Below are 121,896 nucleotides of genomic sequence, written 5' to 3' on the forward strand. Positions count from 1 at the left end.
CAACTTCTAGTTCGGGCTGTTCCGGCCGGCCGGCCTTTCTTCCCTTGTGCATAACATGTGTGGCGTGCGTACATGTACGTATACTATACGTACAGTACAGTAGACCAAGCGTTGTGGGACCGGACGCGTACATGGAGTCACTTTGAAGGGCAAATCCAACGATTTAGCAGGTTAATTCTCACGCCGTTTTCAGAGTATGTTGTCTAGTAGGCCTATATGAGGAGTCTATATCAAGTCTTTAAGGTAAAGGGTGCATATTCTATGTAAAATAAGTAAGTTTTCATGCGGGAACTTAAATGTCCGGAAACCCAACCCCCCATATGTGCGGGATTTCCGAGTGCGACGTGCGTAAATGTTTGGGACGAACATCTTCGGACGTCTTGACCCACAAAGGTACATGAAAAACGCTGAAAAATACTGTTAGTTTTCGAATTTTCGACCCATTTTATAAAACAAATGATGCACAGCTCTATCCTGTGCATAATTCATATAACAACACATCCTTCCTGGCGTAGACTAGCGTAGAATCAGGATGACTGATCGCCATATTACTTGGTGTGCTGGCAGCTGGGGTAATACGTGGGTGCAGATTGCTCTTCCAATTCAAGGTGAAAAAGAAATGTCAAGCACAACAATGATAGGTAAATAGCTGTTTGTTGTCGGGGTTTGTTTTTCCAGAGAGAGAGATAGAGTGCTAGATCCGTAGTGGAGTCCCACTTAACCCACAGAGTTTTATTGAAAATAAATGCTCTTAAATCTTTTTCTTGTTGTTTTCCTTCGCTGAAGACACAAAGACGGCCGCATGTTATGCTGTTAAGTACTAAACGGAGAAAATGAAAATAAATTGACCGTACATTATGTTAAATAAATGTGATGCATTGTCATTGTAAAATTAAGATCTTCCAATTATCTTTCAGGAAGAGGTGAAAACATATACAATGTTGGACTGTTGCTCAATGACGAGGTGGAAAATCTTCAGAGCTTTCGCACTTATAATGTCTGTCATAATCATCGTCATCACGACTGCAACAACCTCCACCTATATGTCTGATGACATGTATGCAAAAATGCCCATAACGACTTTGAGGCAGTCTTTTGGCAGGTGAGTCATTTGCGATCAGCTGTCTCTATCTCTCCATTTATACATGTATACGCGTATACGCGTGTGTTCATTATCATCACATCATTATGATACATGCATATCATTACACATAGTGAATATATCACTGATACCAAGGCCGAAGTCAACGGCGAACTGGCATTACATGAGGGTTATTGATTATGCATTTGGAGTGATATAATAATAATAATAATAATGATAATAATAATAATAATAATAATAATAATAATAATAATAATAATTGTTATTATTATTAATCATTGTTACTATTATTATTATCATTATTATCATTATTATTATTATTATTATTATTATTATTATTATTATTATTACTATTACTATTATCATAAGAATAATAATGATAATAAGATCTTATTTATCCAGGGTAGCGTCTTCAGTGTTGCCACTGCTCTACCAGAAGACCTTGCTATCATTATCACCCCAGCAATGCTAGGTACCCATTTATACACCTGGGTCGAGAGGGACATGGCGGGTAAAACACCTTGTCCAAGGACGTACCCTTCACCCTTTCTATTCCCCATCCCCCTGTCTGTGTCTATTCACTACATTTCCCTCATTTGTTTGTGCGCTAGTGTGTGTGTGTGAGAGAGAGTGTGTGTGTATATATATGTATTCGTGTGTCTGCGTCATGGTTATTAAAATTGAATGACAAGTTTATTTTTTAATTGAATTGATTAATTTGTATGTTTTGTATAAATGTATTGAAGTAATGTACCTGCGGCCTCTGTGAAACAAAACGGTACTAGGGATATATCTGAGTATTTGTCGTTCTATAATTCAGTAAGGCGAATGATAAGAGCATGCACTATTTGTCTAATGCTGTTTGGAAATGAAAATAGAAAAGAATGAATTGACCTATAGGCCTACGTCTTGTATAATATACTTTAAATTCGCATGTTCGAATGTTTTGGGAAACTTTCATTTTTATGATAGAAATATGTAATATTAACCGCAAGTCAAGTACATGTATAAGATGTCATGTCAAGTGGAGCCCGAGTGTGAGTTGCTAAAGCTATCCTCGATCAATATTAAACAAATCATCTATGCAGATAACATTTGATATTTCCCAGAAATAGTAGAGTAAAAGGCGCTTTGATTAATTGGTTTGTTCTTTATCATCATCATGTAATGATTGCAGAAATACAGTACAGGTATCATTTTTTCCCTTACAAAATGATACCCTTTAAAAGAGGGTACTTGCTTAGAAAGGGCATAGGACTTGCTTGCACTGCACTTTCGTTTGGCTTGATGAAGTAGCTTTCGTTTTTATATATCAGTGGTATTCTATACTTTGTGTGTTCCTGTTTCCGATGCAACGTATCAAGATTCCAAGTACACTTCAAGTAACGCTGTGAGAAATGAAAAACTTATACATCTTATCAATAGAATTTGCTTGACGGGAGTGACAGATGATGAAGTTAGCGACTATTTACCTCAAATCGTTATGGGAAATGCCATGAAGGTCAACACAACGACAACAGACTTGACAAAAACTCATCACTTGACGTGAGTTTGTCTTCTTATTTTTTATTCAGTATTACCATGTGACAGTGATTGTTAATGTAAATGAATGCACATAGTTTATTGTATCATCTCCATCATCATTTTTCACACTCAGAGTGGACAGTTCATTTTCTCAATAACCCTCTATCATGATATCCTGTCTGTTGGGTTGATGTGGGTGATTTTAGACGCCATTCTGTCTTCTTTGATGGTTTCTTCCCAGGTCTTGAGGGAGTCTTAATGTGGGTTTCTCCCGGCAACTAGAAAATTTACTGGTATATCTGAAGCCATTTTGTCTTTTCTCTCCTAGTCACATATCCACACAATGTTAGTCTGCTCTTCCTCATTACTTATCTACAATTCATGATAGTTACCGTTACTCGGTCAAAATCTTCTGGGCTCACACTCTCTGTAAAACCCCGTTTACAGTGCGAGGCTCGGCCGCGGCTCGGCCGCGGCTCGGCCCAGCCCCGCTTCAGTGTAAACGCGCAAAAGGCCAATGCGAGGCGTGAAAATTGGCCTCGCATTTGGCCTCGGGTGTCTGAAGGTGGTCTCGGCCGCGGCCCGGCCTTTTCTCAGTGTAAACGTAAACTGGGCCAAATGCGCGGCCAATCTTAGTCTGGCTTCCAAACCCTCTGCCTCAACCTACACTATTTCGCTGTTCAGGATATTAACCCCCTCAACGTCGAAAACTAGTATAGTTTAAGGTGGTTTTGTCCTGCAAAGGATTTTTCCCTTCGGCAAAGACCTTTGCCCGAACGGCGACTTCGTCGCCACGGAATTTATTTGGCAAAGGGTCTGAAAACCAGACAATACCAAATTGCATTTGTTTACAAGCAGAGCGCCACTACGACAACATATCGAAAGGTTTGAATCAAAAGTGCGGCAGTGTAAACGGACAAAATTGCGGGGCCCGCCCTCGCAATTGAGGCTGGGCTCGTCCGCGGCTCGGCCGCGGCTCGGCCCAGCCCCGCACTGTAAACGGGGTCTATGTGTTTTTAAAGTCACAGCACTTGCACAGGGCTGTGTACAGGAAAAGATATGGTTCTAAATTCTTTGCATTCGTTGCAGCATGAACAGAACAATGGCTACCTTTGATGTATGAAGCTCAAAGTACGTAGTGGCACAGTTTACCCAGATCAGTCAGTACAATTTTCGATGTATCTTCTGGTAGGTTAACTCGGCCATGACGGCGATGGTACCCGAAGACGTTCTGACGTTAAAACTGAGAGTTACACTACTGTAACTTACTCGTTTTAACGTCCGTATTTAACACGTTTTATCCAGAGTCACACTCTGTCAAGTGCAATTCGAGATTAAACTGTATCCCAGTCTGCTGTTTTCTCAAGTGTCGTATGTGACTTGATTTTCTTGTTCTCCATTTTTAAACTTTCTCCCTCAGGACAAATGGCTCACTTACCAAGCGATTGTGGTCTTTCAACAGCGGCTTAGAGGAAGTGATCTACATGTATGGCCATGCTCTTCCTAAGGTCTGGCAAAGAAATGCTACAAACGTCCAGAAATTTAGGTATAAATCACAACTCTGAGACATGTATTCGCAATATGTCCAAATGATATATGTCCACATGTTCGAGCACACAAATGATTCAGAAGAGAGATTGCAATGCATTATCATAATTCAACAGCTTTTTATGGATAGGCTGCTGGGACAATAGTGCATTACGGTAAAAAAGATTTGTTTTGTAGTAGTTTTTGCAGTTACTCAAAACTATCAAACATTTGGCTAACATTCACGAATAGTGAAATAAAACATGCCTATAATATCGATTCCATCCTGTGATATTTCTAATGTACTTTTAGTGTGTAATTTGAAACATTGCATTATTTTGCAAATATCCTAGCAGTAGCACTGATCAACATGGAATGAAACCACCTATTCAATATTGGTTTGTACGTTTTGTCATGCTTTGGATATTCCAATTGTTATTATATCTGGAGAAGATACAAGAGGTGGGATCAAATCAGAGCAAATCAAATCAAACAATACCTTCAACGTGTGGCTCTCTAAAGGCCGTGTCACACCTTTCCGGGCAAGCCTTGCGTGCGACTAATGAAGAACAATTTTTACTATACCCGGAGGTCCCCGGAATGAGCCGCACATGACAGTACCTAGCACGTATCTCACCCTTAGTCACCCGGAGGTGTGCACGCAAATCTTTTTACCCGCGACCATGTTTAGGCCCTGTCACACCTTTCCGGGCAAGCTCTGCAGGCTTGTTGCGTGTGGGGATTTTCCAGCATACCGGAAATTTCTGAGGGCGAACAAGGATTTGGGCGAGTCAGTGCATGTGTCTTACTTGCTGGACGCGTTCTACTTAAATTCTACTTGCGGGTATACTGTGTGACTGTGTGACCTTTGTACCAGTCGCATGGGGGCTGATAACTCAGTGAAGGAATTCCTCTGAAGGAATGGCAGAAGTCCCACGGAATGTCATTATCTTGGCTGCATACGGGGACTGCGAAGTACCTATACGCGGGAGTTGCTTGCGAAGTGCTGCCGCTAAGGGCCTCCTACTGGCGTTCTGCGTGGACCTCTCCGGGCATCCCCGCGACTCACCCGGAAAAGTTATGGTCATGCTCAAAACTTGGCTGCGGTTAAATCGGACTTGCGTGAGCACCTCCGGGCAACTACAGGCGAGATACGCGCTAGGTACTGTCAGGTGCGGACCAACTGCGGAGAGCTCCGGTTTAGCAAATTTGTTTCCCCGCAAGTCAAGCCGCGAAACTTCCCCAGATACGGTATGACAAGGCCTTGAGCAGCAAAATACTTTTGCAAGTGGTTCCTGTCCGCATTGCCCCTTGCATGCCTTATGAAGAATAGTTCCTTTGATAATTGCTATTCTTATTCACAGAGCAGACGTGATATCATTTAACCATTGATGAGAGACGAATTGATGAATGACTGCACCTTCGAAAATCCATTCCCATCCAGTGCTTACGTCTTTGGACAAGATGTTTTCACCCATCATGTCCCTCTCGACCTAGGTGTATAAATGGGTAGGCGAACCTGGCAACGCTAGTATGGCTAGGGTAATGATAATGGCAGAGCCCTCTGGTAGAGCAGTGGTAACACTGAATAGGCTACCCTGGATAAATAAGACCTTATTATTGCTATTCACCTTAAAATCATTTACTTGTGCATTCGAGTTAACATGGTGTCCATTTTCCTAAACGTGCCTACTGTTTACCGTAGATTGGAGTTAGCGAATTACCACCCGTCACTTCGAGCGACTTCTGGAGTAATTCTGCACCAGGCGAATTCGAAGACTAATAATATGTCAAACGCCACGGGAAATGACCTTGTTGAAATAAGTCCGGAAGCATATATTCGACTTCCTAAGGTTAGTGCTAGGATTTTTAAAGTGAGGAATAACTACTCCTCCGGCGATAGATCGTTTAGTGTAATTCATTTACATTTTTGAATAATTACACAGCAAGTGTTTTCCCAGAGAAAAATCGGTTGGATTGAAAAAAGAGAGCAAATACTTTAGTTACATTTTGTGAGTTCTCTTAGGTCTACTCTTTTCCCGAGGTAAATATTTAACAGTAGGCCATCGATATACTCAATATGTTTTACTGAGTGTTAAAATGGTAATAATATGTACATTAAACAGGAATCTATATTAAAACTGCAAATGGATAACATATTGAATAACTATGAACATATACATGCATACTCCACTAGACAGAAAAAAATCGAAATAAATGTCATTTGAAAGTTGCACACTCGCACCATAACATCATTATGAATTTACTGACTAACCATATATTGACATATGATAATGACTCGTTACTAGGATTTTTAGAAGAGGGTAGGGGCTTCAAATTTTGAAACGATGAACATTTCTGAGGGGATCCCTCTCCTGCAGGAGGGAGATTTTGAATTATGATTTTTCTAGAACTGGAATCATACGATCTGGTGCGCACTTTCTGTGGAATATTTTTGATTTTTTTTTTCAACACTGACATGACAAATTAACACGAAATTTTCAGTGAACATATGTTGTATCAATATCTCAATACATGAAAATTTTCATGACGATAACATATCTGTCCCGTCATCTGGGCGCCATTTTGCGATTTTCAGACAATATCAGATGATCGATCATATCTTCATAACTAAATGTCATTTCCCTATCATACTTTCGGTAGACATAAAGTTCAAGTCACCTCTGATCGTCTTGCACTGTATTATGCTAATCACAAGGGTAATCATGAGGCGCGCATATGCGCATATACGTTTCAGACAATTGCACGCCTTTCAAAAAGTTTTGCCCGTGCGCGTCCGTCCACGCGTTTTTGCGATAGCTCTTAAAAGACGCAGCGTTTTAATTGCATATTCCGAAAGCATATGAAATTTAGATAATATTTCAAGCATCGATATTTTATTGACGATAGCATGACGTCATTATATCGTCTTCTGAAATAAAAAAGAGTGGAATTTAAGTTTTTGAAATACTGTTTCTTACATTCATTTGTGCGTATCTCGGTCAGTTTGCTCGATATAATATCCTCCCAAATTAGGATATGTTGTACTGTGGACAATTGCCTTCTGAGTCAATGTCATTGTTTCTCAATTTGATGACGTCATCGTATTGAAAAATATGATTAGATGCAAAGTATTAACATTTGCCGAGTTTACGTGTTATGTCTATGGGAGGTGATTTTTTTTTTTTTTTTTTTTTTTTTTTTTTTTGGTGTTCATGCATTGACTTAACAACGTTCTGGAACCTTATCTCAGTTGATTTTGCACCATTTCCTCTGAAACGTAAGTGTGTTGTAGACAATAAGCTGCAGTAGTCGTGCATTTTATTTTGTTCAAATATCCTCATCAGGTTGACAATTTTGTCTCTCAAAACTGAAAAAGAGAATGGAATCTGGACCAAACGATTCCTGATATATATTTCCCATGCAACCTTACGTTCCACACATTTTGCTCGCTGAGACGTATAGCTCAGTGGTTATTAAAGGGGCATTCCAGACGATTTTCATAATTTCACATTATGTAGTTGTATATAACCATCGACAGTTCCATGTATAGATTTGTAAAATGTATTGTCTTCCTTGAGCAGAGCACGATACTCTGATCTTAAACGAATTACACTGAACAGTTTTGATAAGAGCCTCAAATATTTCAGAAATGTAGCAGTGTAATTCCATTACAATACCACTTGCTTAACAAGTTCACCTGTGCAGAATGTATGCATGCCATCTTCATTTGTTCTGCTTCCTTGAGCCCCAACTCATGCATTCTTACGGTGAAGCTGCCATGTCTTCATCCTTGTTCAATTCAATTTGTTATAGATGTTTAAAACATTCTTATTCTTTAACCAAATAACTATAAATTCTGAAACTGTGTACTCGGTATAACTAATTTTTAGTCGTTCATCCATATGTAAAAATCTGACAATTTTGGTGAATATGGTATTTTATGTGTATTGTTCTTTTAGTTTGTATATTCCAATTGATGTTCATTATATCACATTTTATGTATTATTTGTATCCTTTTAATGATTATGTGGAAATAAAGTTGAAAAAAAAGTTGAATTGAAAATCATCCGGAGGTCTCCTTTAAAAAGCTGTCTCTGGCGCCAGAGACGTAAGTTTGCACACGTGCAGGTTCGAATCCCACGGGTTGAAAAGCCAAAATACTTCTTTTCTTCTACTTTTTTTTTTCAATGGAGATAATTACACTTTCGTCCATGTAGAAATTACGTTGTCATGTAAACGCACCCACACGCACCCACACACAATTTCCCTTTGTTTTGTATTGGAGACTGCATTTCCTCGACTGCTGCAAAATTTTGCATGCTTATAGAGTTTGCCAAACTGATCATATGTGACCGTGCATCACGAAACCGACAAAAAAAAAAGTCACACCCATCGATTTTTCGTGACTAAAAAAAAAGAAAATGAAATAGATCGACCGAATCAATCGTGAGATTTTCGTATTTTCTGAAAGAGCTATCCTTCTACACTATTCTTTAGTTTGGAATCATAACATGAATGGGATTTACACAAGCGTTTTTTCAGCAGTTTTTCTACAACCTTTTTCTTTTTTTTTTGGGGGGGGGGGGAGAGTAGAGTGATCAGGTATGTCCTTGAGGCCCCTTTTCATTTATTGAAATCCTTTGCACTCTCTTCGCTTTCAAGTCTAGTAACTTTTTAAAGGATAACATTACTGCTTTGAAAGTTGGCATTAATCATGGACAGAATGTGTTAATAGAACATGCTCAATTTCAGCTTAATCTGATTTTTTTTTTCTTCGTTGTTGCTCTTATGGTTTACATCATGTGTTTTGCTAATTTCATCGCACCGGTAGCACGGCTTGGTACAGATCGAGCGTTTGAATAAACCCCGTACTTTTGAGCCTTTTTTCTCATTTTACACTTTTCCAGAGTGTGCGCTTTCTTTCCGGTATTTATATAGATAGGTTAGGGTAGTCCATAGGAATTGAGTTATACATCAGTTTAAAGCTCAGAGTCTGCTCTTTCAGAATCTGCCCTTAACTAAAGATTCATGTGTAACGACAATTTTTTTTTTGTTTTTACTTTTTGGTTTTGTGATGCAGGGTCACATATCATATCATGAGACATAGCCATCTTGGTTATGCAAATAAGGGTCAAAGTTCATATGTGAAAACACAGAAGAGAGAGAGAAAAAAATGGATATTGGAAAACTAGGATATTGTTCATTGTTATTTTCATAACATATTGTTAATCTGTCCTTGAGTGTAATAATGTATCCGTATAATCATGAATAACGATTCTTGTATGCTTTGACAAAAACAAAATATAAGGTAATGCCCCCGTTACACCGGAGGAAGTTCCCGCTAGGTTCTCTTTTTTCATCGTAACTCTCGCTTGGCTAGAAAAAAAAAAAGCACCTTTGCTCACGTACACTTTCATGCAGGCTTGGAAATTATATTGTGTACAGTTCTGTCTTGGATTTCATGCGTGGAGCAACTGAACGAATCTATCACTTTGCATGTTGGACTGTAACAAGAATCTTCGCCTGCGATAATAAGATCGTACACATGGGTGAATTTCTATCTATATTATGTTTTATGTAGTCAAAATGATACAAAATCAAGTGAAAACATTCAGGATGGGTATTTTAACGTTTCCAAATTTTTGAAGGGTCTCTAATTCCTGTATGATATCGACCTCGTAAGTATCTAGAGGGGCGTAAATAGATAGGGTACATACTTCACATTGACAGTGGAAAGTACAGTTAGGTTAGGTTGGCATCCATTCGTCTCGAGAAACGATGGCGTAGCACTAGCTAGGCAAGAAGTTTGCACTGCCTTGAGTGGCTGTAAAGCCCCACTCTTGAGTGGTAATCCTTAGAGCACTTGTAGCAGATAAAGTCTGTTGGGGCCAATACTAAGACTGCCCGTGCCTTTCTCTTAGCTCTCCTGTCGGTCTGCTGTACGTGCCTTACAGCTTCAGCTCTCTGAACGCCCTCCCTGACGGTGCCACTCCATAGCGGACGATCTTCAGCTACACCTTCCCATGTGTTGGTGTTGATGTCCATCGTCTTCATGTCACGTTTGCACACATCTTTGAAGCGAAGATGCGGCCTTCTCATGGGACGAGACCCCTCGCTTAGGTCTCCATACAGCATGTTCTTCGGGGTGCGACCTGGTTCCATTCGACGCACATGACCCAACCACTTCAGGCGTCTCTGGCTGAGGAGTGAAAACATGCTGAGAATGCCGGCACGCTGGAGGACCTCTGCATTTGTCACCCTATCCTGCCATTTTATGTGCAGGAGTCGTCTGAGGCAACGGAGGTGAAAGGTGTCGAGCCTCTTCTCCTGGCCAGTATATGTTGCCCAGGACTCAGAGCCATATAGCAGGGTGCTGAGGACGCAGGCTTGGTAAACGCAGAGCTTGGTGTTCTTGGTCAGCTGACTGTTGTTCCATACGCGCCTGTTCAGTTTGGTCATGACTGCAGTAGCTTTCCCTATCCTATTGCTTATCTCATTGTCAAGGGAGAGGGAACTGGAAATTGCTGAACCAAGGTAGGTGAAAGAGTCCACTTTTTCCAGATGTGTGACATTAATGGAGATGTCCGGAGGAGAGTCAGTGCCTTGGGTCAAGATCTTAGTCTTTTTCAGGCTGATGGTTAGTCCAAATTCGTTACAGGTATGGGACAGACAATCAACAAGCCTCTGCAATCCCGCTTCTGTGTGCGATACCAGAGCAGCGTCGTCAGTGAACAGCATTTCTTGGATAAGAACCTCTCTAACTTTGGTTCTGGCATGCAGTCGGGCGAATATTGAATAGCTTCCCATCCGCTCTGGTACGGATGTAGATTCCCTCTGTGCAGTCAACAAAGGCGTACTGAAGGAGCATGGAGAAGAGGATTCCGAAAAGTGTCGGTGCGAGGACACAGCCTTGCTTCACACCGCTGTTCACAGGGAAGGCATCAGAAGTTCTCCCGTTGTAGCAGACTCTACTTTGCATGTTCTCGTGAAAGGAAATGATAATTTGGAGCAGTCTCGGGGGGCATCCAATCTTCTGCAGGAGACTAAAGAGTCCACTTCGGCTGACCAGGTCAAAGGCTTTCGTCAGGTCTATGAAGGCAATGTACAGCGGCTTTTGCTGCTCACGGCACTTCTCCTGCAGCTGGCGTAGTGAGAAGATCATGTCTACTGTAGATCGGCCTGCCCTGAAGCGGCACTGTGACTCTGGATACACCCGGGAGGCAAGACTCTGCAGGCGTGCCAGAACTACACGTGCGAAAACTTTTTCCACAACACTTAGGAGAGAGATGCCTCTATAGTTGTTGCAGTTGCTGCGGTCTCCCCTGTTCTTGTAGACAGTGACGATACTGGCATCACACATATCTTGGGGTACGTGGCCTTTTTCCCATCAAAGACACAAGAGTTCATGGAGGTGTTGCAGTAGTACTGGCTTGCCGCTCTTTAGAACTTCTGGTGGGATACCATCATTTCCAGGAGCCTTCCCGCAGGATAGACGGTCAATGGCTTTGCTGTGTTCTTCTTTTGTAGGCAGGGCATCCAGCTCCTCCATGATTGAAAGGCTAGGTAAGGTGTCCGGAAAGTACAGTACAGCGGTTGTAACTGTGTAGGCTCCTGATGGTCTTCGCTCAAGTAACACTATTTGCTACTTCGACCGCCCCCCCCCCCCCCCCTGCGCGTAAAAGGTTATAAAAAAACAAAACAAAAAAAAACAAACAAATTGCTGCCCGTCAAGATGTTTTTGCCGCTACTTAAGCTGTCAAAATGCTGTCTTGAACGCTTTTCAGTCTCTAAATTTGAAAATAAGACTGAAATACCGATAACCCAGAAACATTACTGGGAAGCTGTAGCAGAATGAGAATAACATCATGTAATTCAATTATCTAATTATGTTGCGTTCTGTTATATATATTACGGTACAGACCATTTTAGAAACCTGTTTCTGTCCTCCTAGGCGTTTAAAAATAAAACATGGGACAACCCCTACCTCATTCAATGGCTTAGAACCTACAATAGAGGAAGAACATTAATCACCAAACTAAAACAAATTTCAAAGAGAATCGATGTTGATATATTCCAGCAGGATCCTGCGGCGATTGGTCATACATGATAAAAAAATTAAAGAAATAAGTGCAATTGAAATGACGTGTGGAGATATACAGGTGTATCTAAGAACGACGCTGATTCACCTTGGATTCTTTTATGTCTTTCCTTAAAAATAGGAAAATCCCCTTCCAGAAAACAAAACCATAAAATCATGTGCCGTGATAGGAAACAGTGGTTCACTCCTGAAAAGTGGATGTGGAAAGAAAATTGACTCACACGACTTTGTAATCAGGTAAGTGTGTTTAACAAACATTGACAAAGGAAGTGGTTAAAGACTATAGGTAACATTGGCGCACCAAAAGAGCACTCTTGTTTATCTACTGGTCTCATGTGATTATTACTGCAAAGTCTACGGGGAACTCAGAGACAAGTAATTGCAGCAGAGAAAGAGAGAGAGACAGAGAGAGAGAGAGAGAGAGAGAGACAGACAGGCAGGCAGAGCGAAACAACGATTTTCAAGGGATTTTGAAGAATAAACACGTTCAGTATCAGAGACTTTTAACCATAAGAAAATGCAAAGCACTATCACAGTGATAATAATATATTTCTAGTATACACAGCGTATGCGCACGGTTTAGTGTTCTTACATATATCATGTGACAGTTCAATGGAAAAAACTCGATATTGCCTGTGAAATGCATAAGTTCGACAATAACGCAGACTATGCTAGTCACAAAAACGATTTAAGTTGATACAAAGTGAGTGAAAGCTAATAATAAGACTATGAACAGATTTTCATGCACAGATTTTTTTTTAAACTGGTTCAACCAAACGTTAACATCTATAACCCAACAATTTATAGAAGCCTACACACTTATACCTATAATGACCAGTTGCCAAGTCCTCATTATTGCAAATTATTGAATTGAACACCTCCAAATAGCAAGCAGTTGACGGTTTGTAAGTAAGCTACCAATGACGTATGGGATTGATGAAAAAGCTCGCTATTGGTAGAAGCTAAAATGATGGGTTCCAGTATTTTACCAACGGCATGAAAAGGAATAATAGATTATGAAACTGATACGTTATCATATCATAATTATATGTGCTAAATCGTAAAATATCTCACATCTGTCACTCTCTATTTCTGGTCGATACAATTACTATGATTATCATTTCTTTATTTGACTGATGGACTCCATAGTCCGAGTCGAAGGAGAACTTTGATTTTGGCAAGTTATTGTAATGCTATGCAGGGTAGTAGCATCTTTGCATCAAGCAAATCAGCATTATACATTGCTATATATTCCATTTATTACTAGTGGTGCATTATATGTTATATATATTAAAGGTGCAATCTAGCGAAGACTGACTCTTTCCGACAAGACGCTGGTACCCTAAGTAATCTGACATCAATGAATCCCAGCATGCTTCGTAAAAAGTAAGTGATATTGCGAGACAGTCCCTTGCTTCTATACTAGGTACAAGCGACACCCGTTACAACAAAGTCGTTGGACCGGTACAGTGTAGTTATCTTTCTCGGCAATCAAAACTTGTTTACTGCCAAATAGTAAAGTATGTAAAGGTATATACAATGTAGATTATAATTTGGTGGATTGATTTTTCTCTTCGTTGTGACGAGAATTTTTTTATAACTGTGTTCGTTATAACGGAAGTGCACTGTAATTACAATGAGGACTTATGATACTAAAATCAATGCTGAAAAATTAAAGATCTGCCTATTGAGATAACAGACATTTCAAATTGATGAAGAGAGGTCACTGACAAAGAATTATTATGAAACATCAAGTTTATTTGACTCTCTGATGACAAATGAAATATATAAAAATGTGGTCACTGTGAGAGTATTTGAGCATTACCAGAACACAAACGTTCCAATCATCGAAAGTCCAGCAGTCCAGGCAAATTGCTTTACCTGCAGATAATTATTTAGGTAAAAGTGTTATACATTATACATTATTGCTTATTATAGGATGGTCCTATAATTTTATCAGTGACCAACAAGGGGGACTTATACAGTAGGATGCGTCAAGGCTATAATCATCCTAAAACTCAATCAAGACCCAAGCCCCTTTCCGTCTCTTCTGTCCTTTTTCATTTCTTAAAATTCAAACTACAATAAATTCCTGTAGGTAAAAAGGTTAAGTTAAATTTGAATTTATTTAGTCCCATCCTCTCTCAAACAAAATAATAATGTAAACGAAATGTAAATCGAGAGATAGATCATGTATGATCGTTGCTGTAGCTGTTTATTAATGGACTACCTAATATTGTTTGGTACATCTAAGAAGGATGCATCTGTGTTTTAATTGTGACCATGTACCACAAATCGTCCCGCGCCTTTTCATAAACTGACCATAACTTGTTGCACTTATACGATCACCAAATATATTTCAGGGAAACATGCAAGTTGTGCTCAGTCCAGGGGAAAGTGCACTCAAATGCCTTCGGTTAATTATGTTAGTACTTTAGCAAGCAGCATTTTTTTTTTTTTTTTGTGGCTACTTTAGCAATGACTGACAAAGGGTATCAGGGGCAGAATCTTGGTTTGGAAGGATTTGTGTGTGCATATCTAAGAAATCCGAAGAAAACTAGTTTTATAAATTTTCTTTCAAACATACGGCACATATTCAGATTAAGGTATTTTGGCGACGTAAGTGATGATTAGGAATTCATGAATCAATTTAAGTTGACGCATTTGCATCGCACAGTTCCCCTAACGTTCACATTCCTTCATGATAACCATTATTATTCAATTACTTCGGTTATTCCTGTGAACGACTCTATAGATATCCAACTCGTTAGGCTATGGCTTGTTTAATATTCTGAATATAATATCTTATAAACTTTTCAAGATATTCCAGGCTTTCGAGGGACAAAAAAGCAAAGAAGAGACTGAGAGACGACCTGTCTCAGTTCCATGGATTAATACTTGTACCAGGCAGCAGTTCAAATAGCTTAAATGGATTTATAGATGTGCATAAAGCCATGGATGGTATGAGCTCGCCCAAGGTTGTGTTTGGAAACCGCTATCACTTGAGCAATGCGATAAAGTTCTGGCGTGAGAGATCATTAAGACGGCGGTTGTCAACAGGTAGGTCGAGACCCAATTCATGTTCATTGATCACTTGCCAAATTCAATTATGCTATAAAACGAGGAATGTTCGCGTGCATTTTAATTTCGTGAATTTCGCGAGCGGCAATATTCACGAAATTAAAATGCACGGGAAAGTTGTTGCCTACACAATATGCATACTTTCTCATTTCATGAATTGTGCATGAAGTTTAGGAGGATGTTGTCACAATAGGCGTTTTCACATCAGCCCGATAAAAATCCAAGCTCGAGATATTTTTCGCAGAAAATAGTCAGCAAAATAGCGCGCTATTTCGAAACATCGGGCTGATGTGAAAACGCCTAATGACGACGAAACTTCCTGACAAGAAGTCCTCTTTTCACAAAAATACTTATGTGAAAATGAGCATAACAACAAAGTAAAGGCTAATGAATACCTAACGCACTAGACGAAAATTCCTATAGAGAGAGAGAAAAAAAAAAAACCAAACCACCCAACAACACCAAGAAACGTGTTAGGGGATATGTGGACATGTAAATATGTACAAAATGCAATGACTCAGAGATTGATAATGAGTGCGCGAGATAGTGACATCTAGCCGCTCTTGTCTACATATACATCACTGTCTTTTTCATTTTATATCTTTCACAGGCTTGTATATGATGACTTTTGCTGTCCAAATGTGTCAAGAGATATCCCTTTTCGGGTTTTGGCCATTTTCGTATCGTTTTCATCATGGCCAGAAAGTATCGGTACCGTACCATTATTTTGACAGTATGACAAACGCAGGTGCCTTGAAAATGCATGCGATGGACGACGAATTTAATATCCTTTTGCAGCTACACAACATGGGCGTTCTCCGGCTCCACCTCGGTGATTGTGAATAAAGAGAGCAGTTGATATTAGAAAACTATAGTCTGTATGTAGACCTCTAAGGCGTGTTAGAAGCCATTTGTTGTCAAAAGGAGAGAAATCATAGATATTCCGCCATGTACTAATCAGGGTGACTTTAATAGGAATTTAATACATGGGGAATTTAATACATGGGAGTGGGGGGGGGGGGGGGGGAGGGAGGAGGATGGCTGTAGCCCCAGCATCCTGAGAGAACTCCTCCTTCACCTGTACAGTTAGGGTCATCCCACAAGACCGACACCCACGAGTCATACAACCCACGAGTTCGACATTGAAAAGAGGTCCATGAGTCATACATCAGCCCATGAGTTCGATACTAGATAAAGACAGCTCACGAGTTCGACAGATACAACACGGGGGCTCAATGTGTCGGTCTCACGGGCCTTATTAGCTTAGTGTCGAACTCATGGGCTGTATGACTCATGAGCTGTATAACTCATGGGCTGTGGGGTTCGTGAGCTCTATGATACTGGACTGTATGACTCGTGGGTGTCGGTCTCGTGACGTGCGCCTATACACAGTACACTTGTTTTACACTGTAAATTGGTTTTATTCCTGGGATATTATTCCAGTCCAAATTTTGCATCAAACTTCTTATACCAGAAATAGCGGTAAACATGTATATGATTTGATGGATAATTTTACTAGAAATGTTGATATGGCACTTGATATACCTTCGCCATAATGATTGGTTCTCACGATAGATCTAGAGCACTTCTTGAAAATGTGATACGACAGTCTCACTAATTGGCGAAAAAAAAAGATAAATAAATTTTTTTAAAAATGGCATGTTTGTTACAAATGCGTTGAGTGTTTACTTCCCTTGAACTGGCTTTCATTTGGATGGATGGCTGGCTATTTGTTTAACAGAGGAGGTATTCGTGGATTTGAGCATGTTTACTTGACCTTTGACCGTTGCCCTTTGCCCCATGTCCTACAATTCTTCAAATAATCACTAACTGGTAACATCCAATTTTTTGGTATTACTTTGAGCTATGTATTTTCAAAATATGGAAAGGGAAAATTGTGATATTTCAACATTTTCCCTTAACCTTTGAAGCTATGATCAAAATCTCTCCCTACAGTATCATTGTGCAATAATGCATGCAATATACCTAGCTTATTAAGTTAATGCATTGACTAATGTCCATGGTATGGAGAAAAGGTGTATATATAAGCATTAAATAGAAAAATCTTGGCATTTTAGCCTGACCATTGCGCCTGACCGTTGACCCGAAAATCCCCAAAGGAAATTTCATGGCGACACGTTCAGAGCAATTTCTGAAATGTGGAGGGAAATAATTAGTAGGTTTTAAATATGAATTGCCTGTTAGTGCTTTCCGAATACAAACTAATTTTGGGATGACGCAGCAGGATATGATATTTATGTAAAACACGCAAACTTATTGTAGTACAAGCGTCAATCGATGTAAGAATTAGATAAATTCAGTTTTATATAGTTAATAAGATATTATTACTATTTAACTATAAGTTGTGTCAAATGAAGCTAGTACATCCTCATCAATATTCATTCTGATGCTCTATGAACGAAACGTTCAAACACATTTTGTAAGACTGTACGGTGTCACAAATGTTCTGGAAGGAACATAGATTTGTCCTCCCTTCACGTGAAGACTATATCATTCAGAGCTATAGAGATCTATGAACACAAATCATTCATAATAGCAGAAAGATGCATGTATATATTATAGATAAGCATAATATGTAACAGAACTATTTTCTGCTTATTTTTTTGAAGACTTTGTGACTAAAATAATGCGAAGAGCGTTATATAGGAAATAGACAAGTTAAGACAAATGTACAGTTGCACATAATTAGATATAAGAACCACTCAGCGGCTTTATCAATCTCTAATGGCTATTCATTGACGGTTGCGCCATAGCGTATTTGTGTTCTGTATATTTGATAAGGTATGATTATGCTTTTACATTGTGTACTATAATATACGGACCACACTTTGGCATGTTGTCAGCAACGTTTTGGCTATGCTCACCTCTTAATATTCGTTTCCATTATAAGTTCACACAGGCTACACATTCAAAATAATTATGAATGTATGATTAAAAAGCCAAGCAAACTTCCTTCATTGTCGTATTTTTCAGGAGTGATTACTTCAAAGAATGCTATGTTTTGAGTACCATATAAAGCATCAAAAAAGAAAACTGAAAAAAAGAGAATCAGCAATAATATAAGCGTGCATCTGACCGACGATACCACACGGCTACATCAACCATTTACTACTTTACAAAAAACTGTCAGCGTTATTGCTAGTCTCGAGCTGGTCTGAAAGCCCACATGAGAGCCTGCTTGACATTTGACCTCAAATCGAAAACAAGACAATCAACTCTGGCAACGAAGGACAGCCATAGATAAAATTTGCATTCCTTATTTCCCTCCTCTTTAAAAGCTATGGGCTAATATACGTTTTCCCGGTCAATTCCATACTTTTGTCATTCAAGTTCCTATTCCGAGCATTCGATTTCACGCATTCCACTCTCGCAGCACTGAATCAGCAATCAAATTCAAAATCCAGTCATTCGAATTCACTATCCGAGCATTCAAATTCACTGTCGGAGCATTCAAATTCACTATCGGAACATTGAAATTCACTATCGGAGCATTCAAATTTAAGAGAGGAGCACGCATTTCATCAATGAGCAGTCAAATTCATGTCAAGCTGGCGACGGAATCTCGTCGGTCATTCAAATTCGTGAATAGGCAACCATGTTCCAAATAACTGCATTCAATTTAAAAGAAGTCCTGAATTTAGTTAGTTTGGGGTCGTGTATGCATGTGTTTCTCATTTGGCTTTGAATATATTGGGATTTATGATTATTATTTATTATGCAGTAGAGGTCCACCTGTTCATTGACAATTTTGAACTCGCGCTTAGCAAATAGGATTATACAGGCACATGTCCCTCGGATTGGACATAAAATTGAGGTCCCATGTGTAAGAGAGTCACAACTCATGCACGTAAAAGGTCCCACTTCATTTATTCATCGCAAAGAGCAGAACATCAAACTTGACCCCATATTATGGAAGACCAGCTTTTGCAGCTGAATATGGGTTATCCAGCCATCTTGTTTGATGGAAAACGAAACAAACAAACAAAAATTAGGCACTGTATAGGCATTATAGGCCTACAGACGAGCATAATACGGAGGGTTGTTTGACACTTTCGAGGAAAAAAAAACAATTTCGACTATAAACTGATACTTTAACATTTTATACGTGTTGTTTGTTGTGTATTGCTGTCTTATTGATTTACTTTTGCGGGACTATGTGAGATCATTGTGTGTCAGTTTGTCTTTAAATTGATGAATTGTCATGATTATGTGGTTGTTGTTGGGGCGTTGTCAGCATGCAGTATTACCAAGAAATATGATTACTAGTCGCTGTGTTGTTTGGATGCACTGCTGATTGGACATTGCAATTTGAAATTTATTGAGATGAAAAACAAAGAATACATGAACAGAGAACAATGTAGAACCTGTAAACAACCATAATTACACTATATGCAAGCCTTTGTTGGTTGTGTTGGCCCTTTTCCCTTTCTTAAAAGTCTACTCCATTTTCCTCGTTAAATTGATTGCACGAAGTAGGAACTTCATCGCCTAAAAATGAATTTGAACGCTCCAAACAAGCTCATTGGGACTTTCACGTGACTATCGCATGAATTTGAATACACGAGTAGGAAAGTCGGTGCTCGCATTTTGAAATTGAATGCCCAATCGTGAATTTGATTTCACGAAAACGAAATAGAACGCCCATAAATGAAATTTATCGCTCGGATTCTGAATTTGAATGCCCGAATATTTTCGTGTGCATGTGCTGCGTGAATTTGAATGCACATTAATGGCTTTGAGTGACAAAAGTATGAAATTGACCGGGAAAACCTATAATAATTTTCATTTGTGTTGATGACATTCGGGGAGAATGGCAATTGATGTACATCATTTGTGCAACCTGCCGAGATAACAGCGTCATCCGTCAGTCATATCGCTTGTGATATATTCTCGTTCCTGACCTCAATCGAAATTGTATTTACTTTATCAAACAAGGTTTTGTATTAAATGCTATCTTTGATCCTTGATCATTTGTCTGTTTCTTGCCTGATTATTCATATGCCATATCATGTTATATTTTGTTAACTATTATTATCAGATAAATGCAGAAATGTACTTGCGAAAAAGAGAAAATAAGAGGGCAACTGCTTTCACTATTTTCGATTCCATGTCATTTACTCCTGCGACAATTGCTCCCATGAAATATAGACCGAACAGAAATGCTGCCCACAGATAGAACACTATAACCCTAATCTTCACATCAAACTAAACCTAAAATGCTTTCACAACCCCGACCCTAAATCCTTGAAGAGAATAACACCAGAGCAGTTGTCGCAGGAACAAATGTCGTGTCACCTTATGCTATCACATATACTGACACAGGAGCAAGTTTTACACCAATAATGCATTCAGAATTCACTCTTTACTTCACTGTAAAGCTGCGTTTGCGTCCGGGCACGGGTCACGGAACGGGGTTTTTGCTAAGGTGCGCCAAAAGGAACCATGTCTGATTCTGTTACAATATCACTTCCCCGCTAATAATTTTGTTTTAGAATGAATGTTTTAATGTTGATTTTGTTGCATCGGCTCTTGATTTTGAAATAAGAATAACATTTTGGTAATTTTGTACCGAATTACTGATTCTTTTTTTTTAAACAGAACCAGACATGGTTCCTTTTGGCGTACCATAGCAAAAACCTCGCGGCCCGTTACCCGTATCGTGCTCGGAGTAAACGCGCCTAACATTTGCACACACACCCACTCTTACGTAAAATCAATGATACATCCCAGTGACGTCATCTACATGCAGAGCTCAAAACATACACACTCTCGTAAATACGAAAATATCATCCCGCAATCTGTTGCCTTTCCCTTTGGAATTCATGTGTTGTATATGCATGACGCTATGTATGCATGACGTAAATGTATGATTGGGTCTCATCAAAATCAACCAGCTCTACTTATGAGGACGGTCGGCCCTTGTTTACGTACGATTGCCGAACTAAACCAAACAACGCAAAACCACCCCACCCTGTACGGCCCAGTGTTGTTTCATATCCTCATAAATATTTGTTTTTCTTTTCCCTAACTATCTTTGATTGCTCGATTAGAATGAGATGCATGCTAACATAAAAATCACATGACCTTTTATCTTCATGTGTGGTGTGTGCGAAAAAAGAATAACATCTCATCTGTTACATGTCTTATAAGCTTCACCTATACTTCATTCTTGAAAAAGGATAGAAAGTCTGCTTTTATCAGTTCTTTATGTTCATAGGTGACGTTGAAGAAGACACCCACTTCATGTCGTTTAATTTCCTTAGTCCATTTTTTTTTTGAGTCACCTGTGAACAAACATTAGAGTTTTATTCAAACACTTCCCATATCAGCCACAAGGATCAAGAAACAAATATTCCAAAATTTTATACAATGGATGCCCTTCGTTAGTGTTTATGACACCATTTTTTTTTTCATGGACATTTGTTCCAAATGGTACGTTTCTGTGCCACGCTTTCTATGTTCTAAATTTCGGTAACTCGGCATTCAACGCAAAATGCACTTTACTGTAACGGGAGAAAATAGTGGCAAAGGCGAAGTTGCTCATATAGCTTTACGTTGTTGATTTTGCCATGTCATGCTCATACGTATTTATTAATCTTGATTTAGGGGCTACGTATGTGTGTGTGTGTGTGTGTGTGTGTGCGCGTGTGTTTGTGTGAATTGTTATTTTAAATTATTGAAGTGTAGGCTTGGAATGTGAGCGGGTACCCTAGAATTACAGTGAGGGGGGGGGGAGGATACGGGCCGGGTAGCCTCAGGAGGGATTCTCTCCCCCCCCCCCCCTCTCTCTCTCTCTCTATTTTCTTTATTCTGTGCGTATGAGTAAGTTTGTATATATAAATTGAAGGTGTAGGCCCCTATATTATGCCTCTCGGGCTATGTATTGATTGATTTCTTTTTGTATGATTACAAATCATTGTTGCATTCATGCAAGATGAACGTTTTTTGTTATGTTAAATTATAGAAATCAATTAAAGAATGGGGATATGAGAGTTAGATCTAGTGGTTGAATCAATAAAGGAGACAATGCAGGGGCGGATCCAGGAATTCCGTAAAAAGGGGGCGCGTTTACAAAATTAAAGGGGTCGCACGCACCCCTCCCCCATTTTTTTCTTTTTATTTCTTTTGTTTAAACAAAAAATAAAGGGTGCGCCGGTTGGGGTCCTCCCTGGATCCGCCACTGCAATGTCTCCCTTAAAGTGTGCATGGGGGAGGGGCACCGTTTCTTTGGCCACAAATCTAACTCATTTCCGTTCAAACACGCACTAGAGTGTTAATAAAAGTTTCGGAAAAGTGTGGGCGTATGATGGGGGAGGAGTTTACCTTTCAATACGTTGTCCGTTTAACTTTGTTGGGAAAGGACATTGTACTAGAAAACAAATTAAGCACTTACTGGCTTCACATGCTCACATATTCGCTAAGAAAAATTCGGATTACATGCTATTTTACACCTGACTCTTTGCATGCGTTTCTCTCTCTTTATATATATCTAGCTCAAACTACACAATGCACAAACTAATTTTCAAAAGCAAGTTTGCCTAGTGTGATAGCTGGCTGCTACCCTTATTTACGCGTGTTGGCGTCAATGTGTGCTTTAGCTGTCTGGGCATACAGGGTTGGGGCTCAACGAAGGAACTTATTATACATTACTTCCATTTTTATCTAAACGACCCTGATTCTATAGAGAAGATATTCAACGGAAAGGTCTCTTTTCCTGAGCGATATACAGTATTTCTATATGGAGCGTATATATGTTTCCGTAGGGAGAATTGGGAAGCTGTGCAGTTAAATTTCCCAATTTATGAACCTGCTACTTAATTGACGGAAATCCTACACCTCTTCGACAGCAAATTCCTTGAGTGCCAAAGGGAAACAAAGGTAGGTGGTCTATACTTTTAAGCTTCAAAAGGTGCGTGTACAGTGGCTTGCCATGCCTGTGGTGCGCTGATGAGATTTGCAATTATTTTAATGGAAATTTTACCTCAGATATATTCATGATGATTCGGTTGAATATATATACATATATAGTATATATATATATATATATATATATATGTATATGGGTGAGAATTTTGAACGATGTACAATTGCCAATTTTCGTACCTTATGACATTCTTTCCCTTAGAACACGCCAGGATGATCTACGAAACCAGATTTTTTCATGTCATCTCAAAGATTGGTAAATTTCCTTTGAGGAAATATATGGTTTGGTTGACTTTTGCCTGATATTTTTCATTTCACAAGGACTTAAAGCGTAAAAATACGGTAAAAACGCTATTTTCACAATAATTTTTGTTTTTCAAACTAATGATGTGCATTTTTAATGGTACGTGGCATCTAATATCTGACCATGTTTTGGATCTGACATATTATGGGTATGTACCACAAAATTATAAGAACTTTATGAGCACGTACAAAACTACAGAGAACAATTAAAATATCAAAGTCCTAAACAGACGAACGTCCGTGATGCTTTTATTTCTATCGCTGCTGCAAATTGTACTTTGTTGACCCAACTGTAACGTATACGAAAATTTGGTGTTCCACCTAATAAACATATCCTGCAAAAATTGTACGTCTGCTGGCTGTACATGGGACGTAATATTCTTTTATGCAAAATTATACTCAGTTTTCGTCACGGACGTGCTTCCGCTATTTTCTAATAAAGATCGTAGCCCATGAAACGTTATTGGCGATATTGTTCTGAGTCGTAATCAACTAAGATCTAGCAACACGATGATATGTTTGTTTTGAGTTTCTGTCCATCCTTTGTCAAATAGGAACCGAAATTGTATTTTTAGACGAACCTCCAAGAAAAAAAGAACGTCCGTGATGATTAAAACGTTTTCGAGTGGGACACCATCTTGCTTTGATGGCGAAGGTGCATTTTACCTTTGGCTCTCTTGCCGAGGAGCTGCATGCCATTATTGGAGCGGACTGAGGTTCGTCCGCAGTTTTTGGACCATGCAATTCACCAAAAACCAAGCAAATAATTGATATTTTCTCTGAAAATTCACCTCCTGATCCCCCTCTGAGCAATACATATGTTATAACGATGTCAAATTTCTTATAATTTGCATTGACAATACCTTTTCAAATTGTTGAAAGAGTTAGGAAGGCTAGGTACTCTCTGCCGATTAGTTATCCGTCCTGGAACATGACCCTAGTAGTAGAACGAACGTCCGTGATAATTCCAGAGAACGTCCGTGACGTATGCAATCCCTCCGATAGGGATAACTTGTCCCGAAAGTGTCCTGTATTCTTTTAAACTTCTGGCTCGAATAGCGACAAATATAGTTTTACAAAGTAAACAATGAGTTTAGAGCAGTACTTTCAGAATGTTTAAGGCGTTATGTGATCGTGATGAACAAACAATTGAAAATTTACTCACAATTTTACGCTTGTTTTCCCTCTAATTATACAAAAACAGCTAAACACTTTAAACAAAGTTATGGGAAAATGGAATTTTGCGTAATCTGTAATTTCTGTGCGTTTAAATTTCTTTCTAATGAGGTTCTGGAGACAATTTGTACTGTTACAGGTTCTGAAAGTTTCGCTCACGGACGTTCTGTCCGAGAAAGGAAATTTCTGACAATTACAAATATATCACTGCACATAAGATTAAAGTTAGTTGAAAATATTACCAAATCACCGAGCCACTCATACCCGAAAGTGAATAGCGTTCAGCACTCAATTTACCTGTAATAGCAAACGGAAAACGTTTTTTTCACGGATGTTCGTTGGTTGAATAAGTCAATGGATTACATAGTAGGAGAAAGAGGATCAGTGCCACTTTTTAGTGACAGGTGCTCTAAGTGTTTATCTTTTGAGTATGGTAGCTGCCGTCTCAAACAGAACACATCCAGTTTTGGTCTCCATAACGGACGTTCGCTGTAATTGTCATGATATTAAATGCCTTAATTCATTCTTATTTTTCTCTTCATGACGATTCTTTCATTCCCTCAATAGCCTGAACATGCTGCGACCAAACAGAAAACAAAAACAAAACAAAACAAACCAAAACAAATCCGAAAAGTGCTACGCAATCACATTCAGGATAATGACGGAAGAAGTCTGTAATGAGCATGTGTTGAATAAGAAACGGAAAAGTTTCAAAAGGACGTGGAAGCAGTTGAATGAAAATGACTGAGAAACAGAGAAGGGATCGAGCTCCAACACACAGAGAAAAGAATTGCCAGTGCACTCCCGTTATACCAAATTCCTCTGGAGAAGTTTTTGTTTGTTTGTTTATGTTTTTTATTCATCGAAATGCCGTCACAAGCGAACAAAAATCATGCAGTATACAATTATTGTCTGATGAAAACACACAAATCCTCCGCTTATCATCACATGGTGTTGTTTTATACTCATCAATGAAAAGCAATATTCAATTGTAATTTTTTCCAAGATTTTTTTTTTTTCATTTTACATTTAAGAGACAGAGAGATCGTCAGTTTGTTTGTGCTTTTGTGCTTACTTTGAAAACACATGTTTAAAAAAAGTAATGATTAAGAATAGGTTTAAGGTTGCACTTTGATACGTTCGCTCTTCCAAAGATTCGTTACTCCGATGTCCAAAGGTTTGTTATTCCAAAATGAAAAAAAAATGTAGTTAATTCAGGAGGTTTGTTATTAGAAATGTTCTTCGAAAAATAGATATTAAGGATCATTATTTTAGGTCCGTTCTTCTAAAAGTGGAATGGGCCTGATATTCGTTTAGGTGAAAACGGTTATTATGAGGTTTTGAAGTTGGAGGATTTTAGTTATTAACTTGTTTCTCCACATTTGAATAAGCGTACATAAGTTTTCATGTTCCAATTAATAAGCCTTTCGGATAACCTTCGGAGATTCCTATCATTTACCGAATAAAAAAGCTTCATGATTATACGAACTCTATCAATTTTCGTATTGACAAACTGTATGAATAACGAGCCTCCGAAATGACGCGCTACAAAAGGTTTGTTATAACAAACCATATTGTATAATATCGAAGTCACAAACATCCATCCAAGATATATGGACTTATTGTGTCTTATTATGACGAAACTTCGCAGTATCGAACCTATTATCATTTCTGACTAATATAATAACACAATTTTTTCTCGGTAACAGTGTGTAACACAAGGAGCAAACACAGAGGGATTTCTTCCTAACGTATTCGTTTGCCCTCCCCAGCTAAACTTCGTATTTCTATAACGGAGCACATTTCTGTTGTTTTTCTATATTAATTCTTTGTCATAATTTTAGCTGTGACCATGTTCGTTATATAAAAAGCAAATTTTGCATTGTAGACTTTATTGAAGTTTAGGACCTGAATATTTACTTCATGATAGCGAAATTTTGATAAATATATTAGTTCTCAAGGATGGACTACGTCACTGAGATTACACGTACGTTTGTACGTTCATTTACGAGAGATGGAAAAATTGTTTTCTTTGATTCCTCAGTATGAGAAGATCAACAAGCTTATATAATTGAGAATTGGTAATATCTGTTCAGGATTTTGCAGAGGAGTTTGGTCTCGACATGAAATTGCTGTTTGTTGTGAGTAGAATGCGTTTCCAACTCAAGAGAGCTGCATTGTTCAATATCTTGTTTGTTCCGAACGTCCGTGAGCTACATGCGAACCTCCGTGATGAAAACTATGCTATGTTTGTTGGGTGATAGAGACTGCCCAGATGAGATACATCTTAAAAAGGTATATTATTATTTGGGAGTGAGGATTAAAGTATAGGATAGTGAAATAAGAGGTGAAAATATTGAGTTTCTGTAAAATGCGCGTAAAGTGGAGAAAGTGTTTAGCGGAAGAGCAATATTTTCACAGAAATGACGAATTTAGTTAAATCATCAGTTGTCTACCATTACGTACAGGTTAAGTGTACAAGCTTAATATTCTACAATCACGTACACATGTCCCTTAAGATATTTCGTTAGGATTTTGAACTGAATCAGATCTTTGGAAACTATGTTAAATGGTATTCAAATGTATGTGCATTACTATTCCTTACGGACGTTCGCTACTCTGGACATGGTAAACTTCAGCGGTGAATAAAAACTTGTTCCTGTGGGAAAATCCTAGTATAATTGGGTTCATATTAAAGCTTAAGTTATACTCTTTCAGGTAAGATGAATGATTTGGATAATTTCCTACTTTTTAAATTTTGCCTTGTTATGGCTCAATTGTACATCGTTCAAAATTCTGACCCATATATATCACATTGTATTCACTTTCTTTTTTATGCGCATGGCTTATCGGCTCCGTTCACTCATCACTTTTCGTCTTCACAATCGACATCGTTTTTCTTTCTATTTTCTGCATGACAGCAACTTAGTTTGTGGATTTGTCTGGGTGTTTGTCTGGGGGTAGTCTGGTTTTTATTTATAGTTTGTGTATTCATTTTGTAAATCTAGTTTCATGTACTAAGTACAAGATCAATGATATAAGATGTTAAATTGTTTTACTGTATGTTTGGGGGGAATGCACCCTACAAGGTTTGCTTCTTCAGCATTCCTCCCCATCTCCTGCATTTTCAGATCTTCAGAATGTTCTTTGTATATCATTTGTATATCCATAAATTCCATTTATCATATTTTGTAATATTGACATATTATATGTACTTATATTTCATGTGGAAAGAAAAACGTATTTACGAGTTCTGTTGGAGATGGAAAAAAATGAATGAATAAATGAATAATGTATAATGATAGCTATATACATTCCGAAATGTAGTATGTGAAGTTTGGCGAAAATGGGACAATCCGTTAATATGACAATAGTTACAATGTTTCAAAAATCTGGGTTAAACTATGTCCATCATCGCTGGATAAGGCTACAACAATTCGAGATGTAACTGTATTGGAACGAAATAAAGACGAAAAAAAAATTGTAGTGCGTTTATTGATACCAAATACATCGAGAGGATAAATGCCACTTCAACACAAAAGAAAGTGCAGTGATGTATAACTTAATTTTTTGTTTTATATGCATAATATAGCCAAGTAGAGTTGTACAACTAGAAATCATATTGCTGCGTTTGGCGTATACCTATGTACTGTAAAGCTAATCGTATATATAGGATATCTATGTATGTATATATATATATATATATATATATATATATATAGTGGAAGAAATCAAATTAAAGGCTGACGTTGCTCTATTTTCCCTTTTAATCAAGCTTTCGGCCTGTCATGGCCCTCATCAGGATCTACCCACAGAGTATACACATTACAATAATTGGCTAGATGGCATAATGTGCCATGATATAGTGCAATATCATATGGCGCAATATCGTATGATACGATAATAATGATATCCATCTTCTGAAATATTACCTTTACACAAATCAATCATTGACTTCAACATAAAAATGCGATCTAAGATGTACATCATCTCACCAACAGAAACGTATTGTGTATCATACAAAAAAAAAAAAATGTATTCAATCCTGTATCAAACTTTCGAAATATAATAATCATACTTTATATAAAATATATATAGAATATGATTATTATAGATAATACAATCATTCATGTGATTATTACTATTATTAGGCCCTATACATGTGACCGTGCATCTCAAAACCAACATAAAGTCACACACACACTAATTTTGTGAAAATAGGATAAATTGGGTCAATCTAGCCAATATTAAGTTTTTCATATTTTCTGTACGAGCTAGTTTCCTTCTACATTATGCTAAGCTTTGAGATCATAAAATCCACAGGAAAATGTGTTATAGCAGTTTTTCTCCAACACTTTCTGTAGAGTAGTGTGATTTGGTGTGTCTTAAAGTCCCCTTCTCATTTCTTAAAAGGCCTGTATACAATCTTCACGTTCAACTTGTTACGGGAGGTTAATTTGGCCTAACGAACCATCATAACCACCGAAAATACCCAGACTCTCAAACAAGGTGTTTGGTCGATCTCGGTCATCTTGTCGAACTCTTTTATTTACATATTCCTCCGCGGAACAATCAAGTGCCCAGAAATGATAGTACAATGCACATGTATCCATAACACTTCCCCCCTAAAAGAGTGCATTTAACGTTTTAACACAAATGGACTCTATGTACGTTGGCACAATATTTTGGAACAGCATTGTACATTCCTCTTCCAATTCACTCTTATAACTCCATGAGTTTACCATGGTTGCATCATTATAAGAACACATAAGCAAAGTATGCTATGGCTATATCATCATAACAACCTGTGATAAAACATGTACGACTTTAGTACCATTCAACATGTTCCAATCTTACACTCTCGTGAGTTACTGCTGCTTGTGAGTTACAGCATACTGGCATTGCATGTAGTTGTGCAACACTGAATACTGCAATGTTAACTTTCTCAACACCTTAACCTTTATGCAATCATGTTATGCATACAGCACAAACAATACATTTGTACCAAAATCATGTGGTTTCCTCGTTAGAACACACATGCAACATAAATCAATTTTTTACACTGTCATTATCAAATGATTAACCTGTGTACAACGATTATAAAACACGTCATCTCTTCCACAAGCAACTGCATATAATCCAACTGTTGTAATCATACAACCTAAAACCAAAACATCATATTCCATGATATGTGACTTGCATATACCTGTAGACGTTGTATCAGCATCTATTGAAATGTCAAGATATCAACAAATGTCATATACCCTAATTATGTTTCTGAAAACTTGCCTGTCAACATACAAAACACCAAGAGTATGACCTACCTAACAAAGCATCAAATGAACCTGAATGAGATATCCCCGATGATAACCTGTGTGTATACCTGTATACATCCCTGTATAACACAGTTCGCTTAAACACAATTGTACATGCCTGTTGGTATATTGGATCAACTGTGAAATACTGGACACCTTCGCCAAGGCAATGATTGAACTATAACAATGAGCAAAAGCTATGTACATGTATAACTATATCATTTCTGTACCTAATACAGTATACATGCTAATTAAATCCAAAAGGCAACATCCAATAAACTTAGGGTGTATGCCACAACAAATTTGACCAATACCTGTACATGTACAAGTATAAAACTTCAAATACCTGAACGGTACCTACATTACTCGATACATAAAATTCTCTATACAAACAGCAACATTACCTGTTTGAAGTCATTTTACCAACAACTCACATTCTTGACAACTGTTGATGGCTAGTGTAACTTAAAACAGCCTTCATAATGTCTTCTTTTGGAGAGTGACTCAAAGCACAATTATAGCTTGCTGTGTTTCCTTATTAACACAAACATGTCTGAAGATACTTCCTTGTTGTTATTTACACATTCAAAGTGCCATTCATGCTGTTGGCATCACAATTATAGTGTATGCAAAATACATACATAAACATGATGTACACACACTTTCCTGTGTACTTGCAAAACAGAATTACACCTGTTTAAAGTGTCACAAACATAAAATACATTTGCACAATTGTTGCATCTGGCAACAATACAAAATATCGAGATGTCTCAAATAAGCACGGGAAAGTGTGTCCGCGACAATGTTTTCCTTTCCGCGAATGTGCCTAATGTCAAGGTTATACTCCTGTAGGATTAAACTCCATCGCATCAGTCTCTGGTTTTTGTTTCTCATTCTGTTGACGAATGTCAGTGGGTTGTGATCAGTCCACACAACAACGGGTTGAGTTGTGCTGCCCACGTAGACATCAAAATGGCCGAGCGAAAGAATTAACGCTAGGGTCTCCTTCTCAACGGTAGAATACCTCCGCTGGTGCGCGTTGAATTTCTTTGAGAAGTAGCAGACTGGTCTGTCCACTCCATCGTCATCAGCTTGCATCAGCACGGCGCCTGCTCCGACATCGCTGGCATCGACAGCTAGGCTGAAGCCTTTTGTGAAGTCCGGCGCTGCCAACACAGGACCACTCGACAGGATTGCCTTCACTTGGTCAAACGTAGACTGGCATGCGGCTGACCACTGGAACTTCACGTTCTTCCGCAGGAGATCAGTCAAGGGTGCCACAACATCCGAGAAGTTATGGCAGAAGCGACGGTAGTATCCGGCCATGCCGATGAATCTCATCAGCTCCTTCCTCGTCTTGGGAACGGGGACATCTTGGACTGCTTGGACTTTAGCCGCTGCGGGACGAACTCGACCATGACCAACGACGTGACCAAGAAACTGCGCTTCACGATGTCCAAACTCACTTTTCACCAAGTTAACTGTGAGACTGGCTGCTGACAACCGCTTGAACAACTCCCTCACCGTTCTCACATGGTCATCCCAAGAATCGCTGTAAACCACCACATCATCGATGTATACCTCACAGCCATCCAATCCACAAATCAACTCATTCATCATGCGTTGGAATGTAGCCGGGGCGTTTTTCATGCCAAACGGCATCACGGTATACTGAAAAAGGCCCTGTGGAGTTACAAACGCAGAAATCTCCTTTGCTCTCTGTGTCAAAGGTACCTGCCAGTAACCTTTCAGTAGGTCAAACTTGCTAATATAGCTCGCTGTTCCAATACGATCGATGCAGTCATCGACTCTTGGAACAGGGAAGCAGTCCGATTTGGTACATGAATTCACCTTCCTATAATCAGTGCAAAAGCGATATGAGCCATCCGGCTTGGGAACTAATACACATGGTGAACTCCATGCACTAGTGCTTGGCTCTACAATGTTATGTTCTAACATGTACTCCACCTCACTCTGCAAATGTTGCATCTTCTCTGGGTTAGCACGATAAGGGTGCTGCTTGATGGGATCTGACTCCCCCACATCCACATCATGTTGCACCACACTTGTGCGACCAGGAACATCTGAAAACAACTCAGGAAAATCTGCAATGATCTGTTTCACATCATCTCTCTCACCATGGGACAAATGAACCATTTTCCTGTCAAGATCACAAAGTGCATCCGAGTTCTTAAGCTTCACACTTGAACACTTCCTTTCTAGTTCAGCACATTGGTCATCTCTTGTGTGATTCAACTCTTCTCCTACTACACACATGACTGGCTTCACACTCTCACCTGCACTTCTCTCAACATACTGTGGATCATTCTTCTGTGCATCAATCAAAGAGCTCTTGTTCAACCCAATCTCAGTTTCATCTACAGGCCGAGACTCATCCACTATCTGATGTGATTTTGATGCTGCGGTTCTACTTGCTTCTACATCATCTAACCGACAGAAGAAACTCCCTTCTAGACTCATATCCTCTGGACTAGCCTTCAATTCAGACTCCTCTGATTTTCTAGACATGGAACGTGTGACTACACAAGCTGGGAAAACTTCAGGGAATTCCTGAACCAATGCAGCTGTCTCATTTCCTTCTTTATCCAAAGGGACTGCACTGACCACTGGAATAGTCACTTTGTCTCCAGCAAGATCATTGCCTAATATCAATGCTACACCATCCATTGGAAGTGACTTCCTAACACCAAGGCTCACCCTTCCTGAAACTAGGCCTGACTGCAAATCGACTGTGTGAAGAGGGGCTTAAACGTAACCTCCTTCTACTCCTTGTAACAGTACACTTGTGCCTGTGGACGACGTTTGCCCAAAAGGAAGGACACTGTCGAGAATCAATGACTGGGATGCACCAGTATCTCGCAGGATGGTAACCTTTCTGGCTTCATCACACCCTACCAATGACACATAGCCTACAGAAGTGAATGGTTCATACTGAGACTTAATCTTGTCTTGATCAGCTGACTTAATCACACTCTGAACTTGTTCACACCAATCACCTGCCGATTCCACTGAACGACTCACCAATCCATTGGGATGAGACTTCATTTCTTTGTCTTTTTCCTGTTTTTTCTTGTTCAGAATGGGACAATTAGACTTCACATGCCCTGGTTGCCTACAATGGAAACACACAATAGGCTTCTCAGTGTTCCTACCTTTCTTGTCAGTCTCATTTCCCACCACTAGACCAGCTTTCACCTCTGTCTTACTGCTAGAATTTGTCTTGCCAACACGTAGACGATTAGGAGCTGCATATTTGCTTCCTACATACCTGTTTCCATGACTACGGGACAAAGTATACTCATCAGCCACTGTACTAGCTACCAACAAAGTTTTCACTTTCCGTTCCTCAATATGCGAACGCACCTCTTGAGGTAGCGAATTCTTAAACTCCTCTAGTAGCACAAGTTCCCGCAAATCTTCAACAGTATCCACGCCGACTGAGTGCAGCCAACGAGTGAAGGCAATTTCCTTCACTTTTGCAAATTCTCTGAATGACTGTGACTCCAGTTTTCTACTATTCCTGAATTTTTGTCTGTACGCTTCAGGAACCAAGGCGTACGCGTTCAGAATTGCCTTTTTTACTGTTGCATAATCCTGAGCTTCTTCGCGCGACAGTGAAGCATAAGCATCACATGCCTTTCCCTTTAACTTAGTCTGCAAAAGATGAGGCCATTTTTCTTTCGGCCACTCCATGCTATCCGCCACCTGTTCGAAATGCAGGAAATACCTATCCACATCTCCTTCATCGAACTCAGGGACCATTCTGACATTTTTGGCGATATCAAAATGCCCACCACTGACGCTTACACCATACTCTCTCTCACCGACTTGACGAGCCCTTTCAAGAGAAACCCCCCCCCTCTCTCTCTAACTCAATTCTCGCTTTCTCAAGTTCAAGCTCTTTCAGACGTACTTCTACACTCCCTTGCACATCACCAGGGGGACTACCTGATATGCTATGCAATGCCTGGAGGGGAAATACTTCTTCATCTACAAGAAATTTAATTGTCTGCTGTGTAATCTCTGACTTTTTCATTGTGCTCTTCACAGCAGGAACCTTGTAGTTTTCTGCAACACGCAACAGATCAACCTTTTTCAAGGTTAGCAACTCCTCAACTGTGGGTGAATCCACAAACTTCTCAATGGAAAAATCTTGATCTTTCTCCATTCTGCACCAATAATGTACAGTTAATAGTGCAACAAGAAAACCTGACTTCTCACCAGCCAGCCAGCTGAAAAAACCCTTTTCAATTGAAGAAAACCAGTCGCACTATAAACAATAACCCGTATGCTATACCACACAAGACCCGACTGGGAATAACCCGTATGCTACACCACATACGAACCGACTTGGAATAACCCGTGTGCTAAACCACACACGAACAACAATGGCATAACCCGTGTGCTAAACCACACACAAACCACCGTGGAATAACCCGTGTGCTATACCACACACGAACAACCATGAAATCACCTGTATGCTAAACCACATACAAACCACCGTGGAATAACCCGTGTGCTAAACCACACACGAACCACCGTGAAATCACCTGTATGCTAAACCACATACAAACCGCCGTAGAATAACCCGTATGCTGAACCACACACGAACCACCACGTACGGGACCAACGACCAACGTTTGACCAACGTTTCCACGCAGACACTACACACACGCAGCGTATACCCAGATTAAACCATCCTAAACACTACGCACGTGCCAAATTAACCCTTTCGATCCCGAAAGAAATACGAACGTGAATTTCCATCACGCAGACACAGAAAGACGACCGATTTACATCAAAATGTAGAACATATCACTCCGCGTCCATATCCGTACACACACACACTACGCCGTAAACGCACCATGCTTTCTCAAATCGTAACACCTTCACATACAGTACACTGTAACAATCACGATGCAAACGACATACGTAGTTGCGCGACGTAAACTGTATCGCGATCGCCCATGTCCACGACATAGCATAGAGTGCTACACACGCTACTCACCGAAATTCATCGGCCCAGCGAGAAAGAAAAAAAAAAACACTCCTGGGATCATATTAAACCCGACCAAATCACCTAAGTCCGCAGAAACCCTGCCGAACTCTCGTGACGTGCCCCCAATTTGTTACGGGAGGTTAATTTGGCCTAACGAACCATCATAACCACCGAAAATACCCAGACTCTCAAACAAGGTGTTTGGTCGATCTCGGTCATCTTGTCGAACTCTTTTATTTACATATTCCTCCGCGGAACAATCAAGTGCCCAGAAATGATAGTACAATGCACATGTATCCATAACAAACTTTAATAACCTTAGAAAGGATAATGCTATAGGATTGAAAATTTCAGCTATCATCCCTTCACTGTTGTTACTCCTGTTTTCTACGCATTCGTTACACAGATAGATTAGACGGTTGAATAGATCCTGTACTGCAGAGCCTCTTATTTCAGTTCAAACTTTTCCAGAGTGTATGCTTTCTTTCTACTATTATTTAAATAGGTTGGGAGAGTTCATATATATATATATATATATATATATATATATATATGTGACCGTGCACCTCAAAACGAACATAAAGTCGCACACACTGATTTTGCGTGAGGACTGAAAATAAGTGAAATGGGTCAACCTAGCCGAACTTGACTTTTTCATATTTTCTGAAAGAGCGGGTCTTCTTTTACATTATGCTAAAATTTGGTATCATAAAACGGGCAGGAAAGTGTGTTTTTTTTTTAGCAGTTTATCTCGAACATTTTTGGTAGAATAGTGTGATTAGGTGTGTCTTTAGAATCCCTTTTTCATTTCTGAAAAACCTTGTCCACACTCTTCACTTTCAACTAAAATAACTTATGAAAGGATAGTGCTACTGCTTTGAAAGTTGGCATTAATTATGGACAGAATGTGTTAATGAGGCATGTTTGATTTCAGTTTAATCTAATAATCCCTTCATTGTTGTTACTCTGGTGGCTTACTTCCTGTTTTTGTCCCATTCATTGCACAGCCAGCACGGTTTGGTAAAGATTAAGCGCTTGAATAGACACTGTACTTCAGAGCCTCTTTTCTCAGTTCACACTTTTCCCGAGTTTGTGCTTTCTTTCCAACAGTTAGATAGGTTAGGAGAGTCCATTTGATTTGAGTTATACATCATTTTAAAGCTTAAAGTCTGCTCTTTCAGAATATGGTCTTAACTAAAAATTCATGTCTGGCGACTTTTTGTTTGTTTTGAGGTGCAGGGACACACACACACACACACACATATATATATATATATATATATATATATATATATATATATATATATATATAGAGAGAGAGAGAGAGAGAGAGAGAGAGAGAGAAGGGGTCCCGACCGTGTACAGCACCAGTGTAGCCTCTTCATTATTTATTCAGTGCGAGAAGAAGAGCATTCGTGGACGTAGCTAGTGATCAATGGATTTATATAACTACGGATTTTTTGATGACAGAGTCAGTGTAGACTCATGTTCGTTAGATTTATATTGTCACGAGTGCAGCCATACGAGTGAGTCATGTTTGTATCATTTCACAGCCCTGATGAAGGTCTGAACAAGACCGAGAGCTTGGCAATAAACACATAATTTGATCACCAGCTACGTCCACGAATGCTCTTCTTCTCGCACTATATATATAGCGAAAACTTGTTTCCTTGTTTCAAAAAAAAAAAAACAACATATGTATACATATATATATGATATGTCAATATACATTGGACACATATGGATATGCATATTATATACATACATACAATAATACGGCACATTATGCCATCTACACAGTTATTGTAACGTGTGTTCTGTTTGTGGATCCTGATGAAGGCCACGACAGACCGAAAGCTCGACTAAAAGGGAAAAGAAGAGATCAACACATCCGCCTTTTTATTTGATTTCTTCCCCTTATTATGCTCCACAATGAGACACCCCGTACGTTTATGTCAGGAACAATCTCTCTCATTCTCTCTCTCTCTCCCTCTCTCTCTCTCTCTCTCTCTCTCTCTCATTACATATGTAAGACTTTAGTTTGGAGGCTTTTTTAGGCATATCTGATTTACCTCATAGCCTTTTACGCAGTTTGCGATACTCATTTTCGTAGTGATCACGTCGTCTTATAGTCACGTACTGCGGATATGATATTCTCTACTTTTTTCGTGAAAGAATTAGCAACAACTGTACCGCCTATGATAAGCAACAGAGTCATTTGATAAATTAAAATAATGAAACTAAGATATCACCTTCAATCCACACTCAAGGATTGCGCACATCCTTCGTCTGTGGTCTAGCGAAGCATAGACTTTAACCTTGACAGTTAAAATCTCATTGGTTGTAGCAGCACCGTCTGATATATGAGTGTGTCAAGGCACAAGTTGTCAATCGTAATCATGGTGATTTTACAATTATTCCAAACAAAACATTCCACGCTTCACCTGCAGCATCATCTTTGAAGAGAATCATGAGATTTATGGAATGAAAGAATTTCTGATATTCCAACAAATCATCCTTCATCAAATTCACCTCAAGCATGGCATGACTTACTTTAGATACATAAGTTGCATGTGTGTACATAATTGTGTGGGGAGACTGGGTCTAGTTGTTACAATCTATTTTATTCTTTTTTTCATGTTGAGGTCTTGACCTGGTACTTATACAATGACTTCAAACATGTATGTTTAATAGGCCAACACACATTCACACACTCATAGATCAGACGGTGCTGCTAAAACCAAATGACATCTAAAATATACTTCTCTAACCAACTTACTATCATTAACCGGAAATGTTAATCTTCTTTTAAGTGACCATGAAACAACTTGACCCAGTCTTCCTGATAGAAATCTCCTTTTATGGCATGAAATGGTCGCTGAGTTGGGCTCTCACATGTTTTCTAGTAATCTAATAAACGATAAACTGAGGTTTACTCCCCTTAAAAGTGACCATACCCATGCAAATGTTCCTTCTATGAGTGGAATTTGTCTGCATTCTCCTGCGAATTAAAAGTAACAAAGCCCAGGATTAGTAGTTTATGGAAACGTGAGGATTTTAATCCTGGTGATGGAAATCGGAAATTAGTTAATTGCCATGTGAAATCGCAAAGTTATGTGTACACTGGCAGTCCGACCCATTGCCTTTGATATGTTTGATGTCTCTTTGACAGAACTTCCACGACTACACCATAATTATCTCAATCAACAGTTTGCGTGGTCTAACAAAATGATTGATACACCTGTCTTAATGACTATGCACATTATGACAGTTTGAGGCAGGACTCGTGCGGTTAATATGGGCAAAATGTTTTCTTTCGTCAGATGAATAAATGATGAAGACATGACGAGATCTTGGATCTTGACAACACCACTGTCTACAGGATTTAGGCATGATTCCAGCAAAGACATAACGTTTTCAGAACGTTTCCTAAACGTTTTTTTTTTTTTTTTTTTTTTTTTAGGTTCCGTACGTCTTCGTATATTGACGTTTTTAAAACGTACATACAACGTCAAATTTGGGACTTAGTATTTTTTCCCAAAGCTTTTTAGCCCTCCATGGACTATTATATTGTCTCCATATCAGCATAATACAAAACTCAAAGCATTCAACCATGGTCTCCTTTTTTTCTTAACATTTCTCTTATAAACATTTACACAAAAAAAAAATGTTGGAGTGACTGCCATTTTAAACCGAACTTGTTGAGAGTACCCGATACAGAATAAATATATCTCTTATCGGCATAATAGTCAATAATTTTTTTCTTTATAGAGTAAAACCTAGGGACTTTGTTTTTTAACTTTTGTACGAACAGTTGTTGCTTAATCAAAATCACAACAGAATTTAGAGCATCGTTTCTCTTCTCTTTAAAACCAAAAATGATATTTTCCAGACTATATTTTATCTGTGCTCTAGAACCTTCATTTATCCATTTTTCAGTTTCGTTCCAGATTGACTTACTAGTTTCACATTCATAAAAGAAATGTACAATATCTTCCAAATCTTCTTTACAAAACGAACATTTGGCACTACCAACTTTTTTTTTTCATCATATACAGTTGCTTATTTAAAAACAAAATCCTATTTACTATTTTATACTGAAAATATCTCAACCCAATGTCCACAGCAAAACGAATTATCATAATTTTAATTTCTATTTGATGTCTACATCCGTTCAAATTCATCATAAGATGGCGAGATTTTGGAATCTGTCATGTCCACATCATGTGGGAGAGATGATCCCATGAAAAGATCGCATATCCTGCCTGTCTATACATTCTGCCGAAGAGATGTTGAGATGACTATATTTCGGATCTCAGGAAGGGGATTTCTCCTCTTCTTACTCGAGCTCCAGCGATGAACAGAGGTCGCCGTTATCGCCTGAAACACCCACGCCAGTCAAAAACAAACATGGAAAGGCTGCTGCAAAAAGGAAAAACAAAGGAAACAACACAAGCAAAAAAAGATGAATGTAAAAGAAAGCGTGTATAAGTAATTATGGCTTATAAACTCGAACACAACACAATGGCGAAACATATAGATAACGACAAACGAAATGTAATTTATGGAAAAGGAAAAACAGAATAGTGAATGACAAGGAATATCTATTTCATTTTGTTTCCCTTAATGTAAGGGGAATGCGTGACCAGATGAAGTGAAAGAAAATATTTACATGGATTCATGCACAGAAAACTGATATTGCATGTCTCCAGGAGACATATTGGACTAAAAACATGGAAAAACAAGTGGTTAAAGAGTGGAGTGGACGAACATTTTTCTGTAATGGTTCAAATCATGCCAGAGGTGTTTCGATTGTATTACGTAAGAACTTACCTGTAGAGGTTATAAATACTTATTATAAAGGTGATGGAAGATTTATTGCTCTCCGGTTAGGTTATCATAAATGTTTCTGTTTACTCGTAAATATATATGCTCCTACAAAACCACGAGATAAACAAATATTTTATAGAAATGTATTGATATGGGTAAAAAAGATTAAGAAAGTTAATGATTTGATCATTTGTGGAGGAGATTGGAATACACCGCAAAACCCTCAATTGGCTATTAGGGGCGTTTCTCAAAAGCGCAAGCTTCTACAACCCTTTCAAAACTTTATTAAAACAAACAAATTGACAGATGTGTGGAGAAAAATGTATCCCCACAAAAAACAATTTACCTGGCGTCAAGTTTCTTTTTAATAGGCATTTATTCTCGCCTTGATTATTGGCTGGTGACTTCTTCCATATATGATTTTGTACATAGTACTGATATTCGTCCAGCACTGAAATGTGATCACAACGCAGTATCGCTCAAGTTGAGAGTTTTAAGCACCTCTCGGGGTAAAGGTTATTGGAAAATGAATAATGCTTTGTTATTAGATGAAAAGTTTGAATATTATATTAAAAATTTGATTAAAAAAGTGAATATGGAGTATCATAATGAAAATGCACAGTTGAGATGGGAAATATTTAAAATCAAGGTTAGAGAAATGACAATTAAATATTCAAGAGGTAAACAAAAATTGCAGAATGAGAGAATAACACATTTGCAAAAGAAATTTTCAGATTTAAGTGAAATAGTAGATAAAAATGGTAAAAGTGAAGATATTCAAGAAATGAAAAATGTTCAGAAAGAACTGGATGAGATATATACGCACAAATGTAAAGGTGCATATGTAAGAACAAGAGAAAAGTGGATGGAGTTTGGAGAGAAGTCAACCAAATATTTTTTAAAGCGAGAAAAAATGAATGGAGTTAAAAAAGAAATTGATTGTGTTATTGAAGATGGTAAAAAGTTATTTTGTCAAAGCGAAATTTTAAAAAGCATGGTGAAGTATTATGACAAATTATATTCTGACACAAATATTGTTGATGATAATGAATTAGATATTTATTTGAAAGGAACAAGGTTATGTGAGTTAGATGAATTGGATGCAAATAGTTGTGAAGGAATGATTACAGAAAAGGAATGTTATAAAGCTGTTATGTCTATGTCAAATAATAAGGCACCTGGATGTGATGGGTTAGGGATTGAATTTTATAAATGTGTTTGGATGGATATAAAAGATTTATTGGTTGAAAGTTTAAATGAAGCTTATGTTAAAGGTGAGTTATCTGAAAGTCGAAAGCAAGGGGTTCTCAACGAATGTTAGATAATTGGAGACCGATATCATTGCTAAACACAGATTATAAGATAATTGCTCGAGTTATGTCTCAGCGATTGCAAAGAGTTATTCATAAAATAGTTTCATGTGATCAGACTGGTTGTATAAAAGGGCGTTCAGCTGTAGATAATTTGAGATTGATTCAAGATATTATTGATTATTATCATGTACTTAAAAAGGAAGGTATACTTATTTTTTTGGATTTTCAAAAAGCGTCTGATTGTGTGAGTCATAAGTTTCTTTTGCAGGTTTTAAAAAGATTGAATTTTAAAGAATCATTTATTAAATGGATAGATGTTTTATATACAGATGTAATGACAAAGGTTATCAATAATGGATGGGTTACAAATGTATTCAAGATTAAAAGGGGTATTAGACAGGGTTGCCCCCTATCAGCGTTATTATTTGTTTTAGTAGTTGAAGTAATGGCAACACGTATACGCTCTAACATTAATATACACGGTATTAATATACCGGTTTATAACGATCCGTCCCGTGGTGTTAATGATATACGTATTTCACAGTTAGCTGATGATGCTACATTAATTGTTGACTCGGTAGAGTCGGGTAACATTGCAATGCAAGAGGTATTAGTTTTTGGTGAATATGCTGGGTTACAGTTAAATTTTCAAAAAACAAAAATATTACCATTGAATATTAATATTAATGAAGTAAATTGTTTAGAAAATTTAGAATGGACAGAAGAGCCGGTTACATATCTTGGTGTTGTTTTGTGTCAGACTGAAAATGAATTTAATCGTTTGACTTGGTTAGTGAAAATTGAGAAAATTAAGCGAATAATAAGAATGTGGAGGATGAGAAATTTAACGTACTATGGAAAAGTTGTTATCATTAAATATTTACTTGTATCTCAGTTGATTTATCTTTCAACTTGTTATAAAATTCCTCAGAAATATGTAAAAGATTTGAATAAGATGTTATTTTCTTTTTTGTGGAATTCAAAAAGAGATAAAGTTAAAAGATCGGTTGTAATGAATTGTGTTTTACAAGGTGGTTTAGGAATGATTGATTTAGATGTAAAAATGAAGTCACTTCGGCTTTCTTGGTTGCCGAAATTATTAGATGCTAGTAATAAATCTTGGAAATATATATGTAAATTTGGTTATATAAAATTGGAGGGGTTTATTTATGTCTGCATTATAATTGTTCAGCTGCAGATATGATGTTATTGTGTAAAAGATACAAATTACCGGTATTTTATTGTGATCTTCTTTCTACATGGGCAAAAATGCATTATACAAATATATTTCAGGTAAATGATATACCAAATGAAATTATTTGGAATAATACGAATATTAAGTATTTGAAATGAAGTTTTATTTAATAAAGATTGGGTTGAAAAGGATATTATTCATGTTAAACAATTGATTGAATATGAATCATGGAAAAATCATGAACAAATATATGAAAAAATAAATTTGAATTCTTTGTTAATATCGTTTCAATATGAAAGAATTAAAAGAGCATTGCCACAGGTGTGGCTTGATTATTTGTGTAAAAGACAATGTACCCAAGATGTTTCGTTTGATAAAGAATTGTTTCAGATAAATACTGGGGATATAATTGAATTGATAGCTTCAAAAACAAAAGTTTTATTTGTTGTTGCTGGATGAAAAGAAATCTGAGTTAAGTGTGATATATTTTTGGAAAAAAAAAAACATTGCATATACCTCCAAAATTTGATTGGAAAGTGTTGTTTGATTTCAAGTTTGGAAAGTTATTCAATAATAAGGTACACTTGTAAAGCAATACAGTTTTAAGTTATTACATAGAATATTACAATTTAAAGAAAATTTAGTAAAATGGAAAATTACGTCTGATATGATTTGTAAGAAATGCAGCAAAGCTGAATCTATTTGGCATGTTATGTTATATTGCCCAGATACAAAATTGTATTGGGAAAAAAATATCAAATTTTATAGGCGCTTATTTTCATATTGATATCACTGTTAATGAGCGAATGATATTAACAGGATTTAATGTAAGAGATAAATCTTTGATGTTGTTGAATTTGATATTAGTTCTTGCCCAATATACGATTTTTCGCTTGTATATACTTAGCAATTATACAGCAAAAGCAACGAATGTTTACGCACTATTGACAGATTTTAGAAAGGAGCTCATTATGAATTTGAAATTTTTGGTTTAAAAAAAGCTACTTAATTTCACAGAGAGGCAACTTTGTGAATTACAGCAAAAGTTGGATCATAAGAATTATGTTTGATTACCTGTGGATGCACAAACTAATATGCTGAGTTGATGTTACATTCAGGGAATAATTTGGATAAAATCTATTTGAAGTATCAATTTATGTGATGATATGATTTTGACAATTAATTGTTCGCACCCTTATTTTCTATGTTCGTACATCTTGCTTTTTATATGTCTTTGTGAACTTTTTTAGATATTTGAAATGAAATAAAGTCCCTCGAAGGAGGATAAGGAGAGAAAAAATATTTCGGATCTCATATCCCAGCTAACATTTGGACGTTTTCTGAACGTTCTTGAAAAGTTCAAAGTTCGTTATTTGGACGTTTTGTCAAAACGTTTTCAGAATGTCTTTTTGTGGAAGGTTTTATGAATTAAAAGTCATCTGATCAGCTGTTTACAGGAAGTTGGCATGACTGGAAATATAATGTCCAATATTTCGTCATCTAATCATTCCGTTCTGCAGGAAGTTGACATCACCAAATCTAAGATCTTGTCATCCGATCATCTTTCCTATCGTATGTCGACATGCCGAGTTGATTATCTGGGTATCTGGGTGTGGCACTATCATGCTACCATAACATTAAATGATGTAATATGCGTATCCTTAAAACGCACGAACAGACGAAAGTTGCTCAATGACTGAATGAAAAGATTGTTTTCTGCAATCGCATTCAATCGCATTCAATCTTTCTTGGTTTCTCATCACATATAGACATGTCAGTTAGCATGTGTTTTAAAGTAGGGGCAGATACACTTCTTTAAAGGGGCATTCGAGACGATTTTCATAATTTCACATCAAGTAGTGCATAAATCGGCAACTCCATGTATAAATTTGTGGGATTTATTGTGGTGCTTGAGCAGAGAAACCAAGACTCTAATAATAAATTACACTGAACAGTCACTGTGTTGATGACATAGGAGCGTCACATATCTCAGAAATGTAGCAGTGTAATTCCATTACAATACCGCTTGCTGAATAAGTTCACCTGTGTGTAATTATGCATGCCTTTTTCTTTTGTTCTGCTTCCTTGAGCTCCATTCATGCATTCTCAAGGTGAGGCTACCATGTCATCATCTTTGTTCATTGCAATTTGTTCTAAATTTTGAAAACATTCTTATTCCTCATCCCAATCACTATAAATTCTGAAACTCTGTACTCGGTATAACTAGTTTGAAGTTGTTCAAATGTAAAAGTCTGAATATTATCGTGAGGTCCCCTTTAAGTTATCCCTTTTCCCTTTGATCATATTGACATGCTTCTGTACATACTTCCATTGCTCTTCTTCAAAAGAGTATCTACTCGACGGCGTTTAATATTGAATTACTTGACTAATGAGACCAATTGCTGAGATATCAAAGAATGTCAAAGAACATTCTCATCTTTCTCATTGTTTTCACCCTTTCATCTTTCTTTTATTAACTATTGCTTTCTTATTCTTGGGTAAGCTTCTAGCACAGTCTGAGAAGATGAGGGGGCGCTGTTTGCGTCTTCGCGTTCCGATGTGGCGTCTAGGTTTTTTCATCACCACGGCATTCTCTGCAATCATCGTTATAACGCTTGCGGTGATGTCCACAGTCTCTGATTATGCGAGTGATTCAACAAGTCATTTCTTGACTTTGGGAGAAATCGTGCCAAATTTGTCCTTAACCAGGTGATAACTTGTTGAATGGGCAATTTATATTTCGTATCTAAACATTGAACATGTTGAATGCTTTTATTACAGCCTTTTTCGAAAATCTATTTCTTGACTTAACATTTGATTATCTCATTTCTTCTTTCCCCTTAAGATGAAAAGCGTTATGATTAGCGTGATAAGTACACTTATTATTTCAAGGTAATGCTTACTCCTATCGTGATGTCAAAGGTTTTGTGGAACATTATGAAAAGTACTATTTTTGTCAGATTTGATAACATCATCAGGGCCACGTTGCTCGAAGCTCCGCCTTTAATCACATTTTGAAAAATGTAACGTCCCTTAAAGTCCTTAAAATTGCATGCAACTTTGCATTTAAACTCAAGTGTATTGGCGAACAAGAGGATAAAAAAGTGGATTGGCATCTACTTACAGCACAAAATAAATGTAGCAACGGCTTTTCATTTTTGACACTGTTTTACGGCAAAGCCAAATGCATGCAATATAGATCTGATACTATCATTATGGCTTCTCAGTCACGGTTAAGAATGATTATCAAATTACATACACCATTCAACTGTTGTGCCTCATGCAGCAACTTGGTCTATGGGTAACTGAATTTTCAAAAGAAATCATCCATGAAACTCGTGTTGTTTTCCCCCTTGCAAACAAAACTGTTGGTGTGTATAGCCCTGTATGTTTGAATTGAATTAAGACTTTAAAGGGACTGTACAGTACTGGTTGAGGTGGGGATTCATGTTTTGAACATTCTTAAGTGGGATAATGAGAAACTTCTTATGAAATATGAAAGAGCATAAAATTTTAAGAAGGATTCAACGTTTATTTGATGAAAATTGGTTTTCAAATGGCTGAGATATCCCAAAAGTGATAATAATAAAAGGCGACATGCCACAACTTTATTAGGACCTCTTTGTTTCACCTTGTTTTTGGATATTTCAGCCATTTTAAAACCGATTTTCATCAAATAAACTTTTGATTCCCTTAGAATTGCATGCTCTTTTGACATCTCATAGAGTGGTTTCTGAATATCTCGCAAAATGTTAAATAGTTAAAAGCTAAATCCTCACATCGACCAGAACTGTACACACCCTTTAATGGCAAATCGAGTTTCAGTAGTTTCAGTAAGTTTTATTCTATTTCATTCTTGTAAATATGAGATTTTCTTGACGATTAAAGCAAATAGTAACATAGGTATTTCTTAAATTCAGGACATTTTTGATAATCACTTCAAGAATATTCAATGTAATGTAACAAGTGAGGTAATACTGCAAAAGGTTTTATTTTATGACTTATGAAAAAGGACAATGCTTTGTTCTGATCAATAAATCCAGAAATACAAAAAAAAAGCCAAAACAAACAAACACGAAATCTAATGATGGACTTACTTAAGACTGCTGCTGCCGTTTCAAACCAAAGCTTGGAATTGAGTTGATTCGATTTCATTCGTTTTTTTCATCATCATCATCATCATGCATAAACCAAAGTACACGTTTTCATGTGATTATGTGTAGCCGAACATACAATAACAGCAAGGATGCAGCTTTACTGACCAAGACTTGATTTAACCTTTTGATAAGTTTACATCTTCATGAATATCAACATTGCTTGTTCTCATAAACTCATGAGCAAGATTTCTAAGTGTAACGATCAGATACCGTATGCTTCGCATATTGCTCTTAATGGTGGATAACTGCTTTATCTTATCAACAGAGCATGCTTGATGGGATATGCAGATGATGAAATTCATGACTCTTTACCTCAAGTAGTTACTGGCAACAATGTCAAGATCAACACTTCGGCGAGAACTGGCCACCTATGGTGAGTTATTTCGTCGGGTCAATCAATATTCCGTAGGATAATTGTCAAGGGGTATATGCTTGTGTGTGTTACAAGATACATCGACATATGGAGGATAGATATCGAGTGTATTCTTTATGATAGTCATTTTTTCAGCACTCTCACCCTTGCTTGAAGAGGGAACCAAGCATCGATTGTATTGTAATGTATTGTATTGTATTGTATTGTATTGTATTACCCGTCGTAGGTCTATTTCTTCTGACAATGAATGGAAAATCTGAATTAAAAGCGCAGAAGGAGGAGAAAAAGAGCAAGGTGACAGGGAACTCAAAATGAGAGATTAGCCAAAGGAGTTTCGATTTTAAGTCATTATGTTTCCACATTTTTGTTCCACATAGTTTGTAGCATCCATGACGGAACATTTTTCAAGGTTATGTGTGTGTGTGTGTGTGTGCGGGGGGGGGGGGGGGGGGTCAAGTAATAGTAGGCCTACCCCCTACCCCTTATATACCCCCATTCCCACCCCGCCGTTCAGATGGGAAGAATCTAAGGAAGGAACCCTCGGATAGTCGTGATGTTGTGATTTCTCTTGTTTTTGTGTATATGTGCGTGTGTGTGTGTGTGTGTGTGTGTGTGTGTGTGTGTACATATGTGTGTGGCTCCAGCCCCGAGCCTGCCCCCCCCCCCCCCCCCCCGCTGTTCCGCGAAACCTCATTTTTAAAAGCCATTACAGTACTAGCTTAGATGAGTATGTAATCGATTTCTTAAAACTAGTTATTATAATCCGGAGTTTAGAGGTTTTATGGCCTTTCTAAACAATACATATACGAGCTTTACACAGTAACGAGTACATTTGTAGCAACGCTATACAGATTGATGATTGTAATATAAGAGATAAGGAGACCGGATGTCTTTTTAGTTAAGAATATCACTTTTTTATTCTATAACTTTCTGTTTTGCCCTCGAGCTAGTCAGAATTTAAAAAAGGACTTTTGTCATTTTTTTTTTACAAACAGTATATTGAATGTTTTGCAAATTTTAAGGATTTATTGTGATGAATCATTGCAGAGCATCAATGAAGTTATAAAACCATGCAATTGTTTAGCATGATTGATGCATGAAGTTTGCCGAAGGAAAAAAAGATCTGTTCATTTAAGGACATGGATAGGCGAATCATTGCTTTGTGTGTGTGTGTGTGTGTGTGTTGTTGTTGTTTTTTTTTGTGGGACATTTACCCTGAATAACCAATTCAATTAGTTAAAACCAAGGACAAGAATTTCAGGGAACAAACAAGAAATTTCTTGAGTGGCACAATCGAAGGATTCTGTAAGATAAACCGGCAATTATTCCTTTGCCCTGTATGATGTTATACAAATCAATTAAGCAGTGTTAAATTAAATCTTTGAAGGCTTCCGTGGGGGTAGAACGTTGCGTGGTAGAAGGCTTAGCGGTGCCCCACATTTCATGTTTGTTAAATTGTCTTCTCTTGTATTCTTTGTGATTACGACGATATGTCCAGTCTTATGTTCAATCGATTGTATCACGCTATACCCGCAATGAGGCCTTTATTGACTGTCCGCTCATCTTTCTCTGTGACACGACATTTGCTCCTGCAACAATGTTTGTTTCTGGATTTTATTGATCAGAACAAAACATTGTCCATTTTCATAAGTCATATTGCATATTAATTTTTGACATCACAAAAAGAACAATCATTTTTAACACCATTCAATAACAGTTCTCTAAAACTATTTTCGACTATACTCTCTAACATAATGTTAACATCAATACACTAAAGATCATATCCACAGAAAACGAGGGAAAGAAAGAAAGAAAGAAAAAACCCTTAAGTGCAAACACTCAATATTACCCCGAAACAAGACAAAATAAACCAAAAGCACAACACACACTACAATCTAACAAACGGCACTTTATAATGAGAGGTTGTACAGAATCAAGTTGCTTTCTTTTTTAAGGATAAATGGTCGTGTAAATTTGATTTGAAGAGTATTTGCCCATACAACATTACAATAATTCAATGAGATAAAACTAAACTGTCATATAACAGAATCAAAACCCTCATGGGTAAATTACCTTTTAGCCTCTTAATTGCTCCAATATTTCTGGAAATTCTTTTATTTATCATGGCTATTTCTTTTTTTCAAGTTCAAATTGCAGTCAATATTAACCCCTAGAAATTATGTACATTCTACTCGAAATAATTTTACAACATTCATTTTTACATCACAAAGTTCAAAATCTGAAATCTTTTCGTACCTCTGAAAAAGTATATATAAATAATTTGATTTTTCAGCATTTACAATCCATCTGTTATCACGAAACCATTATGACAACTTAGATAACTCAGTATTCAAATTATTTATCAACACATTAAGATCAAAATAAGAAATTAATAAAGCCGCAAAATCATCGGAATATAAAATAAATTTAACCACACGTGGAATATTACACATAATATTCATAGATATCAAAAAGAACAATGGCCCTAATATCATGCATATTGAACCCTTTGGGGACTCCACTTTAAACACCACATGTATCCGATATCTTTGAATAATGTTACCATGGTTACTTGTGTCCGATTATTCAAATAACTTCTAAACCGCTTTGATATAGGACCTAGAATACCGTAACAGTCAAGCTTTTGAATCAATATTTCATGGTTTATTAAATCAAAAGCTTTAGACAAATCAAGAAGAACACCAATATCATGCAAATTATCATTTAATGCAGTAAGAATACTATCTACAAGAGCAATTTCATTTGGAAAAATTAGTGCGAAATCCAATTTTTCACGGATTTTTGGAAAACATGTTAATATTGATGATGGTCAACTTTCAATTGTATTGGAATTCTTCCTGTTATTAATGACATATTGAATATCTATCTATTATGTGTATATGTATATATGTTTCTCACTCAGGATGAATGGCTCGCTAACCAGTACGTTGTGGCGGTTCAATGATAGCTTGGAGGAAATAATCTATATGTACGAACAAGCTCTTCATAAGGCCTGGCACCAGAATAGGACTAATATCCTGAAATTTAAGTATGCATCACGATATTCTTCATCGATAAGGTCTTCTGCAGCCTTCATTTCCTATTTTTCTTAGTATAGATACTAAGGACATGTGCTTTGTAGTTTTCAAATCCTGGCTCATTCAGCTCCACCATTTCCTAGTAGGCCTGAATAAAAACACAAACAAAAACAATATGTACAAGGGAATTAACGCTAGAGAAATTCCCAAAAGAAAACATGCACAGCTTTTCATGTGGGCACACTATTTGTTTGAAACTTATTATTAGTTTGATTGTGATATCATTCAGTAGTTAGTGGGCATAATTTGCAACTTCATAATAAGTGGATGTTTATTTTCCCATGTTTTAAATGCACAAGCGTTTGTTACAAGTAAGGATTATATGATCAAGACTTTTTTCTTTTATCCATTTTAGGGGATGTTCTTTTAAATCAAGTTTAATTTCCCTTCTCAGGCCAGTCTTCAAGTTCACCATGCTTTTAAAGCAGGATTTTACATGCGTTTAGTGTTAGTTTCTACCTGGCAATTAAGCAGTATTTCATGATTTTGTTATTGAGGTTATGATGTATGATTTTGTTTGTACTCATCATAGTACTCTTTGAACACTGAATAATGCTGAAGACTTGTACCTTCAGAGAAGATACAATGTACTATTTGTTGATGTTGAGGAGAAGAATTTCCCGACCATTCCCATTTTTTCAACACTAACTCTCTTGTCCCTCATTTTGCAGTCACACTATGACAGTTGCTCCGATGCCAATTTGCTATTATAGGACCTAAAGGAAAATTAATTGTGTTAATCTAATCTTTTGAAAATGTGTCGAATAGATTGAACTCAAAGAAAAGACATGATTCTTATGCGCACTTAGCATTTTTATTCTCAATTTTATTAATAATTTGGATAGTATCATATTTTTTTGTTAACTGTGTGTTGCAGAACTGAGCTCAACAAGTACCACCCGGCACTCCACGAGAATTCCAGAGTAATCCTGCATCAAGCAAATGTTCATGCCAAGACTAAAATTCGGGATGCCAGAGGAAAGGGTTTTATTTCTATATCGCCAGGTGTTTATGGTCTGCTTCCAAAGGTGATTTGATCGGATTTTACAAAGTTGTTACTGTGTCTTCTACTTTCTCTTGCATACAAAACATTATAGTTAAAGTTCTCTATCTGTGTGAACTCAAATATGTCCATGTTTATAAAGTAATTATGGCAAGTAAAAACATGAAAAGATCCTAGCAGAGCAGGACAAGTGCCAAGTGTTGGCTGAAATGTTCTTCTATTTGAAATATATATATATATATATACATGTGTATATTATATTTATATATATGTACATATGTATATATATATTATACATATATATATATATATATATATATATATATATGAATATGTCTATCATTGTAAAGTTTAAAAGTCTATATCGCAAGGCAATGTGAATCCACGGACTAAGCACACGAAGGTTTAATGAAATACAACGCCAACATTTCCTAAACTTTTCTTAATCCGCACTGAAATGGAATTCATGAGGGAAGAAGTGTTTATGATGTCACATTTTACAGTGTGAACTAATAAAGTGAAAGCGAACAGTCTCGACATCTTTACGATTACTATACACTATATATTGTGTTGTCTGAACGACCTATTATTAAAGTTGTCAGTGTAAAGGAGGATGCAATGTCATTTAAAACAGTCAATAATTCAAGTTTAACACATAATTGTCAGAATGTTCCACACATAGAGATTAAGAAAAAACAGTAAAGTATTTTCTTTTGTTCCAGAAGTGAAACTTTTGATATCTGTCCAAAAACCTTATCACATCCTGTCCGACTTTTAATGTTCATTAATGTTTTTAATTTCGGTATTTGCTTTCTGTAATTTTTCAAATGTCCATTAATGATCATCCATTTTTCTTTACTCTGTGTCCACATCGGCTTAGAAAAATCCCCTGCCAGAAAGTAAAACTTTAAGATCATGTGCTGTGATAGGAAACAGTGGTTCACTCCTTAAAAGTGAATGTGGAAAGGAGATTGACTCAAACGACTTTGTAATCAGGTAAGTGTGCTAAAGTGAAGAGGTTTTTTTTTTTTTAAATTTAATTTGCCTTCATTTTATTTCTTAAAGTTTTCGTCCATCTGTAGCCAAAGTAAGAAAAAAGAACAACTAAAGGCAACAAGCTGATTGTAGTCCTAGCCATAGGAGTAAAATGTTTTGACTGACATGGTATTCGGTAGATGACATTTAGTCCATAAATATGTACCATAGGGAAATACACGCAGGCGCACATGAGTGAAATAATTATGGTGTGATCACAAAGTATTTTCCAACCTCTTCAACTGTCTTCTCATATATTTATATATGGCAGATGCAATCTAGGCCAGACTGGATCTTTCAAGCAAGACGCAGGTACTCGGAGCAATCTGACGACGATGAATCCTAGTATACTTCACAGAGAGTGAGTGATCTTACCAATTACCTATATATATATATATATATATATATATATATATATACATATATATATATATATATATATATATATATATATATGTGTGTGTGTGTGTGTGTACATACATATTATATATGAAGTTCATTTTCTTAACGTGGTAAATACACTTTTAAAAGGAAGGGAAAAACCTGGATTTTTTTTTTTACCAGCTGCTTAGTGTTTTTTTAATGCAATGATTTTATGTTCCATTGGAGTATCCCATAATAGGAAAAAGTGTGCTTCGGAAAAACAATTATCTACATGTCTACACCGTTTCAAAGAATTAATATGTGTTTGGACTTGTGAGTTTCAATATGATATTTGGACCAAAACTTGAATCTCGGTCATGTAAACATTTTTTTTTTTTTGCGACTTGGTTCTGTGACTTTGTGTATCTTTCCTGGATGAAATAAGTATACAGAAATAGGTGTATACAAATGTATCATTAAAATATCATATGCACTGGCCTTGAGGGGGATACGGCATTTATTGCCTGAACTAGAATTGTATTGAAAAGCAATACAATTCTTGTGAAGGCAATTATTGTCGTATCCCCCGAAAGTAGACAGTCCATAATTATCATTATCATTACCCATTTCAGGCATCTTGAGCAGCAAAATAAATCATTACAATGTAATATCTTTTTTACAACTTCCCAATTCACGGTAACAATTTTCTACTTGGCGTCAGCTCGAGCTCTACACCACAATGTGCGCTGCATCCCTTTACACAGCTCGGGTACGCGGCGCGCGGTTAACAGCCAACTCACACAGGCGCAGGGATCGTCCCCTATTTTTACGTGTTAACCTATGGGAAACTCGGGTATGCGGCGCGCGTAGAAACAGCAAGGCTCACACAGTAACAGCGATCGTCCTTTAATTTTACGTGTTAACCTATGGAAATTTGCCCTCGTCGCGAAACCACTCCGCGAGAAACTGTCATCAACAGCAAAATTTTCCTCACTGGGAGGTCAAGTGCCCGGATGCTATATTCCCCTCGTTTTTAACACGCAAATCCCATAGGTGTTTGCCACAGAGGGGAATATGAGAAATTCACCCCTCTTCTCCCTGGTGGCGCGCAATCCCGCGCGTAAGACGAGGGGAATACAATTTCGTAAAACCACAGCTCGGATGCCCGATACGGGTAATAATACAATCTAAATCTGATTTACTTAAGGATTCGCACACATTTTGTGATTGCTACTACGATTGTATAATCAAATTTCAAAAAGTACTTTGTAAAGAACAAAAATAAAAAAGTGCACATATCAAAATTTACAGTCTACCAGAAGAGAGAAATTGCTTGGAACGGTACTGAGAAAAAAGTGTCACAATCTTTGGGTAAGCTTTGAGCCTAAACCATGAATATGATGTTAAAAGTGTTCGAAGAGGTGCCAATAACCCTTTCTTTGCCACGGACTTTGCACAGTATGTAAAACTTTGTGGGGTTTCCAGCGCCTGCACACTAACCCTATGAAGCCTAGGGAGGGGGGGGGGGGGAACACATTGTGCCCCCTACCGCAGTTTTCATTTGCCACTCCTTCACCCTTAATCCAATTTCAACCAATTTTGGTGTTTTTTTCTTAAAATCTTACTGCAAACATTTTGATACATAATTTAGCTATATCTGATATTGCTGATGCCATGGCAACCGTAAACTGACAACCATGTCAGTCAGATTTTGCATTTTTTTCTGTTCCAATTTCAATTGACAATACACAAGTGAATGATTGGCGTTTCTTGGGTGAACTTTGCTGAAGAAGCAAAATGTAAAGTAATTATGGCCCTGAAATGTTTTTCTTATTATTTCCTTTGTTTTTTATGTGACAAAGGCATCAAACAATAGATATTATACAGATTTAAAAAAAGTATTTTCCAAAGATTGCCCCTTTATTTTGCGTCATTTTGATTCTTTCACAGAACTTCGGCCTGTAATATCATTTGTTTATCATATCATCAATCTGCAAACTCAAAACTCTAATATTATGGAGACATGAAATGTGATACATTAACTATACATGTACCTACTTATACGAATAATATATGAGTTGTGAGTGCATCAGGGCACGAATATCGCACGAGGCGCGAGATAAGCCACTTGTCTATTCAACAAGGCGCGTAGCGCCGCGTTGAATAGACCAGTGGCGAATCTCGCACCGAGTGCGATATTACGTGCCCCAATGCACGAACAAAATCATAAATTATTCGTTTTATACAACACCTTTTCCACAATCACAGTACTAAATTAGTGACCGCCAACTCAGGAAGGCCCAAAAATAAATGTAACAATTAGGCCGAGAATTGTAAACAACCCAGTGTACTGCTTTCAAACACTCGTCATGATTCGACCACACAGTCACAGGAATCACAAACTCCGCAGGGTCTATACCCATTCTACACTAACGTTAGATCGAGTTAGGCCTGACTGTTAGGCCGATCTGCGATGTCGGTAGATCTAGTAGTAGGTCTAGACTTTGTCTATTTCCGAAAATGATTTAGTATAAAAACACAGAAAAATAATCAAATTACGGCTTCTCAACTTGAAATGAAGTCTTGATTTTGGGATCACTGTGGTCCACGTAGCAGATCAGAGTCAAAAGTAAAAACACTGCAGTAGGTATAAAGGCCGCAATACATGCAACTAGCTAGGTAAAGTAGCTGCGCGTACACGTTAACGTTGCAGTACTCCGCCGCGCCTGGTCTGTGAGACTTACCGGCAGCGCAGCGCAGCCGGCCAGCACGTAGTTTGCTGGCGCTTTGATAGTGTGAGCCACATAACTCTACAGTGAGCGGCCGTGCAATAGTAGCCCCCCGCGAAGCCGTGCTATAGTACCTTCGAGCCGTGCAATAGGCCCATGCCAGGGGCCTATTGCATGGCTGTCACTCTCAATGAGTTTGATAGGTATTTTCTATTGAATGTAATGTGACATGTTCTTGGCCAATCACAATTCGACATCATTCTGAGGTGTTGTATAACAAACAATATATCACAGGTCTCATAATGTATTTCTTTATGTTGTTATGAATAGCGTCCCCATGTGGTGACCGTGAAAAGTTTCAACCATAACAAATAATGAGATTCGACTTGCTTACCATTTGTTGCAAAATAAAAGGATTGGTATAATATGATAATACATACTTGGCATATAGTAAATTTTATACAGAAAAAAAAAATCATGTTTTTAGCCTATATCTTCCTTAATATTTTGGTAAATAGCGCCCTGAGTGGGTGACCTTGAGAAAGTTCAAGTGTAAGGTCATGTAGAGTTTGAATTGCTTTACCCATGTGCCCAATATGACGATGATACATCAAATAATAGCAAAGTTATAAAGGGGGCACAAAGGTCTGGGAAAGCAAGGGTCAAAATAGCTAGCCGAGCTTTACAGGGTTAAAGCACACAAAGACATGTTACCTGGAGGAAAGGGTATCTTCTTCAAGCAGTTATCTTTTTATTTTTTTATTGGGGGATGAGGGTTACCAAGCTATATTCTGACGTAGAAGACACCATCACAACTACGCCAATATTCCAAAATGCAGTCAATTTTGGTTGAGCAATTGACTGGAAACGCTTTGCCGTGAAATGGCACAATGAATGCCCTATAGTTCAACAAACGTGTTCCACGTGGTTGATGAAGTTCCTTGTGGGAGAAATCGATATGGAGTTCTGAGTGGAGGGGGTAATACAAAATCTTACCTTGTCAGCTACTAAAATTAAATGCATTTGCGGTATTCTGTAGGTTCTGTAATTGTATCATGACTAACATTACCTTCAACTTTCACTTGATTATAATTATGATAGTTCGCAAAACTAGACAACCTCATGATGGGCAAAAATACATATAGGATTATTTGTTAACTCAATCACAATCTACTAGTATTCATTCAGAGTCTTGTCTTTGTTTCGTTCTGCTTATCTTTTAGCTACAGTATCCATCCTGAAATCACTATTGTAATGTTTTGCATGCCATGTTTTACCGATTCACAGATATATGCACCTGAAGCGAAAAAGGGAGAAAAGAAAATTGAAGGAAGCTCTGTCACACTATCAAGGAGTCATATTTGTACCCAGCATGAGCAAAAGTAACTTCAACCGATTCTTGATTGTCCGAAAAGTCATGAATGGTACAAGCGCCCCCGAAATCGTATGTGGGCATCCTTATCATTTACGCCTTGTGACCCACTTCTGGAATGACCGGGCAGTGATACCACGGTTGTCAACGGGTATGACGATTTTTATACCTTTTCTTATTGATTATTCATCACTGGTGCCATTTCAGCCAGTGTTAATATAAATCCATAAACAGTGCAGAAGTTCTGTTTTTGCAAGAGAGCTAACACGTTTTTAATAATGCTTTTTCGGATGGACGAAACAAAACATATTCACCAGTACTCACTTTACATGTCACATATGCGTTAGTATTCTAACTTTTAATAAAGGATTTATACCGAAATAATTATCACATAAATTATAACTAATCAGAAAATATGCTTAAGCCATATTTTGATCACATAGATTGTCAGATATAAGGGACATTTCGTACAATAATGTTTGAATATGTAATTCCATTAAACCCAGACAAATAACCGTTTTTCCTATAATACTGCAAATAAACAGTCTAGCTATAACTTGGTCTATGTTCCCCCTGTGTGTACACAGGTGCTCGACATTGCACAGTATAGTGTAGCACTGCTTATCGCTGTTATTTTTTTATGCAGTATTTTAATTTTCTCTTTGTGTGAATGGCGTGTTGGAAGTCTACAAAGCACGCACCCATGACACACACACACACACACACACACACACAATTAATAGCTAATGATATCAAGCGCATGTCAATAATACAGTATGATGCATCATAATTATATTACATCTATTGTATCACACGTATTTCAACGGGACCCTTATGAGACGTGACTGCACCACTTGCTTTGCAAGAGAAAACCAATTCACACAACTCTTTATCATTCATCAAGCCGCGTGTAAAATCATTCATACTCATCATGAGTATCAATTTTGCAAGATTATAGGTAGGACAAGAGAAGTGAGCACACTACAGCTCGTATATGTATAGGGCCTGCATTTACGGAGCAGGGTTATTTATTTCTTATTGTCTTGCAGTTTCATTATATCATAAACATCATTAATTAACTGAGATTTCACATTTCTTTATTAGAAGGAAAAAATTGTCCACTCCTTCATTATGGAATTTGATATCTGAATTCGAGAACCTTGGGCGTCACCAGGGGGGGGGGGGGGGGGGGGGGTGCGTTGGGTGCGAACGCACCCCCCTTCAGATCTATTAAAAAAAAAAAAAAAAAAATCAGTCTGCGAGCGACCTCAACGCCGGACGCTAAATAATTACTCTTTTCTAATTTGTTTTTATATTTTGCACCAGGGACACACACACACACACACACACACACACACAAATAATAATAATAATTCGCACCCCTGGTCACCTGGCAGCACTGATTTTGTACATATCTATTAGTATTCTACAGTGTTTACTATTTATCGACCGTACTGTACATCCGTACGATACGGAGCACTTGTACACGTTTGCCCCATCCCACATAATCATAATTCCCTCAATGAAAAGATTTTCTTGCTTTTTTGTTAGAATTCAAGAAATCTGTCCAATTAGTTCACCCAAAAGCAGTGGCGTAACTACGGAGGGGGGGGGGTGCGCCCCCCTCCCAATCCGCTGGCAAAAAAAAAAAGACTTACCGAAATAGTGATTCAAGTGTTAGTAAACTGCTTTTGAATGAAAGGGTGATCAAGAAATAAGATATTTTTCTATGATTCCTTTTAACCATAATTAGATAGGTTTATAGTGTGAAACATTGTTCAAAAAGTCCGGACCCGACAAAAGATTGTGATTCAGCGTGATTCCTGGTTGGCATTCTGCATAATTATAAGCAGGATGTGCGCAGTGTACTCAGTACATCCGAACGAAGAGTCGCTACAATGTTGCGCAATGTGATGTAGAGTGTATACTTTTGTACCTTACTCTTCGTTATATCAAAGCTAGATCATTGATTTTGCAGTGTTGCTTTATACATACTAGTCTATGTAAAAATGTCTTGCATTGCCAATAAAAAGACTTGCCCTGGGCTAATTCCTAACTTTTCCTTGTACATATAAGACACACACACAAACAAACACGCACAATTAGCAGTGATTAGTTTACGGGATGCTCTAAAAAAGTGCAGATTTTGGACATCCTTTCCCCGCTTGGTTACTTCGACGCCACCTCGCTGGTCATACCTCCCCCAGTCATGAACATAAACCCACACCCTTGACTACCAGTGGCGGATCCAGGGAGAGGGGCGCACCGGGCTCACCGGGCGTCCCCCCCCCCCCCTTTAATTTCCAAAGCGAAAAAAAAAAATATATAGCTTCAAACGGCAGTTTTTGGACAGTAAAATGTCAAAATTTTCAAGCTCGCTCGTTCCTCTCGCTCGCATTAGTCGTAATACCATTCTCCTGAAGTTGCTGCCAGTAATTGCCGGCAGTTGCGCCTGGTGCGCCCCCCCCCTTAATTTCCAAAGCAAAAAAATATAGCTACAAACGGCAATTTGGGGACTGTAAAATGTCAAAATTTTCAAGATCGCTCGCTCCGTTCGCTCGCATTTAATCTTTATGCCATTCTTCTGATGTTGCTGCCAGTAATTGCCTGCAGGTGCGCCCGGTGCGCCCCCCCCCCCCCCCTTAACTTCCAAAATGAAAAAATATGGCTAAGAACGGCAGTTTGGGGACTGTAAAATGTAAAATTTTCAAGCTCGCTCTCTTCGCACGCTCGCATTTTATTGTTATGCAATTCACCTGATGTTGCTGCCAGTAATTGCCAGCAGTTTCGCCCGGTGCGACCCCCACCCCCCTTAATTTCCAAAGCAAAAAAAGTATGGCTACAAACGGCAGTTTTTGGACTGTAAAATGTCAAAATTTTCAAGCTCGCTCGCTCGCTCGCTCGCTCGCATTTAATTGTTGCAGAGATGTCAAGTTCAAAAAACTTTTATGAGTGAGATTTTTATGACTCGGCTTCTCGACGCTCGTGCGCATGCGCACGCGAACGAGGAGGGTGTCCCCCTCCCATGGTAGGGAGCTTTTTCAAATTGTTAGCTCTTAATGATGCGATCTGGTGCATACTTAAGTGAATATTTTTTACTAATTTTGAAAGGCAAAAGGGAAATATACCTTCAATTGCAACTATCACCAGATGCGTGAGAAAAATGGGTGCCATGCGTGAGATCGTGAGACAGACCCTAAATGCTTGAGTCTCACGCAGAATGCGTGAGACTTGGTAGCTCTGCACCTGGATGTTGCTGCCAGTAATTGCCAGCAGTAAGATGCGCCCGGTGCGCCCCCCCCCCCTTAATTTCCAAAGCAAAAAAAAAAAGATACGGCTACAAAATGCAGTTTTGGGACTGTAAAATGTCAAAATTTTCAAGCTCGCTCGCTCACTCGCTCGCATTTAATTGTTATGCAATTCTCCCGATGTTGCTGCCACTAATTACCGGCAGTTGCGCACGTTGCGCCCCCACCTCCTTTATCTCCAAAGCGAAAAAATATGGCTCCAAATGGCAGTTTTTGGACTGTAAAATGTCAAAATTTCCAAGCTCGCTCTCTTCGCTCGCTCGCATTTAATTGTTATGCCATTCCCCTGATGTTGCTGCCAGTAATTGCCAGCAGTTTCGCCCGGTGCGACCCCCACCCCCCTTAATTTCCAAAGCAAAAAAAGTATGGCTACAAACGGCAGTTTTTGGACTGTAAAATGTCAAAATTTTCAAGCTCGCTCGCTCGCTCGCTCGCTCGCATTTAATTGTTATGCAATTCTCCTGATGTTGCTGCCAGTAATTAACGGCAGTTGCGCCCGTTGCGCCCCCACCCCTCCTTTATTTCCAAAGCGAAAAAAGATGGCTCCAAATGGCAGTTTTGGGACTGTAAAATGTCAAAATTTCCAAGCTCGCTCTCTTTGCTCGCTCGCATCTAATCATTATGCCATTCACCTGATGTTGCTGCCAGTAATTGCCAGCAGTTGCGCCCGTTGCGCCCCCCACCCCTTAATTTACAATGCAAAAAAAAAAAATATGGCTACAAACGGCAGTTTTTGGACTGTAAAATGTCAAAATTTTCAAGCTCGCTCGCTCACTCGCTCGCTCGCATTTAATTGTTATGCAATTCTCCTGATGTTGCTGCCGATAATTAACGGCAGTTGCGCCCGTTGCGCCCCCACCCCTCCTTTATTTCCAAAGCGAAAAAAGATGGCTCCAAATGGCAGTTTTGGGACTGTAAAATGTCAAAATTTCCAAGCTCGCTCTCTTTGCTCGCTCGCATTTAATTATTATGCCATTCACCTGATGTTGCTGCCAGTAATTGCCAGCAGTTGCGCCCGGTGCGCCCCCCTTAATTTACAAAGCAAAAAATATGGCTACAAACGGCAGTTTTGGAACTGTAAAATGTCAAATTTTTCAAGCTCGCTCGCTCCGCTCGCTCGCATGTAGTCGTGATGCCATTCTCCTGATATCGCTGCCAGTAATTTGTCGTTTCACACCGTCATTCCATAATCCATTTATAAGGGGTACAACCCTCTCCGGCACTTCCACACCCTCCCCCCACCCTTGCTCGCTCCCTCGCATACTACCCCCCCCCCCCTATAAGATGAAATCCTAGCTACCGGCGCGCCGGTGCCCTTTCCCCGCTTGGTTTCCCTCAAAAAACAGTAAAAGTCTAGGGATTGAGAGCTTCCTATTTTCCAAATGTCTGTCAAAAAAATCTCGTAAACATTTAGTGTCAAAACGCACCCCCCCTTGAAAAAAAGCTGGTGACGCCCCTGAGAACTTATGTAAACATTTGAATTATCATTGCATAACCAAACTCAAATTAAAGATCAGGGAAAGATCTTCCTGCTCTTTTTTTCACCCTCTTCCTTACTTCAGTCTAGGATAAAAAGCTAGGGTGAAAAATAAAGTCCTGTGCTGTTCTAAATGCTTTTTAATTCTCTGAAGATGTAATATTAGACAAAATAAACAAATCACAATAATTCTATTTTAAAAACGATTATGAAGTTCATGCAAACAAGTAGAAAATAAAATGTTTCTTCTTTAATATCCCTGGATGTGTACACATTATACATAATATAAAATGTAATTTATGTGTACTTAGTATATGAACGTGTTCATTGACTACCAATCTTTTGGTTCTATTGATACAAGGAGCACTTCTTTTAATCTCACTTCTGCGATTTTCACTTGATGTAAGTCCTACCTACAAATAACTACTGCAACCATTGGTAAAATCTAGACAACGATTGATCTTTTTCTGACGGTGTTCGCGGGGACGCATTTATTGTCATTCACATCGGGTATAACAAAGTGTAGAATCGGACTCGATAGTTAGTTCCATTGTAAATTTTTCATGAGACAAGAGCGATTCTTATCTTGATTCATCAGTCGTTTCACAAGTGCTTAAAATGTGTTGTTGAGTTCTTCTTCTCATTGTTCTTTCTTTCCAAGGATTTTATATGGCGACGCTGGCGGTCCAAATGTGTCAGGAGGTTACCCTGTTCGGGTTCTGGCCATTTCCGTATCGTTTTCTAGATAACCAGAAGGTGCCGGTGCGGTACCATTACTTTGACAATATGAGCAATGCAGTTGCCATGAAACATCATGCGATGGACGACGAATTTAGCATCCTTTTGCAACTGCACAATCTGGGCATCCTTCGAATACGTCATGATCGCTGTGAATAGAGAGAAAAGTAGATATCATGATCCTCTTCTTTGCGATTGTTCCTTGTCCCTAACATTGCTGGAGATATCTAAAAAGAGTTAAAAACACCATAGCTGAAAAACTACCGGAGACAATGAAATCATTCATATGCGGGAACTGAATGTCGACAGTGTAGTTTGTGGTATTTCGTGACCGGCACTGTACACGTATTACAGATATTACAGCCCATGTAGATTTGGGGGAATCGTGTATTTTTGTGTTTGTAGAAAATTTGGAGAAAAAAAGCACATCCGTTGAAGGGATTGATGCCTGTTTCATTTCAACGAATGCATCTATTATTGAAATAAGATAAGGCTGAAAACTGTGATAAAATGTGTGAAAAGTGGTTAATTCCGATGGGCTAAAATGATTGACAAATAAATTGTATTTAGTTCTATGCATGACATATACATACGTCTATATTATACGACAATTACGAAATAATATGTCAAAGTAACTGCCCCAGGAATGTTGTGCCTCAGAGGATAACGTTACACATCAATTCTTGCACGTCTGACATTATTGTACGCCAGACGCTTGTTCTTGTGACATCTGTACCTCTGAAATGTATACCTTTGACACGTGACGTGTATTTCTGACGTTGATACTACTGATAAGTCTTATATCTATCACCGGCGCCATTTCAACCAGTGTTTATATAAAACCATAAACCGTACAGGATTTCTGCTTTTATAAGAGAGCTAACACGTTTCCATTAAATACTATTTCGGATCAACGAAACGAAACAGATACACCAATCCTCGCTTTACATGTCACATGCGTTCGTATTCTTAATTTTGATATACAGGAACCTTAAGATTTATACCGAAATACATATCACGTATTAAAAATCATAACTATTCCCCCCCCCCAAAAAAAAAAAAAAACAAAAAACAAAAAACCAACCAAAAAAACAAACGAACAGCTTAAGCCATTATTTTTATCAGATCGGTTCTTGCACGGGAAATGTGTGATACAGTTTGTACAGGAATGGTTGCAATATGTGATGCAATGAGAAACCAGACAAATAACCGCTTTTCCTATTATATTACTGCGAATTAATAGGCTGTTTCTTTTTTGGCCTTTGCGCTGTAACTTGGTCTATGCCCCCCCCCCCCCGTGTTCACACAGGCGTTTGGCATTGCAAGGTATAGTATAGCACTGCTTATTGCTGCCAAAAGTCTTCTTTTCAATGCTGTACTTTCTTTTTTTCCCTTTGTGTGAATGCCGTGTTGGAAACTCACAATAACATTTTAAAAATGATATCAAAGTTTATGCAAACAAGTAGAAAATGAAATGTTTAGCGTTTAAAATTCATTGATGTGTAAATAGTGTATGTGCGTATTATATGCAACTTCTGTGAGTTAAGTTAATATGAACGTACTCTTGGACTACCAATCTATTGGTTCTGTTGATATAACGAGCAGATTTTTTTTCCTCTCTATCCTACGATTTTCACATAGTTCTACCTGCAAATAACTACTGCAGCCATCGGTAAAATCTAGACAACGATTGATCCTTTTCTGACGGTGGTTGCTAGGACACATTTAATGTCATTTACATCGTGGAGAAATCTGATTCGACTTCTTCAAATGTAAAATTCTTATGAGTTAAGAGTGATTGCTATATCCTTTATCATCAGTCGCTTTCACAAGTGTCAGTGTGAGTGTTTTGAGTTTTCATCGATCTTTCTTTCCCAATCAGATTTTATGTGGCGACGCTTGCTGTACAAACGTGCCAGAAGGTTAACCTGTTTATCGTTTTCATGATAAGTTCCCGGTGGGGTATACTTTGACAACATGAGCAGTGCAGTTGCCATGATGCACCGTGCGATTAATGACGAATTAAGCATCCTTTTGCAACTGTACAATCTGGGCGTACTTCGAATATATACATCATGATCGCTGTGAAAAGAGAGAAAAGTAGATAATATATGATCCTCTTCTTTGATATGCACTCCTTATCCCTAATATTGCCTGAGATATCTAGAAAGAGTTAAAAACACCATAGCTGAAAAATTACCGGAGATAATGAAATCGTTCATATGCGGGAATTGAATGTCGACAGTGTGGTTCGTATCAATAACAATGTAGTTCGTAACCGGCACTGTACACGTATACAAGTCCCACAGCCCATTTTGATTTGGAGGAATCTTGTGCTTGTGTGTTTGGTAAAATTTGCAGGAAAAAAAGTACATCCCTTGAAGGGATTGATGCCTGTTTCATTTCAAACGAATGTATTTACAATGTATAATTAAAATGAGATAAGGCTGAGAACTGTGATAAAATGTGTTAAAAATGATTAATTCTGATGGGCTAGAATGATTGACGAATAAATTGTATTCAGTTTAATTCATGATATGTATACGTATATATTAAAATGGCAATGTCGATATAAATATGTCGAAGAAACTGCCCCAAGAATGTTGTGGCTCAGAGGATTACGTTACACATCAATTCTTGCACGTCTGACTTTCGTACACGTGATATTTGAACCTTTGACATCTATACCTCTGAAACGTTGTACCCTGGACACATGTATTTCTGACGTAGGTGCGCCTGATAGTCATGTGCTTTGGACGTTTTACCGCTGACATTTTGTAATGCGTGCACGTATTTTATCTTTGAAATTTGTATCTCTGAAATATTTACCAATTACGTTTTTAAATCTGACGTTTTACCTCCGCCCGTAACATATTGGTGTACAGTAATTATGATACATGTAAGGTGCTTAGAAACTTTGTTTTAAGCGCGGCAAAAATGTTAATATTTATCTGTGCGTTTGGCACCACTTTTAATTTGTACCTCAGTCATAAAGCCCTCAGATATTCTTTCTTCACCCACTGCATTATTTTGTGTGACTGTTGTCTTACATCTGACTTTCCTTTTATTTTTCGCTCCCTGAATGTTTCACACCTCACAAACCTGACTTTGACACATTTACCTATGATTTATTATGACAAAAGGAATGACGTTCATCTGTTTAAACATCGGATAAACTAATCCTTGGTTAGTTATCCTGCAACGTAACTTCATACGTGTACTTGTATGTTCGAACTTTATTAATATCATACTTTCATTTATCTTATATCTTCAAAGCAATGGAAATATCTGTCAGCCAGAGTTTTAGCTTAAGTCTTACCTTAAGTATTAGATTGGTGCAATAACGGTCTAAAACAGCAGCAACAACAACCACAGCAACAACGTAAAAACTTTTTGAGATTCCTTTTAAAAATTGACACTGAGAATGATGAGAGGAACTCTATTAGTCCACAGGCCTTTGATTTTTTTATGACATCTCAAGTACCGTCCTTGGTGTACATAATCTTTGAACGGTAAAGAGAACCTGAAATTGGTAATAAGTATTCAGTACCAGAGTTATGTAAGCACTAGAAAACAGATAAACAAATTTTAAAAGTAATCTTTATCATTAAAGGGATGGTACAGTATTAGTGGAGATGAGAATTGGGCTTTTAAATTTTTGCGAGATACCACGAAAACACTCATGATATAGTACAAAGCATACCATTTTAAGAGGAATTCAAAGTTTATTTGATGAAAATCGGGTTTGGATTGACTGAAAAATAAAAAAAAAACAAAGTAAAACAAAGCGATCGTAAGAACGTGCGAATCACTCTTTTTTTGGATATCTCAGCCATTTCAAAACCAATTTTCATCAAATAAACGCTGAATTGCTCATAGAATCATGCTCTTTCATATTTCATGAAGATTACTCATTATCTCACCAAAAAAAGCTAGAAAACTGAAATTATTTCTCAACCAAAACTGCACGATTCCTTTAATTCTTCAGGCAAACCACAGTAAAAGCAGTAGAAATGCACAACCCGGGCCCGTCTGCATGCTCAGTTTGAAACACGAGGATTTGTAGCGATGTCGCCCTCGTTCACGCAAATCAAAGCAGAGTTGCTGTAATGTCTATACTTAAAAAGCATTTAACACGTATCTTCTTTGCATACGTCCAAGGTCACACATTTTGTATCTCTTGATATGCTTGTTTATGTGAATTTGTGTGAATGTGTGTGTGTGTGTGTGTGTGTGACCGTGCACCTCAAAACGAACAAAAAGTCGCACACACTGATTTTGCGTGAGGACTGAAATTAAGTGAAATGGGTCAACCTAGCCGAACTTGACTTTTTCATATTTTCTGAAAGAGCGGGTCTTCTTTTACACTATACTAAAATTTGGTATCATAAAACAGGCAGGAAAATGTGTTTTTTAGCAGTTTATCTTGAACATTTTTGGTAGAATAGTGTGATTAGGTGCGTCTTTAGAATCCCCTTTTCATTTCTGAAAAACCTTGTCCACACTCTTCACTTTCAACTCTAATAATTTTTGAAAGGATAGTGCTACTGCTTTGAAAGTTGGCATTTATTATGGACAGAATGTGTTAATGAGGCATGCTTAATTTCAGTTTAATCTGATAATCCCTTCATCGTTGTTACTCTGGTGGTTTACTTCCTGTTTTTTGTCCCATTCATCGCACAGCCAGCACGGTTTGATAAAGATTAAGCGCTTGAATAGACACTGTACTCCACAGCCTCTTTTCTCAGTTCACACTTTTCCTGAGTTTGTGCATTCTTTACAATATTTAGATAGGTTAGGAGAGTCTATTTGATTTGAGTTATACATCATTTTAAAGCTTAAAATCTGCTCTTTCAGAATGTGGTCTTAACTAAAAATTCATGTCTGGCGACTTTTTGTTTGTTTTGAGGTGCAGGGTCACAATATATATATCATAGAGTATTATAGAGCAAAAAAAATCAAAGTGACTGTACGGTACTGGTTGAGGTGAGGATTAAACATTAATAAGTGAGATAGTGAGAAACCTCTTATGAAATATTAAAAAAACATGCAATTTTAAGAAGGATGCAACGTTTATTTGAATTTTATTTAAATTGCTGAGATATCCAAAAAAGTGATCATAATGAAAGGCGACAGGCCACGCCTTTTATTAGGATCTCTTTGTTTCACCTTGTTTTTGGATATCTCAGCCATTTTCAAAAACCGATTGTCATCAAATAAACTTTTGATTCCCCTTAGAATTGCATGCTCTTTGACATCTCATGGAGTGGTTTCTGAATATCTCACAAAAAGTTAAAAGCTAAATCCTCACCTCGACCCAAACTGTACAGTCCCTTTCATGATATTTGTCTTGTTGTTTTTCCTTCACATTTTTGCTGAAGAGTTGTCTGTGTGTGTGTGTGTGTGTGTGTGTGTGTGTGTGTGTGTGTGCGTGCGTTTGCGTGTGCGTGTGTGCGTGTACATGTATAGTTATGTGTGTAGGCTTTTAATAAGAGAAGCTGTTAAGGTGCTTAGGCGGTACAAAATTCAAGATTTTCCTTCGGATCATGTGTGGTATAAAGTGCTGCTTATTATTGATATCGATGACCTACTTCAGCGTCATTATTAAGCAAATGAATCATAATCATAACGAGAATTTTTCACCCAGAATAATGTAGTTTTCATGAAATTTTGCAAAGTATTTTTAAATGCGTGGAGTCTGCTTGTTCAGAATCCACCTTTAAGAAAAAAATTCATATCTGGCGACTTTTTGAGGGTTTTATGATGAAGGGTCTTATGCGTATGTAATTATATATGTATGTATAATCTGCATATGTATGCACTCAGCAAAGAGAGAAAGTAAACACTTTATCGAGTTCATGTTTATCCTAGAAGATTTTGATGAAAATCATCGTATTTTATACCATTAAAGTTGATTTGATTGGTTATCAACCCAGGAGGTCAATATAAAGGGAAATTTTATGCTTGAGTGAACACATTCGTCTCTAAATGAAAGAAAGATATTATTCAGAGGGGTGAAGGTTCAGTTTTTTTTTTGTTTCTTCAGTTTGTCTCCCTCTACAAATGAAAAATTTGTTGAGATCGCAATTGCTGATCTGTAAATTAACAAACATGTCGGGAAAAGGAACCAGTGGGACCCGAACCTGTCATCTACTGCAGTAGATGACAGGTTCAGATATGGGTTTTTAAAGCTCAGATTAGATTATAAAAAGACTGAATTCAAATGGACTCTCCTAGCCTATCCTAATATTGAAAGAAACCACACAGTCAGGAAAAGTTTGAACAGAGAAAAGAGGCTCCAAAGTACACGATATATTCAAGAACTGAATCTTTACCAAACCGTGCTATAGCTGAACACCCCCCCAAAAAAAAAGAACCAAGAGAGTATGTATAGGGTTTCTAAGAAATGAAAAATGGACTCTCACCTTATCGCACTATTCTACAAAGAATGTGTTCGAGAAAACTGCCAAAAACACAATTTTTGTTCGTGTTATGTTTCGTTTTTACTTGCTCTTTCAGAAAATATTAAAAACTAAGATTGGCTTGGTTCACCCATTTCACCTATTTTCAGTCCTCACACGAAATCATTCCCTACGACTTTTTGGTTGATTTTGTGATGCACGGACACAAATATTATTTACAATTTCAAATTCAATTCAAATTCCTATTATTCTTGTTTATATTGCTTCTATCATTTCATTTGAATTTGGATTTCACAGAAAATTCTTCATTTTCCTCCATTATTACAGCCTTTATTAATCTTTTGAGCTTCAAATATACTACGGAAATCACAGCTTTATTGTTGCAACTCAAATTAGGTTTTTCATTGTGTTAAATTTGTCTTTTGTTCTTATTGTTACATGGAAGGGCCCTTTTAATACGCATGAATGACATCTTGTTCAATTTTTGCAATTTTTACTTTTGTGCATTTGAAGAGAAAAACAATTGTGTTCACTCATGCGTAAAGTTTCTCTTTTTTATTGACCTACCAGATTGATAGCCAATTACCTTTCATATGGTATGTAATACATTAACCTCTAGCCAAACAGTATATGATAAATATAAACTTGAAAGACTGTTTACTCTCTTTTTTGTTGTTGAGTGTATATGTATGATTTTATATACATGATATATATATATATATATATATATATATATATATATATATATGGGCCTATCATGATATGTACATAATGTTTTCATATAATCGTGTTCATCGATTTCCTCATGATACCAGCTCATATTTAGCCGAGCTGCCCTCAGAATACCATGACCATCATCTAAATTGCCTATTACGCATTCATTTTTCACGACTTTAATGTAAAGTCTTCTTGATATGCAAGCATGCATCGATATCAAGTGTACAGTCGAAGAGACTGAGCGTGTTTGTACAGCGTTCATTTACACGTGTACGTTGCAAGTAAGGCAAACCATCGGCGTTTTTTTTCTTCTTGCCGCCTGTAACTGAATCTCTCGATAACACAGCCATATCCATCTCCTTTTTTGTTTTCTTCCGACTACATAATGTAAATACATCTTTTTTGCGGACTTTGCCACTGCAATATAACACATTGTCTGTATCAAGGTTCGATCGCAATCAGCAAGCCTGATAAAGGCTCTCGGAAGAAGCAGATTTCGCCATTTTTAACTGACATTAAGTGTTTATTATTCACTATACAATTTTTATAGTCATAGTCAACAGTGTGCGCTGTTATCGCTGAGGTCAGTTTGACTTTGCGCATGCACGTTATATATGTATAAGTATGTTACAATCATCATGTACGTATACCCCCTGAATCTATATGATGCGCGAGAAGTGTATATCGATGCATGCGAATGAATCAATCGTGTGATTATCTTACATGCACTTCAGCTGTCTAATTAGCCAGTATCCCACTTGTACTTTCATCCATGACACTAACCCTAACAAAAGACACATCCATGGAGTCTTAATAATTTATGAGTGTCCTGTGAGTATAAAACCGTGCGTCGTTATGAAGCGTCGGTCCAACTGGGTATATCGTCTTCTGTTAAGAACAGAACATGCCTATTGCGTCTCTGGTATATTAACGTTCGTTTTTCACCTATCTTCTTCGACTTGGATATTCGACTGGGAGTGAAATGATTGACATCTATATGAATATCATTCCTATGGACAGAAAGCTGCAATCTACTATTTCATGTGAGTAGCTATATACTCTACAACAGCTATTTTGAAGTAGCCCACGCGTTTAAATAAGTCCGTCGGAACGATTATAATATTACACAGCGTAGTCCCTAACACATAGGGCTGATATGACCCGAACTGTTCGTTCAGACAAATACACGGAAACACCGAGTTCACCTATATTTCGCTTCCAGCTTCCCAAAAGAAAAACTCATGGCAGTGGTGTAGTTTGTGTCTTATTTTGAAAGCCACAGTGATTCGTGGTAGCTTATCTGAATCAGGCTTCTATGACTAGTGGAGAAACTGCACAAATCTACAAAACAAAAATCTAACAAGGCGTTCAATATTTTAGATGTTTGTTTTTAAAGGTCTAAATAACGTATCTTCAGGGTTTTTTTATAGTGATGTTTTCAGGTATATCTCTGAGAGGCATGATATTCAAACAAAGATCTTGCAGTGATGAAGTGTAGTACGGAATAATGCTCTGTGTATAGTTTCACGTAAGCTCTGGAATCAATTACCATTGTTTTGATATTAAGGAAATATACTGTTAAGACCTTAAGTTTAAATCAAGGAAGTATTTTATGTACCTGCACTTCATGTTGTCTAAGTAGGAAATGATAATATTTTGTTATTTTTAGGTACCATTTTCATAATTATAATATTGTTAGCCGAGTTTGTTCATGGCATTTTTAAACAGTTCGTGATATAGAAAGTGTATAAAGTGAATTCTGTAAGTCATGTGTTTTTAGTCTCTGTATTGTCACTTACACTGCGATTCTTGATGTTTCTTATGCCGATGTGAATATTGTAATTTATTGTTACCATGTAATTGTTATTTTGACCCAGGACCCCACTGGAAAACAACCTCTCTTTAGTTGGATTATTCTGGCAAACCATTAAATAAAATTAATGAAACACCAAGAACCAAGCTTTCGTGGTCAGAATAAGGACTACTGTTACGTGAGTAATAATATCCCTACCGTCAATCAATTTTGCTATTTGCAAGTCCACACAATATCTTTGATATCTTATTTTAGATTCAAAGTTTTTATTTCAGTTGAAATGTATGTTTTCATTGCTTGCATATATATATCCGGAGGAATATACAAGCTCATAGGAAAGATATCGAGCCAATTAGAGCAGAGTTATCAACAACGTAATAATTGCAGGGCTTTGTCTCCTACTCCACATGCATTTACCAAATATGTTAAATCTAAAGATGAAATAAAATGTGACCGCAATAGGAGAAAACAAAGGGAAGGAAGAGAGAGAGAGAGAGAGAGAGAGAGAGAAATAGAGAGAGTGGAAGATACAGTTGTCAGGTAACGATTAGGACATTGTGGGCATTGTGGTCTGTGAGCATATTGTGCAAATGGATTGAACGTAGGTAGAAAGGGATTCTCGTTTGGTCAGTTGGTTTGCTGTTCTCTAATTACGAGATTGTGTTTGTACAATTGTGTTTGTGCAATTATGTTGGAGTCATCGTATACTGAAGGGATGCAGCCTCTATGACTTCGCTGTGGGTGCTGTCTCTTGTCTTGGCATAGATCTTAATGAAGGTCACTGGGCTCAAACGATGATATGATTGTTTCTCTCTCTCTTTCTCTCCCTCTCTCTCTCTCTCTCTCTCTCTCTGTCTCTCATGAAATTGTCCAGTCATTTCCCATTAGCTAAATTTAAGCATGGAGCTACAGTAGCTCCATGATTTAAGTTACCGTAGTAACATAATATATACGATATGTATAACGTTGCATACGACGACAATTTCAATTACTTGTACTGTCTGACTACGTAATGAGTACATCAAAGAATGTATAACGCGACGATATTCAAAGAAATGATTGGACAGCACACTTAGATTCCCTCTCGAAAATGACACGCAATAAATTAACAATGAGACTGCATGTGGAAAAGCCTTATCGTTGATAAGCTACACGGTTCAACTATGGGTCAAAATCACGTGATATTATTATATTTTACAAAAAAATAATGATGAGGAAGTTAAAATAGTAATAGATTAAAATGATATTGTTTCCGTGCGTTCAGTTAGTCATCATGAACTCTATTACAGTGTATGCAAATGCAGTTTGAAAAACAAACTTTGATTCGCTATCGAAAGCGACAAGCAATAAATGTGCTCCTTTCGATTTTTTTTTTCTCACAAAAGGGGATTTGCTGTTGACATAGTTGATGCGAAACTAAGATGTTTGTGGAGATTTTAGGCAACAACGTTTACATCCGAAAGGTTGTGTATTTGTGGTTGGAAATTGTCAAATGAAATAATTCATACTAATTTTGAAATATCTGAGTATTTTTAGTGGCTGCTATGCTGCCTTAAAGGGATGGTACAGTATAAAGTGGTGGGGATGAGGATTAGGCTTTTAGCTTTTAACTTTTTGCGAGATACAACAAGAAACTACCTATGAAATAGTACGAAGTATAACATTCTAAGAGGAATGTGAAGTGTATTTGCTGAAAATCGGTTTTGGAATTGCTGAGACATCCAACAACAAGTAAAACAAAGCGATCATAACAAAAGCCTTGGTGCCCCCTTTTTTTTAGGATCACTCTGATGTGGATATCTTGCAAAATCAAATTTCATCAAATAAACGCTGAATTCCACTTTCACCGGTTTCTCATTATCTCACCAAAAATATAAGAAACCTAAAGTTTCGTCTCAACCAAAACTATACGATCCCTTTAATTCCGCGATACTCTTTCAGGAATTTATATTAACTTGCCCGTGTTATATCTCCAACTTCCTCCAGTCTCTGACAGACACCATTAAGATGAATGAGATCGGTTTCAAGCTAGTTATGTTCCTTGGAACGGTTGCGACAACCACCACCACTATTTACATTTCACTTACCGGCGACAGCAGGTACCACCAGCTGACTGATATATCGTACAGTGAAGTGAGCTTGAGAGAACTCTTGCCGAATACGTCACTGTTCAGAAGGTAAGAAAATAAAAGCCAAAAAATTAAAATCGCTCATTTTCTCCTCCCCTCTCTTTCTTTGTCTCACTGTACACACACATACATATACTCACTCACACAGATTATCATGAAATTACTTGTAACAGCCATACGCCAGTTGATGTGCTATCGGTATTTTATGCTCCTGGAACTATGTATGTGTGCCATATTAGAATCGAAACATCTAGCAATTAAGTGCTCTCTTGTGAATTCAAGAGGAATATATTTCTGTCCCATACAAAGAATATGAGATAAATAAAGCAAGTTTGGAAATGAGGAAACGGGTGTGATCGTCCTTTACGTACATGACGTGAATACGAACATAGTTATAGACATACATAAGATATATATATATATATATGGGTGAAAACGTTGAACGATGTACAATTGGGCAAATCAGGGGTCAAAATTAAAACATGTGACTCATTGATATAGATATATCTCAGTGAAATGTCATTATTGTCAGCTTTCTTGCAAACCCAATTATACTGGGATATCTCCAAGGGTGTTGTTCTTATTCAAGGTTAAATAGAACTGTGACATAATGGCGAACGTCTCTGACTAAAATAAACATCGTTTTAGTGAAAATTCAAATGAAGGGTGTAAAAACATTCAAATGAAGATAGTTTAATCTTTTTCATACTTTCGAAGACTGTGTTAATTTGTTCCTAAAATATTGTTTACCTCCTGTGAGGTTTACAAAAGCTAATACACATGGAAGTTAAAGAAAAAGTGGAGTTTTTGTCATTTAAGCAGAGATTTTCATATTTTTATCTTCACTTTCATCTCATTTGAACAAAACATGTAGCAGGGGTCTCATTTGTTTAAATGTTAATGTTCAGTAGATACTAATAATGAATTTAGTGCATTTCGTTTGATCAAATCACCATAAAAGCCCTATACAGACGCTGGAAGTAAGCCATGTTTTGATCAGAGACGTTCTGGTTTCACTCATAGACGTTCCTCAGACATAGACAATACAAATGATGTCCTTTGATCCATATTTAAGAGTTTTGTGAGCAAACAACATTTTCCTTTATTAAACACATGTTAATCTTTTGTCAACAATTCAGAATGGTAATTTCAACTTGAATTATTTTTCATACTAACTGATTGTAACTACGAATCTCCAAATTGTAAGAGGAATTTCGATTTCTGCACCAAAAATCCACAAGCCTGTTCTTGATATATTATTCAGATCTTACAACACCTTTTAATGACAGACAACAAAATTACATGAAAAATTTGCAATTTCAACTACTTTACCTAATTACTCATTTATATCAGAGACATTTGCTTTTCCATCAGGGACGTTTCGGCTGTAAGTTATCACTAAAATTAAGCATCAAACTCCCTATTTTAAAAGATGCTCGCAACTAGACATTCCACATTCATTGAGAAATCATTTACCTAGGCCTAAATGTCAAGAATTGTTGTTTTTCTAATGATGACCACTTTTTTTGCATTTTACCTTCAGGTGTATATGCAGGTGTGCCCACACGCTATCAATTTTGTATATGTTTGCTTCCAATTGTAGTTCAAATCTATAACAAAGGTAAACACAAATTTATTGATACTAATTTAATTTGACCCCTTAGTCTAAAATATGATTGTATGAGTATAAGCCAGTTTGGATTTTCATTAGGGACCGTACCTGGGCCACTGTTATGATGTCGTCTCAGAAAGCTGCAAATTAACCTTTGCTTATCCTTGAAGCATCAAATTTCGCTGCGCTTTTTTTCATACTATGGCAGATATAAATTGTAAACAATGTAATGCACTTGCCACAACACCAAACTCAAAAGAATATCGACAGTATGGTACAGCAACTGTTTGTTGACCAAAAGTGAACTGAAAACCTCTTTTAAGAGGTTGACAATGATAACATAACAATATCACAATTTTTATCTGTCACATCGTTAGGGGATTATTAATCCTTCTTCCTTCAACTCAAAGGCGATGCATTATAGTGTTCATAGTGGAAACTAGGTAAGGGACATTCTTAATAGACGTTTTCTTGTTTCATCACAGACGTTAGTAATTTTCCTTTTCTCATGTATTTGGCTTACAAACCTTAAAAATATCACTAGAATATTTCACCTTACTTCCAAAGGAAAAAGCTTCATTAAAGGGGAAATTCAGCCCAAATGTATAAAGTTATTCGCTGATAAGAAAGAAAATCATACGGGCTCCACAAAAATGAGAAGGTTGTGACATTTTGAAGTTTCGCTAGTTCTTCAGTAAACAGTTTTTGAATGGTCATTATGAATCTGCAAATGGCAAAATGAGCATGTCATCCCCTCACAACTTGCCATAACATTTGAACATAATATTTTGAAATTTCCAGTTTTTCATTCAAACATAATTATGCCCCAGGCTTAAATCCGGGTATATATGTAACTGATCACTATTCCGAAGGTAATCAACCAGGAATAACATTATGTTTTAGATTTCAATGCCAGAAACATTAAATTTTCGCTATTTTTTGTACACGATCAATGGAAAATGGAGAGGTTATGACATGGTTAGCTCACTCATTTGCATATTCTCATCCACTGTACAAAAACCTTATTTGCAGAAATTGGCAAAAATTCAAAAAGGCAGTTAAGTAAGGGTGCAATTAAACATAATTAAGGGTTCAAGTGTGTCCTGCCATTGTTTCAAATTGGGTGCAAATTATTTGAACCTTTACTTCTTAGCGTATAAGCCTCAAATTTCACAGGCTCAAAAGCAAACGTAGTGACGTGCATTAAAAACGGAGTCGGCATTATTACATTGAACTAAATTTCTCCTTCATTTGGTATTCAATGTCCTCAATCAGTGCATAGTATCGACTGTGTCGCTTGCGACACCTGAAACCGGGGTTGGGAAAGTCATTATTGTGTAAACAGATGGCACCTCCAAGATATCCGTCCGGTCTTGCCAGTACACCGTACCACGGCTGTGGTCTGGAACTTGTAGGCTCCATAAACATGACTGAGACTAAAGATCCTAAACAGGATATTCGGAGTGTTTACAATCCATCCGGTCTTCCCATCTTGCTGTAAGAAAAAAAAAATAGAGTAAAAATGATATTAAAGTTAACTTGCCATGCACTGGAGCAATTTACGCACAAAATGAACGTCTCTGATCAAAATTATAAAATCAACATTGTTTTTAGATTGCGCAAATTACCTAGAACAATGTATGTATACGAGGGCCATCTACTGTGGAATAATGAAAGATCTACTCCCAATTGTAGTAGTTGAAAATATGTAAAACGTCCCGTATAACGTCTCTGACGTAAACATCTTTGCTTATCAGTACTTAATGGGTTTGATTTTTACAAGATATTAGCACTATATTTGGATTGAGGAACCTATGTGCTACAAACGTAGGCAGCAATTCGCCATGATGGGTCATTAATATTGGTTTGAGAACAGATCTTATTTGTTCAGAGAACGTCCCTGACCTAAACCTGTTTTTCTTACATTTCTGCTTCTCTCACAAAAAATACGTAATTCAAAGTGACTACTACATTATAATTATAGACTACAGACCTATTACTAGTCATAAAACACAGTTTCTGTCCAGGCAATGTGTTTACACTTGCTCAATCAACAGAAAACCTTAAATTTGAAACTCTTCTACATATTTCCAACATCTTTCAGGAAGCTTCATTTTTTCTTAATATTATAACACGCCCGTGTAAACTTTGTTCTTCTTGTTCCTATAATACTAACCGCACCCATCCAGACCTAATTTTACTTTAATGTTCTCATAATTTGTAGAATGGATGTCTTTATTTCATGAAACAGTAATTATCAGAGACGCTTTTCATTTTGCTCAGAGACGTGCGGTCTTTGATCTTCATGTAGAATCTTACATATTTACTGTCTATCCTTCTTTAATTTATTTCTAATCCAAAGGTTAAAATACATAATTTCACAGATGATACTAATTGGCAAATCTACGGAATGATAACTGTTATAAATCGGCACAAACACCAGGAAAGTTTTTGTTATTACTCACATTTTCAGGATTTGTGGGCATTTCCGTTGTTGAATTATGCCGACTCGATTCCAGGATGGCGCGTCAGTGCGTAATATAAGCGCGCATATAAAGTATCATGCAGTGTGTAAGTGTCAGGTGAGGGAATATCCCTTTAGAGATTTTCAATCAGAGACATTCGCTTTGATCAGAGACGTTTGCCAATTTGGATTTTCAACCAGAACTCATTTTTATGGACAGTATGTTGCTCTTGTTGCCAATCATCATAATCGCATGGCTCACACTGACGTACTGATCACCAGTTTTTATCTCAAGCATAATCAACTTTCATTAATGACACCAGTAAACAATCGAACATCTCTGATGGTTATTCAGTATAATTTTCTTTAATGAGCCACCACACGATTATTTTATACAGCTCACTCACAAATTTTGATGGAATGGTAGTATGGATAAGACGCTAAATAAATATGGCCTTGTATGTTTTCATATTCATCCTGGAGTTTTTGCGTCAAGGAAAAGATAATTCATTCAGAGACGTTCTTTTTCAGACATGAGTGAATTCAAAAGTTCCTGATAAGATAAATAATAAACACGTTCATGGCAGAAGTACTTGATTAAATAGTTGGAGCATGTGGGCTTACTAACAAGGAAAAACAAAGCTGTAGAATTGGATAAGAACAAAAATTGCGACCTCTGATTCTGGGATTTTTTCATAAAATATGTATTTTTGTCAATTTTTTCAGCTTTAAGGCATTATTTTTTAAGGAAATGCGGTAACAACAATACAAAGTGTATATTTTCTGAAAGGCACAACCCTCCCCTACCAAATGATACATAAAACTATGAAAAACACCCACAGGTGACAATTTTACAAGGGTTTGAATATCGCAAAGCCCGAAAATGGCCAATTGTACATCGTTCAATGTTTTCACCCATATATATATATATATATATATATATAACACATAGTAACTTCACTCTTCTATGAAGTGTTTGAAAATTGTTCTTTTGATTCAAATTGTCATTGTCATCAATAATTTTAAGGAAAGAAGAATACCCTGGAGTTGTAAGACCATATTCTGCCCTAATCTCAAATGTATCCGGCTAAAATTGAGTCAGCCATATTTAAGTGGTCGATGTGGAGAAGTGAAAGAAATGCTTTCATTCATGCAGCCACCCGTGTCTCTATTCTACTTTATTTTTATTCATTATCTATGATTCTACTCAAAGATCATAATATACGAAATAAATGCCACCGGCACCAAAGGGCGCCACAGTTTTTTTTTTTCATGTTTTGTGTATAAAGTGCATTATTCTTGTGTTGTAAATTCGGGACCCCGTGGAAGAACAGTCATATATTGCAGATAAGACTGAACGGGCAATCCCCCGTTTCTTCATACTGTACGTATAGTATGCAACTCGTGTGTACTCTTTTTTTTTTATCTGAAGACGGAAATAAAAACAAACAAGCTAACAGACAAGCGTAGGTAGCAGATGATGACGTGCCATGTTGAAGTTAACATAACATCTTACACATTGGGAACAATGAGCACATCATTAAATTTATCATGAATGGTTTGCCATCTGTTCATGTTCGAGATAATGTTATCAGCGCTCCTACATATACATCAAGTTTCAAGATTCAAGTTCGGAAATGATTCATTGCCATTCCAAACTACACCAAGAAGGTGTGTGTTTGTTAGGGGAGATATTTTAACCAGGTCAAGCTGCATGAATGTTAGTAATTATACAATAATAGATAAAAGCAATATGTAAACTAAACAATTGACATTCAATATGTAACACAAAAAAGTAATAACAATTTTAGATATTGCACCAGAAAATGCAGATGCAAAGTAGCCAAAAAGTTGATAGGGCAAAGGGAGTGATGAAATAATGCACCATTCAGCTTGTTATACAGCTTTTTATATAATGCTCAGTCCTATCCAGCCATCCACGCGCCAGAGCACCTTCCAATTACCGAAATCCCATGCACATGCACAACACACATACCACACCTACATCCAATAATCCGTAGAGGCAGTCTTGAAAAGTGCTCTAGCATTTACATGCCTGTATGGAATATTGACACAATAAAATGAAATGACATTGACACTTAGTAGAAATTATGTCTTTGCATGTTGCGAATTCCTATTTTATCGAAAGCTATAAGAACCTTAGGGCACTGTGGTATGATGGATTTGACCCGTGACTTCTAACCACTGCTAACGGCTGGTGTGTCTTATGTGCTCGTCGCTTTTAAAGGGATCGTATAGTTTTGGTTGAGGCCTAATTTTAGGTTTCTAACATATTTTTATTTTTTATTTTTTGGTGAGATAATGAAAAACCTCTTATGAAATATGAACGAGCATGTAATTCCATGAGGAATTCAACGTCTATTTGACGAAAATTGGTTTTGAAATGGCTGAGGATATCCAAAATAGAGCGATTCTAAGAAAGTGTGGGACCCACCTTTTATTACAATCGCTTTGTTTTACTTTGTTTTTGGATGTTTCAGTCATTCCAACCCGATTCTCATCAAATAAACTTTGAATTCCTCATAAAATGGTATGCTCTGTACTATTTCATAAGTATTTTCTTGGTATCTTGCAAAAATTTAAAAGCCCAGTTCTCATCTCCACCAATACTGTATCATCCCTTTAACCTATGAATGTGTGAAAATAGGTGTCTGGTAATGCTGGGATAACAAAAATAATGGCAGGGCTATCTAGAGGAGCAGTACACACACTGAAGAGGCTATACAACGTGATTATTGAATAAGACCATGTTGTTAGCATCATTAACATCGTCATTGTTATCATTTTTATCATTACTCTTATAATGATATCATTATTGTTATTAGTGCTATCATCATTACATATTATTATCACCATTATATTTTGGCAGTTTTACTTGGTAACACTTTTTAGCTGCTATCGTAATCCATGTCTTTTCCTTAAAATAACAATAACATTCACATTGATAGTATGAAAATTATTTTTACAGTTAAGTGCACTAGTAGATGAAATAGTAAACAGTTTTTTTAACTTTAGATGGTGAAAAACCTTCGAAAAAGTACAATTATTACGTCGCAAAACGATATTCATCCACTGCATGTGTCATCCAATATTCCATCACTACATCCTCTTTGCATAACATTTTGTAGGAACTCATTTGAAATTCATGTATGCATGGCGCACTGCTCCTCTTTTTCTGCTATCAAGTGGTATAAATATGAATGGTACTACTCGAATACATCCCGTGATGTTTCCTGAAGCCGTGTGGCTTTGCGCTTTTTAAGCCATTCAGTTCATTTTCGGAACAAAAATTATTGTGCATTCATTTTCTATCCTAAGGGTGTAATGGGATTCTGGAAGGAGTAAACAGAATAATTCAAATAAATGTGAAGGTTTGTAATCAGTCCCGTCTCCAGTCAGCAAGATGAGTGTTTTTAGTGACCATAAGCCTAATTTGAGTCCATGCCTTTGGAACACGTTGGGCTAGCAGATCAATGAATCCTTTTTCTTTTCTCTCCATACTCCGTTACATTGCATTAAGTTTGGTAGAGTAAATATGTGCCGTTTTGTGTTGTGGATATACGACGTTCTTCTCTTTGAGAGATACGCACATTTAGAAGCCTTGAATTATGTCATGTGCCATATGGAGCATATTGTATGAGGCGTATAGTTTGTATGATTAGCATAATTGCACACTTTAGTTAATTGATCGTCCAATTCTGGATCACAGTGGATATAGGGCATAAACAGATCCAGTAAACTGCAAATAATTTGGTTTAATGGCGTATTCGCTTCGCACCACGGAAAAGCACGCGGGATGTGCTTGCAAAGTGTACCGTATGGACAATCCATTGACTTTGAGTGATCTATAAATCATTTCTATTTTATCAATTTCCTTTTGTGGCCGTCAGAAGGGAGACCGAGGACTGTTGACTAATTAATCATTTGCATTTACCGTCATCTAATAATAACGGTAATGATATTGGTCATAATAACTATACTGATTCTATGCCTTTGCCACATCGAAATGCTTGTGCTTATGGTGCTTCTCACTTGAATGTTTTGAAAGACAGACGAAACTATTTAGCATAAGATGATCCTACCTGAATTTCCAGCAAATGATATAGCTTAAAGCCTAGGCCGAGGCAGTAAATTATTAATCGCAAGCTAGCGAAAGCAAAACAACTTCAGTCGTTTGTTTTTTTTTTTGCCACATTATTGGGATGATACTGGAAATTTATTACTGAAATCTATATGCAATTTTCTTAAACGTTTAAGTCGATTTGTAAGTTGGAATTTTGAGATGAAAAAAAAAAAGTCTCACTGTATCCAAAAGACTGAAAATCTGAAAGAGACAAGAAGATGAGCAAAGTCCTACGTTATATCTTCTGACGCAGATCACGCCAAAAATCCGTCAACAAAAATGTGGAATTGTTTTGGTTCATTTCAGGAATTTTTCGACAAATATTTTGTACTTATGAACCTTACATCAGCCAATGGGACGCCTAAAGACTTATCTATGCTATCAAATAAACCTCATGTATGTACATAGTCAAGTCTACATAACGGTAATGATCAGATCAGATAGTAAAGAAATATAACTTCCTGAGAATTATCGTACACTTACATTGTAAAACCATCCTTTCGTCATTCATTCACTCACTCACTCTCTCATTCTCCAACAGAAACGTACAGATATGATTTTTACAGAAAACATGTGTGTATAATGTTATCTACATTTGAATGTACAATAAACAAAATCTATAAGGACGCAGTTATCAAGGAAGGTAAAACAAAACCAAACATTTTGAGTACGTGAAAATGATGGAAATGGGGAGGAATGCTAAAGAAGCGACGTTGCATTCTCCAAAACATGATAACACAAGTTACATTATTGATATGCCATTACATGATAACACGAATTGCACAACTCAATTAGGAAATAAGAATTATAGAGATCTAACAAGCAATAAACAGACACCCGGACAATCCCAACACTAGCATGGCAATTCAAAGTTGCTGCATTGCACAGAATAGAAGTAAGAGAGAGAAAAGGAGGCAGAAAACAATGGACGGTATGAGACTGTACAGTCCCAACGAGTTTTACATGCCCTTGATTACATCTTTAAAATGGAATAAAGCGATATGCACGCTTGGAGACGAGTCGTGAATATATTGATGACCCTAAACTCTCCTTTTCCATTTGCCATCACGGCTTGATGAGGAAACTGTGCACCCATATTCTGAAAGTTATCAAGTAATAAATTTATATGTCAGCCAATGAATTGATTAAAAAAAAGCATAATGTCCTCGGGGACGTGTTTCCATCATTGATATTAAATACGTCGTATACGTAGACGTTCCCATAGATACATACAACACACACACACACACACACACACACACACACACACACGTGAGCGTACACAGGAGGTACGGACAACGCAACCGGCGTTGCGTTGCTAGGAGTAGCTATGGGACCAGAGAGCGAACATCCGGCGTAGCAGTTCACTCCTATGCGATTTGAAAACTGCATGTATGGTGCGACGGTCTATGCGTCATGCACAAAGGATTTCTTTGCACACAGATAGATAAGAGAAATAATATGTGACCGTGCACCTCAAAACAAACATAAAGTCGCACACACTGATTTTGCGTGAGGTCTGAAAATAAGTGAAATGGGTCAACCTAGCCGATCTTGACTTTTTCATATTTTCTGAAAGAGGTCTTCTTTTAAATTATTTTAAAATTTAGTATCATAAAACGGGCAGGAAATTGTGTTTTTTAGCAGTTTATCTCGAACATTTTTGGTAGGAATAGTCTGATTAGGTGTGTCTTTAGAATCCCTTTTTCATTTATGAAAAACCTGGTCCACACTCTTCATTTTCAACTCTAATAAATTTTGAAAGGATAGTGCTACTGCTTTGGAAGTTGGCATTAATCATGGACAGAATATGTTAATGGGGCATGCTTAATTTCACTTTAATCTGATAATCCCTTCATTGTTGTTACTCTGGTGGTTTAGTTCCTGTTTTTTATCCCATTCATCGCTCAGCCAGCACGGTTTGGTAAAGATTAAGCGCTTGAATAGACACTGTACTTCAGAGCCTCTTTTCTCAGTTTACACTTTTCCTGAGTTTGTGCTTTCTTTCCAATATTTAGATAGGTTAGGAGAGTCCATTTGATTTTAGTCATACATCATTTTAAAGCTTAAAGTCTGCCCTTTCAGAATATGGTCTTAACTAAAAATGTATGTCTGGCGACTTTGTGTTTGTTTTGAGGTGCAGGGTCACATATTGTAGCAGTGCAAGATTACATCATTATGTAATTATATTGCCATATAATTGTAACACCGATGACAATAGAATTCATGACAGTAAAATGGAAACTTGATGCTTCGGCTAATAACAAAGGTAACAGTAGGCGTAGGTATATTAAAAATGTGTTGCTTGCTCTCTGTGGACGAAATCAATTCATCGTGAAAATAATGTCATAAACTATGTCTGCTATACCAACCCTTTATCAAGGTGTGTTGTTATCATGTCTGTAATACACGAATGAACTGTAAGTATTCGGCTTGAATTAGTTTCTATGTAATCTTGACGCATGATTACGTAAATGAAAATAATAGTAAAATTAATTTATACCAAGTTTTGAGACAATTAAGCGGTAAGTTTGGTATTGGTGAGCTGAAACGATGGCGGTCGTGCATTGTATAATACTGGAAAGGCATATTTCACTGTGCTCTTTTTGGTTCAGCATCACAAAAGCAGATTCGTTCGATACTATATTTTCTGCATAACATGTAAAGAGAAAAGATTCATTTGATTGTTAATTCAGAATCAGTTATTAGTTAGTCGGAAAAAAGTGTAAATTCTACTAAAGCATGCACAGTAGTTCAAAATATCATCAAAATCAGATTAAAATCAGGGAAGTTATGAAATTTTCGGCTTATATTAAGCAGCATATATTGAATACTAGATCGTATATTCTAAACTCGAGTGCTTATATACGTGATGAATTTTCAACTGCACATTATCTATTAGACAGTCATATCATTGTTTGCTCTTTCCAAATCATAAAGTTCATACAATTATCGATATACTGTCATACCCTGAATTTCCACAATAAGATTAAATCAAGATTTTCAAGTTCACTCCTAGCTGATTTTTTGTCATTGTCATAGCAAAAGTTTTATAGTAGCATGACAACATTATTTGTTTGATGTTATCTATCAATACCAATAGGTATTCATTGTTTTTTATTTGTTACATCCATTGCTACGAGATTTTTATATAAAAGAAGTGTACTGTTTTGGATTAGTACAATTGAACAGCTATGTTTTGATACAGGGGACATGTAAGAATCAGAATCACTATATAGCTGTATTAGAATGCAGTGATTCTATTTTTGCCTGTTTGCTTTGTACGTTGTACAAAATAACGTTGTAAGCGTCTCAGCCGTTTGACTGCTATCTATTATGCTGGACAGACTGTAACTTTACAAAATAACCATTTCATTTCATTTTACAAGTCTCGAATGAAAAGCTAATGTTGACTGTCTTTACTGTGGATCATTGCCTGGCAGAATTTCTTAAAAGAGCATTTTATGCCACCCTGTTTGAGTAATACACAGTGATAGAACTAATGTTAATGTATTATAGTGTAAGAGTACTGCCCAGATTCCTTGATGATAAGTCCGATCTTATGGATTAACAGCATACATGCTTTCTCATTTTTTTTTAAATTTATACAGAGCGTGCACTTTCGGAATCAAGGATGATAGGCAGATGGATGACTATCTACCTCAACTAGTCATCTACGGAACAGATATTCCTGCAGAAGCTCCTTCGAGGTCCGACCACAATTTGTGAGTACTTGGCTTTAATTTTCCTCCCTTTACCATCAATTTATATTTTATCTTTATTCTTCGACAAAACAGAATGTTCACTTTACTATTTTTGTATCAAATGAATAATGAAAACAATGCATTGCATGATGAACAGAGCATACAATAGCGAAATAAATATAATTGATCACCAAAGCGAATGAAATGCAATCTACGCAGAACGTAAGGACCCACTTAAAAGACAATGTTGGCCCCTTGGAGAGAAATGAATACGAAATACAGGTTCGCAGCTTACTAAAGAGACAAAACTGACATGAAATCACGACAACATGGGACGAGACTGACATATCAACAAGACAACTGAAGAGACAAGTAGCCTATAGGCAACTGTGGCAGTGACTTTAGGGGAATTGCGGAAATGACATGAAGAGAGACAAAGCTATAGACAAAGGAGGTGAAAATTGCACTTGCCTAATCACGGACTCTAAAGGTAGAAATGTTTGAGGTAATGTCAAAAGTTTTGTTTGGAACTCTTCCCTCTTCTCTCTGTGTTTTTCTCTGTATATGTTTGATATATATATATATAAGAATCAAGAAATAAACTGGTAATGTATTCTTCTTGCCAATAAAGAATGAGTTCAGTCGGTCGAATAAACTCATTCTTTATTGGCAAAAAAAAAAAATGCATTACCAGTTTATTTCTTGATTCTTCGAATAGAGTCATCATGTTACTATCAAACCAATGTCCAATAAACCTGAAAGAAGACGCGTTGAAAATTTGGTGCAGTGATTAAAAGTTGTTTGAGACTAGATAATTTATGTATTACCTTTTGTGTTCATTTACAGTATATTTATATACTTAAGATTATATCAATACTTCAGTAATGATTAAGTTTAAGGATTAAATATTTGTAAGTAAATCATTGAAAAATCACACTTGAATATAGATACATGTACATGAATCAGATACTGTGGCAGTTTTAAGGGGCGTCTCGTTTTCGCGGGTATTAATTTTACATGTGTGTGCGTGTAACTATACATACACATAATGATAAAGATTATTCGCGTATTCATAACACAACTCGTATAAAGTTCTACATGCACCTATAGTGTACTACAGTACACACAAAAAAAAAAAAAACTCCACCCGAATATCGCCGTTTGTTTGGATCACTTGCATACTATTGACGTCTATCCATTCTTACGAGTAAGAATAAATGTTGAATATAATTTCAACTCATACTTATTCATACATTACCGTGTATGAAGGTCTATAAGTGTGTCTTTATGTGTTTTCAGTTTGAATAACTGCCTAAGGTGTGATCTCAGTTGGGTGTGAAATGAATACTCACTATGCTGTTTGTAGAAAGTGTCAGTATATTGTTGAATTTCCAGAAACATCGATAATGTGTTCTTTTCATCTCGATGACACGATTTATCATTATTTGATTTAGCTGAAGCCTATTACTTTTATCCATCATAGATCAACATCTTTCAGTGTAGAACAAAGGCAATTGCAGTTATAGTTCTACACTTACAAACGTAGCGGATAGTTTTCGTAAGCACACAATGAGAAATTTATGAAAAAATAGGGAAATATGCAATCGTTCTGACCATTATGGTTGTAGTCACTTTGTGTGTCTGTACATCTTAATTGGCATGCTTGTATGAACGGACAGTTTAGAGATCAGTCATGCGTAGTGTCAAAGGTTAGAGATAGGAGTTGGATACGACGTATGTACCTATTGCAATCCCGAGTGCTTTCTATAATGTCCAATCACGTCTAGTTAAGCTTATGTAATTTAGAGAAACAACAAACAGTTGCTTCCTGAGTTTTCTCTATATACGTTTTTTTTAACCTTCAAAACCAGTGATTGCTTCCTACGAATAGCAATGAACAGTACTTCACTTCTCTCTCTGTAGCATTACATTTTTGTCGTTTACAGAGAACTGTCGCCTTAAAGAAAAAAAAATCTCCTTTTAAGGGAGTGAACAGTGCATTTTCTTTTATCAAAAAAACTAACAAGGACAAAGAATGGCAATGAAAGTTAAACTAAAAACTATAGTTTTCAAAAGAACACTCTACCAAATATCACATCGAAATTACAAGTGAACATCATGACATGCTATGGACAATGATTTTTGCATTTGATATTGGTATACTAATTTCTTAATAATGCAAAATCTATGTCGAATCACGTAGATCACAAGATGGGTCCATTGTATGTCGTGAGAGTGAAATTCATCATACACACTGTTTTGAGCATGTGCCTTTGTACGCTATCATTTTGCCATTTTGTTATAAAGAAAAGATACCCTTTGTCCATCAAAGTTTGATGTATATGTAACTTTGTGCAATATCAGTAAAGCATAAAAACGTTTTTATGTTTATCCTAAAAGCAATGTCAAAAATCGCCTCATGTACAAAAAACAACAACAACATGCACATAATAAGTGTACCCTATAAGCCTGTATGGGTGTCTATTTAGTGGTCGGGCTAGTCTGGTCACATGAAACCGTCCTTGTGGCCCAGTATCACGTGTACACTAACTCAAATTGACACTGTTATTGCAAGAAATCCACCTAATATACAAACAACAGACGAATTCATACTCTTACATCGTCAATTACCTTTATCAAGTACAAGACACACAAAAAAACTCTTATTGACAATTAACTATGCATAATCCAGCAATAGCATTCACGTCTATCCTTCACTTCTATATCCTCTAAAACGAATACCAGTGTCTCCCAACACTGACAACAACACAACACATTATGAGTATAAACTGTGATGAATAACCTTGTCAACCAAACACAATCTATGTATACCGAACTTGACTGAATAGTGGAGCTACATTAACAAAGCTCCAAGACTGATCGTGGACGAAATACCAGGCTAGGTGTTTTCGAGTATTCAACTTTTACACTTGATTTTTTAAAATTGTTATTGCAGCCATATTGTTTTATTAATTTCTTCGTCAAAGCTTGTTAAATGTCTTTTGTTTTGTGTGGTAATGTAAGAGAAACGAAGCTTTATCTAATGGCACGTTGACAGTAATATTTTCAGTTTCCTTTTACCGCTTATCATTATCTCCACATACAGGATAAATGGACCCTTTACCAAGAACCTGTGGTCCTTCAATGAGCCTATGTCTGAACAAATCTACATGTATGAACAGACATTGCAGAAGAAGTGGCTGCGAAATAGCACTAATGTCGAGAAATTCAGGTATGAAAAATAGAAGACAAACGTACTCATTTCCATATAAATTATGCGTGATATCATTTAGCAAGTCGGTCATTCAATACTATTCATTCACCTCAACTCAAGTGACCATACGTGATATGATATACAACAATCTATATGTCAACACGTCCTTTCATATTTAAGTCGTTATTACCATTTTCTGCACCCACCGAAGCTCCGATCCTTAACCCCCCCCCCCCCCAACCATTTGCATTTAATGGTGTCATCAACAGTTAAGTTACCTGAAACAAGGTGATCCTAGCCAAGAGCTGGGGGTGTTTCATCAATTTAGTCAGCGCTGACAAGTTGTCAGTCTCGACAATTTCAGCAAAACCTTGGTTTTGACTGGCTGAGATGCTCTTGTCACTGACTGTTACCATGGTGATTGTCAGAAGCTGACAACTTGTCAGCGCTGACAACTTTCATGAAACAGTACCCTGGAGTTTCAGCTGGCTCTAAAAGATGTACAAAGAAATGTCACAGGTGCATTTTATGCCTTTGATGATGGGAAGATTTACTTTGAGCTCTAACGTGGTGTCGAGAATATTTTGCCTTTTCATTGATTAAATAGAATGAAATTTCGCCGAATGGATAACCAAAACAAATTCAATCCCGTCTAAAAACGTGTGTACTACTATAATACATATTATATTATTTCATATCATATTATATTATACAACATTATATATACATTTATCCGATGGGTACAGTTTGTTGAGGATTGATGATCCCAAGTGCTCGATGCTACGCCTATATATGAAAACAAAGGCAGTACATGTATAGATCTATGCTATATGCACAAAAACTCCTGATCAGGATATTTTGCCAGTAATTTACAAATCGATGAATACTTCTTTGATGATAATGTATTAACGTCTTTTATGCCACCCTAGCTTTCATTATTGGATAAATTCAGTGTTGATTTTCCATGTCTGTCGAGAATGACACGGATGCCCTTAAGAATTTGAAACGTGATGATTTTGCTGTTATTTTTTTTTCATGTAAATTTGAAGGTCTTGCAGTAATATTTTGCGTGGTCTATTAGATTCAGCATAAATTGTAAGACAATTATGCAAAAAAGTCTGGTCCCAAACTTTTACCTAAACACCATGCCTCTACCATTTACTAGACCTTTTTTATCTTTTTTATACTTACAATCCGTTGAATTGTGATCAGAAACAATATAGATAATATAAAAATAAAAAGCACTAGGACACAACACTGTGATTGATATCCGTTAATGATATTGCACCGTATCAAAATAAGTGCTCATCTTACATCTTCAGAAAAAAGTCTTCAATAACATACACCCATTTTTTCTGTTGTAACTAAATATGGTACCAGGAAACACTTCTCCTGGGCGAATATTATTAACAATAAAACAGTTCAGGCATTCCTAATGAATTCACGAGTACCAGAGTTTCCATTTGCGTATGGAAATTTTCTGCTAGTGATCAGGGTTCTCATATTTTGGTTGTTAATCAATAATTCTCCTTCCTCAAAATTTGTGTTACAGATTAGAGCTAGCCAATTACCACGAAGCGCTTCGGGGGAAGCATAAAATAATTGCTAGCAAGGAGAACGTTCAAGTCAATACTTCAATGCACTCTTTCAGAGGTTCGGCCAAACTGGTTGTGACGCCTGAGGTATATAAAGTGCTTCCAGAGGTATGCCTTGATACACATTCGTTACCTTACGTTAAAAGGAGCGCTCCAACCCCTAATCTTTGTCTATAATGTACAAAAACGTATGCACATTTTCACATTGTACAAACTCACGTATAAAACAACGTCACGGAAGCGGATGAAGTTAAATAGAATTCATATATCATGTTTAAGGGGATAAGTGGTTAAGTTATGGTAAAAATGAAAAGTGAACATGTATTGTGGTGTATAGTGCCTGGGCCGCGTTGCTAGTAGCCTTTAAACAAGGCGACTCGCTCTGCGTGCCCCCGTATAGCGCGTCTACCCCACAAACCTGTTGGCCGGCGAGTGGAGCGAGCCGCCTTTATCCACTCGTTCAGGGATGTGTACTTTTGTCGTTGTTGTTGCTTTATATTCTTTGACAAATTTGCGTACAAATTTGACGCAGAAAATACACACGGCACAAGGCAAGCCTCGTTAATATCAAGCCTCGTTAATATTAAGTAGAATAAGAATAGTTACTTAATATTAACGAGGCTTGCCTTGGTGCCGTGTGTATTTTCTGCGTCAAATTTGTACGCAAATTTGTCAAAGAATATAAAGCAACAACAACGACAAAAGTACACATCCCTGAACGAGTGGATAAAGGCGGCTCGCTCCACTCGCCGGCCAACAGGTTTGTGGGGTAAACGCGCTATACGGGGGCACGCAGAGCGAGTCGCCTTGTTTAAAGGCTACGTTGCTAGAAACTCGAATTGCGTTTAAACGCAACTTCACACCCAACGCAAGTATCGTCCGCAAATTGCGTTTGATTCCTGCGTTCCGTTGCTAGAAGAGACTTGCGTTTGATTGCAATTTGCGTTTGATTGCAATTTGCGTTTGATTCCCGTTAATCATTCAGATGTAAATCATTGTGGACGAGGATAGTCTGAAATTAGCCGAAATAAATCCCTGCAAACAGCAAGTGCATCGTGCATGCATCGCAAAAAGGGATGGGGGTATTACAAGTGTACTAAAATACGCAAATGTGTCTCAAATACCTGGAATAATGAAGTTTTACAAAATGCTACTTTAGGATTGGAATTTCTAGGATAGGCCTACCTCAATATAAACAAAATGTGTTTGTACAAGGAATGAACTAACGTTCATACCTACTTCAATCCCAGAAAAGCACATTATGCGATATGACGTTGAAATCAATAAGTGGGACTATGCATGGGATCATCAGATGTGGGGAGTTCGTTAGTAACGAGTTTTGCGATCGCGTTTATCGCAGCGTGTAGTTTACATTTTGAATAATTCCTGACATGTGTGAAGTACGTACGTACGGAAGCTTTAAAGTGCCATTCGACTTGGAGACTTGGCGAGATAATATATCTTGTCAAGTCAACATAATAGCTCTATCATGTCGACTTATCAACTTCATAAGTTCACATGGAGACAAAGATTATCATGTCAAGTCGTTTTCTAAAAATTTAAATGTCGTCATAGCAACATAACATATCTTGCCAAGTCACATCTAAAAAGTTACATGTCGTCATGGTGAGATAAGGTATCTTGCCAAGTCGACATCTAAAAAGTTACATGTCGTCATGGTGTGATAATGTATCTTGCCAAGTCGACATCTAAAAAGTTACATGTCATCATGGTGACATAATGTATCTTGCCAAGTCGACATCTAAAAAGTTACATGTCGTCATGGTGAGATAAGGTATCTTGCCAAGTCAACATCGAAAAAAGTTACATGTCGTCATGGTGACATAATGTACCTTGCCAAGTCGACATCAAAAAAGTTACATGTCATCATGGTGCATAAGGTATCTTGCCAAGTCGACATCTGAAAAAGTTACGTCGTCATGCCTACATAACATACACTTTAAAGCTTCCGTACGTACGGAAGCTTTAAAGTGCCATTCGACTTGGAGACTTGGCGAGATAATTTATCTTGTCAAGTGAGCATAATAGCTCTATCATGTCGACTTATCAACTTTATAAGTTGATATGGAGACAAAAATTATGTCAAGTCGACATCTAAAAAGTTACATGTCGTCATGGTGAGATAAGGTATCTTGCCAAGTCAACATCGAAAAAAGTTATATGTCGTCATAGTGACATAATGTATCTTGCCAAGTCGACGTCTAAAAAGTTACATGTCATCATGGTGCATAAGGTATCTTGCCAAGTCGACATCTGAACAAGTTACATGTCGTCATGATGACATAAGGTATCTTGCCAAGTTGACTTACACAAAATTACATGTCGTCATGGTGCATGGGTCATCAAGTCTCCATTGCATTCTCTGTGAATTTCCCATTTTCTAAATTTTCTTGAAAGCTACATTTTTTTCTACCCTATACTCTAAGGAGTTGTTTGACAAAGAGTGACAACTGTTCTAAATATACTCAGAGTTTAAGATGTGAAAATACATACTCTGGAAAATGAGAAATTTTGTGTAAAACGTGAATGGAGAACTACTCCTAAATTACTGTGATTTCATCAGCATTGCCATTTTGCATAACTGACAATGAAGTACTAGATAATGTTAATGATTATAGTTTCCTTATTCACTCATGATTGGATCAATTATTTTTTTTTTAATTCATCGTCTTCCATACAGTGTGTTCCTAAAAAGGAAAGGCAAGTTCAAAAGTCAACTGAACAATACATAGTTTTTGTTTTTCTTGTAATTTGTATAATGGAATAAAAAGTAGCTCTCAAGCTTTGATTTAACACCTTGCTTGCGTCAACGTTGACATGAGTTAGAGAGTTAGGGTTCTTTGAAACTTGGAAAAAGTAGATGTTGTATCATTTTCCTTCAAAGAAACCTTACTCGATCTGTAACAAAACCATGGCAATGTTGACGCAAGCAAGGTGTCAAATTTAACTTAATGGCCCGAATTCACGAAGGTAGTACAAATGAAACCATGGTTTAAACCATGGACAAAAACCATGGAGCGCCAAGTGTCGCACGGAATATTTCGTTACGAAATTGGTCATTTCGTCGACAAAATGACCGTTCGTTAATGAAATGTTCATTTAGTTACAAAACGTTGTCATTTCTTTACAAAATGATCATTTCATCGACGAAATGACTGATTTCGTAACAAAATATTCCATGCGACACTTGGCGCTCCATGGTTTTTGTCCATGGTTTAAACCATGGTTTCATATGTACCACCTTCGTAAATTCGGGCCAATGAGCTACTTTTTAATCCAGCACACAAATTTAAAAGACAAATCAAAACTATGCATCTGTGATATAATTTACCTTTGAGGTTTGGTTTCCCTTTTAGGAACACACTGTAGAAACACTGGACTGACTTGGGTGGAATTCCCCTTTTATCGAGGACTGCCACATAGGCATGAACTGGGAGATCATTATGCATAAATGCACCCCTTTCAGACACAAACTAAGGGTCTAAGGTAGCTAATGATACAAACTACGAACAGACTGTATTTTCTGCTTGCAAAATGGGCAATCTTTTCCTTCATTCTCTTCAAGGAATGTGCTGCATGGAAGGCAGGGTGTGTGCCCATATTTGAAGAGTATGGGAATCATGCTGTCCTCGGCCTCCTTTTCGGAATCCATGATTTAGCTGTTACTAAGACTAAGTTGGTAAAGAGACTAACTTGTTAGACTGACAAGCCGGCTGACAAGCTAATAGACTTTGTTAGTATTGTAATAGGTCACTATCTTCATGAGATCTCGACCACGTGCGCGCATGGTGTTGACAAAATAAAGACAATCATTTAAGTCGACTTGGCGAGATAAGTTATGTCGCCATGACGACATGTAATTTTCTATAAGTCAACTTGGCAAGATACCTTATGTCACCATGACGACATGTAACTTTTTAGATGTCGACTTGGCAAGATACCTTACGTCACCATGACGACATGTAACTTTTTAGATATCAGCTTGCATAGATAACTTATGTCACCATGATGACATGTAACTTTTCAGATGTCGACTTGGCAAGATACGTTATGAAGACATGACGACATGTAACTTTTTCAGATGTCGACTTGGCAAGATACCTTATGCACCATGATGACATGTAACTTTTTAGATGTCGACTTGGCAAGATACATTATGTCACCATGACGACATGTAACTTTTTTCGATGTTGACTTGGCAAGATACCTTATCTCACCATGACGACATGTAACTTTTTAGATGTCGACTTGGCAAGATACATTATGTCACCATGATGACATGTAACTTTTTAGATGTCGACTTGGCAAGATATGTTATGTTGCCATGACGCCATTTAAATTTGAATTTAGAAATCGACTTGACATGATAATTTTTGTCTCTATGTCAACTTATAAAGTTGATAAGTCGACATGATAGAATTATGTTGACTTGACAAGATGATTTATCTCGCCAAGTCTCCAAGTCGAATGGCACTTTAAAGCTTCCGTAGAGATCTTTAATACACGTCCCGTTGCTAGAAACTTTGCGTTTAAACGCAACTCCAAAAATCAAACGCAAGTCCTTCAAATCTCACGCAACTTTGCGTCTAAACGCAAGTCTGTTGCTGAAAGGACTTACGTTTAAACGCAAGTTCTTTCAAATCAAACGCAACTTTGCGTTTGGCTCAGATCAAATGCAAAGTTGTGTTGGATTCATAATGGTCAGTAAAACTGGCTACATTATTGCAAAAGATGCATTGTCACCACTAGTATGCTGATATAGTTTGTTCAACAAACCGTTAAACCTAATTATGCAAAGTCAAATAAGTTCACCAATTGCCAAAATGCAGCCAGTTGATATTAAAGCTAGCCCTAACCCTACACTATAGACAGTTCGGAAGCGAACGCACCCAACCCCTTGATCGTCGTTTAACGAAGATAGCATACACATACGTATTCATGCCTATGTACGTACGTTGTACCTATACCATATAACTACTAGCTATAGCAAGGTAATAATGCCGCATGAAGGCGATATTGCGATGACAACCCTGCAATTTGAAAGCATACACTTTCTATCATAATTAGGTTAAATTAGCCTTTTTTCCCCACTGTAGCACAGTATTTTACGATTGAACTCGTGTATTAAAGATCTCGTACTTCACACATGTCAGGAATTATTCAAAATGTAAACTACACGCTGCGATAAACGCGATCGCACAACTCCTTGCTAACGAACTCCCCACAGCTTTAGATGATCCCATAGTCCCACTTATTGATTTCAACGTCACATCTCATAATGCGCTTTTCTGGGATTGAAGTAGGTATGAACGTTAGTTCATTCCTTGTACAAACAAATTTTGTTGATATTGAGGTAGGCCTATCCTAGAAATTCCAATCCTAAAGTAGCATTTTGTAAAACTTCATTATTTAAGGTATTTGACACACATTTGCGTATTTTAGCACACTTACCCCCATCCTTTTTGCGATGCATACATGATGCACTTGCTGTTTGCAGGGATTTATTTCGGCTAATTTCAGACTATCATCCACGTCCACAATGATTTACATCTGAATAATTAACGGGAATCAAACGCAAATTGCAATCAAACGCAAGTCTCTTCTAGCAACGGAACGCAGGAATCAAACGCAATTTGCAGACGATACTTGCGTTGGATGTGAAGTTGCGTCTAGACGCAATTCGAGTTTCTAGCAACGGGGCCCTGGTGTGATATCAAGAAAAATAGTGGACAGTAAGCTTTTACGTATAATCGTATATGCTTGCAATAACCTGAAAGAGAAAACATTTTGTACTTTCTTATTTTTTTTTTTTTAGATCAGTGTGTAGCGTTTTTGATTTTCAATTACCTGCAGTTCAGTGTATAAGTACTTCACAAACTGCCTAAAAAGTGTATGAGTTTTTCTAACACTTCTGAAATTCTCAACTTGCACGTTACTGGTTACAGAGTAGCATTTTGCACATTCACACATTATACGTTAAGTTTAGGAACTCAATCGAAGCCAACGTTTCTATTGTTTAATAGCTTATTGTTGAATAAATAGTGAAGAGGAAATGGCGGGTAGCGCGATGCTCCAAGTGTGAGTATAAAGATAATTCACGGCATGTGGAAACTGCAGAATCAAATCTCGTGTTTAACCAAAAAACTCCTACGAGAACTGATCGTTCGAAGTTCAACTGTTGGGTAATCACCAAGTACTACATGAGATCCCGATTACGTGGGCACAATACATACTTCGAAACTGATAGGACCAGTGTAAACATGGTCATATCTATGAATGCTTCGGATGACGAATACAGGCAGATGAAATTTATCTCTATTCCAAAGATCTGTTGAAAGCTTTTGACACTCCCAATTACTCTACTTTGATTCGTAAATGGAATTTATTATAATTATGGAATACGTGGGAATTCCATTGGAATGGACTAAGAGTTAATTTGATTATCATTATTATTATTATTATTATTCACATGTATTTGTTTATTTATTTATTAATTAATATATATATTTTTTTTTTTGGGGGGGGGGGGGTATTGATAAGAGAAGCTCTGCAGTTCTTAGAATTGCCACAGGTGTCCCCCCCCCCCAGAGGCTCTACACTATTTCATCTTATAAAATTAATGACGTGCAAATTGTTAGTACAGAACGCTCATTTCGGATATTCTTGCAGATGATATAAATGCATTCATATCTGGTAGTAACAAAATTGAAATATTATATTGTTACAACATTCAGATAACAAAACTTGAGCAAAGGTTTTTGACTGAATAAGTCACTGTTTAATTCTAAGAATACAAAGTTATATCTAAACATTAAAAAAATGTATGAATATAGGTTTGATATTGTTACAGAACGAAACAATACTGCAAGTCTTTTTTAGTATATATATATATATTTTTTTTTTTTGGTGTTGCGTTAGAGGAACATCTTAACGCGGCTCCAGATGTAGATGTTTTGCAGAAACAGATGTCACTTATAGGATAAGACATTTATCAATACCGCTAAGATTTTTATTTCATATCTAGAGTGCCCCGATTTTTCGCCTCAGTGATCTGGGGAAATGTGGAAAATCTCTTTTGAATCGTGTATACGCACTCAAAAGAAAATAATGGTCATAACATGCAATAGCACTCCAAAACACCTTTCAACCTCTTGAAAAAAAAAAACTTCAGCTAGTTACCATATCTGACGTAATATGTATGTCAATTACGACTTGCTAATGTACACTCACAATTCATTACCCCCTATTTGATGTGTTTAAATATGCGATAGATGTATTCTACACTCATATAACACTTAAGACGGAATGAAATGAAGTTATTTCCATCCCTTGCTCCTGTTGGGTGAAATTTAGAAGATATTTGATGAAAAATAACAATTAAGCACTGAAATTAAACAAAGTGTTATTTTTGCATGCAGTAAAATCAATTTTCCCGTCATGGTTTCCCCGTTTTTCTTTCTCTTCAAATTGTAATTCAATATATATATGTATAAAATCACAAAATAGTGCAAGCCCAACCGCAGAAAGGCCACTGTTCTCCACTTTTCTCCATATTCTCTTTCAGAAATATTTTTTTTCTCTCTTTGTCTATAATGCGTAGTATTTCTTATATTTTTATGTGTTGTCATTTTTTTTTTGCTTTTGCTGTACTTTGTATTTTATGAAGAATCATAAAAGAATACAAAATGTCTGAGACTCTATGAAGCTTTCCTAGAGATTGGTCAGACATTGAGAGAAAAAAAAATATTGAAAAAAAAAAAACACACACACAATGGAATCAAAACGAAGATTTGAGATAAAGCTGAGTACACAATCGCTGGTCCATCTTGCGTACGTTGTGTCTTCCATGTCTTAGAAAAATCCACTTCCAGAAAGCGGAAATTACCATTCGTGCGCGGTGGTAGGAAACAGTGGTTCACTCTTGGGAAGTGGATGTGGACAAGAAATTGATTCCCACGACTTTGTAATCAGGTAAGTGCTTTCAAAGCAAACAGAATACAAGAGAGGAAGAAAATATTTTATTAACTCAGCTTCCGTATAAGGCTAGTTTGACATGGTATCTTATCACATTTGTAAACGTCCTATCCTGTGATATAGCTCTCTGTCAGTAAAGTGACACCGATCCAACTGCATCTTGTTAGACTGATAGTCATGTAAAGATAAACATGCCATAATGAAATGTATTCTCGTCACGTAGCCGACTTCTATAGGAAAGCGGCACCGGACACATTGGCGAAACACCATTTCGAGGTACACATACTGATACCGGTACGTGGAACTTAATAATCAGTTGATTCATTCATTCATTTCATTTTCCGTATAAATGACAACGGCTGGATAGCCCACATTCCATGGTGTCCAAAACATTGAAACTACAAATATAACAATATGAAATGTATAAATTAAGAAAACACAATCGCACAATTCTAGTAACAATCCCTCTCCCTGAATTTTGAATGATTTGGAGTTACAGACTCCGCTTTGTGATATAGAAGACCTTTGGAATAACCATCTAAGTACCGGACAAGTATAATGGTGTAATTTCTGCACTTACTGATACACATGTATACAAATGTATTAGTAAATTGGTGCTACTTCCATTACTGCGACTACTTGTTTTCTATCACTATACTACAATGACAATACTGTTTATGATGCAAGTTTTAATAATTATGGTAGCCTCCACAGTGCAAGCACTGCAGTTCTAGAGGACCTTGCTATTTAATTATACCCCAGCACTGCCACGCAGGTACCTACTCTTACACCTTGTTCGAGAGGAATCACTACATTGTGCGAAATCATATCTCGTCCACGTCGACCTTTCAAAGCCGGGCGTCTTCTCCACCGTCATCTATTATAATTATTGGACTTGAACTTGAACCTTATTCTGTTTCATTAGAAAACAACTTTTGCACAAGAACAAACTGAAGACTGTGAACGAGTACGTAAACATGCAATACATTATTATGACAACAGTGAGCGGTGGCTCGCATTACTGGCAGATCACTTTTAAGGCTCTCCATATTCATACTTTTGATTATACTTTAGGTACTGTCTCCAAAAATATCAGAATCACTCTGGACAAGTTATGGACTTCATTGTAACTTATGTGAGACTTCAGAGGTGCCAAACTGGACTTGCCTCACACATAATGAACACAATGTATTGACTATGTCTCATATTGCGAAATAACCAGTTACTCGATCTCTCATAAGGAAGATTTGTCTATACGATGGTCTTTACTTTTCGCCATCCCTACTTGTAAAAGGTAAGCGGTACATAATTTTAAAGACACGGGGTTTGCGCAAAAAAGAAATTGCGCAAAGATCACCTGACGTTTGGTGAAAGAAAGATAAAAATTTCTTGACTGAACCTACCCGGACAATAATTTGACATAGCGATTTCTAAAGAAATCAACTTGAAGATATTACACAGCAAAGGGGGAAAAATAGGCTTGAAGTCGTGTTCTGGATGCGGTTTTTTTTCTTTCTTTTCTTCTTGCTCTGTTGTGTTCTTCTTCTTTTTTTTGATCCTACAAACGGGGTTCGAGAGCTGGGCCCTGCTGCACAAAGATTTCACATCGTAGGCCGTACATATCTGACTTACACTTTTGCACACATTTCTGAACAGGATTGACATTTGTGCACACATTTCAGAACAGGATATACTTTTGTTTTATAACTGGGTGAAATTTCGTTTCATTTAATGAATAAACAAGTAAAATTTCATCGAAACACAGAATTGAGTTTCGTTTTATCATTGGGGGATTTTTTTTTTACAATTAATGAATAAACAAGTAAAACATAATCGAAAATATGTTTATGAGTATATATGAGTTCGAACTATATGTGTATAGCGCATGTTTGAGTTATGAGTATATCCGAGTTCGAAATGGATCTTCAGATTGCTCAGAAAGATTGAGGCATGAAACGCCGAGATCAAAGGCACAAAATAATGCACTTGCGGAATTCTTTTCTGTATCCGTAGAAAGTGGCAGCAAGTTTAATGAATATAGCAAGTTAGAAGTCCAACTCTCGAATCTCCTTTGTAGGATCCCACAAAACACCCACACACACACAAAAAGCAACAACAAAAATTTAACATTTACAAAAAGGTGTGTGTGTATGTCTGTTAATGTGTGTCATATTTTCTACTTCTTTGTGTCACACCAGGTGCAATCTAGCCTCGATTCCCCCTTTCAAACATGATGCAGGTACTCAAACTAACTTGACAACAATGAATCCGAGTATTCTACGTACAAGGTGAGGTAATCCTCAACAGTAGTAATCTGAGCATATTATTACTTCACTTGAGCCGATCATAAAACATGACGTCCGGCGTCCGTAAACTTTGTTACATTTCCAGCGTCTTCTTGGAAACAGGTAGCATACCATGGGTGTTGATAGGGTCTTGATTTTTTTTTTTTCAAACGCGGGCCATACTCCCTCAAAAGCACAGTGGCCTGTACCATACACTGAGAACACGAATAACTTATTCATAACAATTTTCCTATACTGTATTCAACCAAAATTCTGACAAAAAAATAATCAAAATCATAAATAAATAAACAAATAAATAAATAAGTAAATACATAAATGAATGAATAAATAAATTACAGTGTTTACCTAATTGTTTCTGGGCAGTTGATGTAACAATCTCTGATGATCACTCTTCAAAATAAGCGCAACTTCTGACAGAAAACGACCACAAAATTATATATAAAAACATTCATCTGTTCTTCTCCTCAATGCTGAAAGTCAATATTGCATGGTCGATCACACATGCTTTGAATTACAAACGATGAGCGTTAAGAACATTACATTTGAACAGTCGAATTCATCATATTCATCGCCATCGTCTATTTGTCTTTTCGTACAACTTGTTTACCTTGCAAAATGATGACTTTGTTAACAGATATGGTAAGCTGAAGACCAGATATGCCAAGCAGAAGCTGAGGAAAGACCTGTCTATGTTTGATGGCACTATATGGGTACCCGGATCCCTCCAAAACGCGCTGGTAGTACATAACACTATGGGTGGCATCAAGAACCCTCAAATTATCACCCCTTATCCAGAACATTTCCGCTACGTGAGCCAATTTTGGAAGGATCGGTCATTCAAAAGATGGCTATCCTCAGGTATGTGCATTCCGATCGAGTCATTATTGAGACGTACAAAGAAAACAAAATATAGCTATCATAAAAAATAATTACAGGGAAGGGCAATACTTTCTGCTGAAAGGAAATCAAGTAAAAAGGCAATCGTGTGTTTCAATGAGATTAGATTACTCAATTTTGAATATGCAAAACGGGGCAACAAAACATAGCAAAGTGTGAATTAAGACTGTAGAAAGGAAGCTTGGAATCAAGGAGCACATTTAATTCAAATGATGAGATTTGCCATGAAGTAGCCATGGATATAAGCACAGAGAAAAGGCAATTTTCCAAGACATCAACTTTGCGCTTGAGTTATGTGAGGTCCTTGTTTATTTGGTGGATCTCATTATACAAAATCAAGAGACAGAAGCCGATCGTATGAGGAGCAAGGCAATTACTTCATTTCCAGTGGTGTAGCCCCTATAAGAATCTTCGTTTATCCAAAAAAAAAAAAAATAATAGATTTACATGGTTCTCATAAATCAATAATTCTGTCAGTGATTCAATATCTTCTGTCCTTAACCACAAACTGCTTGTATTTTCCATATCGTTTGGTGTTGTATGGATAAGGCAGATCATTCATTTCGAATTTAGAATGTATTATAAATTGAAAATAAGCAACGGGCCTGAAATTAAGTCTTGTGGTACATTCGACATCTAATATTTTGTAGTCTGCGAAACAAGATAATGCCCATCCTTTTATATATACCATACAACATGTATTAATATGTCATGGTCCATTGTGTCAAGATGCTTTTGGGAAATCCATGAATAACCCCATTGCATGCTCTCTTTTCGAAAAGAACTCTAATGAAATTGTCATAAAAAGTTAAATTTCGTATATAGTCAGTGTTTTTTTTTCCTGCAACTGAACTGATTAGAAGTCAGTATAGTTATTGTTTATTAGAAAATAGTGCGATGTTTAAAAAGAAGTATTTTGGGTTCAATTCCGATATTGGTCTCTAATGACTAAGTGGAACGGGAGAGAATTGTTACATTTACTCTTTGAAATATATAAAAAAAAACTATGAGTTTATGGAGTAGAAATATATTAGATATTTTAATGTAAAATAAATTGATATAATTATGTCCCATATATTTAATTGACACAAGTTGTTTATATCATTAGTGCATAGTCATTTGTTGAGTTGAGAAATAACGAATTTTCATAAAGTGTTTATAGAAATTCATTAAAAAGTGCGGTATTACAGTGGTATAGCGGCAAAGTTTGGGCCTACATTTATAAATATATTATTGGAAGCATTAACGATTTGTTTGGATCATTAATTGTTTCAGTTGAGCAGAATGTGTCGGTGCTGTCTGTTCTGTTCTTTCCTGGGAGATCATTTAAGGTTTTCCATATCGAACATTATAGCCCCATTTTTTTTTTTTGGTGAAATCTCTATTATTTACGGATGGTGTAAAACAATTCTACGCTTCCAAACAACATTGTAATTGAATACAGCAAAGAAATAAGAAACTATTCATTTGAATATTACAGTGAGGAAGGATTTTATGCTGGTACAAAGTATAGTACAAAAGCTATCGGAGATTCTGTACTGTTTTCTTCTACAATTTATCCTCCATCTCCTCATTCAACTCGCTCCATTTTCAGGATTTTATTTGGCGACGCTGGCTGTTCAGTTATGTGATGACATATCCCTCTACGGGTTCTGGCCGTTTTCTTATCGTTTTGAAGATAATCAGAAGGTGCGGCTGAAGTACCATTACTTTGATAAAACGACTGATAGAGGTGCCCGGGCACACCATGCCATGGACAGGGAATTCAGTATTCTTTTGCAACTGCATCACGCTGGAGTTCTACGGTTACATGTAGGCCGCTGTGAGAGCAGAGACAGACAGTGAAGAACACTTGAACTTATATGAAATTGAGAGCGTACTCTTGTCATTTGTGTGTGCGTACGTGTGTCTGTGTTTGTGTGTGTGTGATTTAGTTTCTCCTTTTTTTTCCATAACTCGATTGGCGTCTTCAGTCTGAAGTTATCATAACTGTTTTATCGATGTACACAATAATACTGTCTATATATGGGATATTCACAGACGCGCTTCCTATAACGTTGGTTGGAAAAGCCCAAGGGCCATAGTTATTCCTGACAGGTTTCTTTTTTTTCCGCTCGGCAATTCAGGGAAGCAAATCAGGGGAAGGGTAATACATGTACTCTTGAATGAGGCTTGTATTTTTGTGATTACTGTATTGTCCTCCGAAAATTAAACCGAATAAATGATGATGATGATGATAAAGATACAATAATGATGATAATAACAATGATAGTAATATTGTGTTGTAGTTAGGGGGTATTATTACAATTATTATGATTATTATAATTATGATTATGATTATTATCATTATTATCGTTAAAGAATGATAATCATATTATGGTAGAAATAACGCGCACCTGCAAATAGTGGTTTGGTCTTTTAGAATTTGTTTCTGTGTGTGTGTTTGTATTTTTGTTTGGACTTACTTCACCTGGCCACTAATCGGATATAAGGACCCCTGACATCCAATTCTTATGTCAACGATGTTTTCTGATAGTTTTATATGTAAATAGTGCTTCGCATCGCAAAAGCAGGAATTGGTTGATTGAAATATCCATTCATTGGCTTAATTCATTTGATTTTTCATTTTCTGCGCGTATTCAGCGCTCCATCCCTCAAGAAACTTTCTTTCTTCGCATTATGTCCTCAGCTGAAACAATCAACTGAAATAAGCATCACAAGAAATAAGGGTACGCAGCCTGCAACGACCACGGTGCACCAACTGACAATAAAGCAAGACAGTTTTAATACGATATCATTACACAACTTTTCTAAATTAGTTCTCACAGCAGTGGACCAGAACAACGGAAAGCCTCTGAGGTTTGACTTCGACACCTGTCTTGTATCATAAATTTGTGCATTTGTCAAGGTACATGGTGAATATTATACGGCATTAGGTGCATTCATATTTATGGTTAAAAATGTCGCCGTGTTGCGTAATATGAAGGCACATAATCACGGAATAGGCCTACACCACGAAATTATGTTCCGAAATACCACAGTATTAACAGTGGTACTGAGAATTGCATGTCTAATGTAAGCGTGCAAACGAAATTTGAGTGTGAACATGTCACGAGATACCAGAGACTGATGAGATCGCAAGCGCTGTATTTTTCACATGTCCTGACACAACTTCCTGTCTTGTCTCCTCATGTTTGTAAAAGGTGTGTGCCCAGTGCTTATCAAAACACAGTGGTGTTTCACCAATGAGAATGGTGTCAACAATTTGCCGTTGTAATCTACGGTATTTCAAGACACATGCCCTATAATTATGATGTTTCAATATTTGAACTGGTTTCACCGCGTTGATGATATTATCAAAGAAAGACTCAACGAGAGGCAGGTTCAGCTCTGGTGACTACGAGAATAGTATTTCCTTTCTTTGAAAACAAATAGAACGAAATAGGTATGTGCGTGTCTTTTGTTCACAGCAGTTTATGTGTACAAACAGAGGAAAGGATACCATAGTACATTAATAAATGGTTATCTCGCAAATGTACACACAACTTCTTCGATATGACTCCGAAATTACCTCATCAGCATGACCAGTGCCTTCTCAGTCTTCCTGGTATCTACAAACACTACGTACTACACTACTCACAACAAGAAACCAAATGATGTTCGACTTATAAGTTTACATCATACATGTATTTGTTTAATGAATAGCATCATCTTCAACGTTTTCACTTGTCCATAGTGGAGAAGTTGTATACATTGTAAGTGACGTTAAAGTCTTAAATCTTAAGAATATGCTTGCTGACCACAATGAGGCCGAATTGAGAGACCATGCATATACTGGAAAGTAAGATGCAAGCGGTTAAATCTGCAATTTGATTATAGAAACCAGCAATAACAAATCTGACATAAATTGAGATGAAATAGTGCGTCATGAATAGTGTACTGGCTTGTCACAAACATTGGAAAAACAACTTGTACCCTGTATGTCCATCAAATTAAAAGCCTGACCAAGTTTTAATTACCTAGTCCTAATCTTTCTTCTATATCATTACTCACTTCACTCAATAAGGTTAAGAATTAGTGGTTTTTGTGTGTGTGTGTGCACATTAGTCTTGTCCACAAATATAGTAGGCCTATATGCTCCAATGTCCTTTCATAATTGGGTAATAAAGCAAATCCATATCAAACCTGACTTGTCTCGTATACTCTTTCTTCGACTGGCAATTACCTATATAATTTACATGCAGCTATACAATCAGCATAAATGTTTGCACATTGAATAATGTGTAGTAGTGGGGTGGCTTAGTGAAATTATCGTGACACGGCGGACAAAAGCATGATTTTTTCACCAAAGGTACTTCATGATGTACCTTCTCAAAAAATAGGGTGCTCCAAGAAAATTGATGCTGGGAAGGAGGTCAGAGGTCAAAGGTCAATGACCTTTATTTGTGAAATTGGTTTTTTGACTATTTCTCAGGTCAGGAATATCCAATCTGGATAAAACTTGGCAGGAAGAATATTGAGAACAAGTAAAATATTTTGATTGAATTTGGAGTGAATTTTCCAAAGGTAAAAGGTCAAAGGTCAATGAACTTTTTCTAAAAATCATGTTTTTGTTTATTTCTCGAGGGAGGAAGATTCAATTTTCACAAAATTTGATATGAACGTTGTATAGAAGGTACCAAGAGTATAAACCAGGGGTCAAATATAATTGTTGATTTGTGCGTTGCCATGGCAACCCAAAACTAAGGTTTTTATTGAAGTTAGTTACAGGAGGCTATTTTCCAGTTTGGAAGAGATTCCATTTGAATAGGTACAACTGATCGACGGGATGTATAGAGGTTTGAAATACTTTTCATTAGTGTTAAGTGGTATGTTGCCATGGCAACTATATATATAGATTTTGGTTAAACTTAAAGGAGACTTCAGAACTTATGAATTTGAAGAGATTTCCATCAGGGTTGGTATAATTTATCAACAAAAAAGTCGCCAGACAAAGATTTGTCACCTTTATAGCATGTGGGTTGAGTGAATGCAGCAACAATAGTAGAACACATCAGTGAGAGTTTGAGGAAAATTGGACAATCCGTTCTAAAGTAATGCATTTTTGAAGTTTCTGCTCATGCAGTCGAGGCTGGATGAGAAGACTACTATACCTTGTAATGTCACATGTGTACAACGATATAAAGAATGAATAAAGAAAATTCAACATAAATTATTTTCGCTTACAAAAGGATACTCGACTTCTCTTTCAGAAGGCAGGGGGAATAATATTACCCTTGACATACGTCAGTAGCAAGTCAAAGAAACTATGTGAACTTTATTCAAAAAGTATGGTTTTGTGAAATTCTCATTTTATTTTCCTTAGAATGTGCGCATGTGACATCATACACTGTGGTAGTCTTTTCATCCAGCCGCGACTGTGCAGATACCTGAAAAAATCATAACTTTTGAACGGATTATACGATTTTTTCCAAGCTTTCTGTGATGTGTCCTACTAATATTGTTGTATTCACTGAATCCATGTGTGCATGAAGGTGGACTTGTCCTTTAAGGACAGATTCTGAAAGAGCAGACTGTAAGCTTTAAAATGATGTATCACACAATTCAAAGGGATTCTCCTAACCTATCTAAATAATAATACCGGTACTGGAAAGAAAGCACACACTCTGGATAAGTATGAACTGAGAAAAGAGGCTGCATTGTCTATTATAGCGTTTAATCTTTACCAAGCTGTCTCATGTCAATATGTTCGTCTTTTCTCCCCCCCCCCTCCAATTTTCATTTGAGTTTGTCATTATTAATTTTTGATGATAAGAACGATGCCACAAGGCATTGTTTCTTAAAAATGCTTCAACTGCTCCTTCAGGTCCAAAATCTACATCAATATATATAATTTTCCTGATCTCCTCAACATTTTCCAAAAATAAAGCATACACCTTTTATGCATTGAGTCCTCCTTTTTGTGGATAATTAAAGGCAAAAACCCAAAATTAGTGCTTGAAAATTGTTCTTAAGTGTGAGTTACGGATAGAAAGAACCTCTGTAAAAATGAATCTGTATAATCAATGTTAAGTATTGTTGATAACACAAAATGTGAACAATATTTCTATGATAACATGTTTCCAGACTAAACCGTCCGCATTTATGCTTTAATGAGAAAAATACTGATATCTCTTTATATGTTTGCTTTGATTGCATAAACTGTATAAAAATTATGGTAGGATGTCTTGTGATACAACAGGGGGGGGGGGGCATTTCATGAAGCAGTTTGGTCAGATATTTTTCTGACAAACTGTTACAAACTACAGAAATCCTTGCATCTGATTGGCAGAGAGCAAATTTGTCCGACAACTTGTCGGACAAAATGCTTCATGAAATGCCCCCAGACCTACACATATTATGCATAAAATGTGATATCCTGAACATTTTTTTCAAGTCACTCTCCCAAAAGTGTATAGGACCTTTAAGTTTTTCTTGTTTTTGTTCCTGGCAGATTACTAGTACACAAATGCTCCAATCCATGATGACCTAACGGAAATTAAGGAAATTAAAATGAATATACTGAAAACCACAACTACAGATACTAATAACTTACTTCAATCTTCTCTCCCCACCCCACCCCTTCTTTTTGGTTTCTTGATATACTAGATCTAGCTGACTTTGATAATTGTCATTATGTAACATCATCTTCAATTGACAAGGCGAAAAACTTAACAATCATTTCATTATGCTGCTGGACTAATGGGGTTAGTTGAACTATATTGTTTTTAATGTACTATACTTTTTCCTCCTATCAATCACATGTATTTTGGTGAAATGTATTTTGACATAAAGCATCATAGAATCAACCGCCTTTGGGGTCGGGAATTTTGTCATATTATATTGTGATTTAGATTCTGCTCTATACCGATTTTGTTTTATTTCTATCAACTTTTTAAACTCCCCCATAGACTTTGTTCACCAGCCAACTACATCCCACCCTCTTTGGATAATGTGAACCAATCAAACATTGCTTTTACTTTTTAATAACATGTCTATACATAGCTATCAGACCAAAAATATTCAAACCGCTTTAAGTCTTTATGAGTGAAATTACAAATATCAATATATTTTTAAAAATATTCAAATTGTCTAAATTCAACTTCATCTATGAAAACAAACTTTTAACCTTTTTAAACATTTGAATAACCCCCATAAGAAATAAGAAACATATAGAGAGGGGAAGTGCGGACAATAAAAATTGCTTACGGGAACCAGGTAATCCCTGCGCTAAACCTATGGAATTCACACAATCTTGGAGGAAACGGGTTAAATTTGTTAGGAAATATGTATGGCAATACCCAAAACCTTAAGTTCTCAATGGAATATGCAGCTCTTCTACTGGTGAACTAGTAGTTCTGGGAGAAAAAATGAGCTGTGACATAGTCCTACACCTGGCTAAGTCATTGCCCAAGATTTAAAGTATCTGAGCCAGAGTCACATGTCACTCTTTGCCATTTCTCTACAGGAGGTAGACAGTACTAAAAAAATCCTTTACCAGAAATTATATCAAATTATTTAATGAAAAGGTGCTTAAGAAAACTGGACTATTCCAACACACCTCCCTCAGGTCTGCAACACAGACTAACCACCTGTTACCATAGGAAAACCAGTAAAAATGGTGTATTACTGTAAACATGCACATAATATGTCGTATTATGGGTCTGAATTTTAAGACTAGCAACCATGTACATTGCATTGCATTGTACAGAAACCTGGCGAATGTCCTGTGTATAGTCTTTGAATTCAGACATTATTGTTATGTACAAATTAAGGGCGTTTTCTCATTTTTTCTGTTAGCGGATTTCTTGGAGCACCCCCTAATTTTGATCTTTATATATATACAAATGTCTGAGGAAAAAATGACACTTTTGTCCGGCGTGTCACGATTATCAGTATATTTGTCACTAAGCCACCCCACTATAGATCTTATTCCTCATTTTATCTCTCAATCTCATTGTTTCCTAGTAGCTCTCAGACAATGTCCTGCACACGGACAGGCCCATAAAGTAAATCAACCCGATGCGTTACATTCATCTTTATGTGCAGCCTAGCATGACATGTTGAATCAATTGTGTTCGTAAATGTGTACATACGCACAGTGCAGTACTGCGCATGGCCACCTTACTGAACGGTATAAGTGTGAATTGCAAATCATTACAAACATGTTTTTTCTTCTACTCAAATATGAATGATTAACTTACACCTATACACCTTTGCCATCATTAAGCATCAGCCAACATACAAGACTGAACTTCAAACTTTCAATCTATCATTTTACCTTATACAATGTACTTGTACAACTACTGACATCTTGATATTATATCAACAAGCGCTTGCCTTCATGCTGCAAATTGCAGGGCTCCAATTTCGACCAGTTAAAATACAAATACTCGGCTTCTCTAATCGGTTCTGTCATTGCCCGACATCTATTCAACATATTACATACTGCGCAAGATATTTTCGGCCTTGGACTAGAATAATTAATATTCTTCATAATCTGCAGAAGAACGCTTTTTATACCGAGTACATAAATGCAACGATTCCTGTTATTGATGACTTTTGCTAAAATAAATATAGGTCCCCACGTCACCAATGCAGGTATTGTCTGCATCAATTGTTTTTATGCATTTCATTTGGTATTTTCTGCAGCACTAAGCCACATCCCTCAAAAATATATCGTTATTATATATATATATATAATATATATATATATATATATACATATATATACGTATATTATTATAAGAAGAATGAGTCTCAAATACGCCATTTCTATATAGATCCAACAAGGTTTTTATTTGTGAATAAAAACCTTCTTTTTGGATCTACCGATGGCGTATTTGAGACTCATTCTTCTTATAACATTCGAAGTCCAACGCGTGGATATCCTCTCGTGATGTCTCCTCCAATCAAGTAAGCTGAAATAAATAGCACAATACCTAATGTTATTGTATGTAGCTTGCCATAACCAGGTGCGTCAGCTCACATACTGGGCGTGCGAAATGTTCTGAAGTGTCAGTAAGTCACACCTGTATCGCTAATGTCACCGAAAAGTGAACATTAGACATTGGATACTAGACATTGACGTCTGTTGAGAATGAGAAGGGCTTTAAGCTGTCTCGAACACTATTGGGTTTTGTGGCAACTTAACGCGCTTATCATTCTCAACCGACGTTGTGATGCTCATTTCACCTGACTTTACCAATGTTGACATCAAGAGAGTTGATATATGTTTTCGGACGGAGATAATTTTGTACAGAAATTAGAAATAAAACAGTAAAAAATCCCTGAAGTGCATTTGATTGAAACTAGAAATGTCGCTAAGGCGACTGGTATGCCTCCGCCATAATGCACGATTCTCCTAATAGGTCTATAGTACATGTAGACAATGTGTGATTACATTTTCACAAAATTGGCAAAATATTAAAATGACAAGTTTGTCACTAATGTGTTGAATGTTCACCTTCCTTGACATAGGTTTAATTGGATGAATAGGAGAGCATGTACTTGGGGATTTAAGGACTTTAACTTGACTTTGACCCATTTATAAGTTTATGCATTGAGTAATTTTCAAGGTATGGAGAAAAAGTGCAATTTCTATAATGAAAAGTTCATTGTTACCATTTTCATCTGGCCTTTGACCCTAAATTCATAGGATCATCACTGTCAGGCACAACATGCATAAATATGTAGTAAGTTTCAAGATAACTTGAGCCACTTCTAAGATATGGAGGAAAAAGTTAGTTCACACTTTCCCTCGATCTTTGACCTTTTGACCTTTGAGGCAAACAAAAAAAAAAGAAGAAAAAAGATAGCTTCCAGAGTAGGTTATACATGCATACACCAAGTGTAAAAAAAATAATAATCCTGCTGGCATTGCATAAATATGAGGGAAATAGTAAAATTGTGAAGTGTTGCCCTTGACCTTTGACCCATGAACCCTAAATTCTCTAGATATTCACTGCCAGTCAGTACATGTGTATATATACTATGTTCCATGAAGATACCTTGAACAATTTCCAAGATACAGAGAAAAAAGTAAAGTTTTGATATTTTTACTTGACCTTTTGACTTTTGACCTTTGACCTCATGACCCCAAACTTTCACCAAAGAATCTTAATTGGGCAATACATGTATACACTAAGTTTCAAGAAAATATCTTCAGGCATTGCATAGATATGGTGGAAATAGTGAAATTTTACGCATTTGACCTTGACCTTTTGACCTTTGACCTTGAGCATGTGCACCCAAAAGTTTATAGGCACAACTTCACCCCCTAATACACATACATGCCAAGTTTCATTTGGATACCTCGAAAGGTTTTTTAGTTACGCTGTCCACAAAATTCGGAAGGACGGACGGAAGGACGGACGGACGGACGGACGGACAACCCGAAAACATAATGTCTCCGGCACCACTTCGTGGCGGAGGCATAAAAATAACAGATTTCTGATTTGTTTAAGGTTATTCGTATCAGTGGAAGTCAACGTAGATGTCAGGGGAACCTTTACAACTGTCTGGCCCTGGCACTCGGCCTTTTACATAATGAAAATTGAAACTGGTGTCAGATCATTTTGGCATTTCCTGTTCTTGTAGATTTTGTCTGTGGTACAGTGTATTCAAATGTGTCATGCATGTCAATAACTTATCCATTTATCTTTACTGTCAAGGGCCCTATTCGAATACCGTGGTTGATATCCCATGCAGGAAGCTTTCATCATCATGTTTCATCAATATACAATCATTAGCCATAATATACCGTGCCCGCATTGTGAACTCAAATCTACAGCATCATTCCGAAAGAGGAACTTCACAAGCAATAATTTTGAAGGTGTAATATTGCGCTTGCTGTTATCCCCCATCACCTTTTGAATTCACGACAGAAAAATAGAAAATGAAACAAAAACAGGAAACAGTAAAAAAAATATTAAAAAAAAAACTCCACAACAGACTTAGAAAGGTGTTCATAGCCAAGAAACAAAATTAAATATCTGATCTATAAATATGATGGACATAATTTTTGTATACTTCCACTTCCAATGACAATTCTCAATCGATCACTTCAATCGATCAATTCAAGGACCATGGCTGAAAACAAATCGTGGTAGACTTCATGTACGCCTGTGAATACACTTTGACTTGGAACTTTATGAACGAGCTCAGAAACTCGAAACCTGGCTTTCACACTGGATGGCGTGATGGAACCTGAACATAGGGGCATCAAACACATATCTGGCCAGAGTTCAAAATAAAAAGAGGTTTGAAGAGCTTCCCCTTAAACCAGATACCGTCTTGTGCTTACAGGCATAATTTGATGAGAGTTGCTTTCAAACGTCAGATCCCTAAACACGATATTGCCCATTAACTTCAAATTGTTGCCAATTAGTTTGGTTTGGTTAGGTTTTATTTCTGCCTTTTTCCAAATCACACATAACAAAAGAATACACATATTTAGAAATTAACATTACACAACGCATAAGCCAGCATACTGTCTTACAAATTAATTCAAAGTACATATATACACACACACACTATGAACATGACAGTATTCGATGTATAAGACGTGTAGCATAATATAATTCACAAAAAAAAAAATCAGAAGCGAATCGTTGAATTAACAGTTGTAAATCATATAAATAAAAATTGATTATTCATTCAGAGTATGTCATGTCGTTCCAATAAAACGAATTTCAGAAAAGAAAAAAATTAAAACAGGGGGATCATTAATTGATTTTAGAATTAGGCATTTTTAGCTGTTATAATAACAGAAAAGCAGGAGACTGCGATCATAAGCAGCAGCTTGACATGGATCGAGGCCTGGGGTAAAATTCATTTTCGACAATGTTTCAACTAACTGTGCAGTTCACTCGTATCCAACGAGACAAGCATCAGATATACATTTAGTGAACCCTGGTACTGCACTAGCCTATAAATCAATCAGACATAGCGGTCCTGATGTCTGGAATGCGCTACCTCAGCATGTTCGTAACTTACAAAAAATAGTTACTTTCAAAAGGTCGATCATAAATATTCTATCACCAGCTTCACGCTGAACTCCTGGGTACTATTAACTATTAATCTTGCTGTGATCATATATATTTCCCCTGAAATCGACATTTGAATGGGATTTATGAGAAATTTAATCAGTATACATGTAATTTGCTTATAATGACTTGACACCACACATGCATTTCTTCTTTCCCCCCTCATGTTCCTCTCTTTGTAAATACCCCCCCCCCCCCCAACTCACCCTTTAAACTACTTGCAAGCATATAGATTGTGTGCACGGGGGTTGCAACGATTTTCAAGCTTTAAGCTTATGTTGCAATTCCTTTGCGTGTTCGTTACCTTGAATAATGTAATACCCCTTTCCCGCTGAAGAAAATCTTCCCCGGGGGCACCTGGGGGCACCCGGGGAACCCCGCAGTGTGAAAGGTCTCTCGGTTGAAACCTAGGGGAAGCCTAGGTGAAACACCGATGAAATTTTGGGCAATTTTTACCCGAGAAGCGTCCTGGGTAAACACCGATAGTTCAACGGGAAATCACCCGGTGGTTCACCGAGAGCGCCCAGCGTGAAAGGTTGTCTCGGTGAAACACCGGGGAAAATATGCAGATTATGTCAAAGGTCATGTTTTGTTTCTGGTCATGCACACATTTTCAGCTAGCTAGCGCGCACTCGACCTCCCAAGTACAGGGTACTAGTAATTCGTGTTTGTAAACATACACACGACACTACATAGTAGCCGGGTTCACACGTACACCAATTAGCGGGATACAAATCTCGAGATTTGCATCGCGATCGTCATCCCGAGTTTTTTGCACGTGTGGACAGAAAAAACCCGAAAATTAGCGGGATAAGCATCGCGATGCTAATCCCAAGAAATCTTGCGCTGGTTCGCCAATTAGCGGGATAATTGGCCCCGCGCTGGTACGTGTGAACGGTCGGGATTACAATCTCGAGTTTTTACATCCCATCATGCAATGCGCACATCACAACAGCGAGGCCTCTGCGAAGAGGTCCTTCACCTCTTTGGAGCACAACAACAACAGCGCGCGAACCACACCACTGACGCGTAAAAGACAATAGACAAAGGTAAGTGCGCGCAAGCAGTGATAGAGAAGGGCGCTGTGTGACCCAGTTTGCAGGCTTTAGCCATAGTGCCGGGGGTGGCATATGGATTTTACCCATACACTTAAGCATCAACCTCTTTAAACCCACCGCGCGCTGCAGTAAATAGCAGTAAAAATGTGTAATTTCCTCCTTTCTTCAACCATATCTTCTGATTCGATCGGCCTAGTTCACCACCGGAAAGAGCATTAGAAAATTTAACTTTTCTTCTTTATGATGATGTAAAAATTAAGATTTTTTGTTGTTCCATTGCACCGTCATTTATTGCTCACTTTTCATTAATTTGGTCAAAATTTCTGTGGTATCGATCTTTCTTACTGAACTCTTCCGACTATATCTAGCGGTTTCTTGCCGGGAGTGGGCTATTTTTCATCACCGGAAAAAGATTGAAGTCCTTCAGGTTATTCTGAACAGTTTGATATATAAAGCATTTCCATTGGATGAATAATACCCCCGTCAAAAGATTAAACCAATTGGGAGCTTTGTCTCATTTTGGGAAGTTTGCTATGAGTTCCGCGGAAACCGGAATTGCACTGATTTACGTGTGTTACGTTGCCCACCGGTTGTGTTGCCTCCTGTCTGGCTCGGGCATAGCCGCAAATTTTGGTAAGTTTAACTTGTTTCTCTTTAATATTATATCATCAAAGTTATACCTGTTTATAAATAAACGTTTGAGGAACATTGTAAAGTATGTTGAGCCTGATGGCATGCACAGAATCGTTAAAAGGGATGATTGAATAAAATCCATAATTCTTTCGGTACGATGTCGTTACACTGAAATCTGCAGGCAGCCAGCGAACCGGGTCGTACCATCCTTGCTCAGGGGAAGTCAAGGGGTTTCAATAACGCGGATCAGCTGGCTGCGCTTACTGGGTACTCTCAGAACTCGTGCATTGCATGCATACAGAAGGAAAATAATTGTATTGAACTGTGTGTGTGTGTGGGTGTGTGTGTGCATTTGTATGTCTATATTAATGATTCATCATCTTTCTTAATCTTACTCATTTGATCGATGAACAGGCTTAGACTTAGTCCTAGCAGCGGCGGATCCAGGAATTCCCTAATTCTAGTAGAAACCTCTAAAGCCTAAACTAAAGGGGGGTGGGGCTCACTTTTTTCCATCGTCGGCTGCCATCAGCAGAATCTCCAAAATCATGCTCAGTGGGGGGGGGGGGGGAACTTTTTTCCCGTCACCGCACACTGACTAGCAAGAGAATCTTGAATGAAAATCATTCTCAATGGGGGGGGGGGGGGGATAGGCAACACATTTTCTTTCCGTCATCTGCCATTTTTCTAATTTTTTTTTTTTTTTTGCTAAAAAAAAAAAAAAAATCAGAAAAATTAAAGGGGGGCGCGCGCCGTTTGCGCCCCCCTGGATCCGCCACTGGTCCTAGTAACATTGCTGGAGTAAAGTAAGTAAAGTATTTACTGGGGAGGGGGTAAAAAAATGTTTATCCCGGCTTCCCATCCCATGCTAATGATTAAAATTAAGGTAATGTTGGGTCTAACGTTAATTTGGATCGAAGGATTCAACTTGTAAGAGCCTGCACTGACACTGCATTTCCTTTTTTTCTCTCACTTTGGTTTTAAAGAGACTCTGGGTCTGGCTTTCTTTTCTGTTTGTTTGTTTTCTTGTTTTCTTGCATCACTTCAAGGGAATAAAAGGAAATTCATTTGGCTGCAAAGCAAATTTACATGTATGCAAAATAATTACCTAAAAATGCAATTTGAAAAAATTCTGTGTAGCCTATAGATCTACTGTTTTCTCTTCGGCCCCCCAAAAAACCCAACAACAAAAAACACGATTTTAGCCCCAAGCCAAAGGAATTTGAGACAATTTTCTTTTTTTCTTTAAAAGTCATCAATAGACAAAAACAATTTCCTTTTGTTTTATATATCACAGACAGACCTCCACTGCCATCATCCTCTACTGCGGCTCATGATGTTCAGTCGGTGCTCAGCCAGAGACGAAATACTCTGATCAGCCAGGATGTACAAGCGAATGTTCAGTCGACCTGCTGCACAGCAAGATGCTAGAATTATAACTGGTAAAATCACTGCATGAATTTTTTGACTTCTCTGTCACTGTGCTATAAACTTAAAGTATGCACTATATTTTTGTTTCTGTTCATGTTATGAATAGCCAGGCTAGGACTTAAACTGTATAATTTGCTTGGAATAAAAAAAAAAAAAGTCAATAATAGTTTTAGTCATACTGGCAGTTATTGTCATTTCACTTTTGATTTATGCATATGTTGGGGAGACTGGGGAGAAGTGGGACATATTTTCAATTTTACGAATTCTACCCTGTAACTCCCAGAATATTTAGGATAGCCAGCTCCTGTTTACACGTCAAAGACAATGGGTACTGCGGTGTATTGTGCAGTAGTTTTTATTAGGCCTTCGTCTTTCCTCTGTATGTAATCAATGACTTTACAAACTGTTATTTGGGGAATTAGGGGGTGACTTGGGACACCCTGGGGAGAAGTGGGACACTGGCAGGGGTAAAGTGGGACAGTAAGAAACTTATTTGGGAGAAGTGGGACATCGTGGGGAGAAGTTGGACAGGGAGTGCAATAAGAATCGGTGTGTCAGTTTACCCCATTGGTAAAAAATACTAAAAATTAGCTCATAATCAGAGGTTTAGGTATTATCCTAAGAAATTTCGTGAATTCTTTTACACATCTACCAGACCATTATGTAACTCAGGTGTAATACCTCCACAGCCTTGTATGGTATCTGTAAATTTACTTACCATTTCAAGAAGGCAGCAAGACCTGTGAAAAAAGGACACGTTTTTAAATCTAGATGAAGAGTGCTTAGCAACACCTGTTAAGGGATATTTCAAAAGCAGACTGTTCATCAGTTTATTAGTGTTTGAGTTATAGAGCTGTCCCACTGGCTTAGTGCAAAGAGCGCGGCGCGTTAAATGGCGCGTGAAATGGCGCATCAAACGGCGCGTAAAAAATGAATAAAATATAGATTTTTGTGGCATTGCAAAAAGTTTTCTATTTTTCGAGTAATTGCTATTTGCGCTGTTGGTATTTATACATGTCGATCATTATACATATACATATACATATACATATACATTAGCACAGCATAATTATGCCATAGGTATTGCATACACTGTAGCTGATGGGCGGTAGTGGAGCGTTACGGAAAGTCAGCATGACACCGTCAAAGTTACAGACCCAAAGTTAAACGAAATTTGCGGTGAGTAACTTTACTTGTTTTGGAAATTCTATTCTTTTTTGATGAAAACCGCAAAACTAATTCAGTAGATTGTCCTAATCAATTTATTCGGCGTTGATTGATTCTAATCGTCTGTAGTTTTAGGAGCCATTCTGCGCGTGTTTTGGTGAAAATACCAGTGCAGTCCCACATATGGTATTTTATGTTTGCTGGCTAATCGGTCAACTGATTTGCCAGTAGGATAGACCGAATGAAAATCTGTCGGAAATTCACTGGCCTCTTATTTTATAAGGACGTCTGTAATTAATAGGGAAATGAGCGGCCAACCCTATTTAAAACTAGACGATTAGAATCAATCAACGCCGAATAAATTGATTAGGACATTCTATTGAATTAGTTTTGCGGTTTTCACAAGGAAATAAGATATGCAAAACAAGTATTAAAAGCTACTCACCACGAATTTCGTTTAACTTTGGGTCGGTAACTTAGACGATGTCATGTCTATGGCTGTGCTATTAAATGTATGTATACAATGACATGTACTACTTGTTAGAAAAAACATTTCTTACTTTTGATCCTTAATAGTTCGGAAACTATATATCAGATGACACTGTCGTGGATATGAGAAATAGCTTAATAGTGTACAATTTAGTTGGAGGTGATTTGAATACGAAAGCATAAATAGGTTTCAATAAATCCATGATTGATTTTAAAGTTATATTCCAGATTTTGGTCAAATTCTAATTCTCGGTAGAAAACTTGATCTTTAATTACACAGAAAGCAATGTTGTGTATCTGAGTGTGTGCTTACAATGACCTCGAACAATGGACATGGATACCACCTTCATGACCTTTTTCAGAGCTCTGCCGACTAAGCTTCTGGTCTCTTGCTCACAAGCACATGAATGCTTTATTAATGATTTATGTTGGATTGCCCTAGACACTGCTAACCTGAATTCATGGCAAAGGGTAAAATGCACGCACAAAAAAGTAAGCCCTGTTTCCATGTGCTTGCATACCACACGTTTCATTCCAGCTGACAATCATTTTCAAAATTTGTCTCAATGAGGCTATCACTAAATTTGGTATAAGCTTAAAATCTAAAGTTTTTTTAACACAATTGTTTACTAGTAATCTGACAAATTTATAGTTTTTTTTCGATACCATGAATTCAGACTAGCAGAGCCCAGGGCAAGCCACATGAATTGATAATAAAGTATTTATGTGCCCTGGAGCAAGAGACAAGAAGCCTAGTCGGCAGAGCTCTGAAAAAGTGGTATTCATGTCCATTGTTCAGGGTCATTGTAAGCACACACTCTGACCAAAATCTGGACCCTAACTTTAAAATTAATCATGGATTTAATGAAACCTATTCTTTCATATTCAAATCGACTCCAACTAAATTATTGTACACTATTCAGCTAAATCCATGACAGTGTTATCTGATTTAGTTTTCGAACTATTAAGGATCAAAAGTGGGAAATGTTTTTTTTTTTGTAACACGTAGTGCATGTCATTGTATGAATACCAACAGCGCAAATACCAATTGTTCGGAAAAAAATTGAGCTTTTTGCAACGCGCCGTTTAACGCGCTGATTGACGGGCCATTTAACGCGCCGCGCTTTTTGCACTAAGCCGTCCCACTTCACCTCCTGTTCCACTTCACCTCGGTCTTTATAAAATGTACTAGGGACCATGCACAGAGCCAAAAATTGTGTTCTTTTTGTAAATATTTCTTTCAGGTTATGGATCTGAGAAAGAAGAGGCGTGTGGATTATGCTTCAATTCACGACCATGGCTTTGAAGATGTCAGTGTGAACTTAAATGAACGTCTTCACGAAAAGAAAGACAAATGGTCCACAGCTACGCTATTCCGCTTGGAAGTCCTCGATGAAAGAATATCTGATAAAGGTGATGAAGTTTTAGTCCATTATGTCGGATGGGAAGATAAGTACAATGAATGGAGACTTAAAAGTGAAGTTGTAGATGTGAATGAGGAAAAATCAGATGCTCTGGAACTTGTGAAAAAGGATTTGCTTGTCAAGGTGAAAGAAAACCTCAATATTTCCCGTGTTCAGGACACCGAAGTTATTCTGCATATTCCCATACAAGTAGAAACATTCAATAGGTTTGTGGAGGTCATAAATGGTCATCCAGTCCGTTTGAAAAGGAAAGACATCTTCACAGCTGATTGGGCATCCGTTGCCACATTTCTAGGGACTGATTGGTTTTTTCGCATAGTCAATGCAGCAGGAGACTTTGCTTATGTTGTGGAGAGCACTATACAGATATGGATACATGAAAGAAGGTGCCTGGAACAATATGTTGTAAATGTGGAAACAAAACAACTTGACAAAAAACTACTCCATCGTGGACATCTTCTTGTTTTTCGTTTCGTGAAAGATCGAGGAAACAAGTTTGAACTAGGCAAAGTAGGGGTCACCTTATAAAGCATGGGCTTGTTATCTCATCTGTAACTTCCAAGTAATTCATGTACACATTCGGACAAATTCATATGGTTGTGTAGCTCATTAGGCTTTCAAATTCATATTTAATTGAAACTTTGCCAGATATATCTGAGTTCAAACTGTGACTTTCAAGTAATTCAAGTACACATTCGGACCGATTCATATGGTTGTTTAGCTCATCAAACTTTCAAATTCATATTTAATTGAAACTTTTCCAGATATGCGTGTATCTGAGTTCAAACTGTGTGTGTACAATGATGTAACTTACACTGGTGTTTGAACTGGGTGGAAGTTTTGAAATCTTCCAACTGATTTAGATTTTTGATTGTGTTCATCGCTGACTCATTTTGGTCGATTCAACTTTGGACACACAGTACTTACAGTGAGAATTACACTGCCTGAATTGTGTAAGCTTCAATCTAAAAACCTAAGTTTCCAGCTGACTTTACTTTGTATTGAATTATGACTATTGTGCTAAAAATTACTGTTTAAACCCCCCCCCCCAAAAAAAAAAATAATAAAAAAATGAAACTGTTGACTGTGAAGCTAATTTTTTCCTCTTTGGCACTATACTTAGTATTTAGTGTAAGTTTTCTACCTGCAGTATTTGGTGCACCTTCTGGAACAAATTCAGAATCGTGGGTAATTTACATCAATTGCTTTACTTTGTACCAGCTAGTACGCGAAAGTGATATGGGACCTGGACTCAAACAGAGTGAATCTGTACTAAAGAAAATATTTCATTTGAACAGCATTGATGCAAAATATGCAGATGCTGGCATTGTTAAACGTCTCGATGACAAAATACGATATATTATGCGACCTGCATCAAAGGCTTTGAGTGCTGGTGGCAGGCAAGGTCAACAATTTTTGGACAAGTTGAAAAGCACCATATATAAATTAAATCTCGGTGGAGTTAAAAGACAAATGGAACATGAACTAGAAAATGAAAGGAAACGTAGGAAGGTAGCAGAAGACGAAGTTAGAGGCCAGAAAAGACAAGCGAAAGAATGCCAGAAGAGTGCAAAAACAGCACATGTGTTATTAGGAAGACTCCTTAAAAGACGCACAAACAAAAGGAAAGTCCTACCTAAAACAAAATATGGGCCAACCTGGAAAAGTGTACAAAAGAAAAACCTTAATGAAAGTGTGAACTTTGCTCGTGACCTGCTGGCAGAAGATAACATCAAAATCCAGAAAATGCTTGTAAAAGATCACTATGGAAATACTGTAGGCTACCATGATTATCCAACAGACGACTTGCCCTCTGGACCCTCGGTGGATCGGATGCTATACATAAAGGACTCAAACCTTATTTCAGATGATGCCTACCAAGAACTAGCCATAGAAAATCAACAATTCTTAAACCAATTCAAAGATCACCTGCCTATACGAACCAATTATCCATCACTTTATGCAATTCAACAACGCAGGGCAGAATTAAATGCCACATTTTCTGTACAGCTACTTCCAAACAAAAAAGGTGTTCAAGAGAGACTTGAAGTAAAACTCAGACGTTTCTTGGAAAGTGCTTGGCCGATAACTGATGATGAACTTGTAATCAAAATCACAGGTGACGGAACATCGGTTGGCCGTCTACATGTAACCAATTTTGGAATGACAGTAATTACAGATTCTTGGCGGTCGGATGACCTATTGTTAGCAATTGGAAAGATCCCTGAAAAGTACAACGAATTGGCAGATGCACTACAAGACATAGTACGAGATACCCAGTCACTTCAGGAAATTACAGTTCATGGCAGAACTATCAAACTGAAATACATTATTTGTGCTGATTTGAAATTTACTAATATCATCCTTGGCTTAGGTGCCTGCTCGGCAAATTATTGTTGTGTGTGGTGCCAAACACATAAAGGGGAATTTCACCGTCTCAACCAATCTGGAACTGCAAGGAACATATCCGAAATGAACCAGCTGTGCAAAAAGAAGAAAACCAAGAAAACGG

General features: G+C 37.2%; 2 protein-coding genes and 1 long non-coding RNA gene across 4 annotated transcripts; all 3 read left to right on the forward strand.

Annotated features, from left to right (window-relative positions):
* The first annotated feature begins 46,921 nt into the window (after positions 1–46,921).
* LOC139717481 (alpha-2,8-sialyltransferase 8B-like) lies at positions 46,922–62,243 on the forward strand. Its single transcript, XM_071628987.1, has 7 exons — positions 46,922–46,961; positions 47,476–47,545; positions 50,937–51,087; positions 51,943–52,058; positions 52,369–52,458; positions 56,477–56,571; positions 62,008–62,243. The coding sequence occupies exons 1-7, from the start codon at positions 46,922–46,924 to the stop codon at positions 62,241–62,243; spliced, it is 798 nt and encodes a 265-aa protein (XP_071485088.1).
* Positions 62,244–69,888: 7,645 nt separating this feature from the next.
* LOC139717414 (CMP-N-acetylneuraminate-poly-alpha-2,8-sialyltransferase-like) lies at positions 69,889–104,494 on the forward strand. 2 transcript variants are annotated; one of them, XM_071628910.1, is made up of 10 exons: positions 69,889–70,266; positions 71,101–71,214; positions 73,023–73,213; positions 84,997–85,110; positions 88,196–88,321; positions 89,856–90,006; positions 97,775–97,890; positions 100,092–100,181; positions 100,834–101,057; positions 102,691–104,494. In XM_071628910.1, exons 2-10 carry the CDS (start codon positions 71,164–71,166, stop codon positions 102,939–102,941), a joined length of 1,314 nt encoding a protein of 437 aa, XP_071485011.1. In that variant the 5' UTR covers positions 69,889–70,266; positions 71,101–71,163; the 3' UTR covers positions 102,942–104,494. The 2 variants fall into 2 exon arrangements, with proteins under 2 accessions (XP_071485011.1, XP_071485012.1); XM_071628911.1 differs by lacking the exon at positions 100,092–100,181.
* A 10,085-nt stretch (positions 104,495–114,579) lies between these two features.
* LOC139717446 (uncharacterized) lies at positions 114,580–119,537 on the forward strand. Its single transcript, XR_011709972.1, has 3 exons — positions 114,580–114,873; positions 116,171–116,315; positions 119,205–119,537. It is a non-coding gene; the product is annotated as an uncharacterized lncRNA (long non-coding RNA).
* The last annotated feature ends 2,359 nt before the right edge of the window (positions 119,538–121,896 follow it).

Source organism: Diadema antillarum, unplaced genomic scaffold (assembly GCF_040938485.1).
Source record: "Diadema antillarum isolate AM-2024a unplaced genomic scaffold, OU_Dant_1.0 scf00000075, whole genome shotgun sequence".
Classification (NCBI taxonomy): Eukaryota; Metazoa; Echinodermata; class Echinoidea; order Diadematoida; family Diadematidae; genus Diadema; species Diadema antillarum.

Excerpts from the sequence above, each read along its gene's own strand:
- LOC139717481 (XM_071628987.1), top strand. The coding sequence starts at position 46,922 with ATGTCAAGATCAACACTTCGGCGAGAACTGGCCACCTATG. Across the intron at positions 51,088-51,942 it reads TTTATGGTCTGCTTCCAAAG|AAAAATCCCCTGCCAGAAAG; the intron begins GTGATTTGATCG and ends ACATCGGCTTAG. Across the intron at positions 52,459-56,476 it reads CCTAGTATACTTCACAGAGA|ATATATGCACCTGAAGCGAA; the intron begins GTGAGTGATCTT and ends ACCGATTCACAG.
- LOC139717414 (XM_071628910.1), top strand. The coding sequence starts at position 71,164 with ATGAAACACCAAGAACCAAGCTTTCGTGGTCAGAATAAGGACTACTGT. Across the intron at positions 100,182-100,833 it reads CCGAGTATTCTACGTACAAG|ATATGGTAAGCTGAAGACCA; the intron begins GTGAGGTAATCC and ends CTTTGTTAACAG. Across the intron at positions 101,058-102,690 it reads CAAAAGATGGCTATCCTCAG|GATTTTATTTGGCGACGCTG; the intron begins GTATGTGCATTC and ends CTCCATTTTCAG.